This window comes from Megascapheus bottae, chromosome 10, assembly GCF_031878675.1.
Source record: "Megascapheus bottae isolate mThoBot1 chromosome 10, mThoBot2.hap1, whole genome shotgun sequence".
Taxonomy (NCBI): domain Eukaryota; kingdom Metazoa; phylum Chordata; class Mammalia; order Rodentia; family Geomyidae; genus Megascapheus; species Megascapheus bottae.
In genome coordinates this window covers 10052392-10196570 of record NC_143518.1, presented here as the reverse complement: position 1 = coordinate 10196570, position 144179 = coordinate 10052392, and the positions used below count along the sequence as shown (strand labels likewise).

The 144179-nt window shown below is 37.6% G+C and overlaps 12 protein-coding genes and 1 pseudogene across 12 annotated transcripts; 9 read left to right on the top strand and 4 right to left on the bottom strand.

Moving 5' to 3' along the window:
* Positions 1-6506: 6506 nt before the first annotated feature.
* Positions 6507-7478, top strand: LOC150057562 (olfactory receptor 14A2-like). The gene has a single exon (XM_090340313.1). The coding sequence runs from the start codon at positions 6507-6509 to the stop codon at positions 7476-7478; it is 972 nt and encodes a 323-aa protein (XP_090196439.1).
* A 10221-nt stretch (positions 7479-17699) lies between these two features.
* Positions 17700-18674, top strand: LOC150057561 (olfactory receptor 14A2-like). The gene has a single exon (XM_090340307.1). The coding sequence runs from the start codon at positions 17700-17702 to the stop codon at positions 18672-18674; it is 975 nt and encodes a 324-aa protein (XP_090196433.1).
* An 18294-nt stretch (positions 18675-36968) lies between these two features.
* LOC150057560 (olfactory receptor 2T11-like) lies at positions 36969-37928 on the bottom strand. The gene has a single exon (XM_090339745.1). The coding sequence runs from the start codon at positions 37926-37928 to the stop codon at positions 36969-36971; it is 960 nt and encodes a 319-aa protein (XP_090195871.1).
* Positions 37929-44655: 6727 nt separating this feature from the next.
* On the bottom strand, positions 44656-45630 carry LOC150057559 (olfactory receptor 2T2-like). The gene has a single exon (XM_090340291.1). The coding sequence runs from the start codon at positions 45628-45630 to the stop codon at positions 44656-44658; it is 975 nt and encodes a 324-aa protein (XP_090196417.1).
* Positions 45631-54905: 9275 nt separating this feature from the next.
* LOC150057558 (olfactory receptor 10A7-like) lies at positions 54906-55832 on the top strand. The gene has a single exon (XM_090339744.1). The coding sequence runs from the start codon at positions 54906-54908 to the stop codon at positions 55830-55832; it is 927 nt and encodes a 308-aa protein (XP_090195870.1).
* A 9931-nt stretch (positions 55833-65763) lies between these two features.
* LOC150057557 (olfactory receptor 10A7-like) lies at positions 65764-66684 on the top strand. The gene has a single exon (XM_090340266.1). It carries the CDS (start codon positions 65764-65766, stop codon positions 66682-66684), a length of 921 nt encoding a protein of 306 aa, XP_090196392.1.
* Positions 66685-71824: 5140 nt separating this feature from the next.
* Positions 71825-73655, top strand: LOC150057556 (myelin-oligodendrocyte glycoprotein-like). The gene is made up of 2 exons (XM_090340260.1): positions 71825-71882; positions 73294-73655. Exons 1-2 carry the CDS (start codon positions 71825-71827, stop codon positions 73653-73655), a joined length of 420 nt encoding a protein of 139 aa, XP_090196386.1.
* Positions 73656-80970: 7315 nt separating this feature from the next.
* LOC150057555 (olfactory receptor 14I1-like) lies at positions 80971-81934 on the top strand. The gene is made up of 2 exons (XM_090340254.1): positions 80971-81185; positions 81622-81934. The coding sequence occupies exons 1-2, from the start codon at positions 80971-80973 to the stop codon at positions 81932-81934; spliced, it is 528 nt and encodes a 175-aa protein (XP_090196380.1).
* A 3962-nt stretch (positions 81935-85896) lies between these two features.
* Positions 85897-87729, top strand: LOC150057554 (olfactory receptor 14C36-like). Its single transcript, XM_090339743.1, has 2 exons — positions 85897-85910; positions 86790-87729. Exons 1-2 carry the CDS (start codon positions 85897-85899, stop codon positions 87727-87729), a joined length of 954 nt encoding a protein of 317 aa, XP_090195869.1.
* A 9811-nt stretch (positions 87730-97540) lies between these two features.
* Positions 97541-98515, top strand: LOC150057553 (olfactory receptor 14K1-like). The gene has a single exon (XM_090340246.1). It carries the CDS (start codon positions 97541-97543, stop codon positions 98513-98515), a length of 975 nt encoding a protein of 324 aa, XP_090196372.1.
* Positions 98516-119339: 20824 nt separating this feature from the next.
* On the bottom strand, positions 119340-120305 carry LOC150057552 (olfactory receptor 2T11). Its single transcript, XM_090339742.1, has one exon. It carries the CDS (start codon positions 120297-120299, stop codon positions 119340-119342), a length of 960 nt encoding a protein of 319 aa, XP_090195868.1. The 5' UTR covers positions 120300-120305.
* Positions 120306-127069: 6764 nt separating this feature from the next.
* On the bottom strand, positions 127070-128044 carry LOC150057551 (olfactory receptor 2T2). Its single transcript, XM_090340209.1, has one exon. It carries the CDS (start codon positions 128042-128044, stop codon positions 127070-127072), a length of 975 nt encoding a protein of 324 aa, XP_090196335.1.
* A 4244-nt stretch (positions 128045-132288) lies between these two features.
* Positions 132289-133214, top strand: LOC150057550 (olfactory receptor 5V1-like; annotated as a pseudogene).
* Positions 133215-144179: the final 10965 nt, after the last annotated feature.

Sequence of the window (144179 nt, the reverse complement as noted above, 5' to 3'; positions counted from 1 at the left end):
TATCATGATATTCTTCATATCTGCACTAGCTTAACTGAAGTGGAGAAATTTTAATTCCGTATTTATCCATTTCCTACTTCTTTCTTTGGATAATGTATTAACAATTGCATTTTGGGTGTTATAAATTAATGTACATCATATTATGTATGTTATATAATTATATATTAACAAGATGGAAATAAATGTATTTGAAAAGTTGGATGTAAAGTTGGATCTTCTTCTTCTTCTCTTCTTTGTTGGTCATGGAACTTGAATTCTGAACCTAGCCATTGTCTCTGTGCTCTTATTCTCTACAACTTTAGTAGGGACTTATTTTTTGACAATACAATCTTGGTCATAATTTTTTGTATCCTTCTCTCTTTATTCTTTCCTTTCTGCTCTTTTTTTCTTCCTTTCCTTTCTTTCTCTTTTTCTTTCTTTCTTTCTTTTTTTCTCTCTCCTTTTTCTTTCTTTCCTTTTTTTGTTGATATTGGTCGTGGTGCTTGTATTCCAAGCCTGGTCACTGTCCCTATGCTCTCTACCACTTGAGACATAGCATTCGACTTCCACTTTCTAGTGGATAATTGGAAATAAGAGTCTCATGGACTTTCATGCCCATTTGTCAGCCTCCTGAATAGCTAGGATTATAGGGGTGAGCCATTGGCACTGGGCTCTGTCAAAATTTCCTGATACATCAAATATATACATGAACTTGTATTGTCACAAAGTTAAAACATACAGTAGAAATCAAAATATACAGGCATTGCATGGTGTTGTTTTGGTCTGGAGTCAGTGACCCTATGGGAAAAGCTTACAAGGCAGGAGGTGAGATGGTCAGGCCCCAGGGCACAGGCACCTTATTCTAGTGGAACCCTGGAGGTTCCATGAATAGCTGCATCATGGTACCCAGGAGAACTCTGTACTCAGTCCATTGTTTCTCAGAGGGTGTTGCAGAGTGAAATGAAAGTTACTGCAAGCTCATTAGAATGAGTGAAATGACTTCAGTTGACCTAAAACTCCCTGACTTTCTCTCCCACCTACTGGGTAATAAAAGATCTCTACAAAAAAGGACATCTTAGTATTTAGAATCTGTTGGATGTGTTTGAATACTGATAGTTCATAAGATTGTAGGAAATTATGATCTTATGAACATGCAAAGAATTCCTTTTTACATGTAAGAGCATTGCAGCATGAAGTTAATCCAGGTAAAATCTGAATTTCTTTCCAGTGTTCATTTTAAGAAACTTAAAAAACACCTTTCTATGGGCCGGGTGTTTGGCCTAGTGGGAAAGTGCTTGCCTAGCATGCATGATGCTCTGGGTTTGATTCCTCTTTACCGCAAACACTGAAAAAAAAAGCCGGAAGTGGTGCTGTGGCTCAAGTGGTAGAGAGCTGGACTTGAGGAAAGCCCAAGGACAGTGCTCAGGCCCTGAGTTCAAGCCCTAGTACTGGTAAAAAAAATAAATAATATATAAACTTTTCTTATACATTATATCAGTATATATTGGATATCATCTGAACAATTTATGCATTTATGAAAGGTTGAATGATGTTTTCGGGATTTCTAGCATTGCTACTTAGAAAATAGTTGTTTTCCTTACTTCTTTCCTTCTTTCCTTCCTGCCTCACTTTCTTTTTTTTTTTTTTTTGACAGTCCTGGTGCTTGAACTCAGTTCCCAGGTGCTATCACTCTACCACTTGAGCCACAATGCCACTGCTGGCTTTTTCTATGTATATGGTACTCAGGAATTGAACCCAGGGCTTCATGCATGCTAGGCAAACACTTTTCCACTAAGCCACATTCCAAGCCCTGTCATTTCTTTTTGTAAGAAGCTACACAGACCCCTTTCTCTTTTCCTAGAATTTGTCAAACTAATACTAGTAATTATGATATGAGATCCAGTGCCCTATAGGAGTGATGGTGCACGCTGTGTTTTAATATGACATGGAACTAAATTTACATTTCAAAGAAGGAAAATAAAAGCCAATTGCACATCTTCATTACTAAAATTAGATTTAATATTAATCAGTTTGCTTTCACAGAGAATAACTTTATACAAAAAGAAATTATAGATAGCTGAGACCTGTCTTTACTCACTGTTTACTTGTGTGCCGGAAGGTTACTTTTAAGATGACTGAACCACATTAACCATGCATAATATAGGGATAATTCCAGTATTTGTGATATGGTTGTTATGAGGTTTTAAAGGAAATGAAATACAATATAGAAATTACATATGAAAGTGTCTTTTATAGACACTGAGCTTGGTAAATTAAAAGGGAATTGAATAAGTACAGAGTAAGAGGTTCAATTAGGATTCAGATATCTGTGAAGTGAGGAGAGCCAAAGGAAAGGGTGAAAGAAAGTGAATATGATCAAAATCATTTCAGTACATTGATAAACCTGTTGAAAGTTTTTCTTTTTTAATGTAGAGAAGCCAGGTGCTGGTGGCTCACTCCTGTAATCCTACTCAGGAGGCTGAGATCTGAGGATTGCCATTTGAAACCATCCCTAGCAGTCAAGTGCATAAGACTTATTTATTCGACTACCTCTAATAAACTACTCAGGAACAGCCAGGAATGGTGCTGCTACACATGCCCTGAACAAAAATCTCAGGGTCTGAGCTTAGATTGTGAGTTCAAACCCCAGGGGACACACACACACACACACACACACACACACACACACACACACACACACACACACACACACAGAGGCAGGGGGTATAAAGGAGACAGATAGAGGAGTTGAGTTGATGGGTCATGTGTTAAGTTTGAAAATAACACTGAATTCACGTAATACACATAATACATACTAATACGTTTTTAATATAATGCATGACTTTTTAACTGTTTGGACCAGGGATGCTCCTCTAAGGGAATGGACTTTCAAATTTAACTCTGTGTGTGTGTGTGTGTGTGTGTGTGCATGCTGATCCTTCAGCTGGAACTCATTGCCTATGTACTGCACTTGTGGTGTTCTTTCTTTTCTTTTCTTTTCTTTTGCATTTTTTTCTTTTCATTTGTTTTGCTCAAGGCTAAAGCTATAACACTTGAGCTACAGATCTACTTTTAGTTTTGATGGTTTATTGTAGATAAGTGTCTCATGGAGTTTCCTGTCAGGGCTGCATTTGAATCGTGATCTTCAGTTCTCAATCCTTTGAATAACTACAATTTCAAGTGTCATTCATAAGCACACAGATACACTATGTTATCCTTCAGAAAATTATCTATTCACGATGTCCAGTTGATTACTCTTTCAATTATTAGATATGCTAGCAATTTCCTTACTAGATTTTATTTACAGTTAAAGTACTTTTCTCACCTTAATATATGTGCCCCCACTCCTTCAAGTCTTCTGAAAATTCTGCTATTTCACCCAGGCCACTGTGAATTCCTCTCTCCCACATCTAAGAAAGCCTTGGCAACTTCAAGAGATATCAGATGAGGTAAGTAGCAAAGAACATTTTAAGACAAATTTATTATTTAAAAAACTTTTTCAACTAAGATTATCCTTTTTTATCTACCTGAAAGAATTCCTATATGCCATTTTTCTCACTATATTATTCATCTCTGTCCAAGGATGAATGTTTTGTTAGGGAAGCAGCTCATTAGTTCTATAGTTCTACTTTGTATACATAATTTGGAATTTTGTTCACTATTGGTAACATTGTTTTCTTCATATTAATTCTAATAACAGGTGATAGCCATGTTGTGAGTATGAAGGAGGGAGAGGGGCCAGAGGAATAGAGAAACAGAGACACAAAGAGACAGAGAAAGAGAGAGAAGAGAATCGAGAATGTACCTTAAGACATTTATAAACAAACTTCTGGTAGGGAATAGTTAGTATGGTTCATATTGGGTGCATATTTATATACTGCTCATCATCCATCAATGTTATTACACCAATATTCACATAACCATAAATCTCATTTTAAGCATTTTTATATATGAGCTTTTTAAAAACTTTTTTTTGCCAGTCCTGGATTTGAGCTCAGGGTTGTCACTTTCCTTGAACTTTCGCAAGGCTAGAGCTCTACCACTTGAGCCTCAGCACCACTTCTTGCTCTTTTTCATGTATGTGGTACCAAGGAATGGAACCAGGGTTTTCAAGCATTCTACCAAAGTCTCGATCCCTTAAAAATTGCTTTGTATCTGTTTTTTAACCACAAGATTTGTTATACATATGTATAATTTAAAAGACAATATTTTAATGATATTATTTTGGCTTCATCGGTTTCAAGAGAGAGGTTATAATGGCTTTACCAAAACCATAAGTCTTTTGCATACATGTAATTATATTTATTCCATGTGGTTTAGAAATGTATGCAAAATTTACATGTAGGCAAAAGTCTTTTTAATAATCACATGAAGAAAAGAATCAAGCACCCAAAAAAAACATACAGAAAGTTCAACAAATATCAACACTTTTAAAACAGTTTCATTATTAATTTCAAAAAGTAGTGGGTTAGATTATGACATTTCCATATTTGCTTCTAATGTACTTTGATCATATTCCACATTTCTATTACTCTTTTCCTCCCACTCTCCTCCTGTTTTCCCCTTTTCCTTTCTGTATTCCTACTAATCTTTTGTTTCTTTTATTTTTTTCCTCCCCAAACCTTACCCCAGGGTTTTTTTTTTTGTCAGTCTTGGGCTTGGGCTCAGGGCCTGAGCGCTGTCCTTGGACTTTCTCAAGGCTAGAGTTCTACCACTTGATCCTCAGCACCACTTCTGGCTTTTTTCTATGTATGTGGTACCGAGGAATCGAACCCAGGTCTTCGTGCATGCTAGGCAAGCACTCTACCAGTAGGCCAAACTCAGGCCCCACCCCAGGTTTTATTTAAAAATATTAATTTTAATTACAATGCAGTCATAATTTTCGTGAGTCACAAAATAATGGACACAGTCAATGGAAAATTTAAACACATAAAAAGTTATTTGTATATTATATATGAACACAGATATAAGCATGGTGGGACAAATGGAATTTTGGTCATCTAAATGGCAAGTTCAATACTGTTTCTCCAACAAAAGCTATGTATGTTTTCTGGTTACACAAGAGATTCATTCTCTATTTTGTGATTGACTACCAGTTTCTCTTCAGTTTTCTTTTTTTTTCATGTATTTTTATTGTAATTAATAGAAGGGTTACATTATATTCAACAGATAGAGGGTGCATTAGTTCACATACATTGCTACCCTTTCTCATGTCTTGGTCCCCATTTCCCTCTCCCCACTCCCACCCCTCATCTTGTTTTCCCCCTTCCCTATCTGACTTCAAATAACCGAATACACATACATCAAATATATCAGATAACAAGGTGAAATACTGTAAAAATATTGGAAAACCAAGACAACAAAACAGATGAGAGAAAATCTAGATACATGAGGCCATATAGTATGGTGTTAAATTTAAGGACCACGAGGATATAGAAACAAAAGCCATATAACAAGTGATTGTTACCCCAGGTTCCATAGAGGAGACAAAATAAGTAATACTTGTCTTATTTCATTTAACGTGTTGATTTCAAGTTCAAAATAGTCTCCTGAAAATTATATAATATTCATATGAAGATTAATTCATATGAATATATATGAATATTCATATATGCACATAAATATATGGATATATGTGTTCATGTATATTCATATATATGTAAAACTATTGTATCTGTGAATATATATGTGTATATCTCACATTTCCCTTATCTATTGATCATATTCCTATTTGGAGATCTAGATCGATTATATAATCTTTTCATTTTGATGCTTGTGTAATAAACATGGATATATAAAAATATCTAGACGGGTGGAGGGAGGGAAAGTGGGAGAAAAACATGGTAAGGAGGAGTATCAGTGTGGAAGAAGTAATGTACCCACTACCTGAAGTATGTAACTGTAACTACTCTATACATCCCCCTAACAATAAAATAATATATATACAATGCACAATATAAACTCTACAATAATATAAAAAGAATATCTATAGTATACTGACTCTGATGAGTTTGTGTAGACATCCAGAATGGGTATGGATAGATCATACAGGAGTCCCCCATTCCTTTAAGGGACCTCCCTATTAACAATGATAGTGGCTGGACTGTAGGTCTCACCACCAATAACTAAGTATGAAAGACAATACTTTTATTCTTCGTAAAAAAAAAGATTGAACTTGCTCTATAAATTCAGTATGCTACAGCCATTATTTTATTTTTAAAAAGAATTAGTTAATAATTCAGTGTAAAGTTGATATGCAGACAAAATAAGTATAAATCAAGGAAAAACTGTATTTTTTTCCACTTGAACTGTGTCTAATTGATTTTTCCACCATATATTGCTGTATCACATATTGACAATGACACTTCAGTGTCACAGAACCTAAACATGAATTTACGAAAGTAAAAGCAATTGTGTTTTATAAGTACAGCATAGTTGATTTCCTACAGGAGTGAAGATGTTCTGATAGACAGGAAGAAGTTGTCTGCACTTGCTTGGTCTCATGTGAGATAAATGCAGTGGACGCCATGGACAACTTCACTGTGGACATGGACTTCTTCCTCACCCAGTTCTCTGACAGCCAGCAGCTCCAGGTCTTCCACGGCTTTCTCTTCCTGCTGATCTACCTGGAGGCTCTCATGGGGAATCTTCTCATCTTCGTCCTTGTCACTGTGGACAGGTGTCTTCACACCCCCATGTACTTCTTCCTGAAGAACTTGTCCTTGTTTGATGCAGGTCTCATTTCAGCCACTGTCCCAAACCTCATTCTGAACTCTTTCACACACAGGAGCATCATCTCTTTCCCAGGATGTGTGTGTCAGTTTTTTTTAGTGATTCATTTTGTTAGTTCTGAGTTTTGCATCTTGACAGCCATGTCCTATGACCGCTATGTGGCCATCTGTCACCCCCTACGCTATGATGTCATTATGAACAGGGGAGTCTGTGTTCAGATGGTAGCTGTATCTTGGATGTTTGGGAGTATCTTTGGGGTTCTATACTCATCTGGAACTTTATCTTTATCTTTCTGTGGCTCCAGAAAAGTTCCACAGTTTTTCTGTGATATCCCCTCTCTACTAAAGATCTCTTGTTCTAAGACTCATGTCACTATCGATGTTAGTGTGACCATCGGGCTTATATGGGGATTTCTCTGTTGGCTCTGCATTGGTATTTCATATGTTTATGTCTTCAGGACAGTGATAAGAATGCCATCATTACAAGGCCGGTCCAAAGCCTTTACCTGCGTGCCCCATCTCATAGTTGTGATTACATTTTTGGTGACAGGTGCCACTGCCTATTTGAAGCCAGTCCCTGATTCTCCACATATTGTAGACTTTGTAGTGTCTGTTTTATACTCTGTGATGTCTCCATCTTTGAACCCAATAATATATAGCCTGAAAAATAAGGAAATCAAAGCATCAGTGTGGAAAGTTCTGCAGAAGATGAATCTTTATAAGTGTTATGGGGAAAACAATAGATTAATGTACAGAAAGGCTGACTAAAATGTTTATTTTATTATTTCTAGGCACTTGTTTATATACTCATAGGTCCTTTGTGTTATGATATAAATAGTTCAATGTGTTACTTAAAGCAACTATTTGAAAATGAACTATATGACTGGGGAAAGGGGGATGGGAGACAAAAACTGGTGAAAGAAAAAAAAAAACGAGTGAAGGAAAGGATGACTTTGTCCAGGAGGAAATGTTTTCTGACTTATGTAACTGTAATCATTCTATATATTACCTCTATGATAACAATAAAACTTTAAAAAAATTGAGAATAGGGCTAGATTGAAAAAATTGTACTCTCAGGATCTTCACAGGCTTCATGACAGGCTTCACCAGAGGGAAATCATGTCAAGATCGTTAAAACCTGGGAATACGTTACTTTAATATTTTAAAAGGTTACTTTTGTGATTACAAGTGATCACAATGCAATCAAAGTGGCCCTTAAAATTTGAGAAGAGTTTAAGACCATGCTGAGAAAGAGAGAGAGAAATAAGAGCGAGAGAGATGTGTCTATAAGAGGATGGTCTAATATTTTGATATTGAAAGGAAAATAATTGCTATAAGCTACAGAGTTAAGACAATACTAAATTCCAGAAATTATGTTCCCCTTGTTAGCTACCTGTAAATTTCTTGTGCTAAAGTTAAAAGTGGCATTACTAAGAAATAAAATATGTGATTTGTTTTAATATTTATGACTTGTAACTAAAAATCCCTGCCATTATTATTTTTTATAATTTATTAGTGGTATAAATGATTACATGTAAACATCTAATATTTTGCCTATTCATATTTATGTTACTTTAGGCTGGCTTTTATGAATTTGCATTTCCAAACTACAAGTTTTTGTTTGCTTTCCATCATTTATTGTAATTAATAGAAGGGTTACATTTAATTCACCAGAGAGAAAGTGCATTACTTCACAAACATTGATATCCATTCTCATGATATGGTCCCCATTTCACTCTCCCTTCCCCCTGCTCATCTTGATTTTCCCCCTTCCCTATCCAATTTCAAATAACCAATTAAGCACATATAAAATATAACAGATAACAAGGTAAAATATTATAACAATATGAGATAACCAAGGGATAGCAAAAGAGATGAGAGATAATATAGTACATTAAGGACAACCACCACTCATTTATGGCTTTTGTTTCCTTTTCCTGGAGGTCCTTACATTTAGTGTCATACTATTTGGCCTTATGTCTCAGGATTTATTTCTATTGTAAATCTCTCCTAGGAGAGCCCAAAGTTCCTACTGATCAAACTATACTTTAAGGAAAACTCTAATTCTAACAATACAAACCCCAAAATTACATAGAAAGAAAGTAGTAATATGAATGCAGCCCAAGAGTTTTAGGTAAAGATTAAAGGATCAACAGAAATGATCAATGTATTTGGTTATTTGAAATTGGATAGGGAAGGGGGGAAGAAAACAAGAAGAGTTATGGGGGTGGGGAGAAGGGAAATGAGGACCAAGACTTGTGAATGGGTATCAGTGTATGGGAATTAATGCACCATCTATCTGGCAAATATCATGTAACCCTTCTATTAATTACAATAATGAACATATGAAAACAAACAAATAAATTAAAAAAAGAAATGATCAATGAGACCAAAAGCTTGTATTTGGAAAAGATGAAGAAGACTGGCAAAAAGGTGAAAGATCCAAATTAATATGAGAAAATTTATCAATAAATATTGAATGAAATTTAGGGAGACTTTCATATCTAGAATATATAGAAAAATGCTTAGATTCTAGATATATAAGACCTGTTTAATTTGAATAGAAGGAAATAAAAGTCATCTAAATATATGAACGAACACAATTTAACAGTAATAAGGAGTCTCCAAACAATCACCACAGACTTTTTAAGAACTAATATTGCCCCACAAACAGTCCGCATAATGGAATGTAAAAGAAGACTATCAAATTGATGTTATGAAGCCCTATTAGATTTCAAAACATGCATAGACCACAACACAATAATAGTAGGAGATTTCAATGATCTACTCTCACCAACTGATAGGTCATGAAGGTAGAAAATAAAAATCAGCAGAGAAACACCAAAATTAATGACATCATAGAACAGATGAACTTTGCAGGTATTTATAAAATAGTTCAACCAACAGATGTTGAGTATACATTCTGAGCCTCCTATGGAACTTTCCCCCCAAACAGGTTATTCAGATATAAAACAACTCTAGCAATATAATTAAACAGCTTCCTGTATTACTATCAGTTCATAATGTAGTAAAACTAGATTTGAAAGTGGTGCTGTGGTTCAAGTGGTAGAGCTCTCAACTTGAGGAAAGCCCAAGGACAGTGCCCAGATGATGAGTTCAAAACATACCACTGGGGGAAAAGAAAAGAAAAGACACAAAAATGAGATGGTAAACAATGGCATCTACCTGTAATTTTAAGAAAGAGAGAAACCCTGAAGAATGAAGAAACACTAGCAGCCGCATCATCTCTTGTTTCCAACTCCAAGCAGTGCAACGAGAAGAGGGCGACTTTTCCTTTGGAAAAAGAAAAGAAAATTTGAGGTCCAAGATTTCAAACCTAGTGAAAGACTTGCAATTGGATTAATTTTCTAATATTAGTCTGAGAACTGAACAGTTAAAATAAAAGGGGTCTGTTGGCCAAGAGACTACTTTCACCATTACTCCTCCCAAAGAAAAAGAAACACTCAACAACAGAGTGCAGATACATCTATAGAATAGTAAAAAATGCAATACTCATTTGCATATATAAGTATATGATGAGAACTTAGTCCCCAAAACATATGAAAAAAGCAAAAGAGGACCAAACATGATTTGATTTGAAGTTAGATAATAGATTAACATATACAATTTTCTAAAGAAGACATAAAAATAGCCAGTAGATTTATGAAAACTGACAGTCACAGATATAAATCAAGAATTGAGTGGCAAAATTCACTAGTAAAAATAAATAATAAAAATTTAAGGATCAGCCTTCTTTATCAACCTGCACTAGAATTAACTCCAAATGGATCAAAGACCTAGAGATAAAAGCTGACACACTGAAAACTTTACAAGAAGGCATAGGAGATACACGAGGCCTCCATGGCACAGGTCGAAACTTTCTTACTAAGGACCCAGAAGCACAACAAATCAGAGAAAGTCTGAATAAGTGGGACTGTATTTAACTGCAGAGATTCTGTATGGCAATGGACATAGCTAGAAAATTAATTAAAAAGCCTAAGAGTGGAAGAAGATCTTCACCCAACCAAACAACGGACAAAGGCCTCATATCTAAAATACATCAACAGCTCAAAAAGTTGAATCACTCCAAAACTAATCTCCAAAGAAACAACCATCCCATTAAAAGATGGGCCAAAGACTTAAAGAGAGTCTTCTCTGAAGAAGAAATAACAATAGCCTACAGACACATGAAGAAATGCTGGACATAACTGGCCACAAAAGAAATGCAAGTCAAAACAACTCTAAGTTCCACATCACTCCAGTTAGAATGGACATGATCAAGAAATCTAATAACAACAAATGCTGGAGGGGATGTGGCCAGGAGGGGTCACAACTACATTGTTGGAGGGAGTGCAAATTCGTTCAACCATTATGGAAAGCAGTATGGCAGTTCCTCAAGAGACTAAACATAGAGCTCCCCTATGACCCAGCAATTCCACTACTTGGCATTTACCCAACCATCCAGTAACAAGGACATACTAAATCCACTAGCACAACAATGTTCATTGCAGCACTATTTACCATAGCAAAGAACCAACCCAGATGCCCCTCAGTTGTTGAGTGGATCAACCAGATGTGGTATTTATACACAATGGAATTCTGTGCTGTTGTCAGAAAGAACAACATTGCCCCATTTGTTAGGAAATGGAAAGACTTAGAAAAAATCATATGAAGTGAAGTAAGCCAGATTCAAAGGAACATAGGCTCAATGGTTTCCTTCGTTATAATCAGTAGAAATCCTGGGCTCTCCTAGCAGAGACTTACAATAGACCAAAACCTAGGTACATAAGGCCATATAGTAAGACGTTAAAAGAAAGGACGTCCATGATACAGAAACAAAAGCCATAAAATGAGTGATTGTTGTCCTTAATGTACTGTTTTATCTCTCATCACTTTCATTGTCCCTTGGTTATCTTATATTGTTACACCTTGTTATCTAATATATTGTATATATGCTTATTTGGTTATTGGAAATAGGATAGGGAAGGGGGAAAAACAAGATGAGTTGTGGGGCTAAGGGTAGTTAAATGGGGACCAATACATGAAAAAGGGTATCAATGTATGTGAAGTGATGTTCCTTCTATCTGGTGAATGTAATGTAACCATTCCATTAATTACAATAAAAATATACGGAAATGAATTACCTATCATGATATTCTTCATATCTGCACTAGATTAACTGAAGTGGAGAAATTTTAATCCCGTATTTATCCATTTCCTAATTCTTTCTTTGGATAATGTATTAACATTTGCATTTTGGATGTTATAAATTAATGTCCATCATACTATGTATGTTATATATAATTATATATTGACAAAGATGGAAATAAATATATTTGAAAAGTTGGATGTAAAGTTGGATCTTCTTCTTCTTCTCTTCTTTGTTGGTCATGGAACTTGAATTCTGAACCTGGCCATTGTCTCTGTGCTCTTATTCTCTACAACTTTAGTAGGGACTTATTTTTGACAATATAATCTTGGTCATAGATTTTTTCTTTCCTTCTCTCTTTCTTCTTTCCGTTCTGCTCTTTTTTTCTTCCTTTCTTTCTCTTTTTCTTTCTTTCCTTTCTTTTTTCTCTCTCTTTTGTCTTTCTTTCCATTTTTTTTGTTGATATTGGTCGTGGTGCTTGAATTTTAAGCCTGGTCACCGTCCCTATTCTCTCTACCACTTGAGCCATAGCATTCCACTTCCACTTTCTAGTGGGTAATTGGAATTAAGAGTCTCATGGACTTTCATGCCCATTTCTCAGCCTCCTGAATAGCTACGATTATAGGGGTGAACCATGGCACTGGGCTCTGTCAAAACTTCCTGATACATCAAATATATACATGAACTTGTATTGTCACAAAGTTAAAACATACAGTAGAAATCAAAATATACAGGCATTGCATGGTGTTTTTTTGGTCTGGAGTCAGTGACTCTATGGGAAAAGCTTACAAGGCAGGAGGTGAGAGGGTCAGGCCCCAGGGCACAGGCACCTTACTCTAGTGGAACCCTGGAGGTTTCATGAATAGCTGCATCATGGTACCCAGGAGAACTCTGTACTCAGTCCATTGTTTCTCAGAGGGTGTTGCAGAGTGAAATGAAAGTTACTGCAAGCTCATTAGAATGAGTGAAATGACTTCAGTTGACCTAAAACTCCCTGACTTTCTCTCCCACCTACTGGGTAATAAAAGATCTCTACAAAAAAGGACATCTTAGTATTTAGAATCTGTTGGATGTGTTTGAATACTGATAGTTCATAAGATTGTAGGAAATTATGATCTTATGAACATGCAAAGAATTCCTTTTTACATGTAAGAGCATTGCAGCATGAAGTTAATCCAGGTAAAATCTGAATTTCTTTCCAGTGTTCATTTTAAGAAACTTAATAAACACCTTCTATGGGCCAGGTGTTTGGCCTAATGGGAGAGTGCTTGCCTAGCATGCATGTCGCTCTGGGTTTGATTCTCTTTACTGCATACACTGAAAAAAAAAGCCGGAAGTGGTGCTGTGGCTCAAGTGGTAGAGAGATGGACTTGAGGAAGCCCAAGGATAATGCTCAGGCCCTGAGTTCAAGCCCTAGTACTGGCAAAATAATTAAACATATATAAAATTTTCTTATACATTATATCAATATATATTGGGTATCATGTGAACAATTTATGCATTTATGAATGGTTGAATGATGATTACGGGGTATCTAGCATTGCTACTTAGAAAATAGTTTGTTTTCCTTACTTCTGTCCTTCTTTCCTTCCTGCCTCACTTTCTTTTTTTTCTTTCTTTTTTTTTTTGACAGTCCTGGTGCTTGAACACAGTGCCCAGGTGCTATCACTCTATCACTTGAGCCATATGCCACTGCTGGCTTTTTCTATGTATATGGTACTCAGGAATTGAACCCAGGGCTTCATGCATGCTAGGCAAACACTTTACCACTAAGCCACATTCCAAGCCCTGTCATTTCTTTTTGTAAGAAGCTACACAGACCCCTTTCTTTTTTCCTGGAATTTGTCACACTAATACTGGTAATAATGATGGAAGATTTATTTATGATATTAGATCCAGTGCCCTATAGGAGTGATGGTGCATGTTGTGTTTTAATATGACATGGAACTAAATTTATATTTCAAAGAAGGAAAATAAAAGCCAATTGCACATCTTCATTACTAAAATTAGATTTAATATTAATCAGTTTGCTTTCACAGAGAATAACTTTATACAAAAAGAAATTATAGATAGCTGAGACCTGTCTTACTCACTGTTTACTTGTGTGCCGGAAGGTTACTTTTAAGATGACTGAACCACATTCACCATGCATAATACAGGGATAATTCCAGTATTTGTGATATGATTGTTATGAGGTTTTAAAGGAAATGAAATACAATATAAAAATTACATATGAAAGTGCCTTTATAGACACTGAGCTTGGTAAATTAAAAGGGAATTGAATAAGTACAGAGTATCAGGTTCAATTAGGATTCAGGTACCTGTGAAGCGAGGAGAGCCAAAGGAGAGGGTGAAAGAAAGTGAATATGATCAAAATCATTTCAGTACATTGAAAAACCTGTTGAAAGTTTTTCTTTTTTAATGTAGAGAAGCCAGGTGCTGGTGGCTCACTCCTGTAATCCTACTCAGGAGGCTGAGATCTGAGGACTGCCATTTGAAACCATCCCTAGCAGTCAAGTGCATAAGGCTAGTTTATTAGACTACCTCTAATTAACTACTCAGGAACAGCCAGGAATGGTGCTGCTACACTTGCCCTGAACAAAAATCTCAGGGTCTGAGCTTAGATTGTGAGTTCAAACCCCAGGGGACACACACACACACACACACACACACACACACACACACACAGAGAGAGAGGCAGGGGGTATAAAGGAGACAGATAGAGGAGTTGAGTTGATTGGGTCATGTGTTAAGTTTGAAAATAACACTGAATTCACGTAATACACATAATACATACTAATACGTTTTTAATATAATGCATGACTTTTTAACTGTTTGGACCAGGGATGCTCCTCTAAGGGAATGGACTTTCAAATTTAACTCTGTGTGTGTGTGTGTGTGTGTGTGTGTGTGTATGCTGATCCTTCAGCTGGAACTCATTGCCCATGTACTGCAGTTGTGGTGTTCTTTCTTTTCTTTTGTTTTGTTTTGCATTTTTTTTCTTTTCATTTGGTTTGCTCAAGGCTAAGGCTATAACACTTGAGCTACAGATCTACTTTTAGTTTTGATGGTTTATTGTAGATAAGTGTCTCATGGAGTTTCCTGTCAGGGCTGCATTTGAATCGTGATCTTCAGTTCTCAATCCTTTGAATAGCTACAATTTCAAGTGTCATTCATAAGCACACAGTTACACTATGTTATCCTTCAGAAAATTATCTATTCAAGATGTCCAGTTGATTACCCTTTCAATTATTAGATATGCTAGCAATTTCCTTACTAGATTCTATTTACAGTTAAAGTACTTTTCTCACCTTAATATATGTGCCCCCACTCCTTCAAGTCTTCTGAAAATTCTGCTATTTCACCCAGGCCACTGTGAATTCCTCTCTCCCACATCTAAGAAAGCCTTGGCAACTTCAACAGATATCAGATGAGGTAAGTAGCAAAGAACATTTTAAGACAAATTTATTATTTAAAAAACTTTTTCAACTAAAATTATCCTTTATTATCTACCTGAAAGAATTCCTATATGCCATTTCTCTCACTATATTATTCATCTCTGTCCAAGGATGAATGTTTTGTTAGGGAAGCAGCTCATTAGTTCTATAGTTCTACTTTGTATACATAATTTGGAATTTTGTTGACTATTGGTAACATTGTTTTCTTCATATTAATTCTAATAACAGGTGATAGCCATGTTGTGATTATGAAGGAGGGAGAGGGGCCAGAGGAATAGAGAAACAGAGACACAAAGAGACAGAGAAAGACAGAGAAGAGAATAGAGAATGTACATTAATACATTTATAAACAAACTTCTGGTAGGGAATAGTTAGTATGGTTCATATTGGGTGCATATTTATATACTGCTCATCATCCATCAATGTTATTACACCAATATTCATATAACCATAAATCTCACTTTAAGCATTTTTATATATGAGCTTTTTAAAAAATTTTTGCCAGTCCTGGATTTGAGCTCAGGGTTGATCACTTTCCTTGAACTTTCTCAAGGCTATAGCTCTACCACTTGAGCCTCAGCACCACTTCCAGATTTTTTCTATGTCTGTGGTACTGAGGAATTGAACCCGGGTCGTCACGCATGCTAGGCAAGCACTCTACCAGTAGGCCAAACTCCCGGCCCCACCCAGGCTTTTTTATAATATTAATTTTAATTACAATGCAGTCATAATTTTCATGATTTTTGAAATAATTGGACACAGTCAAAGGAAAATTTAAACACATAAAAAGTTATTTATATATTATATATGAACACAGATATAAGCATGGTAGGACAAGTGGAATTTTGGACATCTAAATGGGAAGTTCAATACTGTTTCTCCAACAAAAGCTGTGTATGCTTTCTGGTTACACAATAGATTCATTCTCCATTTTGTGATTGACTACCAGTTTCTCTTCAGTTTTCTTTTTTTTCATGTATTTTTATTTTAATTAATACAAGGGTTACATTATATTCAACATATAGAGGGTCCATTACTTCACATACATTGCTACCCTATCTCATGTCTTGGTCCCCATTCCCCTCTCCCCACCCCCACCCCTCATCTTGTTTTCCCCCTTCCCTATCTGACTTCAAATAACCGAATACACATACATCAAATATATCAGATAACAAGGTGAAATACTCTAAAAATATAGGATACCAAGACAGCAAAAGAAATGAGAGAAAATCTAGATACATAAGGCCATATAGTATGGTGCTAAATTTAACGACCACCAAGATATAGAAACAAAAGCCATATAACAAGTGATTGTTACCCCAGGTTCTATAGAGGAGAAAAAATAAGTAATACTTGTCTTATTTCATTTAAGATGTTGATTTCAAGTTCACAGTAGTCTCCTGAAAATTACATAATATTCATATGAAGATTAATTCATATGAATATATATATATGGATATTCATATATGCACATAAATATATGGATATATATGTTCATGTATATTCATATATATGTAAAACTATTGTATCTGTGAATATATATGTGTATATCTCACATTTCCCTTATCTATTGATCATATTCCTATTTGGAGACCTAGACCGATTATATAATCTTTCCATTTTGATGCTCGTGAAATAAACATGGATATATAATACTATCTAGATTAGTGAGAGGGAGGGAAAATGGGAAAAAAAACATGGTAAGGAGGAGTATCAGTGTGGAAGAAGTAATGTACCCACTACCTGAAGTATGTAACTGTAACTACTCTATACATCCCCCTAACAATAAAATAATATATATACAATGCACAATATAAACTCTACAATAATATAAAAAGAATATCTATAGCTGCTGACTCATGAGTTTGTGTATACATCCAGAATGGATATGGATAGATCATACGGGGGTCCCACATTCCTGTAAGGGACCTCCCTATTAACAATGATAGTGGCTGGACTGTAGGTCTCACCACCAATAACTAAGTATGAAAGACAATACTTTTATTCTTGGTAAAAAAAAAGACTGAACTTGCTCTATAACTTCAGTATGCTACAGCCATTATTTTATTTTTGAAAAGAATTAGTTAATAATTCAGTGTAAAGTTGATATGCAGACAAAATAAGTATAAATCAAGGAAAAACTGTATTTTTTTCCACTTGAACTGTGTCTAATTGATTTTTCCACCATATATTGCTGTATCACATATTGACAATGACACTTCAGTGTCACAGAACCTAAACATGAATTTACAAAAGTAAAAGCAATTGTGTTTTTCTAAATAAAACATAGTTGAGTTCTTACAGGAGTGAAGGTATTCTGATAGACAGGAAGAAGTTGTCTGCACTTGCTTGGTCTCATGTGAGATAAATGCAGTGGACGCCATGGACAACTTCACTGTGGACATGGACTTCTTCCTCACCCAGTTCTCTGACAGCCAGCAGCTCCAGGTCTTCCACGGCTTTCTCTTCCTGCTGATCTACCTGGAGGCCCTCATAGGGAATCTTCTCATCTTCGTCCTTGTCACTGTGGACAGGTGTCTTCACACCCCCATGTACTTCTTCCTGAAGAACTTGTCCTTGTTTGATGCAGGTCTCATTTCAGCCACTGTCCCAAACCTCGTTCTGAACTCTTTCACACACAGGAGCATCATCTCTTTCCCAGGATGTGTGTGTCAGTTTTTTTTGGTGATTCATTTTGCTAGTTCTGAGTTTTGCATCTTGACAGCCATGTCCTATGACCGCTATGTGGCCATCTGTCACCCCCTACGCTATGATGTCATTATGAACAGGGGAGTCTGTGTTCAGATGGTAGCTGTATCTTGGATGTTTGGAAATCTCTTTGGGGTTCTATACTCATCTGGAACTTTATCTTTATCTTTCTGTGGCTCCAGAAAAGTTCCACAGTTTTTCTGTGATGTCCCCTCTCTACTAAAGATCTCTTGTTCTAAGACTCATGTCACTATTGATGTTAGTGTGACCATAGGGCTTATATGGGGATTTCTCTGTTGGCTGTGCATTGGTATTTCATATGTTTATGTCTTCAGGACAGTGATAAGAATGCCATCATTACAAGGCCGGTCCAAAGCCTTCTCTACCTGCGTGCCCCATCTCATAGTTGTGATTACATTTTTGGTGACAGCTGCCACTGCCTATTTGAAGCCAGTCCCTGATTCTCCACATATTGTAGACTCTGTAGTGTCTGTTTTCTACTCTGTCATGCCTCCATCTTTGAACCCAATAATATATAGCCTGAAAAATAAGGAAATCAAAGCATCAGTGTGGAAAGTTCTGCAGAAGCTGAATCTTTATAAGTATTATGGGAAAAACAATAGACTAATATACAGAAAGGCTGACTGAAATGTTTATTTTATTATTTCTAGGCACTTGTTTATATACTCATAGGTCCTTTTTGTTATGATATAAATGGTTCAATGTATTACTTAATGCAACTATTTGAAAATGACCTATATGACTGGGGAAAGGGGGATGGGAGGCAAAAACTGGTGAAAGAAAAAAAACGAGTGAAGGAAAGGATGACTTTGTCCAGGAGGAAATGTTTTGTGACTTATGTAACTGTAATCATTCTATATATTACCTCTATGATAACAATAAAATTTTAAAAAATTGAAAATAGGGTAGATTGAAAAAATTGTCCTCTTAGGATCTATATAAGGTCTTCACAGGCTTCATGACACGCTTCACCAGAGGGAAATTATGTCAAGATCGTTTAAACCTGGGAATACGTTACATTAATATTTTTAAAGGTTACATTTGTGATTACAAGTGATCACAATGCAATCAAAGTAGCCCTTAAAAGTTGAGAAAAGTTTAAGACCATTCAGAGAAAGAGAAAGAGAGAGGAGAGAGAGAGAGACAGAGAGAGAGAGAGAGAGAGAGAGAGAGAGAGAGAGAGAGAGAGAGAGAGAGAGAGAGAGAGGGAGGGGGAGGAAGGGGGGAGGGAGAGAAGGAGGGCGAGGGAAGAAGAGCAAGAGATAGGTGAGAGGTGTCTATAAGAGGATGGTATAATATTTTTGATATTGAAAGGAAAATAATTGCAGTAAGCTACAGTTAGCACAATATAAAATTCGAGAATTTATGTTCCCCTTGCTAGCTACCTATAAATTTCTTGTGCTAAAGTTAAAAGTGGAAGGAAGATGGCGCCGACACAATTGGGACGCAGCCTAGCTCTCTCTGACAAAAAGAGAAAACCAGGGAGTCCCACGAGCCAACTACCTAAAGAAATCCACAACAGGGGCTGGGAGTTTGGCCTAGTGGTTAAAGTGCTTGCCTAGCATGCATGAAGACCCGGGTTCGATTCCTCGGTACCACATATATAGAAAGAAAAAAAAAAAAGAAATCCACAACAACAAACTCAAAAAGCAATGGAGAAGGACTCAAACCGGAAAAGAAATCCAGATAAAGCTCACATCCAACTTTCTCAAAGAATTCGGAACGCGAGGACCCCTCCCCCACCTCTCGCAGCTGGATCCAAGCCGTGAAAGCCACGGAAAGCCGCGAAAAGTGGCAGCTGGCGCCGGACCAAGCTGCGAAAAGGGGCTTGAGCGGGTGCCGGCTCCACTCTGGGAAAGTGGCGGAGGGCGCGGGATCTAATCCACAAAAAGCGGCGGCAGTGGAGGGCGCCAGGCTGGGAGCCCAAGGGCTGCAGAAACCAGCACAGACCCTGCCAGCGAACAGTGGAAGCAGAGGAACCCAGACGCGGAACCACAACAGCAAGCAGAGGACCCCAGACACAGAACACAGGCGGCGGCAGAGACCCGAGGGGTGTGAAAGACTCCCAAAGACCGTGGAGCACCCGCAGATGGACGCAGAGGCATGAGTAATACAGAGCGTCCCCAAACACATCGGGAAAGCGGAGCAGGTGCCAAGCAATAGAACTTAACTCAGACCCCAACACCCCACCCGAGAAAGACTGGCGGGAGCAGGGGGGCATGGAAATTAGAATCCTGTCCCTCCCCCCAACAGCCCCCTCCCTCAGGCCATTGACTGGAGATTGACAGGCAGGCTACCCATAAGCCCCAGCACCCCAGCAAGGGAGGCGGGGCTGTCCCAACTGGGGGCTCAACCCCCAGCCCTCTGACTGGAGACTGACAAGCGGGCGGACCCTAAGACTCAGCACCCCACCAGGGGAGGCGGAGCTGTCCCAGCTCTCACCCGCCCACCAGGCTCCTCTTCCAGGCCACTGGATCTGGAGAGTGGAGGGCGTTGGGACCCTGCCTAACCACAGTGGGTAGGGGATGCAGGAAAATAGGAGCCAGCATCTGCCCCCCCTCAATTCCTGAGCGGGGCATCCTCCAGCTGGGAATCCTGAGCAAGACACCACTAAGGGGCCCCTCCACAGTCACAGACTCTGACAAAGCAGTCAAACACAGCAGGGATCTGAAGGGCCGACCAGCAGCCAAGCTCCCCTTCTGAGAACCAAAAAGGCACAGCTCCGCCCTTGGAGCCCACATCCCCAGCTGTGCCCCACCCATGGGAACAAAGGGGTCTCCTGCTGGTCCTGCTGAGAGCCCCTGAAACTCTCAATCCCCAGACCCTTGGCTTGGAGCCGCTCCTGGAAGCAGCACAGAAAAACGTCCCCCAACCATGCTCAGATGGAAGCTCGTAGATCCATCCCATGTCCACTGTGAGGCCACTGGTTGGGCTAAGAGCTAGTCGTGCAGCATCACACAAGTTTTATTCTAATACTTTCCAAACTTTGTACTCAAATACGCTACCTACTTACCCCCTGACCTCTCTCATTCTATTTTTCTATCTCTGGACCTCTGCTCGTCTTTCAACCCTTACACTGCATGGATCTACACTTGATGGATGTTGAGCAACACTGTATATCTAGGTGTTTAATTATTCTCTAGGCTCAGAGGGACTTAAAGACAATAGGGATTGGATTGAGAGGCTTATTGTTTTGGGTATAAATCGCTTATCTGGTTGGTAACTGCACAAAAAGAAAGGGAGATAACACCAATCAAAACTTGTGAACATCTAGAGTCTGCCAGCTACAGAGGTCTAGGTTGGTTATATCTGAAAAACTATAATCGTGTTTAGTATTAATCTTGCTCGCATTTTCAAATGGGCAGAACAAGAAACTCACGAAAAATGTCAAATCAAGAAACAACATCCCCAACCCCCCTCACCCTATGTAAACAGCCAATGGAACAGTCACTGGCAACCTAGAGGAGAGTCTTCCAAGTGCTGTACAAATGCAATTGATAAACATCATTAATGAAAAATGTGAAAATATAAAGAAAGAGATAAGGGAGGAAGACATAGCTGAACAAGAGGAAACCATAAACAAGGTGAGAAGTGAAAAAGAAGAAGCCATAAAGGAGGCCATAATAAAGGTTTTTCAAAGAAAGATGGATGAATTCATAGAATCCACAAATAAAAAGGTGACCGAACTCCAGCAAATGTTCAAAGAAAATAAAGCTACTGAGCTAACCAGTCAAATGGAAATCAAGGAACTAAAGAAATCCATACATGATCTAAAAGAAGAGATGCAAGGCATCAAAAATGAGCAATTAGAAGCAAGGGAGATAAAAAATAAAGTAGATAGCTTTGATAGCAGGTTAGACAATGCAGAGGAGAGAATTTCCAGGGCTGAAGATAATTTAGTTATTATAGAGAAAGAACAGAAAATGAGTCAATCCAAATCTATGAAAAATGGGAGAGCGCTTCAGGAGGTCCAAGATACAATTAGGAAGCCTAATTGAAGGCTAATTGGTATTGAGGAGGGCGTGGAGAAAGAGGTCAATGGTATTGGAAATATACTTCAGGGAATCATCTCAGAGAATTTCCCAAACATCCAGAAGGGCAGGCCCATCCAGATACAAGAAGCTTTTAGAACCCCAAATAGACCTGACCAGAAAAGAACATCCCACCGCCACATCGTAATCCGAACTGGATCAATAGAAACCAAAAAAAGGATCCTAAAGGCAGCCAGGGAAAAGGGTTCAGTAACCTATAAAGGAAAACCAATCAGAATAACCCCAGATTTCTCAGCAGAGACCATGCAAGCAAGAAGTGACTGTAAGCATATATATCATGCCCTTAAGTCAAATAACTACCAACCAAGAATCCTGTACCCAGTTAAGCTCTCATTCATAACTGAGGGAACAATAAATACATTCCATTTCAGGGAAAAGCTGCAACAATATGTCGCAACAAAACCAACACTACAGAGAATTCTCAAAGATGTTCTATACATAGAAAACCAAAATAAATGCAATATAGGGAAAGAAATGGCACCTAAACAGCATACCCTCTAAAGACCACAAGAACTGTCAAGACACAGGCACAAATAAAAGCTTTTAAAAATGGTAGGACCTAATAAATATCTCTCAATCCTAACTCTCAATATCAATGGACTGAACTCTCCAATTAAACGGCATAGGCTGTCTAGTTGGATCAAAAAGCAAGAGCCATCGTTCTCCTGTCTTCAAGAGACACATCTTACCCAAAAAAACAAGCATCTTTTGAAAGTGAGAGGTTGGAATAAAGTCTATCAAGCTAACGGCCCCCATAAACAGGCTGGAGTTGCCATCCTCATATCAGATAAAATAGACTTCAAATTAAAATTAGTAAGAAAAGACAAAGAAGGTTACTACATACTACTAAAGGGATCTTTCCTCCAGGAAGACATAATGATCCTAAATATTTACACACCCAATCCCGGAGCTCCAAACTTCATCAAGCAAACTTTACTTACACTGAAACCAGACATAGATCGAAATACAGTGATTGTCGGTGACTTTAACACACCACTCTCACCTATGGACAGATCAACAAGGCAAAAACTCAACAGAGAACCCTTAGAACTGAACAACTATATAGACCAACTAGATCTAACAGACATCTGCAGAATATTCCACCCAGCAACAACACAATATATGTTTTTCTCAGCAGCACATGGAACATTTTCCAAAATAGATCACATCTTAGGCCATAAACCAAACCCTGGACAGATTCAGAAACACTGAAATTATTCCATGCACACTCTCAGACCACAAAGGCATCAAACTGGAACTGAACACACATCTCCACCAACGAAAACCCTGTAACTCATGGAGACTGAACAACACATTGTTGAATCACCAATGGGTCATCGAAGAGATCAGAACACAAATCCAACAGTTTATGAAATTTAACAGTAAGGAGCACACAAAATACCAACTGCTTTGGGACACAGCAAAGGCAGTACTCAGAGGAAAATTTATAGCTCTGAGTGCCTACAACAACAAGTTGGAAAAATTACAAAGCAACAAGTTAATGTCTCACCTTAAGCTCCTGGAAAAAGAGCAACAAACCAACCCTAATCCCAGTAGAAGAAAGCAAATTATTAACATCAAAGCAGAATTAAATGATTTGGAATCCAAAAAAAAAACTATAGAAAGAATCAACAAAGCAAGGAGTTGGTTCTTTGAAAGAATTAACAAAATTGACAAGCCCTTAGCAAATCTTACCAAATAAAGAGGAGAGCATATCGAAGTAAACAAAATCGCAGACGAAAGTGGTAATATCACGACAGAAATGACCAAGATCCAGAATATCATGAGGGAATACTTCTCAAACCTTTATGCCAACAAATTTGAGAATCTAGATGAAATGGATGAATTCCTAGCCAATATTAACATACCCACACTGAACCAAGAAGAACTAAGCCAACTCAACAGGCCTATTTCAAGCTCTGAAATAGAAATGGCAATTAGAGAACTTCCACCTAAGAAAAGCCCAGGGCCAGATGGATTCACAGCTGAATTCTATAAGGTCTTCAAAGCAGAGCTCACACCAATACTCCTCAAGCTCTTCAATGAAATTGAAAATGAAGGTTCCTTACCAAACTCATTCTATGAAGCCAGTATAACCTTCATCCCCAAACCAGACAGAGATTCACCAAAGAAAGAGAACTATAGACCTATATCTTTGATGAACATCGATGCAAAACTTCTCAACAAAATACTGGCCAACCGTCTACAACAACTCATCAAAAAAATTATACAGTATGATGAAACTGGATTCATCACGGGGAGGCAAAGCTGGTTCAACATACGCAAATCAATTAATATAATTCAACACATCAACAGGAGCAAGGACAAAAATCACATGATTGTCTCAATAGACGCGGAAAAGGCATTTGACAAGATCCAACACCCCTTTATGTTAAAAGCTCTGGAGAAACTAGGAATCCATGGAACATTCCTCAATGTAATAAAGGCTGTGTATGAGAAACCTACTGCTAGTATTACACTTAATGGTGAAAATCTAAAGCCATTCCCTCCAAAATCAGGAACGAGACAAGGAGGCCCACTCTCTCCACTCCTCTTTAACATAGAATTCCTAGCCAGTGCAATAAGGCAAGAAGCAAGCATAAAGGGGATCCAAGTAGGGAAAGAGGAAATAAAACTATCCCTCTTTGCAGATGACATGATACTGTATTTAAAGAATCCTATAGACTCTACTCCCAAGCTCCTTGAGCTGATTCAAAGCTTTGGAAGAGTAGCAGGCTATAAAATAAACCTTCAAAAATCAACTGCCTTCCTTTACGCCAACAGTGAGAGGAACGAGGCAATAATCAGGAAAGAAACTCCTTTCACAATAGCCTCAAAGAAAATAAAGTACCTAGGAATTAGCTTAACTAAGAATGTAAAGGACCTTTTTGACAAAAAACTTTAAAACCCTAAAAAAGGAAATTAAAGCAGAACTAAGGAAATGAAAAAACCTCCCATGCTCCTGGATTGGAAGAATCAACATTGTGAAAATGACAATCTTGCCAAGAGCTATCTACAAATTCAGTGTAATACCCATCAATATCCCAATGTCATTCTTTAAAGAAATAGAAGAGGCAATTCAAAATTTCATATGGAATAATAAAAGACCCCGTATAGCAAAAACACTTCTTAGCAGAAAGAACAGCGCTGGAGGAATTTCAATTCCAAACTTTAGACTCTATTACAGAGCTATAATTATCAAAACAGCTTGGTACTGGCACAGGAACAGGCCTGAAGATCAATGGAATAGAACTGAGGACCCAGATATTAAACCACAGACTTATGGCCACCTAATGTTTGACAAGGGAGCCAAAAAAATAGAATGGAAGAAAGACAGCCTCTTCAACAAGTTGTGCTGGCAGAACTGGTTAAGCACCTGCAGAAAACTAAAGTTGGATCCTTCTTTGTCACCTTGCACTAGAATTAACTCCACATGGATCAAAGACCTGGAGGTAAAAGCTGACACACTGAAAACTTTACAGGAAGGAATAGGAGATACACTAGGCCTCCTTGGCACAGGTCAAAACTTTCTTAACAAGGACCAAAAATCACAACAAATCAGAGAAAGGCTGGATAAGTGGGACTGCATTAAACTGCAGAGTTTTTGTATGGCAAATGACATAGCTTATAAACTAATCAGGAAGCCTAGAGAGTGGGAGAAGATCTTCACCAACCAAACAACGGACAAAGGCCTCATATCTAAAATATATCAACAACTCAAAAAATTGAATCACTCCAAAACGAACCTCCAAAGTAACAACCATCCCATTAAAAAATGGGCCAAAGACTTAAAGAGAGTCTTCTCTGAAGAAGAAATAACAATAGCCTACAGACACATGAAGAAATGCTCAACATCTCTGGTCATAAAAGAAATGCAAATCAAAACAACTCTAAGATTCCACCTCATTCCAGTTAGAATGGCCAGCATCAGGAAAACGAATGACAACAGATGCTGGAGGGGATGTGGCCAGGAGGGATCACTACTACACTGTTGGTGGGAGTGCAAACTCGTTCAACCACTATGGAAAGCAGTGTGGCAGTGCCTCAAAAGGCTAAACATAGAACTCCCCTATGACACAGCAATTCCACTACTTGGCATTTACCCAACCATCCAGAAACTAGGACATACTAAATCCACTAGCACAACAATGTTCATTGCAGCACTATTCACCATAGCAAAGATATGGAACCAACCTAAATGTCCTTCAGTTGACGAATGGATCAACAAGATGTGGTATTTGTACACAATGGAATTCTATGCTGCTGTCAGAAAGAATGACATCACCCCATTTGTTAGGAAATGGAAAGACTTAGAAAAAATCATATTAAGTGAAGTAAGCCAGACTCAAAGGAACTTAGGTTCAATCGTTTCCCTCATTCGTCATAATCAGTAGAAACCTTGGGCTCTACTAGCAGAAATCTGCAATAGAGCAAAATCTTGATACATAAGGCCATATAATGTGAAGCTAATTGAAAGGACTTCCAGAATATTGAAACAAAAGGCATATAATGAATGATTGTTGTCCTTAATGTAATATGTTGTCTCTCATCTCCTTTGCTGTCCCTAGTTATCTCATATTGGTATAGTATCCCATTTTGTTATCTGATATATTGAATTTATTTGTATTTGGATATTTGAAATTTGATAGGGAAGGGGGGAAAACCAAGACGGGTGGGGTGTGTGTGTGGGGGGGAAATGGGTACCAAGACATGTGAAAGTGTATCAATGTATGTGAATTAATGCACCTTCTATCTGGCAAATATCATGTAACCCTTTTACTAATTACAATTAAAAAAATGCCCCCCCAAAATAAAGATAGAAAAAAATAAAGTTAAAAGTGGCATTAGTAAGAAATAAAATATGTGATTTGTTTTAATATTAATGACTTGTAATTAAAAATCCCTGCCATGATTATATTTTATAATTTATTAGTGGTATAAATGATTATATGTAAACATCTAATATTTTGCCCTATTTATATTTATGTTACTTTAGGCTGGCTTTTATGAATATGCATTTGCAAACTACAAGTTTTTGTTTGTTTTTCATTATTTATTGTAATTAATAGAAGGGTTACATTCTATTCACCAGATAGAAAGTGCATTGCTTCACAAACATTGATATCCATTCTCATGACATGGTCCCCATTTCCCTCCCCCTTCCCCCTACTCATCTTGATTTCCCCCCTTCCCTATCCAATTTCAAATAACCAATTAAGCACATATAAAATATAACCGATAACAAGGTGAAATATTATAAGAATATGAGATAACCAAGGGATAGCAAAAGAGATGAGAGATAACACAGTACATTAAGGACAACAATCACTCATTTATGGCTTTTGTTTCTTTATCCTGGAGGTCCTTACATTTAGTGTTATACTATTTGGCCTTAGGTCTCTAGCTTTTGTTCTATTGTAAATCTCTCCTAGGAGAGCCTAAAGTTCCTACTGATCAAACTATACTTTAAGGAAAACTCTAATTCTAACAATACAAACCCCAAAATTACATAGAAAGAAATTAGTAATATGAATGTAGCCCAAGAGTTTTAAGTAAAGACTAAAGGATCAACAGAAATGATCAATGTATTTGGTTATTTGAAATTGGATAGGGAAGGGGGGAAGAAAACATGATGAGTTATGGGGGTGGGGGGAAGGGAAATGGGGACCAAGACATGTGAAAGGGTATCAGTGTATGGGAATTAATGCACCATCTATCTGGCAAATATCATGTAACCCTTCTATCAATTACAATAATAAACATATGAAAACAAACAAATAAATAAAAAAAAGAAATGATCAATGAGACCAAAAGCTTGTTTTTGGAAAACATGAAGAAGATTGGCAAAAAGGTGAAAGATCCAAATTAATGAAATTAAATATGAGAAATTTTATCAATAAATATTAAATGAAATTTAGAGAAACTTTCATATCTAGAATATATAGAAAAATGCTTAGATTCTAGATATATAAGACCTATTTAATTTGAATACAAAGAAATAAAAGTCATCTAAATATATGAACAACACAATTTAACAGTAATAGGGAGTTTCCAAACAACAACAGACTTTTTAAGAACTAATATTGCCCCACAAATAGTCCGCATAATGGAACGTAAAAGAAGACTATCAAATTGATGTTATGAAGCCCTATTAGATTTGAAAACATGCATAGACCACAACACAATAATAGTAGGAGATTTCAATGATCTACTCTCACCAACTGATAAGTCATGAAGGTAGAAAATAAAAATCAGCGGAAAAACACCAAAATTAATGACATCATAGAACAGATGAACTTTCCAGGTATTTATAAAATAGTTCAACCAACAGATGTTGAGTATACATTCTGAGCCTCCTGTGGAACTTTCCCCCAAACAGGTTATTCAGATATAAAACAACTCTAGCAATATAATTAAACAGCTTCCTGTATTACTATCAGTTCATAATGTAGTAAAACTAGATTTGAAAGTGGTGCTGTGGTTCAAGTGGTAGAGCTCTCACCTTGAGGAAAGCCCAAGGACAGTGCCTAGATGATGAGTTCAAAACATAGCATTGGGGGGAAAAAAAAAAGAAAAGGAAAGACACAAAAATCAGGTGGCAAACAATGGCATCTGCCTGTAATGTTAAGAAAGAGAGAAACCCTGAAGAATGAAGAAAGAATAGCAGCCGCATCATCTCTTGTTTCCAACTCGAAGCAGTGCAACAAGAAGAGGGCTTCTTTTATTTTGGAAAAAGAAAAGAAAAGTTGGTCTTCTCATAATGAATTTTAAGGATGTTAGAAGCAGTGGTTCTGATTTGAGTAAAAACAAACTAATTACTCTTTGTAATTCGGAATGGCTGACCTTTGATGTTGGATGGCCCCCAGAGGGCACTTTTAACCTTTCCATAATATGGAAGTTAAGGGAGAGGATACCAGAATAGTTTGGCTACTTTGATCAGATTCCTTATATTCTTGTTTGGCAGAATTTGGTAGAAGATCCCCCTGCCTGGTTATCTCCCTTTCTTGTCTCGACAAGCAACGTCTTGACCCTGTGCCAGGCTAATGCCTCTCGACCCAAGCCCTCAGTGCCTTTTCACCCGGTCCTGGCCGATAGTACAGACCCCCTTCTTCTTGAACCCTCTCCATATTCTCCTCCTCCTTTCAATCCGCAATTTTCTATGTCAACTGGAAGAGTAGAGGTTTCTTCTTTGAGCGAGGTGGAGGCAAAAGTGGCTTCCCCAAATGCAGTTGAAGGCCCAGCGGGTAGGACACGGGGACGTACTCAACGAGCAGCGAGCTCACGTTTTCCTGATTCCACGATGGCCCTCCCACTGTGTGAAATTGGTTTTCCAGATGATACTGGGAATCCTAGGTTCCAGTATTGGCCTTTTTCCACCAGTGACATCTATAACTGGAAAACCCAGAGTGCTTGTTTTTCTGATAACTCTAAAGTTTTGATTTCTCTTTTAGAAAGTGTTATGTTCACTCACCAGCCCACCTGGGATGATTGTCAGCAGCTCCCCCGAATCTTGTTTACTACAGAGGAGAGGGAAAGAATCCAGGTGGAGGCCAGGAAATTGGTCCCTGGAGACGATGGGCAGCCCACTGTTAATCCAGATTTGATTAATGATACTTTTCCCTTAACTAGACCTCCCCAGGATAAATGGGATTAGCTAAGCACCAACCAGCACTCTATACAGAAATAAAACCTGGAGCCGAACCTGTTCGAGTCAGATAGGTGCGGGAATTTTTGGGGACAGCTGGATTTTGCCGGCTGTGGATTCCTGGGTTTGCGGAACTAGCCAAGCCTTTGTACTTGGCTATTAAGGATCAGCAACCTTTTTGTTGGACAGAGGAAGCTGAACAGGCTTTCCAACAAATAAAGACAGCTTTATTGTCTGCCACAGCCTTGGGACTCCCGCATGTTCCCAAACCCTTCCAGTTATTTGTGGATGAGAGTAAAGGAGTAGTTAAAGGAGTCCTGACTCAACATCTGGATCCCTGGAGACGACCCATTGCTTATCTATCTAAAAAGCTGGATTCTGTGGCTGCTGGATGGCCTCCCTGCCTCCGAATGATTGCGGCTACAGCATTGATGGTAAAGGATGCAAATAAGTTGACCCTGGGACAGGAGTTACAGGTCACAACACCTCACGCTATCGAGGGCATTCTTAAACAGCCCCCAGATCAATGGCTCAGTAATGCCCGGCTTATTCATTATCAAGGAGTATTGCTAAATCCCCTCAAGATTCTTTTCCAGCCTCCAACTGCCCTTAACCCAGCCTCGCTACAGCCTGATCTAGACCTGGAAGCCCCACTTCATGACTGTGCTGAGGTTTTGGCCCAAGTGCATGGAGTAAGAGAGGATTTGCAAGATAAGCCTCTGCCAGATGCAGAGATTGTCTGGTTCACCGATGGAAGCAGCTTTATACACCAAGGACAGAGGTATGCAGGTGCTACAGTAGTCTCAGAGAATGAAGTAATCTGTGCTGAGTCCCTGCCTGCAGGAATGTCAGCACAAAGAGTGGAACTGGTGGCTTTCACCCAAGCTTTAGGACTGGGTAAGGATAAAAGACTGACAGTTTAGGGGTCGGGAGTTTGGCCTAGTGGTTAAAGTGCTTGCCTAGCATGCATGAAGACCCGGGTTCGATTCCTCGGTATCACATACATAGATAAAAACCAAACCAGAAGTGGTGCTGAGGCTCAAGTGGTAGAGCTCTAGCCTTGAGAAAGTCCAAGGACAGTGCTCAGGCCCTGAGCTCAAGCCCAGGACTGGCAAAAAAAAAAAGACTGACAGTTTATACAGACAGTCGGTATGCTTTTGCCACCACCCACATACACGGGGCAATATACAGAGAGAGAGGGGCCTCCTTACAGCAGAATGAAAGACTATCAAAAATAAGGAGGAAATATTGGCACTCCTGGCTGCTCTTTGGGAACCAAAGAAACTGGCAATAGTCCATTGCCCAGGACACCAGAAACCTGTAGATCTAGTGTCCAAGAGCAATCATCTGGCTGACCAGACTGCCCGGGAGGTGGCCTTATCTTCAACACCACCTCTAGCCCTCAAACTCCCAGACCCAGCACCCAGAGTCTTACCTCCAATCCTAGGATATCCGGAGGAAGACTTGCAATGGATTGAGAAACTACCTATGGTACAGCTCCTTGATGGATGGTGGAGAGATTCCAGGAGTCACATAGTACTCCCAGAAAAATTAGGGATGAAGGTGTTACAAAAAATTCACCATAGTACTCATCTGGGAGCCAGAAAGATGCAAGACTTAATAAGACAAACTGGACTATGGATTAAGGAAGCAACCGTCAAAATTGATCAGATTATTTCAGGTTGCAGAGTATGTCAGCTAAATAATGTAGGGAGAAATCAGCAAAATTTAGGGGCAAGACAGCAAGGGGGTAAGTCAGGAGCCTATTGGGAGGTAGACTTTACTGAAGTAAAACCAGGTAAGTAAGGATATAAGTATTTGTTAGTTTTTGCAGATACTTTCTCAGGATGGGTCAAGGCTTTCCCCACTAAAAGGGAAACTGCACAGATAGTGGCTAAGAAGATACTTGAGGATATTTTACCCAGGTAAGTTTTTTCCAGTAATGATAGGTTCATACAATGGACCTGCATTTGTCTCGAAGGTAAGTCAGGGACTGATTTCCATACTTGTGCCTATAGACCCCAAAGTTCAGGACAGGTAGAGAGAATGAATAGACATTAAAAGAGACCCTGACCAAATTGACCATGGAGACTGGCGCAAACTGGGTAGCTCTTCTCCCCTATGCTCTGTTCAGGGTTCGAAACTCCCCTTTTAAATTAGGACTTACCCCTTATGAAATAATGTTTGGTAGACCTCCCCCTATAATACCTAATCTTAAAGAAAATCTTGTTTAAAAAGAAGAGGATGGTGATTTTGAATTTTTGTTTTCACTCCAAGCCCTGCAAAGGGCTCACCAAGAATTCTGGCCCAAGCTGAAGGACCTGTACAAGACAGAACCACCTCTGGTTCCTCATCGCTATAGACCAGGTGACTGGGTATTCGTGAAACGCCACTGGCAAGAAAACCTGGAGCCACGATAGAAAGGACCCTTTCAGGCTATCCTGACAACACCCACCAGCCTCAAAGTAGACAGAGTAGCTTTTTGGATCCATTACACCCATGCCAAGCCAGTGGATCCGTTTCCAGACCTTGTAGAACCCTTGTCCAAAAAAACTTGGAAGATTGATTGGACTAAAAGTAGCCCTTTAAAAATTAAGTTACATTGCCAAAATCAATAATAGTTATGGGTAGTATTTGGACAGGGATTTTGTGTGGGTAAATACTCATAGTTGTGTATTTCCATCTACTGGTGTTAAAATGGGAAAGGAAGCAAAGTGTAGGAATTTTTCCCCTTGGTTGATAACTCTGTTCTTTGTCTTAGCTGGACCCTTAGGCCCTTGTGTGATTATGCAGAGATAGCCAAGATTGGCTCTAAAAGTATCATGGGAAAAGGGAGAATGTTGTGCCAAGATTGTTCCAAGTTCTGGGAATGACCCCCTCCGCCCTTGTTTAGGGCCCATGTACTTGAACCCCAGGTGGTAACAGCTTGGTACTCAGCGGTTAGACACCCGAGTTCTAATTTGACTAGTGATTGATTGTCATTCTCTTTTAAAAGCAATGTAAAGTTCTTGCTCAGGGCCTTTCAACGTTGCTGGCTGTTGGTACGCTGAGGCCTGAGTCCAGACTCGAAAATAAAGGAACCCCTGCTTTTTAGCTTTGGCTGTGGTCTCTTCTTTTCAGACCTTCCTGAAGTCTCCGTGGTTTACTGCTGATGTTGGTAACAAGATCAGGTTTCATATTAAGGTGATATTATTGCTTTCACATGTGAAATCATCTCCTTATGAGAATCTACATTGCAAGTGGACAGTCTTTTTTGTACACTAATTTCCTCTTCCTTCGTTCCTATTAATGTTCCCAAACAATGCAATATAGTATCATGCTCCTTTGAGTGACAGACATGTACATAAATGAAATCTAAAAAGCTTTGCTCAGCGTCTTATTCAAGGTATTTTAGATTGTTTATACAACCAGGGAACAGCACGGCGATAGTAGAAGATGATTGATTGTATTGTGATTTCCCCATTTCAGCAATGAATCTTAAAGTTTATGCCTTGCACATATCGTTTCCCCTTGGTCTACAATGCCCCTCACAGAAGAGAGTTGTATATGTGTTGGTCAGCACTGCACACATTCACACGTTTTACTCCAGCAATTCATTTAAAACCAGTGGGCTGTTTTCTCTAAGCAAGCCATAGCGGTGCCTTTTTTTTTTTTTACCATTCTTTCTAAATCTTGAAGAAAAGCCTACAAAAATGACAGACCAGGCTTTTCCAATGAGAGCTGCTAGAGCCTTTCTATTCAGAATCACTGTCACGGTCCACTACATTAGAACTGTCCTCAGCTGTCCCCTGCCATCCTGCCCTCCGGGGTAGATCCTGGTCTCCAGGCCCCGTTTACATCCTTCATTGCAGACTCTTTGCTGGCCTGGAGCTCTACTTCAGTACCATCCCTGACCTTCTGTTGTTGCTGAACAAGGGCCCAGACTAGAGCATTGCCACACCAGCCATGTCATCCAGCTCTGTGGGCCCATCTATGTGGCTGCCATAGAATACACCTTTGTGTATGACCTCTGACTGCCACAGCGCTGCTGTCCTTCAGCCTCTGCTGTACATCACTCTGTGTGCCTTCCATGTGCTCCAAGCTGGTGCCACAGACTGTCAGAGCTGATGGAATCTTCGGCTACAATTTCATGACATTGCTGATGCTCTTGTGTGGGCCTCACTACCTGGAACACTGTTTATGTGAGTTCACTTTTGAATACAACCCTTTTCACCAAGACACAGCGCTGTTTGATACAGTTTCTCATTGGACATGCTTTTGCTCTTTGACATCCACCTTCTGTCATTTTATGATCCACCATGCGGTCCTTGAAGGGTATTCTACTTTCCAACAATAACAGCCAAAATAGGCCACTTTGCCTCAAAAATCAATGTTTCATGTATTCTGCTTCAAAGCACGGCTGATTGATTGATTGGTTGAATAACTGTGAACCAAGTTAGGGTCTCAGATTTGTAATTACATCCAGAAAACCACCCAAGAAGTGGGATTATACCAATGAGAGTGTTAGAATGGAATGAAAGACCCTGTGGTTTCCCAAGGGAGTGAATCGTTGAGATCTTAATTCAAGGAAGCTGATCAATTATTGATGCTCTGTCCTACCCAGAAATCTTACCACTGGCAGAAAGAGCACTCATGAGACTTCTGAAGAAACTTAAATGAAAGGCAAACTAGACAATAAATATGATAAAATAACTAAGAAAGCAAGTCTTTCATTGGGAAGGACTGCAAGAAGTGTCAGAATTAGGGATATAAGAATATAATTGAGTAGTTCATTGTCTAATTTTAAATTTTCTTGTAAAAGTGATATTCACAGGGTTACAGTTACATAAGTCAGGTAATGAGTTCACTTCTTTTCTAATAGTGTCATTTCATTTTTTTTTTTTTGGTTAGTCGTGGGATTTGAACGCTGGACCTGGGCAATGTCTCTGAGTTCATCAGCTCAAGGTTACCACCCTACGCCTTGAGCCATGGCGCCACTTTCAGTTTTCTAGTGGTTAATTGGAGATAAAAGTCTCATGGACTTTAGTGCCCCGGCTAGATTTGAACTGCCATCCTCAGATTTCAACCTCCTAAGGAGCTAGGAGTACAGGCATGAGCCTGGCTGTGTCATTTCATTTTATTCCAGTTTTTCTCCTCATCTAGTAATTTCTGTGATTTGTTGATAGTATTCATTGACATGATTTCCCCGAAGTGGTACAGATACGATTTGATATTCCAAGTCAGATCCTTTTGTGTTCCTGCACCATTTTTATAGCAGGAAATGCTCCTTTTTGATTAAGAGAAGATGACTACCATCTTTTTTTTTACATCTTCACAACCAGAATTTAAACAATGATAATGGACACTGGACTGTGCACATAAATGCCATATGTAAATATTAGGCAATTTTAATTAAGGGAGAGAAACTAGAGTTAATTCCTTAAGTTGCTTATAACATCTATATTTCACTCAACTTCACTGACATGACATTCATTGCTTTTCCTTAATGCACACACACACACACACACACACACACACACGTTCTGATTTTGTAAGTTTTTTGTTGTTGGCCTGTTTGTTGGTTTGTTGGGTGTGGGGCTTGACCTCTGGCCCTGAGTGCTGTCCCTCAGTTCTTCAGCTCAACGCTAATGCTCAACGATTTGAGCCACAGCATCACTTGAAGATTTTTGTTTGTTTGTTTGTTTGTTTTCAAAGCCACCAAAAGTACATTCTAATTAAGGCTTAATCAGTAAACATGAAATGTAAATATATACTGGGAAAGTTATAAATATTTATATACATGAACATAAAGTTACCACTCAGTTATATACCAACTGTGTCATGAAAGAAAACAGTACTATGATTTCCACTACGGACTTCCATCAGCTGAACTTGGTTTAAGCTCTTGGCATTCACTTGCCACCTTGAGTCTGAGGAAGCCAAGCTGATGGAAGAACATGATGGAAATCAGGGTATGGTCACTTAAAATTTACATCATTCATAGATATTCTAGTCTTTGGATGTAGGTCCACAAACCATGGGAAAAACAGACTAGACAGAAATGCTGGAGATAATATTATAAATGTAGGTAGGGAATTAGAGCTTTGCATCTGAATTCTTGGCTACTCAGAAGGCTGAGATCTGAGGATTGTAGTTTGGGAATTTGGGGCAGGAAACGATATGAGACTCCTGTCTTTTTCTGGAAAGACAGAAAATTGGACACTGGCACTGAGGCTCCAAGTATGAGAGCGTTACACAAAAGCTTTCTTGCTATAGCTGAGCCTGCCCAGTATAAATTGCCTTCTTCACTTAGATCTTAGATGGCACATATTCTAAAATCAACAAAACTTACCATTGTTTCATTTATTTTCCATCTGACTCTATCAGCCACAGGTCCTGGATTTAAGCCTTCTTTCTAAAGTGAGTTCTACCAACCCTGTGCTTTTAAATATACTTTATACTCTAAAGACTACCAATGGCATAACTGAAATTTCAAATTTTAATCTGAACTCCAATAAACTGATAACTGGCTTAAATATCTAAAATAAGTTATAGAGGCCTATTCAATTTAATTCTTTGATTTAATTCAATTTAATTAACATAAATTCTACTCATTCAATTCAATTCTTAATTTCTCTTATCTATCAATGTAACATTTTTGCTACATTTGTCCTCCCCGTCTCCAAAACAAAAACCCATGCACTAATTTCTCTTGGTCTCTGTTCCAACTACTTTCATGCTTTTTGAAACTTCTTGAGTTTCTTCTTGAATCCTATTTGCTTTCCATATGTATAGTTACCATCTCACACCTCTTTGAAAGATTATCATCTCACTCAGAACTGAATTCAAGTTCTCCAGAGTATTGTTTGTTGCCAAATGATACAAAGTTGAGATATTTAAAGCTTCTGGTTGTGGATGCTTTTATTACATTCTTGTGAAAAGTAACAAGCCATTGTCAATATTGTAGAAGATTCTCTTTACACAGTTTTGGAATACTTGGAGATACATGCTTTTGTAGCTGGTTCCCTTCCTAGATACAAGAACCTAGAGTTTTAACATACAATGCAATGAACAGGTCTTGTTCTTTTGTCAAAGATGTCTTCATAAGTAGTAAAACATCCCTTTCCCTCAGATAGCTAGAATCCAGATATAATGAGCCACCCAGCTGTCAATAGTAAAGATAGGTTATGGGATAACCAAGTCATTAATGATGACTGAGAAACAGAGAAGTCTGGACGTGGATCTCTAAGCATTACTTGTGACTACTTTCTGAGAGAGCGAACAACGTGTAAATATCCTTTTAAATGCCCCGATGACATCCTTGTTTCTCAGACTGTAGATGAGAGGGTTCAGCATGGGTGTGACCATGGTGTAGAAGGCAGATACTACCTTGTCCTTCTCGGGCGTGTGGAATGACTGGGGCAGCACATAGGTGTAGAAAGCAGCTCCATAGAAAATGCTGACTACAGGTAAGTGGGATGAACAAGTAGTTAAAGCCTTCTTGCGGCCCTCTACAGAGCGCATGCAGTGGACAGCTAGCAAGATGAGAGAGTAGGAAGTGGAGATGATAGAGACCGGGATGAGCAACATGAGCACACAGCAAACGTACATCAGCGCTTCGTACAGCGACGTGTCGGCACAGGCCAGCCTGAGCACCGCAGGGATCTCACAGAAGAAATGATTGATTCTACGTGAGGAGCAATAGGGGACATTCATAGTGATGGGAGTGAGCAGGAAGCCATCAAGTGAGCCCCCGAACCAGGCACCAGCGGCCAACAAAAGACACACTTTACGGTTCATCAGAACTGGATACCTGAGTGGGTTACAGACAGCCACATAGCGGTCATAGGCCATGAGGCCCAGGAGGAAGAACTCTGAGCCAATCATTGTCAAGTAGAGAAAGATCTGGATGCCACAGCCCACAAAGGAAATGGTCTTCTCTTTAGAAACCATGTCCACCAGGAGTTTTGGGACAGTGTTGCAAATGAAAAGGCTATCCATGATGGATAGCTGGCTGAGCAGAAAGTACATGGGCGTGTGGAGTCGGGAATCTACCTGAATCAGGAATATCATGATCAAATTTGCCATTACAGCTACCACAAAAATAGCAAAGATAACCGTGAAGACAAACCCTGTAGCTTTACTCCTCACCAGAAGTCCCAGCAGAATGAAGTCAGAGGATGAAGTTCTATTTCTCATCCACATTGCCTATGGCAGCTCCTCCAGAAGAGGGACACACCAAAGCAGGGAAGAAAATGAAACACATTCACTGTGGGTGAAACTTGCATGGAGATTGTACTTCGCAGACTACTGGTGGGGATATAATTTCCCAGGGATACAGTTTCCAGCTAGAGAAAAACAAACACCAATAAGTAAGCATGACTTCTCTCTGCTGGTGAATGGCCTGTATCCTGTTGTGCCAAGGTTCCCGTAAACTGAGTAACAGAATTGATTCATTCTATACCATAGTAGAGTTTTATTGTTAATACAGTCAATGGTAATGCAGATTCTTTTCTCTTATGTTTGGAGATAATATACTTGTAGTAGAATTCCATAAAATAATTATGGATTTATTATAAAATGCTCATTATAGAAAGTACAAGGCTTTGTGTATATTTACCATCAAAACTGCCATACAATAAACCCTACCCCTCATTTCCAGCAAAGAAACTTAGTTATAGTAAACAAAACATGAATAACACTTTCTAATAAACAACAATTTTTTTAAAAAAGGTTACACATATTAATTTCAGTGACAAAGTAATGCTTATGCATACAAGTTCCAAATAATTACTTCATGTGGTTTAAACTGAAGATACTTGGAAATAAGGTAATTAAGACAACAGAGTAACAATGATGAGAGGTAACCATCATTTTTCTTCTCTTCTGGACCAGAAATAGCAACGGCAACTTAATTATTATAAAAAAGATGATTAGAACTTTGAATGTTATTGTACATTCTGATATTATAATATAGATGCTAAAATATTTTACTTGTTCATTACATATACAAAGAAAATAATGATGTATGATTTTCTTTAACAACAAATTTCCATTTGCTTTCAATAATAAAAGTGTCTCCCTTTTTGTTTATTTAACAGTAAATCATGTAGTCCTGTTAATTTGCTACTCTATTAAACTTATCATGCCATAGTGGATCCAGATAATATTAATGGCCAGCAGATCCACTTCCCAATACACACTGAAAGATCCTTATAATTTGATCTCTAGAAACCTGGATGTACTTCCTTATAAGGCAAAGGGCCTTGCAGCTGTGATTAATTTAAGGATTCCACAAAGAGGAAATTCTTTGAGGGGATTTGTGATCACAAAGAGTGACGGAGAAGTGTCAGGAAAGATATAATATTGGAAACAAATCATAATAATTTATCCTTTGCTATTGAAGTTAGAAGAAATCATATGCCTAGAACTATGGCTAGATTCCTAGAAAACAAGAAGCTGAAACTCAAATTGTGTCTGAAAGCTTTGAGGAAGTAATACAAACTTCTCAGCACTATGACTTTAGCTCACTGTGCACTGTTTTAGAATTTTGATACGTAGAATTGCAGTAGAAAGAACTGACTATGGTAGTTTAGAATACACAGAAAACTAGCATACCAATAAGTAATTTTATCTGAGTTTTCAATGTAAATACTGAAAAAGTCTAATGATGGCCATGATCAAGCGTTGTGCAAGAGAAAATATAAGATGTGAAGCTATTGGTCTGAACCCACTCCCTTGGGAACAGAATGGTTGAAAGAAGGTAGCTGAAACCTAGAAATCTTCCCTACGATTTAAACCTCCCCCCGCTTCCATAGGAGAAACATGAGGGCCAACATTCTCGTTTTGCTACATTGCCAAAGTATAAGATGGAAGAGTGAAGCATAGAAATATAGTTCCAGGAAATTTTATTTAGTTCTGCAACTGAGTCATATGAACATTTAAGATAAAAGGAGCACTCTCCTAAATGGCTGGTATAAATGATAAGGGGTAAAATTTCTCTTTAAAAGGGTACCTGGTCAATACAGGAGTCTGAAAAGTAATGGTAATGAATTTGTATTCTGAGGAAATATTAACATGGTGATACCAGATTAATGAGCAAATTGTCTATAAAAATATTAATCTTATTCAAGTGGTAGAGTGTCTGCCTAGTAACTGTGAAGCCATGAGTATAAATCCCAGTACCACACACAAACACAGACACACACACATCATCATCATCATCATCATCATCATCATCATGCTATTTTTAGTAAGAGAGCAAGAAGAAACATTTTACTGAACTCAGAAGACAGTGCATAATAAATTATAATACATAATATAATTTAAGTGATCAATAGGATGGGAAGTAGATCTATATCCATTTCATATTATGGCAGCTTCAAGATATTTTAATGGAAGATGGCATATTTATAGTCTCCTTATTTTTATATGAGTATATACATATGTGTACATATATACATGGAGATAAAATAGATATATATATAATGTACATATATATACTTCAATATATATTTGTCAGCTATTAGTAGAACGTTACTCAAACTCAGTTGTCCAATTGATCACTAATATATTGTTGCTTGTTAAGGAACAGAATTTTTTAAAATTGCTTTATTGTTATTACAGAGGTAATGAACATAGGCTTTACATTTATATGAGTTAGGTAATGAGTACAGTACAGTGTCTTCTGTTCCCTCATTCTTTCCCATTCTCTGCCTCCCATCTCCACCCAAAAGTTTTATACTTCACTATCAATGTCCAGGTTGTTCTACTAATGTACTTTTTCCTTAAGTTCTGTGCCCTGCCCCTTCCCCCCGCTATACATGTGAACACACTGACTTAAAGTTAAAGAATACAGAATCATCAGAAAAGTTAAAAAAATTAAAAATCTTAGGAACAGAATTTTCATTGTCTTCTCTCTACTAAGCAACTTAATAATTTTTGCTTCTCTGATTTTCTCTCTTGTCTGTAATCTTTCTTAGGAATTTAAGTATTTAACAAGAATATTTTTTTCCTTTCCACCAGTAGAATTTTCTGCTATATATATATGTGTATATATATATAATATTTGCTTGAATAAAAAATACTTAGGGACAAAGATTCGGGCAGTTTCACCTCTGTATTTCTGACCTGAAGTGCATCTTATTACCCTTTAAGAGGAATCACTGCATCCTTGGTAGACCAGATTCTCAGGCATACAACAGAAAATGAACAGAGTTTTTATCTGCTTGTTCCTAGAGGGACTTTTGTCCCCAAGTCATTAATAGGATTAACAAGTTAGCAGCTGGTTTTGAGTCACATGCTTATCTATTATGGAAATTGTCTGTCAATTAATATCATTGTTTTGGCACCCAAATACTAGATCAAGGGATCTGAGACCTAATCTTATTTGGAGTAGGAATTAATCTGTTCTGTTATTAGCTTTTCCATTTCTCCTGATGCTCATTCTCCCCTATGTACTACCTAAAAGTATGAAGGGATCAGAGTCAAGATCATATAATGCAGACAACTTGGTTTTGAAAAACAGACACAGTTTTCTCTTTTTTTTCCTCATGCTCTACAAGAGTGCATACCACTATGAAAGTCTTCCACTGGTGATATTAAACTTTCATTTATAATTTTATTTAAAAAGTAAACTCATTTTAATAAGGAAATTTGATGGTTAATTTTTTTCGCAGCAATTCAATGAAGTAACTAGGGAAAGTTTTTTACTGAAAGACTTGACTCACATGTGAGGGGGATGGGAGACACTACATATGTGATAACATTTGAATTTTTTTTTGTGGGTCATGGGGCTTGAACTCTGGGCCTAGGCGTTGTCCCTGAGCTCTTCAGCTCAAGGCCTGGAGCCACAGCACCACTTCCTGTTCTCTAGTGGTTAATTGGAAAAGAGTTTCATGTTTTTTAGTACCCAGGCTGGCTTTGAATGGTGATGTTCAGATCTCAGACTCCTGAGAAACTAGAACTATAGGCGTGAGCCACTGCACCCGGAAACATTTGAAATTTTTATTAAAGTATTAAAATAGATCAAACAAGCACAGTGTTGTGTCTCATGTCCTTCATCTTGGAAATTCCAGCAGATGGCTCACATGAGTCCTGGTCTTCAAGACCAGCTTAGGCAACAAAATAGGGACTACTTTCAAAATTAAACATAACGGAACAAACAAATAAACCAAGTAGAATATTGAATATAAAAACACATTAGAATAGACATGGCTTATTAATCACTGTAAGGTAGATACATACACCAGTGTAACACCACTGAGTCTGATGAATAGACTACTGAAAAACACAGAAGAATCCCTATCTGCCATGTTAGTGTCACACCTATGGCATCACTAGGAACTTGGCCATTACACTCTTTAAACATGCATTTCAAATACTTCTGACCCATGATTGTATGAGATACACTCCTTTATTAACTATGATTACTGACTAACTGTGATTATTTCTTTAATTACTATGAAACTATAATTGCATGAGTAAATTTTTTATTAAATACCCAAAGGTTTAATCATAGAAATTTGGAACATTAAGCATATATGTACCTGATTTAGGAAAGACCTTGTATAAATAGGAAGAAGACAAAAAAGTCTCAGGTGAAGAAAAATGTAAAGTATGAAGTAAAATTGGGTAGGAACTTCCAAGAGGTATGCTGGTTATTGTTAGCAAGGAGAAAGATAAAAGAGAAGATGTTAGAGCAGAGAGCGCTGGAGGCATGGCTCAAGTAGTGGAGCATCTGTGTTATAGACACAAGCCCTGAGTTCAGTCCCAAGAATAAACAAAAGAAAAAAAAAGGAACTAAAGCAGACATATGAAGGAATGGAACAAAATTGAATTGATATTGAAGATATTTCATGTGGATCATAGTCTGCTTTTTCATGTGAAGACATTCATCATCCAGGCTATTATTTTGTCTTTTCTATCTGTTTCCTTGTACACCAAGATAGAGATAGCATGATTAGCAAAATTGTGAAGCAAAACCCACCTAATGGTAAGCATATTGAAAAGAATTATCTTCACAGCCATAGCACTGATAAATGAAACTTTTCTATCTTAACAATAAATGATGTCAATTTGAGAAAATTTTGGTTAGTTTTTAGCCTCTCAAAATTTTTCTAAACTTAAATTTGACAGGAAAAATAAACACCACATGAATGAATATTTTGTCTCATATTTTAGGACCTACATAAGGGAAAGTTAATTTCAGTGAATAGACAATAGAAAGCTCATTACTGTCTTTGCTTTTTCTTTTTGTATTTTTTTTCTTTTTTGCTATATCTGGCGCGCTTAAACTCAGGGCCTGAGAACCGTCCTTGGGATTTTCTCAAAGCCTACCACAGCAAAAATTCTGGCTTTTTCTGTGTATGTGGTACTGAGGAATCGAATCTGGGGCTTCATGCGTGCTAGGCAAGCACTCTACTGCGAGGCCATACTCCTGGCCCTTCATTACTGTCTTTCTTTAGTTAAAATTCTGTTCACGTTGCTCACTACCAAAATTCCACACATGATCTCAACTAGCTAAATATATATGTTACACATATCATATGTATTACATATCATATATATTTATAACATGTTTGTTATATATGTGTTATGTATTTTTGCCAGAATGTGAAGGGACAGATTGAGAATAAGGAAAATGATCAATGACAAAAGGGGCTTAAAGAAGATATCTTAATTTATTCTATTTTTTATATTTTCTCTTTACTTAAGAATTAATGGACAACTTGTATTATTATAGCAATATTAAGATTTAAGCAGACCATTTTCAATCGATCAACTATTATATAGAAATGAATTCTATATTATACAGAATAGTTACTTATACATTTATTACTTACAAATAAGTCATACTTATATATTGAATTATTTGTTTGGAAATATTATTCATTTATTTATTTATTGTGCCAAGTCCGATGCTTAAAATCAGGACCTAGCCATGCTCCCTGAGAATTTGGTTTTGCTCTCAACTCTAGTATTCTACCCCTTGAGCAACAGCTCTACTTTCAGCTTTCTGGCAGTTTATTGGAAAATATAATTTCATGACATTTCATGCCTAGGCTAGCTGCTAAGATGGTGGTTCTGAGATCTCTGTCTTCTGAATAGCTAAGATTATAGACCTGAGCCACCAGCTCACGCTGTAACAAACATTTATTGATATCTAGACATATAAACTCAATGTCAATAAATACATGATCAGATCTGTATATGAACTGTATAGGGGAAAATGTATACAGTGTTACTGTAAATACAGAATCCTAATAAGAATCATATCACTTAGCCCATAGCTTCTTAAAAATTAATTAATTGCAAATGTAAAATGTTCCTTGTAGTTTCCATTCAGATATTGCCCAGGAGTGCTCAGGAATTTATCTGAATAATAGAGATTAAGTTTAACATGCATAGAGTCCAGAGTTCTATCCTTAGCATCATAGAAAATGTTAGACAAAAGACACAAAAGCACACGACATACTATGTAAAAATCATCTATGCAGTACACTTAAAAGGGATTCATTTTGCTCTGCCCAGCATGATTCTATGAACATACTGTGGGTGTATGTGTAGGTGTGTATAATCCTGGGGATTGAACCCAGGGCCATTTTGATTGTTATTCAAGTTATCAACACCACCTATTTTTTTTAAATATATGTATTTTGAAACAAGTTCTGATTGTTTCTAGGATAATCTTGAAGTCACTGTTTAATCAAACATGCTTTTAAACTTGTAATTATCCAACTCCAGCTTCCCACATAACTCATATTTCAGATGCATTCACCATACATGGTTCAAACACAGGTCTTAAGTAATGTTTGTAACAAGATTAGTTTGCTGACTGATAATTTTGTAGTTTTAAAATGATATTTTTATAAGATAATAACATATTTTCCAGAAAGGGTTATGATTGGCCATGTGAATAGAAGTGTGTGGGCTAGGATTTCCTACCTCCATCCCCTGCTCTGATTCTCTGGGAGGAGGCAAATCTCCCTAGTACTTTCCTGAGAGCTGTACCCACATCTTTATTCCTCAAGCTGTAGATAACTGGGTTTAGCATGGGTGTGAGGATAGTGTAGAAGGCAGACACGAGCTTATCTTTCTCTGGTGTGTGGTAGGAATGAGGCAGCACGTTGGTGTAGAAGGCAGCCCCATAAAAAATGCTCACCACCATAATGTGGGAGGAGCAAGTAGCAAAGGCTTTGCGCCGGCCCTCAGCGGAGCTCATGCGATGGACAGTGACTAGGATGCGTGTGTAGGAAACAGAGATGATGGATATAGGAATAAGAAGCATCAGAACACAGCAAGCATACATCAGTGTCTCGTAGAGCGAAGTGTCAATGCAGGACAGCCTCAGCACAGCTGGGATCTCACAGAAAAAGTGATTGATCTTTCGAGACCTGCAGTAAGGAAAGCTCATGGTCACAGGTGTCAGCATAAATCCATCCAAAGAGCCCCCAACCCAGGACCCCAGCACCATGAACAAGCAGATCTTACGATTCATGAGGACTGGGTATCTCAGAGGGTTGCACACAGCCACATACCGGTCATAAGCCATGAGACCCAGCAGGAAGAATTCTCCTCCAATTAGAGTCAGGTAGAGGAAAATCTGAAATGCACAGCCCAGGAAGGAAATGGTCTTTTGAGTGGATATGAGGTCTTGGAGCATCTTAGGGACAGTGATACAAATGTAGACAGTGTCCATGATGGAGAGCTGGCTGAGCAAGAAATACATGGGTGTATGCAGGTGGGTGTCCACGTGAATGAGCAGAATCATGACCAAGTTAGCTGTTACAGCCACCACAAAGATGGGGAAGATCACCGCAAAAAGAATCCCCGGGTATGCAAGATTGGTGATGAGTCCTAAAAGGATGAAGTCACTGGTATTTTGGGCATTTGTCTCCATGTCCATGGCACATGATAGAGGGATCCCTGGACTGTAAAGGTAAAAGTAAAATTGATGGGTTAAATAATTAACCCATGTTGAGAAAGTGTTCACTGTGAATAATAGCCTAAAAGTAAGGTTTAAACTAGGGCAGCAGTACATGCTTGTAATACCAGTTACCACACAATTGGAAGCAGAACAATCCTGAGTAGTAAAAATAGTTGAGAAAATTTATTGTGGCCTTGTCTAATAATGAAATAGAAATAAAAAGGCTGGATGACTTCACCTAGAGAAGTGTAAGAAGCCCTGGGTTCAACACTCAGTAAGAGAGGGAGGGAGAGGGAAAGAGAAGAGTGGGAGATAGACAGAGGAAATTAAATAGACTTCAGAATTCTTTGACTTCTTCCTTCAAATGAATGGTAAGTATAATATTATACAAATAAATTAATATCCAAAACACAATTAAAAACTTCATGAGAGCTGGGTACCGCTGGTTCTTACCTACCTTCCAAGTCACTAAGGAGGCTCTGGTTTGAGGATTGTGGTTCAAAGCCAGCACAAGCAGGAAAGTTTGTGAAACTCTTATCTCTAATTACCTACCACAAAACTGGATGGGGAGCTGTGATTCAAGTGGTAGAGCAGTAGCCTGGAGCAAAAACACTCAGGGAAAGCACTCAGGCCTGAGTACATGACTGGAACACATACATTTAAACAGTTCATTACAGATCTATATTCTACATGGTGAATGTTAGATGTAAATGTAATAATCCATGAAGTACTTCCTTTAGAATCTGCATTAGATTTCTTGTAAAATATAATAAGCATTCTATATGCATTTTATAACTTTATCACTCGAGATCAAAAGCTTTGGGGGGTTGTGATCAGTGCCTTATCTTTTAATCATTTCTTAATCTATTATTAATTACGTATTTAAATTTTTGAGATACTGAGTTTTAGTAAATCAGTAAAAATGGATAACTCCATTTGATGGACAGAGTCTATACTGTCCTGAGTTGATGTGGGCAGGAAAGCAGGTTTACGTCTAAATGGAACTCTTCTCAGCATTTGACTCCATTTGTTTCATGGGAAAATTTGTAATAAAAATTCTCAGATGAGCATTACCACATAATCTACTAAGTGAACATTTTGTCACAGAGTTCTTTCAGATCATATGAAATCTGCCAAAATTTTACGATTAAGTACTAATCATAACATTCAGTGATGACCTGTCAGTTCCTTAAATTATTGTTCAGTCAAAAGAGTCACATATTTCCCTGATAGGATAGTACTGGGGAATTTACAAGAATTGAATGCTGTTGTAGGAATCCATGTACAATATGCTTCAAGTCTTGTATTCATTTTTTATTTTATTATTGTCCCTTTATGTTTATAAGTAAAAATAATTAGGGATGATATAAAAACTTCTAAATTTAAATGGAAGAAAACACTAGTATTAAATTTTCTTGTAATTTGCATGAATTCTCTTGTTTAATACGAGCATGCACTTCTTCGATATGTTTAGAGATATTAACAAATACTATATCAGTTTTAATTATCAGATCACGGTGCATGTTACTTCGTAGAAAACTAGCCTTGAAAAAGCCCCAGGACAGTACTCAAGTCCTGAGTTAAAGCCCCAGGACTGGCAAAAAAGAAAAGAAATAACTAATTGCTTTTGAAGCAATATATAAGCCAGTATAATTGGTCCAATATAAATACATATATTGTACTCTCTAGTATTCAGAAAAATCATTATTCTTCCAGATATCATGTTAGGGCAGATCTGAGAGCAGTGTACAAAACTGAAAAAGATACAATCTCAGGTTCAGGCTTTTTTCTGGTCAAGGCATGAATGCCACACTGGCAGTGAATTATATCGTATCATACAGAAATGTTTACACTCCAATACCATTCATAATATCACCCAGTGTTGTTATCACCAGGGCATCACAGGGGAGGCAGTAGATCAAGTTCAATGCAGAGAATGCTGTGCAGGGAGTTGTTAGTTTCTGGTGTCTGTGCACCAGGCTGCAATGGGAAAGCTTGGCAGAGGTTGGTGAGAGACATGAATAATTGTGGCCTGTCCCATGGAGAGTAGAGGAAGGGAAAATAAACAGCATCTTCTTGTAAAAGACTAGAACTTTTCTGTGGCTCAGAACAAGGTGCAAGCATAGAAATGCAGGCAGTTTAGGGCTTTCAAAGCAGTTTGTAAGACAGGAAACCCAGATACATTTAGAAAATATTCTACAAGGAAGAATCCAGGAATACATGGATTTAGGAACCCAGGAACTTAGGATCCATAGTATTTGAGAACAAAGCTGCAAATGCCTTCTTCCCTGAGGGAATGATTCTTACTCCATTCTCAAAGAGGGAATAGTCAACTGCAAATGCTTTCTATATTAAAGGGTATCAGCTAACATTATTTAAGGAGTCATTATTCCAGTATTACCTATGTGGAGAATGCAATTTAGTTTAGAATATGAAGCCTATACCAATAATACTTATAACAGCAATGAATTGAACCTAGAATGTTGATTTCTGGGGAACATTATTATGAACATATATATATATATATATATAATATTTTTGCCAGTCCTGGGGACTGAACCTAGAGCCTGCACATTGTCCTTGAGTTTTTCTCAAGGCTAGACTCTACCACTTGTGGCACAGCATCACTTCCGGCTTTTCTATGCATATGGTACCAAGGAATTGAACCCGGGTCTTTGTGCATTAGTCCAAGGCCATGATTATTGTTTAAGCAACCAATAATACCACACAAGCACTTCATGCTGTTGTGTTCTGGAGAAACGAAAAACCTAGAAAAATTCTAAATTGACTGATAGCATCATGAGGAAAAGTAGGAAAGAAGAGAAGATAGCTCAGGGACTCTAGGATAACTGTAGGTGAGTCTGGCAGCAAGTATTAGCAGGCTTTTAAGTGAGAATCAATCCAGTCCCAACTGAAGGGTGCTTGGGAGATTATAAGGAAAGCTAATGAGAAGGTTGGAGAGTATAGGTTAGGACACTGTAACTCAGACTCTTAAGAAATCATGTGTACATATGAGCGATTCCAGTTGGAAAAATAAGATAATGATATTAAATTAAGATTTATATCACAGCTGTCTTGAAAAAGATGTCATCAATATCCACCTCTTTTAAGAGTGATTATTAGCCACAAACAGCTATGAACACTTCCTTTTCTTCTTCACCATTGTGTAAATACTTCTTTGCTCATGTTAATACACTTGGATATTTCTTCAAACATTAGTCATGTTCAATCCTCTTCTTTCTAGGAAAACTTAGTATTCAGTGGGTGAATTGAACTATTGCCATTCATGTTTTCTTTAATTTTCATGATCATGAATTTCCAGTGATACCTATTCACCTACTCTATTCATTCAAATAACTGAATTCCCTGCTGGAAAATAATTTTCTACTTTCTCTCATGGCTCCAAGTCAGAAAATTTGAAAGTAGAAAATTTGCATAAAATAATAAGATTCCCCTGACTTCAAAAGATTTTATATTAAGTGTCACATGGGTAGCTTCTATTGGATACTTAATGCGGTGGGAATATATTCCGTTTATGAGCTTTGGGTTTTATCTTTCAATTTACCTCAAAATTCTCGCTGAGGTTATCACCAGTGAACTAGAAAACAATAAAAAATATTGGGCTCCTGGAGAATGGGAAAACAAGCTTAGAATTCTAGCCGCTAGCTGCCAACTGCTAGACAGAGTTAGATGTTGTTTTTATCTCCAGAAATACACTTCAGAGCAGTAGTGTCAGCTTGTGTGGTGGCAAACAGAAATCAAAGAATCTTGGAATAAGATTAATGTAGCCCACTCAACTAATACCACAGAGATTAAAATGAAGGCAAAAGGGAAAGAACCACTATACAGCAGTAAAGATGATGGTCTGACAGGGAGAGCAGGGACCTACATACAACTATGCATAGATTGTTCATCATGGCATGTAGAAATCTACATGTGAAAATGTAGATGTCACTGACTTGAGTTCTGTGGGATGTTACTCAGACCAATATTCATTCATATACCAGGGTGAGTTGCTTTCCAAGGATTTTTGTTCATGGATATTTTCTACTTATGTCAAAAAATGTAGTAAGTTTCTCATCTTCCAGACACAAAGCCTTTCTCATATCTATTTTCAAAGAGGGTAGTCTTCTCATTATTATTATGTATAGAGTAATGCATTCTCCTCAGTCAGAATTGAACAGTCTTGGCATGGATACATTATAATTAAAATCTGTGATAATGACCATGAAGCATGCTTCCTTGACATTAGTTCTCACATCCATTTTTCTTTTTGGTGTAAACAGATTTCAACACAAATATTCATTTTTCATTGATCTACTTTCCATATTGTGGATAGATATATTCACGCTTAGTCTCAGAAAGGTTACTGCTGTGTTACCAGATAAGTTGAGCAAAACAGTTATATAGTGATGCCTAAAGGCAGAAGGTTAGTATTTTACAACATCCAATCCATTTTTCATCAAGTCGAAGATCCTACCTCAGAGCCAGTGAGCTGAAGCCTCAGTAAAGACAGAAGTGCAGTGGCAGAACTCTTAAATGCCTAGGATATAGCGGTGAGGCCAAGTCTAAAGAAAGATTGTTCATGCATTTTCCAATCCCAGGTGTAATGTGTTGGTTATTAATTTAATTCAGGCTTACTTGATTTACTTCATGCAATGGAGAAAGCTTCTCCCTATTTGCCAGAGATATAGTCTATTCCCAAATGAAAGGCTGGAATTGTTCTTGATATTTCATCATGCTACTTATTATCTAATCTTGTATTGGTCAGAGGCTAAGATTCAGACTCACATTAAATTCAAAAAGATTTAAACTATTTACAGTTTATTTTCTTTTTCTCAATGTTATTTATTGATTTGATTTGTATTTTTGTTTTTGAACACAGGGCCTCATACTTAATAGCAGGAGCTTTTCCACTTCAGCTATGCCTTAAGATTTGGTGGGGGGGAGTATGGGGCTTGAACTTTGGGTCTGGCACTGTCCCTGAGCTATTCAGCTCAAGACTACCACCTACCCCTGGAGTCATAGCCCCACCTTCCATTTTCTAGTGGTTAATGGGAAATAAGAGTCTCACAGACTTTAGTGCCCAGGCTGTCTTTGAATCTTGATCCTCAGATCTCAGCTTCCTGAGTAGCTAGGATTATAGGCCTGAGCCATCACGCCCGGCTACCTTAAGATCTTAAAATTAAATATTTTATATGTACAATTCGGACTATAATGACCTGAAAACCGGTTTTCTTTCAAGTCACTCCTTTGTCATTTTTGTCTCTAACATTATGCTTAAAAGTTATATTTGATATTTTCAAAGGTCATATGCTTTTAGAATTACTCATGTCTTGGGTAATTAGAATGACATTAAGGTTAAAAAATCAGATATGAGAAGCATGGAGAATAAAAAATAAAGAGCCACGTGTTGGTGTCTCTCAGTTGTAATCCTACCTACTCGGGCGGCTGAGATTTAAGGATTACGGTTCAAAGCCTCTGGGGGCTGGAACGTCCAAAAGACTCTTGTCCAAATAACCACCAAAAACACAGAAGCGGTGCTATGGCTCAAAGTGATAGAGTGGTAGCCTTGAACAAAAAGTTTATGGACAGGGCCCAGGCCACCAGTTTAAGACCTATGACAACAATGTTGGAAATGAAAGGACTCAAATTGGAGACAGAGAGGTAGAATAAGAGAAGAAATGGAGCAAAATTGAAGCCTTGCAGTTTTACAGTTCTTTTCAGGATTATATTCAGAGATTAAAACTAGGGAAATTAATTCAGTACTTAAACTCTTTTCCTAAGTAGAAGACAAAGAAGATCGTCTTGATGGGAATAGGTAGTTCAATGATAATAAAAATAATATTATGATTGTTTTTCATATACACATCATGACAAAGGCTACGTTAATTGAATGATTTCCAGTAACTAAGAATCAATTAAGCAGACACCTGATAATTTATACCTGTTATTTTACAGATGGAAAATTAAACCAATTAGAGAATATGTCTCGTATAGATTATCCAGTAATACACAAGTCCCTTAACTATTAAATTGATTGAAATAGATTAATCTCTATTGTGTAGTGTATCAAGGCAACAATATTTTTCAACCAGATATTTATATTTTCATTGCTATATCAAACAATTCCACTTATCATAGCATGATAAGTGTCATTTGTTTTATATACTTGCCATGGAAATGGCTGAGAAGTTCTGCTAAACCAATTCAACCAAACTTTTAATATTATTATCAACCAATTTTCTTGAGTAAATCACACAGGTCAGTGAATGTTTCATTGTAAGTTATACCCTCCCTTTTTCTATGTGTGTCTTGTACTGGTATATAACTCAGAGCCCTGATCCATCTCTTTGCTTTTTTCACTCAAGTTTGGTGCTTTACCACTTAATACACACTTCCACTTCTAACTTTTGGCTGATTAGAGACAGAGGACTTTTCTGCCTGAACTGGATTTGAACTGGGATCCTCAGAATAGCAGATTTTTTTTGATTCACTGAACTGTTTTACGACTGTTAGTAAGAATTGCTTTTGTCAAATGGCAGGAAAACTGTTCTCTATTATTGGTTGATTGGATCATTCCTATGGGGAAATGCCCCCTTGATTCTTCATCATCTTTATGTATTGTTGTTTTCTGTGCCCATGGAAAGACAGACTTTTTGACTCTTGTAGGTATTAGCTGGTTCTGGCTCTGGTTTTCTTCTCCTGTATCATGAGTCTTCTTACTGGACTGCACTATCCAAAGTCTTACAGAACTTCGCTGTCAGAAGGCATTTTCTACAAGGTACTTCAAGGCCAGGTTGCTCACAAGATATTCTTTGAGCCAGGCAATGCCATTCTTTGTGATCTGAAGTTGGTCTGGGCAGCAGTTGAACTCTCATTTCCATTGCAGCCATTTTCAGAAGAGCCTGTAGAAATGCACAACAGAAATTGTGTTCTTCTTGAGAGGGACCCAGAAGGACTATTTGACTGATTTGAATAGCTGACGGACTCGGATGGCAGGCAAATCTAGTATATATTCTTTTCTGAAATGCACAGTTGTGGTAGCCTCATGCCTGGACTATTGTAAATTAGGAGATAAATGCAGTCCCTCACTTCCCTTTCCTTCTTTGGAATGTGGAGAGGTCATTGTGCTCTTAACTGTGTGGCCACTGATTCAGTGGACATTTTGTCTGAAAAAAAAATTCTGTTCTACTTCTTGGGCCAAGTATTCATAACACTGCATTTCTCAGAAAGGCACAGAGATGAAAATTTGACTGTCAGTTTTGTGTCCACTCAGACCTAGTTCTTTTACAACAAATTCTCTCTCAAACTAGAGGGAGGCCCTGGGAACTCTACTTTCATCAGTAATATCTGAAATAAAACACTTCACTAACAGCATCAAAATTATGCAAAAATTATGTTCCCAAGGGAGATCAAAGCGCATATCTCATTTTCCCAGGTGGTCTTGCAGGGAAATCAGTGCCAGTGTTTAATAGACGAGCAATAAGAATCAGCTAGCTGCACACACACCTTTTGTCTACTTTTTGCCAGGACATGCTGACCTCCTCTTTGAGAAGATTCTGTCTTTGTTCTGCATACACATCTGTTCTGGATGCAAAAAGTAAGCCTTGTTCTTCCAGGTGAGAGCAGATTGAGATTTAAAACAAAAAACAAAAATAGACAAACAGAGTCTGCTGTGCAAAATAGCAAATGCGGCATTTCTTTTGTGATGACCTCTATTACTTTGAGAAACGTTGCTTGAAATTAAGCACAGACTTTGATAAATTGGGTTGAGTACTATCACATTTACTCTGAGGGTTTAATTTTATCACTGCAACTGTGTATTTTGTTTCCTTCTTTTTTTCCCCTAGTCCTGGAGTTTGGACTTTGTGCCCCTAAGTGTTTTTTTGCACAAGCCTACCATTTGAAAACCTGAGCCACACTGCCCTTTTCAGCTTTTTTTGAATAGTTAATTGGCATTAAGAGTCTCATAAACTTTCCTGCTTGGGATGGTTTCAACTGCCATTCTCAGATCTCTGTCTCCGGAGTAGCTAAGATTAGAGGTATGAACCACTGGTGTCCAGATGTATTTTCAATTATGTACAAGAATACAAAATACAAAAAAAAATAAAAAATAAAAAACTTCAGGGATTGTTTTTCTTTTTTTTTCTAATAGGGCTGAAAATAGAAAATGAAACAGTTCATTATTCTGTTCCTCTCCATGATATCCTCAGAAGATAGTGTTTTACATCACTATGGTTGCAAGAATTGTGAATTAATGCATATTTCTTTTGATAACTGTAACTCCACTTCAAGGATATGATTTAATTCATAAGCATTTGTTAGAACCAGGTGTGGACTTTGAAATCATGGCCTAAACTGGTCTAGAGAGAATTCTAGAACAGAAAAAAGAAAAATGCAAGGACTTATTGAGCGCACATAATTTACTTTTCCATTAAATCTCCATATAATTATATTTAAGTATGACTGTTTAAAGGCATGTTACCTAGGACAGAGATGCTTTGGAAATTAAGATGTAGTCACAATGCAAATAATTGCTTAACATCTACACAGTAACTTGGAAGGTTAAGCAAATGAACCATAGAAAAATGTAATTGTCAACTTACTGCTAATGGTAAGAGCAGGTTTTCATTGTCTGCTTGCTGAAAATTATCATTCATGTGACTGAAATAATTTAGAATATCATATACATTTCTGCCCAGGGGCAAAATATACACCAAAATTCAGTATATTAAACGGCTTCAAAACATAAAAAATGCATGATAGACTTTCTCACCTGAAGCCATCCAAAATTTAAGAGAAATAAAACTTTAGGCTTGGAGTTTGGCCTAGTGTCAGAGTGCTCGCCTAGCTTGCAGGAAGACACAGGTCTGATTCCTCAATACCATATACATGAACAAAGCAAGAACTGTTGTTGTGGCACAAGTGGTAGAACTCGAGCCTTCAGAAAACACAAGGACAGTGCTTATGCTCTGAGCCCAAGCCTATGAATGGCAAAAATAAAAAGAGAGCTAAAGAAAACTTTGGAATGTGTCTCTGCTTCCTCTTCTCACTAGGCCTGGTTTTATCCATAGCTAGCAATGAGATTTGACTAACTAACTTGCAGGGAATGCAAATTTATAAGATTGTCTCATTGATGGTCGTGGATGGATAATAAGGCTTTCTGAAGAAAGTATTTTAAACTGTCCTACCCCTTCGATCCTATTTAGCTGTGGTGTCCTCTACATCTGAATATACTTCAAAGAGGAGACATGTCCAATCTGACCAGAGTGAGTCAATTTATCCTCCTGGGATTTTCAGATACCCCAAACTTGAGATATGTGGTCATCCTATTTTTCTTCTTTGTTTATATGTTTTGTCTCCTGGGAAACTTCTCCATTATTATGGCTGTGTCTAGAGACAGCAGGCTCCAGTCTCCCATGTACTTCTTCCTGAAGAATTTGTCATTCCTGGATTCATGCTATACCTCAGTCACCATCCCCAAGGCACTGGTGACTTCCTTCACAGGCCCTGGGGTCATCTCCTTTTTTGAATGTGTGACTCAGCTGTACGCATTCTTTACACTTGGTGCTACTGAGTGCTTTCTTCTCACAGCGATGGCTTATGACCGGTGCTTGGCTATCCTCAGGCCTCTGTTCTATGGGACCATCATGAACCAAAAACACTGCACTGAACTAGTAGTCACGGCCTGGCTAAGTGGGGCCATTTTCTCAGCCTTCCACACTGTTAACACCTTCTCCCTCCCCTTCTGTGGACCCAATCTTGTTGAAAATTTCTTCTGCGACATTCCTCCTGTCATGAGACTTTCCTGCACTGATTATCACCACAATGAGCAGGTGGGCTTTGCTGTCAACAGCTGCATCATCATGAGCTCCTTCACCCTCACGCTCCTCTCCTATGTCTTCATCATCTCTACAGTCATCCAGATCTCCTCTGTGAATGGCAGGTGGAAAGCCTTTTCTACATGCTTCTCTCACTTGACCACAGTCCTTTTGTTTTATGGCACTGGAAGCTTCAGTTACCTCAGGTCATCTTCTCAATACTCCCCATCTCAGGGACGCCTAGCCTCCATTTTCTACTCCATCTTCACACCTGCTTTGAATCCAGTTATCTACTGTCTGAGGAACAAAGATATGAAGGCTGCTCTACAGAAAATTTACTGCCGAAAAGAACACTAATTTCTAGAAAGTCACAGTTGGTGAGATATTTTTTCAGTAATTCCAAAGCATTACTGCATTAAGGTGAGAGACAGACATCATTCCTCTTCTTCACTTCCTTTCTCTGATATTTTACACTGCTGATGTCACCTGCTGCAGTACTTCTGTAGGTTTGCCCATATCTCTGCAGGATTATTTCACTCTTAATGCTATCCTCCCTCCCTACCTCAAACCCCCTCTCTCGCCTACATTTTCTCTTGCTCTCTCTTACTCTTTCACTCTATTTGCTCTTTTTCTATGTCTCATGAAACACATACCTGTGGCTATTCTTTGAATCCATTTTGATTTGAGGCTCTCAGGTTTGTTTCTTATTTTTCATTTCTCTATCAAGTGCTGTACGGAACACTCACCATTAATATTTGCAGAATTACAATATATCATGCTGTGCATTGGTAGCTTGGAGGATCAGTGTTTGCACTTGTAGTTTTAGGTCCTGTATTTAAGACTTTCAGCTAATTTAGATTCACTTTCAGACATGGTGAAAAATAGAATTTCATTCTTGCGCATGAAACATATCACAGTATTGTGTTAAGTCATATCCAATCTTGTCATAATTTGAATATACTCCATAGACATAATGTTTCATCACCTTTATTTATACAGACCCCCAGCTTCATTTTCACTATGTTCTAAAATCTGTGTGCCAGTGATTGTATAGAGGAATTCCCTTATAGAATACTTGTTTGTTAAACATGATATTTTAAAAATGAATAAAGAAAAGAAAAGACTTTTATTAAAATGTATGCTTATAATGCCTTTGTTAAAGTCAACTCAGTTTGGCTATAATTATCAAAACAGCTTGGTACTGGCACAAGAACAGGCCTGAAGACCAATGGAATAGAACTGAAGACTCAGATATTAAACCACAGACCTAAGGCCACCTAATCTTTGACAAGTGAGTCAAAAAAATAGAATGGAAGAAAGATAGCCTCTTCAACAAGTGGTGCTGGCAGAACTGGTTAAGCACATGCAGAAAATTAAGTTGGATCCTTCTTTGTCACCCTGCACTAGAATTAACTCCAAATGGATCAAAGACCTCAAGGTCAAAGCCGACACACTGAAAACTTTACAAGAAGCAATAGGATATACACTAGGCCTCCTTGGCACAGGTCGAAACTTTCTTAATAAGGACCAAGAATCACAACAAATCAGAGATAAGTCGGACTGCATTAAACTGCAGAGCAATTGTATGGCAAAGGACATAGCTAGCAAATTAATTAGGAAGCCTACAGAATGGGAGAAGATCTTCACCAAACATACAACGGACAAAGGCCTCATATCTAAAATATATCAACAGCTCAAAAAATTGAATCACTCCAAAACTAATCTTCAAAGTAACGACCATCCCATTAAAAGATGGTCCAAAGACTTAAAGAGAGTCTTCTCTAAAGAAGAAGAAAGAAAAATGGCCTCTAGACACATGAAGAAATGTTCAACATCTCTGGTCATAAAAGAAATGCAAATCAAAACAACTCTAAGATTCCACCTCACTCTAGTTAGAATGGCCAGGTTCAAGAAAACTAATAACAACAAATGCTGGAGGGGATGTGGCCAGGAGGGATCACTACAACACTGTTGGTGGGAGTGCAAACTCGTTCAACCACTATGGAAAGCTGTATAGCAGTTCCTAAAAAGACTAAACATAGAGCTCCCCTATGACCCAGCAATTCTACTACTTGGCATTTACCCAATCATCCAGAAACAAGGACATACTAAATCCACTACCACAGCAATGTTCACTGCAGCACTATTTACCATAGCAAAGATATAGAACCAACCTAGATGTCCCTCAGTTGATGAATGGATCAACAAGATGTGTAAATTGTACACAATGGAATTCTATACTGCTGTCAGAAAGAACGACATTGCCCCATTTGTTAGGAAATGGAAGACTTAGAAAAAATCATATTAAGTGAAGTAAGCCAGAATCAAAGGAACTTAGGCTCAATGGTTTCCCTCATTTGTCATAATCAGTGGAAACCTTGGGGTCTCCTATCAGATATCTGCAGTAGAGCAAAACCTTGATACATAAGGGCATATAGTATGACGCTAAATGAAAGGATCTCTAGGATATAGAAACAAAAGTCATATAATGAATGATTGTTGTCCTTAAGGTACTATGTTATCTCTCATCTCTTTTGCTGTCCCTTGGTTATCTCATATTGTTACAGTATCTCACTTTGTTACCTGATATATCGGCTATATTTGTATTTGGTTATTTGAAATTGGATAGGGAATGGGGAAAACAAGATAAGGGGTGGTGGGGGGGAAGGAAATGGGGACCAAGACATGTGAAAGGGTATCAATGTATGCGAACTAATGCACCTTCTATCTGGCAAATATCATGTAACCCTTCTATTAATTACAATAATAAATATATGAAAAAAAGTCAACTGAATACAAACACCTTTTATACACTTGCAAATTTGAAGAGTTTTTGGATTTTCTGCTTTCTAAATATTTAACACCGTGACCTATTTTTCTAACCTCTCTAAAGTTTCTCTATGGCTATTGTTTGGTCTGTGTTCAGTATTCATAATTATTCTTACTTAAGGTAGTATTAAACTACCTTTCTTTAAGGCTTTCACTTCTGTATCATTCATCTCAAAATCCTCCATTCTTACTCATTCAATTTTCAACTATGTTCCTATGAATTTTAGGACTAGTATAATATCCTCAGACAGCATCAAACGTAATTTCCCTTATTCCCAATGTTATGCAGTATTTTACCTCATGTATTATTAGTAGACATTCAAATTCCCCTAAGGATCAATTCCACAAGACTTGTAATTCTGCTACTTCTATAGTCAGAGCAGGAGTCTACAATAGTTATTATTTCTTCTGATTTAGGCACCTCTTAGACAATATTTTAGGATCAGAGACACTCTTTGAATCCTAGCCTTGATAAGTGACTGTATATTATGTGATAATTAATACTTTATTATGTTTACTCAAAGAGAATGATACTTTATTCAATACCAGTATGTATTTTTGGATAATGAAGTTATGCTAAGCCTCTATCAATGCAGACTTCCATATGACTTCCTAAAATGAAATGTGACAACAAAAGTAATTAAATAAACCAAAAGGATTTAAAAAGAAAGAAGTGGTCATATAGACAAGTCAAGATGAACCAATTTAAAAGAACAGATGTAATGTGAAATTGTACAATTAGAAAATGATATAACAATAGCTTTAATGTCATATCACATTTAAACTATCTAAAGGGAATTATAGGATACTTAAGCAGTTATTAAGTCAGGATGTTCAAATATAAAATAACAAAATTAAAACCCAGTATATAAACCTAGGAATATATCATTAGTTTTAATCTCCTTATCCATATTTATACTAGCAATTATCTGTTATAACTTTCAGATCTTTTGTTTGGTTTTGTACTGGTCCTGAAATATAAACTGAGGGCCAGGTGTTGTCCCTGAGCTATTTTGCTCAAGGCTAGCACTCTACCACTTGAGCACAGCTCTACTTTCTTCCCTTAATTTTTCGTTTCCTCAAAATACTCATCACAGAGTTTTTTATCTGAGAAAAACTTAATGAACCGTCATGACAAACTGTACTGTTCTTCGTATGTCTAGATGCTTGGAATAGACTAGTAAAAAATGTTTATGCACATATGACTTTATTTGATAATTCATTAGGAACTATAGGTTGACTATTGTATATTTACCTAATTTTTATTTTGAATGACTGAGTGGCCTGGAGAAATTCATTTAATCTGCCTTGTATATTTGTTTAGACGCCATGAATTTATACATGAGGAAATGGTCACCTAGATGAAGCCATCTGAAGGCCACTTTGCAGTCTGTAAGGCTACCATATTACTCTTAAAGATATTAAAAACATTAACTTGGAACTATTGTACAGAAATAATTGTAAACATTGGTGGATATTTAAAACATAAGAAGCTATTGGTTTGAAATGCAGAGTATTTTGAAATATGCTCAATAAAAATTTTAAAATTAGTAAAGTTATAGAAAATGTGCCTAGAAAAATGGAATCATGTAAAATAAATAAGAAAAACAATGCAGTCAAAAAGGGGAGATAAAAGAAAAGAAAATTACAGACCGGGTGTTTGACCTAATGGTAGAGTGCTTGCCTAGCATGCCCGAAGACCCAGGTTCGATTCCTCCATATCACATACATAAAAAAGCTTCAATTTGTGACAAGGCTCAAGCGGTAGAGCTTTAGCCTTGAGAAAGTCCAAGGACAGTCCTCAGGCCCTTAGCTTCAGCAACTTCTAGAAAGGTAGAATTAATGGAACTGTATATAATTGCCTTGATGACAAACCAAAATACACTCACTGAACAACATAAAGTTGTCAGAGGACTCTTAAAAAAGCAATGATATGTAAAAGAAATCCATGTTAAACATAAAGGTATTTGTAGAATATATAAGGTAGAATATAAGGTAATTATAGCATGCTACAAGTAACCACTAGAAAATATGGTAGCTGAATTAATTTCAGACAAGCAAGTTTAGAGCAATCAAATTGGGCCTAGTGGTAGAGTGTTTGTCTAGTATGCATGAAGTCCCAAGTTCAATACCTTGGTACCACATACCTAGAGAAACTGGAATTGCTACTGTGGCCTAATTGGTAGTGCGATAACCTTGAGGAAAACCCAAGGACAGTGCCAAGGCCCTGAGTTCAGTCCCCAAGACTGGTTAAGAAAAAGAACTATAAAAATTGATGAAAAAAAAAGGAATTTTTATAGCATTTTTATAGCCAAACTACAGTAAGGTACACAGAATCTTTATTTGTATGCATAATATAAGAAAACTTCAAAACACCCATGGAGAAAAAAAGTTTGAGAAATAATGGATTCAAAATTACAGAGTTTTTTTATTAACTTATTTCATAATAACTCAAATCCAGCAACCAAAAAATTGAAAAATATCAGAAAATAGACTATTGATTCTTTTTATATTACATTTATAAAAATATGTTACTAATATTAAAATACATATTCTACACAAAGTGACAGAAAAAACTTCGAGATTGACCATAGTCTGAATAGTAAATCACAATATTTAAAAATTACAGATCATGGGGCCGGGAGTTTGGCCTAGTGGTAGAGTGCTTGCCTAGCATGCACGAAGACCCGGGTTCAATTCCTCGGTAACACATATGTAGCAAAAAGCCAGAAGTGGTGCTGTGGCTCAAGTGGTAGAGCCTAGCCCTGAGAAAAAACCCAGGGACAGTGCTCAAGTGCTGAGCCCAAGCCCAGGACTAGCCAAAAAAAAAAATTACAGATGATAAAAACTTTCTGGATGACAATAATCCTTAAATAAGAAGATAATAACAGTGATTTCAATTATCTAATACTAGTAAATTAAGTAATAGGATCCTTAAAACTATGTAGGATGTAGTAAATTACTTTTTAAAAATCTGAATTAAAATAGAAGATAAGTTATGTCAAATTTATCGAATGAAGACAGTGTTTAGTAATTAATCACATTGTATGTGTCTATTAGCAAAGATAAATGATCTGGAATCACGTTTTCCCCTTACACAAGAAGGGGACTTTTACATTGAAGAAAAGCTTAATAAATACTGGAGAAAGGGATGAAGGCAGGGATACCTGGGAAGTGGCAGGCAAGACAGAATAGGGCGCTGGCAAGCTCAGGCAGAACATCCCACACTGTGGTACTCCAGTTAACAAAGCCCTACCTGACATGAGCTAATGAGCAGTATGAGGGGAAGCCATGGTAACCTTTTGGGTACTAGGACTGGCTTCTACTTCCAGTGGCTGTAGACCTGCAGGAACAAAGCCTCCTACATTTGTGAGCCAGAAGACAGATGTTCTTCTTGAGAGAGACCCAGAAGATTATTTGGCTGCATTGAGTGGCTGACCGACCTCAGATTTCAAGCTAATCTAGTCCGTAATCTTTTTCTTTTCATATATTTTCTATTGTAATTAATAGAAGGGTTACATTATATTTGCCAGATAGGATGCATTAATTCACATACATTGATACCCTTTCACATGTCTTGGTCCCCATTTCCCTCCCCCACCCCCACCCCTCATCTTGTTTACCCCCTTCCCTATCCAATGTCAAATAACCAAATAGAAATATATCCAATATAGCAGATAACAAAGTGAGATACTGTGACACTATGAGATAACCAAAGGACAGCAAAAGAGATGAGAGATAACATAGTACATTAAGGACAACAATCACTCATTATATGGCTTTTGTTTCTATATCCTAGAGGTCCTTTCATTTAGTGTCCTATCGTATGGACTTATGTATCTAGGTTTTTCTCTATTGCAAATCTCTGCTAGGAAAGCCCAAGGTTTCTACTGATTATGACAAATGAGGGAAACCATTGAGCCTAAGTTCCTTTGAATCTGGCTTACTTCACTTAATATGATTTTTTCTAAGTCTTTCCATTTCCTTACAAATGGGGCAATGTCATTCTTTCTGACAGTAGTATAGAATTCCATTGTGTACAAATACCACATCTTGTTGATTCACTCATCAACTGAGGGACATCTGGTTTGATTCCATATCTTTGCCATGGTAAATAGTGCTGCAATGAACATTGTTGTGCTAGTGATTTAGTATGTCCTTGTTTCTGGACCATTGGGTAAATGCCTAGTAGTGGAATTGCTGGATCATAGGGGAGTTCTATGTTTAGTCTTTTGAGGAGTTGACATACTGCTTTCCATAGTGGTTGAAAGAGTTTGCACTCCCACCAACAGTGTTGTAGTGATCCCTCCTGGCCACATCCCCTCCAGCATTTGCTGTTATTAGTTTTCTTGATCCTGGCCACTCTCTCCACTTCTCTTTAACATACTATTAGAATTCCTAGCCAGTGCAATAAGGCAAGAAGCCACCATTAAGAGGATTCAAATAGGGAAAGAGGAAGTAAAACTTTCCCTCTTTGCAGATGATATGATTCTGTATTTAAAGAATCCTATATACTCCACTCCCAATCTCCCTGAGCTGATTCAAAACTTTGGAAGTGCATCAGGATATAAAATTAACCCTGAAAAATCAACTGCCTTCCTCTACGCCAACAGTGAGAGGAATGAGGCAACAATCAGGAAAGCAACTCCTTTTGCAATAGCCTCAAAGAAAATAAAGTACCTAGGAATTATCTTAACTACGAATGTAAAGGACCTTTTTGATGAAAACTTTAAAACCCTGAAAAAGGAAATTAAAGCAGAACTGAGGAAATGGAAAAACCTCCCATGCTCCTAGATTGGAAGAATCAACATCGTGAAAATGAGTTTCCCAAGGGCAATCTACAAATTCAATGCAATACCCATCGATATCCCAATGTCATTTTTTAAAGAAATAGAAGAGGCAATCCAAAATTTCATATGAAATAATAAAAGACCCTGTATAGCAAAAACACTTCTTAGCAGAAAGAACAGTGCAGGAGGAATTTCAATACCAAACTTTAGACTCTATTTCAGAGATACAATTTTCAAAACAGCTTGGTACTGACCCAAGAACAGGCCTGAAGACCAATGGAATAGAACTGAGGACCCTAATCTTTTATGAAATGCACAGTTGTGGTGGCCTCATGCCTGGACTGTTGTAAATTAGGAGAAAAATGCAGTCCCTCACTTTACTTTCCTTCTTTGGAATGTGGAGAGGTCAGTGTGCTCTTAACTGGGTGTCCACTGTCAGTGGACATTTTGTCTGATTGAAACTGCTGTTCTACTTCTTGGCCAAGTATCCATAAACCTGCATACCTCAGAAAGGCACAGAGATGAAAATCTGACTGTCAGCTTTGTGTTCACTCAGAACTTGTTCTTTCACAACAAGTTCTCTCTCAACCCAATGGAGGTCCTGGGAACTCTAGTTTCATCAGTAATATCTGGAATAAAACTCTTCACTGACAGCACCAAAATTATGCAAAAATTATGTTCCCAAGGGAGATCAAAGCGCATATCTCATTTTCCCAGGTGGGCTTGCAGGGAAATCAGTGCCAGTGTTTAATAGACAAGCAATAACAATCAGCTAGCTGCACCCACACCTTTGGTCTACTTCTTGCCAGGACATGCTGACCTGCTCTTTGAGAAGATTCTGTCTTTTTTCTGGATGCCTAAATATTTTGGATGCAAAAAGTAAGACTTTTTTCCTCCAGGTGAGAGCTGATTGAGATTTAAAACGAAAACAAAATAAATAAACGAACAGAGTCTGCTTTGCAAAATAGGAAATGCGGCATTTATTTTGTTATGACTTCTATTTCTTTTAGAAAAACTCTTGAAATTAATCACAGACTTTGAAAAAATGGGTTAAGTAATATCACATTTACTATTTGGGTTTAATTTTATCACTGTATCTGTGTATTTTTTTCTTGTTTTTCCCCCCCAGTTCCTGGAGTTTGGATTCTGTGCCCCTAAGTATTTTTTGTATAAGGCTAGCATTTGAAAACCTGAGACACACTGCCATTTTAATCTTTTTCTGAATAGTTAATTTGTGATAAGAGTCTTACAAACTTTTCTGCATTGGATGGTTTTGAACTACTACTCTCAGATCTCAGTCTCCTGAGTATCTCAGATCGTAAGTATGAGGATGTATTTTCAAATATGTATAATAATAAAAAATGAAAATAAAAAAACCTCTTAGGATTTGCCTTTGTATTTTTTTCTAGTAGCAATGAAAATAGAAAAGGAAAAGTTCATTATTCTCTTTATCTCCATGACATCCTCAGAACATATTGTTTTATATCACTGTGGTTGCAAGAATTGTGAATTAATGCATATTTGTTTTTATAACCTTATCTCAAGGATATGACTTAATTTATAAGCATTTGTTAGAATCATGTATTGACTTTGAAAACATGGCCTAAACTGGCCTACAGAGAATACTAGGACAGAAAAAAAGAAAAATACGAGAACTTTTTGAGCACACATAATGTGCTTTTAGGGAATTTTCAATTAAATCTCCAAACAATTATATTTTCATATGAATTTTTAAAGACATGTTACCTCTGACATAGACCTGATTATATGTGTCCATATGCTTTTGAAATTAAGATGTAGTCACAATGTAAATAATTGCTTACAATCTACACAGTGGCATGCAAAGATAAGCAAATGAACCAGAGAAAATGTAATTGGAAACTTAAGGCAAATGATATGAATAGGTTTTCCTTCTCTGCTTGGTGATAATTATTCATGTGCTAGAAATAATTTAGACTATCTTTTACACTTCTAACCAGGGGCAAAATAGACACCAAAATTCATTATATTAAACTGCTTCAAAACATAAAAAAATGCATGCTACAGTTTCTCACCTAAAGCCATCCAAAATTTAAGAGAAATAAAACATTGGGATGAGAGTTTGGCCTAATGGAAGAGTGCTTCCCTAGCATGTAGGAAGACCTGGCTTCGATTCCTCAGTACCACATACATAGTAAATAGGCAGAAGTGGTGCTGTGGCTCAAGTGGTAGATCTCTTGCCTTGAGAAAACCCAAATACAGTGCACATAGCTGAGCCCAAGCCCAGGAAGGGCCAAATAAGGAGAGGGAGAGGGAGAAGGAGAGGGAGAGAGAATTGAGAGAGAGAGAGAGAGAGAGAGAGAGAGAGAGAGAGAGAGAGAGAGAGAGAGAGAGAGAGAGAGAGAGAGAGAGAGAGAGAGAGAGAGAGAACTTGGGAAGGTGTGTCTCTTCCTCCTCTTCTCACCTGACCTGGTTCCTCATAATCCAACTACCACCATTTTATCCACAGCTAGCAAAGTGATTTAAATACATAACTTGCATGGAAGGCTGATTTATAAGATTGTCTCATAGATCCAGTCGATAGATAATAAGGCTTTCTGGACAAAGTACGTATTTTAAACTGTTCTTCCCCTTTATATCCCATTTAGCTGTGGTGAGCTCTACATCTGAATATACTTTAAAGAGGAGACATGTCCAATCTGACCAGAGTGAGTCAATTTATCCTCATGGGATTTTCAGATACCCCAAACTTGAGATATATGGTCATCCTATTTTTCTTCTTTGTTTATATGTTTTGTCTCCTGGGAAACTTCTCCATTATTATGGCTGTGTCTAGAGACAGCAGGCTCCAGTCTCCCATGTACTTCTTCCTGAAGAATTTGTCATTCCTGGATTCATGCTATACCTCAGTCACCATCCCCAAGGCACTGGTGACTTCTCTCACAGGCTCTGGGGTCATCTCCTTTTTTGAATGTGTGACTCAGCTATACATATTTATTACACTGGCTTCTACTGAGAGCTTTCTACTCACAGCCATGGCTTATGACCGGTGCTTGGCTATCCTCAGGCCTCTGTTCTATGGGACCATCATGAACCAAAAACACTGCACTGAACTAGTAGTCATGGCCTGGCTAAGTGGGGCCATTTTCTCAGCCTTCCACACTGTCAACACCTTCTCCCTCCCCTTCTGTGGACCCAATCTTGTTGAACATTTCTTCTGCGACATCCCTCCTGTCATGAGACTTTCCTGCACTGATTATCACCACAATGAGCAGGTGGGCTTTGCTGTCAGCAGCTGCATCATCATGAGCTCCTTCACTCTCTCGCTCCTCTCCTATGTCTTCATCATCTCTACAATCATCCAGATCTCCTCTGTGGATGGCAGGTGGAAAGCCTTTTCTACATGCTCCTCTCACTTGACCACAGTCCTTTTGTTTTATGGCACTGGAAGCTTCAGTTACCTCAGGTCATCTTCTCAATACTCCCCAGCTCAGGGACGCCTAGCTTCCATTTTCTACTCCATCTTCACACCTGCTTTGAATCCAGTTATCTACTGTCTGAGGAACAAGAATATGAAGGTTGCTTTACAGAAACTTTACTGCCAAAAATAACACTAACTTCTATAAAGTCACAGTTGGTGGGATACTTTTTCAGTAATTCCAAAGCATTACTGCATTAAGGTGACAGTCAGACATCATTCCTCTTCTTCACTTCTTTTCTCTTATATTTTACACATAGATGTGGCCCCCTGCAGAACTTCAGGTTGTTTGCCCATATCTCTGTAGGGTTGTTTCACTCTTATCTGTATCATCCCTCTCTGCTTCCTTCTGTCTCTCTCTGTCTCTCTCTGTCTCTCTCTGTCTCTGTCTCTCTCTCTCTCTCCCTTTCTCTCTCCCTCTCCCTCTCTCTCTCTCCCTCCTTTCCTCCCTTTCTTTTTCTCTCTCTCTATTGTTCTTGCTCTCTTTCTATTTTTCATGACATGTATAGCTCTAGCTATTCTCTGAATCCATTCTGACTTGAGGCTCTCAGGATTGTTTCTTATTTTTTCATGTCTCTATCAAGTGCCGTAGGGAACACTCACCATTAATATTTGGAGAGTTCAAATATTTCATGTTGTGCATTGGTAGCTTGATGCATCAGGGTCTCCACTTTGGTTTTAGTTCTGTATTTATGTTTTTCAGCTATTTTAGATTAACTTTCAGACATGGTGAAAAATAGAATTTCATTCTTGTGTATCAAACATATCACAGTATCGTGTTAAGCCATATCCAATCTTGTCATATATTGAATACACTGTTTAGATATAATGTTTAATCATATATTAATATTTATCTATGACATACAGACCCTCAGCTTAATTTTTATTATGTTCTAAAATCTGTGTGCCAGTGATTGTATATAGAAATTCCTTTCTTGAAAACTTGTTTGTTAAACATGATATTTGAAATATGAATAAAGAAAAAGAAAAGACTTGTATTAACAATGTATGCTTATAGTGCCTTTGTCAAAATTCAGCTGAATATAAATACCTTATATACCATTGCTGAATTGAAGAGTTTCTGTATTGTCTGTTTTCTAAATACTTAACACCGTGACCTGTATTCCTAATATCTCTGAAGGTTCTCCATGGCTACTCTTTGTTCTGTGGTCAGTATTCATAATTACCCCCGCTTAAGGTCATATTCAAACTACCTTTCTTTAAGGCTTTCACTTTTGTTTCACTCATCTCAAATATCCTCCATTTTCTACTCATTCAATTTTCAGTTAGGTTCCAATCAATTCTAGGACTAATATATTATCCTCAGACAGCATGAAACGTATTTTCCTTTATTGTTAGTGATATGCAGTATCTTACCTCATATATATATTGGATATATGCGTATTTGGTTATTTGAAATTGGATAGGAAAGGGCTGAAAGCAAGATAAGGGGGGTGGGGGAGGGAAATGGGGACCAAGACATGTGAAAGGGTATCAATGTATATGAAGTAATGCACTTTCCATCTGGAAAATATAGTGTAACCCTTCTATTAATTACAATAAATTTATATGAAAAAAACACAGAATTGCACAACGGCTTCCACCTCAAGATACAGAACAGTTCCAACTCCTCAAACAGCCCCTAGTTTTGTCTCTGGAGCTCCTCTCCACCTGCCTTCTATAAACTTTTCACCTTCCCCTGTCCATCAAATTTGTATTCTACAGTGCCCTGTGAATGGAACCTTTTGACACTGGCTCTTTGACTCTGTAAAATACCTTTCTGAGGTATACTCCTATCTATTTCTACATATTCTTTTCATGGAGCAATAGAATAATAACAAATTGCTTTTAAATTCTGAGCTGTTTTTACATGGAGATTAGTTATTTCTTCTCTTCAGATCCTAGAGTAAGGAGATTTTTAGAAAAAACTGTGAAATTTGTTTGTCCATGGGGGTACACCTCTTGCAATCTGAATGCTATGATGTCAATCAACCCCTTAACATTCTCACCATGGAAATGGGCTTTTATTTTCTCTTTTCTTAATTCTCCTACTCTAACAAGCATGTGGTGTTTTCCAAATGGCTTTATGTTATATTTCCCTAATGAAAAATAATGTAATATCACAGTTAATTAAAGTGGCTGCCTGTATCTACCCAGGGAAAAATAAATCAGTAGTATGCAATTCTAATTAAAATTCTAATTAAGAAAGTAAAAATGAACTCTTTTTCAGAAATGGGGCTGACATTCAAGAGATAGGGCAATTAAAAAACAAAGGCAATTAAAAAAACAAAGAGTTCATCCTATTCTGGAGTTTAAGCCCTAGTACTAGTACATACAGAAACACACAAACACACAAACACACACACAGTCATGCACACACACAAATTCTTCCTTGGTAAGGCTTGAACAACAAAATGATCCAATGATTATTTTTAAGTAAATGTGGTTTATATACTTTTGTGATCAGTTTTGCTCATTTTTACATGACACCTTATCAAAATCTGAACATATTGCACAGGTGGACTGGGGATGTAGCACACATGTCTTGCATGCAGAAGAGATGCCATGTTTCATCACTGGCACCTCACGCAATCAAAAAAAATAGATAGAATGACATAATATAATATGAACTAGGGTTAAAAAAGAAACAATTTAGGGGTCAGGTTTTCTTTGTGTTCTCCATGGAACCAGTAGTCCTGGAAAAAATATTTCTTCCTTTTTTATTCTAGGTCTATAATAGCGAAAAAGAAGATTGAATCATATCTTTAGGGAGAGTGGGAACATATATTCATCAAGCCCTATAATTGTGACTGAGGTGGTCCAGGAGAAGGCAGGGGTGTGTGATGCAGCCCTGGAGCCCCAACATCAGGATCCTCTTGCTCTCCATCCTCCTTCACTGGGCAGCCTCAGGTGAGTGGGGAGGAATCAGCGGCTTTCCCTGCACATGGGAGCCTAGCTCAGAAGGGTTTCTGCTCTTCACAATGCTGCTCAGTCTCACTAATTCCTGAGCTGGGAATAACAGGCTTAGTTTCACTTTTGTCTGTCCTCTGTTCTGTTTATCTTTTCTCTTTTCTTAGGGAAGATGAAATATTTCAAATATCCAATGATAGTCATTGTTGCTAATAGATCCATTTATTCAGTCTGATAATTCCAGGCTGAAAATGATGGTCTTTTTTTTGAATCACAACATTTTAAAGCCATAAATTTCATCTTAGTCCTTTAACAGATGAAAAAACTAAAACTTGAGAAACATGCTAGAGAATAGGAAAGATAAAAATCTCTGCCTGAATGCTATAAAATCATGTAGGGTAAAATGTCAAAGTCAACAATACATTTATTAATTGTTTAATTGTCATAATTTATATCACATGCCTAGAATATTGTAAGTACGCAATACATCATAAATATTGTCATATTGTTATCTTATAGATATAATTTATTCCAAATTTTCTCCCAACACTGAATTTTCAAGCATTTTTAAATCGTTTTTTTATTATATCTGTTGAATCTTAAGTAATAGTACGTAGGAGTTGCCATTTAACAGTTTATATATGCCAAATGTCTTGATCAGTGTCGGCCCTTTCGATATTATCATACATTTGCCCAACTGTTGCCTCACTCCTCTTAATTTTTTAGGATATACATAGGATTCTTCAGTCCATTTCTCCTTCTTCATTTTTATACCCTTTTCCTCTTCATCCCACACTACCCTTTCTGCTATTTTCTTCCTGCTGTCTCATTTTACTGATCTTTAACTTTGTTTTTCTGAAGAATTATTCTATTTGAGGATTCCCTTGAATCTACCCTATTTCACTTAATACATATACTATCCAACATACTTACAAAGCTAGTTTAGAAGCTATATCTAGTTTACACATATGTGGGAAACTATATGTCCTTTTTCTCTCTAGGCCAGACTCACTGCTATTAGTATACCTGTTTCCACATCTTTACATTTCTTTGCAAATGCACAATATCATTCTTTCTAATGGTTGAGTAAAATTCCACTGTGTACATGTACCACATTGTTTTGATCCATTGATCTACTGAGGGGCATCAGGTCTGCTTCTATACCTTGGCTATGGTGCTACAATAACCATGGTTGGGCTGATTTGTAATCTTTTGGATTAAGTGCCCAGGAGTGTAATTTGCTGAATCATATGTTGTTCTATGTTTAATTTTTGGAGGAATCTTATATTCCCTTCAACAAATTTATATTCCCATCAACAGTTTATTAGGGTCACCTCTTACTGCTTTCCTCATAATGGCCATTCTTCCTGAGGTGAGGAAGAATCTTAATGTTGGGTTTGATTTGCATTTCCTTTATAGGCAGATGTGTTGAACACTTCTTCAAGTATCTATTGGTCATCTTTTGCTTCTTTTGAGAAGACCCTTTAGCTCATTTCCCAATTTTCAATTGGCTTGATTGGAGGATTGATTTTTTTTTACAGTTCTCTGTGTATTGTGGATATTACATTATTGTCTGATATTGCTTGTAAAAACTTTCTCCAGTTCTGCAGGATTCTTCTTAACTTGTTGACTACGTACTTGCCTGTGCAGAAACTGAAGGTGACTTAAGGAACGGGAAAGACTTTCTTAGAAATGCTTCCCAAGGCAATCTGTAAATTCAATGTACCACACATCAAAACCCCATCTTCACTCCTCAGTGAGACAGAGAAAACAATCAAAAAATTCATATGGGACAACAAATGACCTCAAAAAGCAAACAATTATTAGCAGGCAGAATAGTTTTGGAGGAATAACAATATCAAATTTTACTATCTGTAAATAGTTGTATAAAGGGGTGACCGTTCTAAAACTCAGTTTAGGATTACAATGCATCTTGTATGATGTCACCCCTTTTATCATTCTTCCTCAATCCTACATTGATGATTTTTAAATAAGTAAGCATTAAAGTAATACCTTTAGTCACTTTTTCTTGGATTTATCCTGCACTGTCTTATGTGCCCTGTGTAAATCTGACCCTAAATAATAGTATGTGCTTCCCTGAGGGTTGCTTGCTGTTCCATTACTAAAATAAGTTTTCTGGGCTCTGGGACTCCAAGATCTTTCCAGGGTTTCAACGCTTTTACTTTTATTTTCTTTATTTTATTTTATTGTCTTTTTACTTCCATATTATACTAGGAGAGATAAGATTGGGAATGATTCTCTTATTTCAGACCAAATTAGATTCTTTCCTTTATCCTTTCAATTCACTATTTCCACTTTTGTTTTATGAGTTTGTTGGAGGGCTACTGTGTAGAGAGCTGCACATGGCCACAATTCAAGATGCAAAGGAGGCAGAAGATGAAGGATATCGTCCTGAGACTGGTCTCTAGTAAAACGATAATAACCTATCTGAAAAAATAACTAAAGCGAAAAGGGCTGTGGGAGAATTCTTCCCAAGAACCCAGAACTGTCAAAAGTGAAGTTTGAGCTGATGAGAGGAACAATTTGCAGCATAGATATTGCTCCTCAAAAAAGAGATGTGCTTTCCAGACAATATACATAAACATAAGCACTTTATTGAATTGGAAAATACTGCTATTTCTATTGCAGGAGTGAAATATGAATTTTTTTCCTTTTTTATTTTTTGCTAGTCCTGGGCTTGAGCCCTGAGCACTGTCCTTGTGGATTTTAATAGGGCTAGAGCTCTACCAGTTGAGCTTCAGCACCACTTTTGGCCTTTTTCTGTGTATGTGGTACTGAGGAATTGAGCCCGGGTCTTTGTGCATGCGCTCTACCACTAGGCCAAACTCCAGGCCCTGAATTTTCTTAACAGAGAAAATCTTACGGAAGTATCTCAAGAAAGAAGGAGAAAGACTAGTTCTCTTTTTAGTTTTTCTAGGCAAAGTGAGTGGTTTTCTTTAGATTTCAAAGTTTGAGTATCCATTTTCCAAAACACTTATTTCATGTTTTGGATATCCTATCTTTCCAAATTTTGAAATATTTTCCTAATACAATAAAATATATTTACACAGAACTTGTTTCATATAAGCCTTATCTTATAAATAAAATATTTACCATATTGTCCTGTATTTTCATTTTCACTGTCATTTACAGGGCGAGGTCATGATGTTGGCAGTTTTCACTTGTAACATTGTTTCAGCCCACATAAAGTTTGGGGATCTTGAAACATTTTGAGTTTCAGTTATTCAAATTAAGGATGCAAAACCTGCATTTATAACAGTTCTGCTACAGTCTTTTATACATTTGTAAAGTATTTTATATAAATTCTTGTGTGTTCTTTCTTTACCCTGATAGTACAATGGAATTCAAATTTTTCCTAGCATAAACTACTGTTTTCAGTGCAATCATATTTTACTATGGTTTAAAGCAAAGAAACATTTGGTAAATGATATCTCAACTCTTACATTATGCTTTCTTGCACATAGATTACAGGGAAAATTAGGCATTTGCTCTCTGACTCAATTTTCTCTTCTGTAATATGAAGAAATGAAGGTAATACTCCATAAATGTAGAGCTGTCAAGAGACTTAAAATGATTTATATGAACTTGATTGTCAACTGTGTTTAGATGACATGACTGTTATACATTGGTAACATCTGTTGCTATTGACTCCTATGCAAAAATACAGTTGAGCATTCTTATTTTGGTTGTTCTCTTTAATGAACCACAAGCCATTGTGATAATGGAGCTGCTCTTCCTCTCCCATCAGATAGTCAAAATCAATCCTAATTGATATCAGCAATGACCCTGTTCTTTCCTTAATCACTTCCAGGACAATTTCAAGTGAAAGGACCACAAACACCCGTCATTGCCTCACTTGACCAAGAGGCTTTACTTCACTGCTACCTCAGCCCATCCATGGATGCCAGCAACATGAATATAACATGGTATCATGGTCAGTCAGACTTTGTGGATGCCTATAGGAAGGGCAAGGAGTATATGGAGGGGCAAGCCCCGGCGTACCAAGACAGGACAACACTTCTGATGGAGAACATTGAAAATGGACATGTTCAACTTAAGATCTATCCTATCAAGTTATCAGATGGAGGGATGTACAGATGTACCTTTAAAAGCCCCACACACTTTGATGTAGCTACGATCACAGTGCTTGTTACAGCTAAGCCTGGGAAATGAATATTTTCTGGAAAATCAATAGTGTGCTTGGCTCTAGTTAGTACTTAGTGTGAATGGACAGACAGCTGAAGTCTACACACCACCAAGATGGAATGCCAGGCTCATACTCATTTGAGCTAACCATTCCAAATTGTTCATGTGTTAACTGATACACATATATAATGTATATTCATATATTATATATTATATATTATATGTGTTCATCTCTCTCTTTTCTTTAAAATGTTTTTTTAGGGGCAGGGAATCTGTCCCAACACTGAAGAGTTACCAACAATGCACCTCAGTTCACTGTATTCTAACTTCCAAATGTGAGCTAAACAGGAAAAGGACCAATCTCACTCACTCTCTATCAGACATTTCTGCATATCAATGTACTTTTCCAGCTATATTGCACTCTCTTCATCCTTTATGATACCTTCTTGTATTCACATAGCTGTATAACTTTGTACTTTAACATACTTGTGCATATGACAAAAGGTAGGATTGTGCGCAACCCAGTCCATTAATAGTACAAATATTGACATTTCAAAGTCAAGAGAAGCCTCTTCTAGGTCCTACCTTGGGGCAATTATCCATGCTTATCACTCTTTTGCAACTGATAAAGAGAATAATCCTCATCCATCATCACACTCTCCTTAGACCCCAGATGCCCTTGGTACCACATTTACCTGAGTAATGGTTAACCCTTAAAGGATCCTTTCCAAATACACTACTATTCTACTGAAAAGTGAACTGCTGGAAAAATTAAAACACCACTCTGATAATTACTGCCAAGTCAGTTTTTCTGGTACATATTTTTTTAAATTTTATTTTGCTTTTTGGTGGGTCATGGGACTTGAACTCTGGCCTGAGCATTGACTAAGCTCTTCAGGACAAAGCTACACCTGGGCCTGGGCACTGTCTCTGAGCTCTTCAGCACAAGGCTATCATCCTTCCCTTGAAACAAGCTCCACTTCCCATTTTCTAAAGGTTAATTGGAGATAAGAATCTCAGGTCCATTTGTGCCCAGGCTGGCTTTGAACCTTCATCATCAGATCTCAGCCTCCTGAGTAGCTAGGATTACTCAGTCTCCTGAGTACTTAGGTGGCATGTTTCACTGCACCCAGCTTTTGTGGGATATCTTAACACCTTGTAAGATATTTGATGACATTTCAAAATACAATTTTATTTTCATTATTAAGCTATTGTACAGAAGCTTTACAATTTATGATTCAAGTCAACCATATGTTTTGTAAAGGACTTAACAGATCTTAGGAGAGTCTGGGCAAGGGAGGTTTCTTCCCTGGCTGGTTGATAAGACCGCAGTTAGGAATCCCAGAGCTGATTCACTTGGACATGTAGCTCATTCTCAATGAGAATGGGAACCTCACCACACTGTTGGTTCTCATTTGTGCCAGGCTTCTTTCCTGCCCTGGGCGGAGGAGAAATGTGGGCCATGGTTAAGCATCAGTTTCCTCTAGAGATTCATTCTCTGGAAACCTCAATGTTCTCCTGAAAGTCCCTGAATTTTTTGCCTAGGTAGGGAGAAACAAGGCAGTCTTCCATTTAGGCTGCTCTTTATCCTTCCTTAGTTCATTAGGTTATTTCCTCCTTCCTTTATTACTCTCTTGTAATTACTCCATAACAATCCCACAGAAATTTCCAATGCTCTATCTGTGTTTTTAGCTGTAGAATAAAGTATGTCTTCTGGATTGGAAGAATTAACATAGTGAAAATGGCAATCCTGCCAAGGGTTTTCTACAAATTCAATGCAATATCCATCAATATCCCAATATCATTCTTCAAGGAAATAGAAGATGCAATCCAAAATTTTATATGGAATAATAAAAGACCCCATATAGCAAAAATATTTCTTAGCAGAAAGAATAGTGGAGGAGGAATTTCAATACCAAACTTTAGACTCTATTACAGGGACATAGTAACTAAAATACTTTGATGCTGGCACAAGAACATGCCTGAGGACTGAGGAATAGAACTGAATACCCAGAATCAACCCACAGACCTGTATCCACCTAATCTTTGATAAAGGAGCCAAAAAGAGTAGAATGGAAGAAAGACAGCCTCTTCAATAAGTGGTGCTGACAACACTGATTAAGCACCTGCAGAAAGCTAAAGTTGTAACCTTCTTTGTCACCCTACACCAGGATTAATTCCAAATGGATCAAATACCTCAAGGTAAAAGCAGACACCCTAAAAACTTTACAAGAAGGAATAAGAGATACACTAGGCCACCTTGGCACTGGTTGTATCTTTCTTAATAAAGACCCAGAAATACACCAAATCAAAGATAGCTGTGACCAATTGGACTGCATTAAATTGCAGAGCTTCTGTATGGCAAAGGACATAGGTAGCAATTGAAATAGAAAGCCCACAGAGTTGGAGAAGATCTTCACCAACCATACAAAAGACAAAGGCTTCATATCTAAAATATATGTGGATGAGGCTAGAAGGGATCGCTACTACACTGTTGGTGGGAATGTAAACTGGTTCATCCACTATGGAAAGCAGTGTAGTGGTTCCTCAAAACACTAAACATGGAGTTCCCCTAGACCCAGCAATTCCACTACTTGGCATTTACATATCCGTCTAGAAACAAGGACATACTAAATCCACTAGTACAATGATGTTCATTGCAGCACTATTTACCATAGCAAAGATATGGAACCTTTCTAGATGCCCCTGAGTTGATGATAGGATCAACAAGATGTGGTATTTATACACAATGGAATTCTATGCCTCCATCAGAAGAAAGAACATCGCACCATTTGTGAGGAAATGGAAAGATTTGGAAAAAAAATACATGTTAAGTAACTAGTAAGCCAGACCCAAAGGAATATAGACTCAATGTTTTCCCTCATCTATAAGAATTAGTACACATCTAAATCTCCCTTAGCAGTGGATTATAATAGCTCAAACCCTAGATACATAAGGCCATGTAGGATGAGGCCAAATTAATGGACCTCCAGGACATGAAAGCAAGAGCATAATTATAAATGACTGTTACTCTTTATGTATTGTGTTTTTCTCCCTTCTCTTGTGTTGCGCTATGGTTAATCTCATATTGTTACTGTATCCTACTTTGTTACCTGGTATATTATGTACATGTTTACCTGTTCATTTGAAATAAAGGAGAAAAATTTAGTGGAGAGGGAAATGGCGGGACAAAAACATAAAAAGGAATATCAATGTATGAGAAGTAATGCACCCTCTATCTGGTGAATATAAATGTAAGCCCTCTGTACATTGGGAAAAAAGATATGTCTATGCTGCATACTCTACTGCAAATCTTTGTGCATTAACTACAGTTAATTGTTACTGGAGGTTTATTAAGGAATAGCTCAGTGTAAAACAGTTGGAACTGCTGACTTTTTACATACATTGTTTTTAATGCCCTTCCATTCTCACAATGCAGCCTTCTTTTACACTCCAAAAATTATCTTTAAGTTATACAAAGCAGTTACCATTCAACAAAGCATATTATGAATACCATTTGTATTCATTTTTCAGGATCTCGCTTTGGCTATTCTCACCTCGCCAAACCCCATCTCCCTTATTTTCTAAATTTTGTAGGATAGGCATTGTATGCTTTATTGTATTCTCTCACTTTTCTTCCTCTACACTTTTGAAGATGACACGTATTGTCCTATGCTTAATCCCTTGCCAAAAGGAAATAAGTCAGAAGGCCTGACTTTCAAGGTTTTCACACCCTGGGAGGAGTACAAAACCAGGAAGAGTAGACATTGTAGGAGGGCCAGTGTGCTAAAGCCTCTACTGGTCTGTTAATGTCTCTCTTGAGGAGTCATCAAGAATAAGCAGTAGCAGCTAAATCTCCTGATATCAATCTGGGTCTCAGGAGAAATGATTCCTGTTTTTCAGATGCCCTAAACTCCAGCATCATTTCCCAGAGTGTGCGATTGGCTGCCTGTGTGATTATCCTTGCTGTCTGCTTGACAACTATCTGCATGATCTATGTTTTTTCTAACCTAAGCAAAGACAATTGTGACACGTGGGATGGATTTATATAGAGCTCATCCAATTCTCTTCCCATATTAAAGGAATGGGATTAAGAATATTTTATATTTAAGCTAGAAAGGGAAATCCTAAAGAACATGAATCATTTTCCTTATCCTTAGTGTTGTATTTGTTCTTCATTGATTTTTCTTTTTCATGTATATTTGAACACAGAGCCTCACATTTGGTCTACAATCTGAGTCATACCTCCAGCCTGTCTTTTCCTGGTTATTTTGGAAATAGCATCTTGAGGATCTTTATGCCCCACCTAGATTTGAATCACAGTGCACTCTGATTTCATCCTCCTGGGACCATCAACCTCTAGCCTTTTGTATTTCCTTTCCTCTCCTCATGGAATCTATTTTTTTTCTTGGTCTTTTCTAAATTAGCCCTGCTTCCCCCTGCGAACCAGATGAACTATTTATTCTTGTTCTTGAATGCTGCCTTCATTCTCACAGCTCGATATCATTCATTATGTCACACATGGTATCTGTGCTTGAATGGGCATGTGTCTTTCTTTGCTGCTACTACTTGTGTCCTGCTCAGTGCCCAACTAGGATTGGGGGACTTACTCACAAATATCAGTTGAGTAGAAGAATAATTCTTTTTATTTTCTTTTTCTTTATATTTGTTCTTGTTTTTCTTCCTTTTAGATCATATAGGACAACAGAACTATGAAATTTGGTTTCTCTTGGCCTATGAATTAAAAATATCATATGATACCAAATTTTCAGAGAAAAGTCTTATGTCATTTAACTGATTTCTTCTCTTGACTCAATCCTATATTTATTTGAAATTCATGCCTTTGGTTGTCTTGCCTGTAATGAAAAAGGCCCAAGTGAAGGGCTTTGTCCAGAAGAGGCCTAAAGGTTTGTCTAGACTTGATTTAGCCTCAACTTGATTTTAGGAGAAAGAACTGGAGTGAAGGATTCTAAGGGCACCCAAATGTAATAAATCACCACTGTCCTCCCTAATAGAGAGATATCTCTGCTATTCCATCCCTCTAGGATGGAATTTTATGGTGTCTGTTCAATGGGATAAAATACCACTCCCAAGACTCCGTGCCCAACTAGAAGTATATCACATTAATCAATATCTGTGTGTCGTAAAGTTGAGAACACAATACTATTAGAAGCTGAGATGGATTTTGTGACCACTGGGAACTGTGCTCAATAACTTGAGTTCCACTTCTTGCCTTTGAAATAGCTGTATCAGGCTCACAAAGTGTATGAGATATGGACTGGGAATTTAATCTCGTGATAGGATTGTGCTTGCCTAGAATGCACAAGACCGTGGTTTGATTCCTCAGTACCACAGACATAGAAAAAACAGAAATGATGCTCTGGCTCATGTGGTAGAGTTCTACCTTTGGGAAAGCCCAAGGACAGTGTTCAGGTCCTGAGTTCAAGCCTCTGAGTTGGCAAAAAAAAAAGAGAGACATGTGTGAGATCTTTCTTAAACAAAAGAAAATGGCAGTATCAAAAGCATTGTGTCATAGCTCTTGATGTAGACTCTTTTTCCCTAGACATCTTAATAGTCTTTACCTCAAGTCACATACCGTTTGCAAGAATGTTGCTATTTTCTGTCTGAAAAGAAATCACTTCACTTTGTTAATGAAATGAAATATTCCATTGACAACTGAGAATTTTAAGCCAAGCAAAATTGTAAAAAAATACATGTCAAAATCTATAAGAGTATATGAGGTCCTAGTGTCATGATACATCGAGTGTTTAGTTGATGGGATACTTCTTCATGCTCTGTTGGAAACAGAGTATATTTGTGGTTGCAAGGTATTCAGAACAGAAAGTAGCACCTTAACTGAAGCAAGTCTTCCACAGATTTTGATAAGCAGGTCACAAATATTTTCAGACTACTGAAGAATGACATAATAATAAAGTGAACAATGCAGCCATTGTTGATGAATAATAGATAGCAGGCGTGATATTACTGAATTACACAAGCCTTAATGGCAATCAGTTCTATGGAGCTATTGGTGTCCCTGGGGAATTCTAGGACACATTTCTATTTTATTCATTGGGACCTAAATTCCAGAGTGGCAAAGTGGTAACTGTTACTCTATGTCATACGAATTCTAACAAAATTTAAGTGTGTGTATGTGTGTGTGTGTGTGTTTGTGTTTGTGTGTGTGCGGTGATCCTTCAGCTTAAACTCAATGCCTATGCACAGCCCTTGAGTATTTATTTTTTCTTTTGTTTTCTTTTGTTCAAGGCTAAAGTTATAACACTTAAGCTATAGATCCACTTTCTGTTTTTTATGGTTCATTGTAGATAAGTGTCTCATGGAGTTTCCTGTCAGGGCTGCATTTGAATCCTGATCTTCAGTTCTCAATCCTTTGAATAGCTACATAAGTGTGATCCATAAGCACACAGTTACACTGTTATCTTTCAGAAAATCATCTATTCAAGATGTCTACTTGATACTTTCAATTATTACATATGCTATGAATTTCCTTGCTAGAATCTATTTATGGTTAAAGTAATTTTCTCACCTTAATATATGTGCCCCCACTCCTTCAAGTCTTCTGAAAATTCTGCTATTTCACCCAGGCCACTGTAAATTCCTCTCTGCCACATCTAAAAATGCTTGGCAACTTCAATAGATATCAGATGAGGTAAGTAGCAAAGAACATTTTAAGACTAATTTATTATTTAAAACCTTTTTCAACTAAAATTATCCTTTATTATCTACCTGAGAGAATTCCTATATGCCATTTTTCTCACTTTATTATTCATCTCTATCCAAGAATGAATGTTTAGTCACAGAGGTAGGTCATAAGTTCTATGATTCCACTTTACATAAATAATGTGGAGTTTTGTTGACCATTAGTAACATTGTTTTAGCAGGTAGGATTTTATTTTATGTGACTTCATATGAATACTAATAACAGGTGATAGCCATGTTGTGATTATGAAGGAGGGAGAGAATACAGAGGAAAAGAGAAACAGAGAGACAAAGAGACAGAGAGAGACAGAGAAGAGAACAGAGAATGTACATTGATACATTTATAAACAAAATTCTGGTAGCGAATAGTTAGTATAGTTCAAATGAGGTGTGTATTTGAACCACCGTGTCTAATTGACGCTCCAACCTTATATTGTTCTAACACATATTGACAATGACACTTCAGTGTCAGAGAAATTAAATATGTACTATGAAAGTAAAAGCGATTGTGTTTTATAAGTACAGCATAGTTGATTTCTTACAGGAGTGAAGATATTCTGAAAGACAGGAAGAAGTTGTCTGCACTTGCTTGGTCTCATGTGAGATAAATGCAGTGGACGCCATGGACAACTTCACTGTGGACATGGACTTCTTCCTCACCCAGTTCTCTGACAGCCAGCAGCTCCAGGTCTTCCATGGCTTTCTCTTCCTGCTGATCTACCTGGAGGCTCTCATAGGGAATCTTCTCATCTTCGTCCTTGTCACTGTGGACAGGTGTCTTCACACCCCCATGTACTTCTTCCTGAAGAACTTGTCCTTGTTTGATGCAGGTCTCATGTCAGCCACTGTCCCAAACCTCATTCTGAACTCTTTCACACACAGAAGCATCATCTCTTTCCCAGGATGTGTGTGTCAGTGTTCTTTAGTAATTCATTTTGTTAGTTCTGAGTTTTGCATCTTGACATCCATGTCCTATGACCGCTAGATGGCCATCTGTCACCCCCTACACTAGGATGTCATTATGAACAGGGGAGTCTGTGTTCAGATGGTAGCTATATCTTGGATGTTTGGGAGTATCTTTAGGTTTTTATACTCATCTGGAACTTTATCTTTATCTTTCTGTGGCTCCAGAAAAGTCCTACAGTTTTTCTGTGATGTCCCCTCTCTACTGAAGATGTCTTGTTCTAAGACTCATGCCACTATCGATGTTAGTGTGACCATAAGGCTTATATGCGGACTTCTGCATTGGGATTTCATATGTTTTTGTCTTCAGGACAGTGCTGAGAATGCCATCATTACAAGACCAGTCCAAAGCCTTCTCCACCTGCATGCCCCATCTCATAGTTGTCACCACATTTTTGGTGACAGGTGCCACCGCCTATCTGAAGCCAGTCCCTGATTCTCCACATATTGTAGACTTTGTAGTGTCTATTTTCTATTCTGTGATGCCTCCATCTTTGAACCCAATAATATACAGTCTGAAAAATAAGGAAATCAAAGCATCAGTGTGGAAAGTTCTGCAGAAGATGAAACCTTATAAGTGTTATGGGGAAAACAATAAACTAATATACAGAAAGGATGACTGATATATTTATTTCATTATTTCTAGGCACTTGTTTATACACTTATAGGTTCTTTGTGTTATGATATAAATAGTTCAATGTGTTATTTAAAGCAACTAGTTGAAAATGAACTATGTAACTGGGGAATGGTTTATGGGAGGGAAAAAATGGTGGGAAAAAAAGAGTGATGGAAAGGATGACTTTGTCCATGAGGAAATACCCGCATTTTCTGACTTATGTAACTATAACCATTCTATATATTACCTGTATGATAACAATACAATTCTTAAAAATTTGAAAATAAGGCAAGAGTGAAAGAATTTTCATCACAGCACCTATATAAACCTTTCACAGACACCATGACAGGCTAAACCAGAGGAAACTATGTCAAGATCCTTCAGACCTGGGAATATATTACTTAGTATTATAAAAGGTGACATTTGTGATTACAAGTGATCACCATGCAATCAAAGTAGCTGTTAAAAATTGAGAAAAGTTTAAGACCACGCTGAGAAAGAAAAAGAGAGAGAGAGAGAGAGAGAGAGAGAGAGAGAGAGAGAGAGAGAGAGAGAGAGAGAGAGAGAAAGGTGTCTACAAGAGGATGGTCTAATATTGTTGATATTGAAAGGAGAATAATTGCTATAAGCTACAGAGTGAGGACAATAGAAAATTTCAGAAATTATGTGGCTTTTACTAGCTACGTGTAAATTTCTTGTGCTAAAGTTAAAAGTGGCATTACTAAGAAATAATAAATGTGATTTGTTAATATTAGTAAATCCTAACTAAAAATCCCTGCCATTACTATCTTTTCATAATTTATTAATAGTATAAATGATTACATGTAAACATCTATTATTTTGCCCTTTTTACATTTATGTTACTTTACCTTGGCGTTAATGAATTCAGATTTTCAAGCTATATTTTAAAGAAAGCTCTAATTCCAACAATTCAAACCCCAAAATTTCATAGAAAGAAATAAGAAATATGAATGCAGCCAAAGTGTTTTAAGTAATGACTAGAGGATCAACAGAAATGATCGATGAGACGAAAAGCTTGGTTTTGGAAAAGATAAAGAAGATTGGCTAAAAGGGGAAAAGATCCTAATTAATGAAATTAAATATCAGAAAATATATCAGTATGTATTAAGTGAAATTTAGAGAAATATTGGGAATTCTCTAATGCTTATCTAGAATATCTAGAGAAATGCATATATTCTAAATGTATAAGACCTAATTAAATTTGAATGAAGGAAATAAAAATCCTCTAAATAGAGGCCGGGAGTTTGGCCTAGTGGTTAATGTGCTTGCCTAGCATGCACGAAGACCCCGGTTCGATTCCTCAGTACCCATACATAGAAAAAAAGCCAGAAGTAGTGCTGAGGCTCAAGTGGTAGAGCTCTAGCCTTAAGAAAATCCAAGGACAGTGCTCAGGCCCTGAGCTTAAGCCCAGGACTGGCAAAAAAAAATCCTCTAAATATATGAACAACGCAATTTAACAGTAATAGGGAGTCTCCAAATAACAACAACAACAACATCAGCAACAAACAGACCTTTAAGGAACTAATATTGCTCTACAATCAGTCCCCATAATAGAAAGGAAAAGAAGACTATCAAATTGATGTTATGCATCACTATTGGAATTAAAAACATTCATAAACCCCAACACAATTGTAGGAGATTTCAATGATCTACTCTCACTAATTGATAGGTCATGAAGCTAGAAAATATAAGTCAGTAAAGAAACACCAAAATTAATGACACCATAGAACAGATGAATTTGCCAGATATTTATAAAATATTTCAACCAACAGATGTTGAGTATACATTCTCAGCATCCTATGGAACTTTCCCCCCAAAACAGATCATTCAGACATAAAACAAGTCTAGCAATATAATTCAAACAGCTTCCTGTATTACTATCAGTTCATAATGTAAAAAAACTAGACCTGAAGAGCAAAAGAAATAACCGAATTTACTCAAACTCATGGAGTTGAAAAAATATCTTGTAAAATGATAAGTGGCCCATTGAAAAAATCAGAGAGGAAATCCATAAATGCCTAGGATTCAAAAGATGAAAATGGAAACTTGTACAACCTTTAGAATATAGAAATTGCGATCGTGTGCATGGAAAGTTTATAGCTGTGCGTGACTATTTCACAAAACCAAAGTTATATCAAGTAAAATGTTTTAAAAAGTGAAATATTGCCAGGTGAAGTGCCTCATGCCTGTAACCCTAGCTACTCAGGAAGCTGAGATCTGACTACTGCAGTTCAAAGCCAGCTCGGCCCTGAAGTCGATGAGACACTTAACTCCAATTAACCACTAGAAAACCAGACGTGGTGCTGTGGCTCAAGGGCTAGGGCAGTAGCCTTGACCTGAAAAGCCCAAGCCAAGAGTTCAAGTCCTATAACTGAATAAAAAGAAGAAAAGAAAAGAGAAAAAGGAAAAAATGGAAAATTTGCTGGGCATCACTGGCTCATGCTTGTAATCCTAATTACTTGAGAGGATTGAAATTTGAGGATTGCGGTTGAAAGCTAGCCTAGGCAGAAAAGTCCTTTTTTTTCAGTTGTGGAGATTGAACTCGGGGCCTGATTGCTGTCCCTGAGCTCTTCAGTTCAAGGCTACTGCCCTACCACTTCAGCCACAGCACCACTTCCCATATCCTGTATTTTTATAAAAAATTTGGCCTTTTGGGGGAGTGACATTTTGCATTTTCTAAGACAAGGATTTAAATTCGGGTCATTGGACTTACTACACAGGTACATTTCCACTAATAAACTAGCCCAAACCCTATTTTGACATTTTAAATGAAATAATTTCCATTTCATTCTTCAAATTTTTCTCATGACTAAATAACACTATAATCTCTCTGTATCTATATGTCTTTCTCCCCCCCCGTAGCTCCCTTTGTGAGCATGTGAGAGTGTGTGTGTGTGTGTGTGTGTGTGTGTGTGTGTGTGTGTTGAGTTAATGATTAAAATATAGAATGCTGTCTTAAGGTAGGTTTGCAAAGATGATTCCAAAACATTCTTCCAATCATTAAGATTTATTTATGTTCCCTAAGTTTACCAGTCCTACAAATGAGTTATCAACTCTAAACATTAATAGCTAACACTAATTCTATTCTTCAATGCATGTGAACTTTTGGATTTATTTGGGTCCTGTTTCCTGTCCTCTGAAGTTTATTACCTGACAGAAATTTCCCCTGGGCCCTAAAGAAATGAGTTCCCAGAGACTTTGCTTGTGATGCAAGAAAAGGCCCACATTGTAGACAAGAGAATACAAATGAGCCATTTAAAAAATATATGGAGGATTTTATGTACCTGAAGTTATGTCATCTTTAGGCTTTTATTTGGAAAAATTAATGAGAAAGCTTTGCTCTCTTCTTTACTTTAAGATGAATCCTTAACTGTGAGTATGCAGTGATAACTCCTGAGTTTTTGTCTTCCTTCTTATTCATATTAGAAATTCACAATGATCTATAGTTTTTTTTTAATAGAAAGGAAACTATAGTCAAACGAACAAGACTATCAATTCAGAAGTCCATATATTTCTGTATGTGAGACTAGTTCATTTGTAAAAACAATAATTCAGACAAAAACTAATAATTACTTGAAGGAAAATAGCAAATTACAGAAAATCACATTACTTCTTATATAGAGTTTACTGAATTTCAAATGTCCTGTGGAGTATGGTAAAATTTCACTTGCTCGGTGACTTGGTACATGCTGGTTATCCCAGCATTACATGGGAGGATATGATTGGAAGAATTGTTCTTACAGGTAAACACAAACACGAAAGATCATGAGACTCAATGAAAACAACTGGGAATGATGGTATAAGCCTGTAACATCAGCTATACAGAAACTCTTAATAAGAAATCACAGTCCATGCAAGTCTTGGCTTAAGCCTAACCTCATCCCCAAAATAATCAGATTAAAAAAATTAAGAAGCATAGCTCAAGTGATAGAGCACTTTATCTAACATATGCAAAGCTCTACGTTCTAACCCATTATGCCTATCCCAACATAGCTATAGTAAGAACTGTGAGTGAAGTACAATATTAATAACATTTGGTAAATATTTCTTTTTGTGTTTCTTTTATTTTTGTAACAGGTTATTATGGAATTATTTTCCTTAATTTTTATATCATGTAAAAACATAGCATAGGTGCTATATGTAAATAATCTAAGATATTGCTAAAAGCAGTAGTCTTGGATTACTTGACATTTAATAATTGGTGTATATTTTGGAGAAATCATATTGCTTTGTACTTTTGTATTTCTTTGGAAAAAGAATATATAATTGTCTCTGTCTCCCACCGATAAATGAACAACATCTATATACTATCTCTGTCTAGATAGTTTAATTCAATATTATTATGTAGTAAAAATATACAAATGTGATAAATATGCTTACAAATATGCAAGCATATTTGTACAACTATAATACATAATACACATAAACTCTGTACCTAATATATAAACACAAACACATATATTTTATATAGCTTAGCTGAGTTTATTATTCACTTATTCAAAAAATTCACCCTGCAAATAGCTTGAAGACTGCCATTTTAATCCTCATTAATAAAATCCATGAGCTTTTTTGTGGGAAATAAACATGCTTAACATCATACCTAAAATAATCATGTAGCACCCTACCACTGTTAGATCTTTATATGCTGACTATTTAGACATGGTTAAAATTCATGGAATTCAGAGGAACAAAGCCCTATGTTTTGGAATCTTGAAGACCAAATGTTTAAAGTGAAAGCATTCGTTGTCAAATAAAGGATTGAGTCATATTTTTATGAATTATTTTATAGTTCCAAATTTTCTCTGATTTTATTTTTTCAGATAAACTAGCATTTTGCAGAGCATGGTCAATGTCAGCACTGTGACTGAGTTTCTCCTGGAGGGCTTTGCGGAGGCGTGGGAGCTCAGGCTCCTGCTCTCCACACTGCTTTTGCTCATGTACCTGGCCACCCTGCTAGGGAATCTGATCATCATCACTGTCACCACTCTTGACCAGAACCTGCACACGCCCATGTACTTCTTCCTCAGGAACCTATCCATTGTGGACATGGGCTACATTTCTGTCACTGTCCCCAGTGCCTGTGTCAACTCTCTCACTGACAATAGGGCGATTTCTGTGGTGGGCTGTGCAACTCAGATCTATCTGTTTCTTTGCTGTGTAAGTATGGAGCTGTTGTTCCTAACTGTGATGGCTTGGGACCGCTATGTGGCCATCTGCCAGCCTCTCCAATACCCTGTCATTATCAATCTCCAATTTTGCAAAGGAATAACACTGTTTTGTCTGCTCGGTGGTTTCCTCTATGCAGCTCTGCACACTGGCAGCACATTCCGACTGTCTTTTTGTCAGTCAAATGTGATACATCAGTTTTTCTGTGATATTCCCTCTCTGCTGAGGATTTCTTGCTCAGACATTTTTAGTAACAACCTCTTGAATATTTTGTCTGTCATTGGGTTTGGTGGTAGCTGCTCTGTCTTCATTGCTATGTCATATGTTCAAATGTTTTCAACTATACTCAAGTTCCCACTCAAAGAAGAGCGAGGGAAGGCTTTTTCTACCTGCGTGCCTCACATTGCTGTGGTGTCAGTGTTTCTTATCTTTGCATGCTCTATGTACCTAAAGCCCCCAGCAAATTCTGAAATGATCCAGGACATGATATTTTCTGTATTGTACACCATTGTTCCTCCATTCTTGAACCCAATCATCTATGGTCTTAGAAACAAACAGATGAAAGAAGCTGTGAGGAAAGTAATATTAAGAAAATTTCATTCAGGAAAACTATAGCAATCTATTTTGGATTCATCTCAAGATATAGCTACACAAAACTTGAAACTGAGAAAAGAATACAATCTTTATCCAAGCAATTCAAATTTTACACTGTTCACTTCAAAATATCTGGAGACCTAAATAATCAATCTTGCAATTATGTTATATTTTCCTATTGTTTTATTATTTGGAAATTGAATAAATACTATAGCATTTATATAACTTCTTCAATATACCTAAATATATTTACCACAATTATTTAAATATAAAATCCTTTGATTTATCGAGTATTAGGTGTGTTGATGCCTTTCAAAGAAAACTTCAGGAAGTTCATTATAGAGTGATTGAAAAAATATATGCCATTATCCATGTAAATGTAAAATACCTATAAAATAGTTTGATAAATCTATTTATGTACTTGGGAATTTAAAAGCTCACCTCAAAAGTAGTGGTCTAAAATATGGAGCTAAAAGTAACAGTGATTTATTTAGAAAGGAGGGAAAAATAAAATACATGCTCATAAAATAATTTTTAAAATTTTGATATTTTCCCCTTTTTATTGAGAAGAGGGATCTGCTGTTCTCTAAGAGCTTTCTTCTACTTCCTGGGTGAGTCACTAGTTAAGCCAAAAAATGCTGAATGGCATGTTTTAAAGAATAAAGCCTTGCTACTAGGCTATAAGATTTTTTTCATTTTTGTTTTCATTTCCAGTATATTTCACACGTATTTTCTGAATAAAATGTCTCTGTATTTGTTATCTAAACAGCTATGTAATATTTCTCCCTCACAATGGATGAATAAAGAAGTCCTTGCCAAACTTTGAATTCCTACATGGCTTAAAATATTGTCTCATAACAATTCTGACATATATTGGCAATGATGTTATTGAGTAATTTTTATATAAAAAGGTTACAGATGAACTAATTCCATGTTCAGAGGGAGCCTAGCAAAAGAAAATATCAATCAATAAATTTCTTACTTGCATTAAATATTTAAAAAATGAGAGAGTATGCCAGGAACCAGTGACTCAAACCTGTAACCTATTCTATTCAGGAAACTGAGATTGGAGGACTGCCGTTCAAAGCCAGAGTGGGCAGGAAAGCCTGTAGATGCTTATCTCCAATAAATTACCAAAACCAAAACCAAAAAAAAAAAAGGGACATGGAGTTGTGGCTGAAGTAGAGCAGTAGCCTTGAGAAAAACAAAACAAAACAAAAAAGCTAAGAAATAGCATGTAGCCCGTGAGGTCAAACCTCATGACTCCAAGAATGGCACACAAAAAAAAGAAACAGGTGGAGAGAGAGGGAGAAGGAGAGAGACACAGAGAGAGAGAGAGAGAGAGACTTCCTGACAAAGTTAACAATTGAGAAATAGGCTAAATCCTACACACATGTGAAGAATAATTTATGTAAATGAAAGTTTATTCATATATGAAATCCCATTGGACAAAAATCATTTGTGTTTGAAAAGACGTAATAGAAAGCTAAAGGGGGAAATTAAGAAAAGCTTTAATTTTGAAAAATTGTTCAAGATACAGAACAAGATTCTCCAGAGACCTCTCACATCAGAGACACTAAACCAAAGAGCTTTTTATTCCCTACGCCCTGTGAACAGAGGAGCTAAAGAAATCAGATAGGGGCCAGGAGCATAGCCTAATGGTAGAGTACTTGCCTAACATGCTCAAAACCCAAGTTCAATTCCATGGACCACACACACAAAAAAGCCAGAAATGGTGCTGTGGTTCAAGTGGTAGAGCCTTAGCCTTGAGGACAGTGCCCAGACACTGAGTTTAAAACATAGCACTAGGGAAAAGAAAAGAAAAGAAACAAATCAGATGGCAAGCAATGGTATCTGCCTGTAATGTTAAGAAAAAGAGAAACCCTGAAGAATGAAGAAAGAGCTGTCACCCTACACCAGGATTAACTCCAAATGGATCAAAGACCTCAAGATAAAAGCAGATACACTGAAAACTTTACAAGAAGGAATAGAAGATACACTAGGTCTCCATGGCACAAATCGAAACTTTCTTAATAAGGACCCAGAAGCACAACAAATCAGAAAGTCTGAATAAGTTGGACTGTATTAAACTGCAGAGATTCTGTATGGCAAAATACATAGCTAGCAAATTATTTAAAAAGCCTGCAGAGTGGAAGAAGATCTTCACCAACCAAAAAACGGACAAAGGCCTCATATCTAAAATACATCAACAGCTCAAAAAGTTGAATCACTCCAAAACTAATCTCCAAAGAAACAACCATACCATTAAAAGATGAGCCAAAGACTTAAAGAGAGTCTTCTCTGAAGAAGAAGTAACAATAGCCTACAGACACATGAAGAAATGCTTGACATATCTGGCCACAAAAGAAATGCAAATCAAAACAACTCTAAGATTCCACATCACTCCAGTTAGAATGGACATGATCAAGAAATCTAATAACAACAAATGCTGGAGGGGATGTGGCCAGGAGGGGTCACAACTACATTGTTGGAGGGAGTGCAAATTCAATTCGTTCAACCACTATGGAAAGCAGTATGGCAGTTCCTCAAGAGACTAAACATAGAGCTCCCCTATGACCCAGCAATTCCACTACTTGGCATTTACCCACTCATCCACAAATAAAGACATACTAAATCCACTAGCACAACGATGTGCATTGCAGCACTATTTACCATAGCAAAGAACCAACCCAGATGCCCCTCAGTTGATGAGTGGATCAACCAGATGTGGTATTTATACACAATGGAATTCTGTGCTGTTGTCAGAAAGAACAACTTTGCCCCATTTGTTAGGAAATGGAAAGACTTAGAAAAAATCATATGAAGTGAAGTAAGCCAGATTCAAAGGAACATAGGCTCAATGGTTTCCTTCCTTTGTTATAATCAGTAGAAATCCTGGGCTCTCCTAGCAGAGATTTACAATAGAGCAACACCTAGATACATAAGGCCATATAGTAAGACGCTAAATGAAAGGACCTCCAGGATATAGAAACAAATAAAATGAGTGATTGTTGTCCTTAAAGTATTGTTTTATCTCTCATCACTTTCATTGTCCCTTGGTTATCTAATATTGTTACAATATTTCACCTTGTTATCTGATATATTGTATATATGCTTATTTGGTTATTGGAAATATGATAGAAAAGGGGGGAAAACAACATGAGGGGTGGGGGTGGGGGTAGGGAAATGGGGACCAAGACATGAAAAAGGGTATCAATGTATGTGAATGTATCTGGTCAATGTAATGTAACCATTCCATTAATTACAATAAAAATATATGGAAATGAATTACCTATCATGATATTCTTCATATCTGCTCTAGCTTAACTGAAGTGGAGAAATTTTAATTCCGTATTTATCCATTTCCTAATTCTTTCTTTGGATAATGTATTTACATTTGCATTTTGGGTATTATAAATTAATGTACATGATATTATGTATGTTATATATAATTATATATTAACAAGATGGAAATAAATGTATTTGAAAAGTTGGATGTAAAGTTGGATCTTCTTCTTCTTCTCTTCTTTGTTGGTCATGGAACTTGAATTCTGAACCTGGCCATTGTCTCTGTGCTCTTATTCTCTACAACTTTAGTAGGGACTTATTTTTTGACAATACAATCTTGGTCATAATTTTTGTGTCCTTCTCTCTTTCTTCTTTCCTTTCTGTTCTTTTTTTCCTTCCTTTCCTTTCTTTCTCTTTTTCTTTCTTTCCTTTCTTTTTTTCTCTCTCTTTTTTCTTTCTTTCCTTTTTTTGTTGATATTGGTCGTGGTGCTTGTATTCCAAGCCTGGTCACTGTCCCTATGCTCTCTACCACTTGAGTCATAGCATTCCATTTCCACTTTCTAGTGGATAATTGGAAATAAGAGTCTCATGGACTTTTATACCCATTTCTCAGCCTCCTGAATAGCTAGGAATATAGGGGTGAGCCATTGGCACTGGGCTCTGTCAAAATTTCCTGATACATCAAATATATACATGAACTTGTATTGTCACAAAGTTAAAACATACAGTAGAAATCAAAATATACAGGCATTGCATGGTGTTGTTTTGGTCTGGAGTCAGTGACAATATGGGAAAAGCCATAGTAAGCTTACAAGGCAGGAGGTGAGAGGGTCAGGCCCCAGGGCACACACACCTTATTCTAGTGGAACCCTGGAGGTTTCATGAATAGCTGCATCATGGTACCCAGGAGAACTCTGTACTCAGTCCATTGTTTCTCAGAGGGTGTTGCAGAGTGAAATGAAAGTTACTGCAAGCTCATTAGAATGAGTGAAATGACTTCAGTTGACCTAAAACTCCCTGACTTTCTCTCCCACCTAAAACATAATAAAAGATCTCTACAAAAAGGACATCTTAGTATTTAGAATCTGTTGGATGTGTTTGAATATTTATAGTTCATAAGATTGTAGGAAATTATGATCTTATGAACATGCAAAGAATTCCTTTTTACATGTAAGAGCATTGCAGCATGAAGTTAATCCAGGTAAAATCTGAATTTCTTTCCAGTGTTCATTTTAAGAAACTTAAAAAACACCTTTCTATGGGCCGGCTGTTTGACCTAGTGGGAAAGTGCTTGCCTCGCATGCATGATGCTCTGGGTTTGATTCCTCTTTACTGCAAACACTGAAAAAAAAAGCCGGAAGTGGTGCTGGGGCTCAAGTGGTAGAGAGCTGGACTTGAGGAAAGCCCAAGGACAGTGCTCAGGCCCTGAGTTCAAGCCCCAGTACTGGCAAAAAAAATTAAAAATATATAAACTTTTCTTATACATTATATCAGTATATATTGGATATCATCTGAAGAATTTATCCTTTTATGAAAGGATGAATGATGTTTTCGGGATATCTAGCATTGCTACTTAGAAAATAGTTGTTTTCCTTACTTCTTTCCTTCTTTCCTTCCTGCCTCACTTTCTTTTTTTTTCTTTTTGACAGTCCTGGTGCTTGAACTCAGTGCCCAGGTGCTATCACTCTACCACTTGAGCCACAATGCCACTGCTGGCTTTTTCTGTGTATATGGTACTCAGGAATTGAACCCAGGGCTTCATGCATGCTAGGCAAACACTTTACCACTAAGCCACATTCCAAGCCCTGTCATTTCTTTTTGTAAGAAGCTACACAGACCCCTTTCTTTTTTCCTGGAATTTGTCACACTAATACTGGTAATTATGATATTATATCCAGTGCCCTATAGGAGTGATGGTGCAGGTTGTGTTTTAATATGACATAGAACTAAATTTATATTTCAAAGAAGGAAAATAAAAGCCAATTGCACATCTTCATTACTAAAATTAGATTTAATATTAATCAGTTTGCTTTCACAGAGAATAACTTTATACAAAAAGAAATTATAGATAGCTGAGACCTGTCTTTACTCACTGTTTACTTGTGTGCCGGAAGGTTACTTTTAAGATGACTGAACCACATTAACCATGCATAATATATGGATAATTCCAGTATTTGTGATATGATTGTTATGAGGTTTTAAAGGAAATGAAATACAATATAGAAATTACATATGAAAGTGTCTTTTATAGACACTGAGCTTGGTAAATTAAAAGGGAATTGAATAAGTAAAGAGCAAGAGGTTCAATTAGGATTCAGGTATCTGTGAAGTGAGGAGAGCCAAAGGAGAGGGTGAAAGAAAGTGAATATGATCAAAATCATTTCAGTACATTGATAAACCTGTTGAAAGTTTTTCTTTTTTAATGTAGAGAAGCCAGGTTCTGGTGGCTCACTCCTGTAATCCTATTCAGGAGGCTGAGATCTGAGGATTGCCATTTGAAACCATCCGTAGTAGTCAAGTGCATAAGACTAGTTTATTCCACTACCTCTAATTAACTACTCAGGAACAGCCAGGAATGGTGCTGCTACACATGCCCTGAACAAAAATCTCAGGGTCTGAGCTTAGATTGTGAGTTCAAACCCCAGGGGACACACACACACACACACACACACACACACACACACACACACACACACACACACAGTCAGGGGGTATAAAGGAGACAGATAGAGGAGTTGAGTTGATGGGTCATGCGTTAAGTTTGAAAATAACACTGAATTCACGTAATACACATAATACATACTAATACGTTTTTAATATAATGCATGACTTTTTAACTGTTTGGACCAGAGATGCTCCTCTAAGGGAATGGACTTTCAAATTTAACTCTGTGTGTGTGTGTGTGTGTGTGTGTGTGTGTATGCTGATCCTTCAGCTGGAACTCATTGCCTGTGTACTGCACTTGTGGTGTTTTTTCTTTTCTTTTCTTTTCTTTTGCATTTTTTTCTTTTCATTTGTTTTGCTCAAGGCTAAAGCTATAACACTTGAGCTACAGATCTACTTTTAATTTTGATGATTTATTGTAGATAAGTGTCTCATGGAGTTTCCTGTCAGGGCTGCATTTGAATCGTGATCTTCAGTTCTCAGTCCTTTGAATAGCTACAATTTCAAGTGTCATTCATAAGCACACAGTTACACTATGTTATCCTTCAGAAAATTATCAATTCAAGATGTCCAGTTGATTACCCTTTCAATTATTAGATATGCTAGCAATTTCCTTACTAGATTCTATTTACAGTTAAAGTAATTTTCTCACCTTAATATATGTGCCCCCACTCCTTCAAGTCTTCTGAAAATTCTGCTATTTCACCCAGGCCACTGTGAATTCCTCTCTCCCACATCTAAGAAAGCTTGGCAACTTCAATAGATATCAGATGAGGTAAGTAGCAAAGAACATTTTAAGACAAATTTATTATTTAAAAACTTTTTCAACTAAAAGTATCCTTTATTATCTACCTGAAAGAATTCCTATATGCCATTTTTCTCACTATATTATTCATCTCTGTCCAAGGATGAATGTTTTGTTAGGGAAGCAGCTCATTAGTTCTATAGTTCTACTTTGTATACATAATTTGGAATTTTGTTGACTATTGGTAACATTGTTTTCTTCATATTAATTCTAATAACAGGTGATAGCCATGTTGTGATTATGAAGGAGGGAGAGGGGCCAGAGGAATAGAGAAACAGAGACACAAAGAGACAGAGAAAGACAAAGAAGAGAATAGAGAATGTACATTAATACATTTATAAACAAATTTCTGGTAGGGAATAGTTAGTATGGTTCATATTGGGTGCATATTTATATACTGCTCATTATCCATCAATGTTATTACACCAATATTCACATAAGCATAAATCTCATTTTAAGCATCTTTATATATAAGCTTTTTAAAAACTTTTTTTTGCCAGTCCTGGATTTGAGCTCAGGGTTGTCACTTTCCTTGAACTATCGCAAAGCTAGAGCTCTACCACTTGAGCCTCAGCACCACTTCCAGCTCTTTTTTATGTATACGGTACCAAGGAATGGAACCAGGGTTTTCAAGCATGCTAATGAAGAATTCTACCAAACTCTCGATCCCTTAAAAACTGCTTTGTATCTGTTTTTTAACCACAAGATTTGTTATACATATGTATAATTTAAAAGACAATATTTTAATGATAATATTTTGGCTTCATCTGTTTCAAGGGAGAGGTTATAATGGCTTTATAAAAACCATAAGTCTTTTGCATACATGTCATTATATTTATTCCATGTGGTTTAGAAATGTATGCAAAATTTACATGTAGGCAAAAGTCTTTTTAATAATCACATGAATAAAAGAATCAAGCACCCAAAAAATACAGAAAGTTCAACAAATATAAACACATTTAAAACAGTTTCATTATTAATTTCAAAAAGTAGTGGGTTATATTATGACATTTCCATATTTGCTTCTAATGTACTTTGATCATATTCCACATTCCTATTACTCTTTTTCTCCCAATCTCCTCCTGTTTTCCCCTTTTCCTTTCTGTATTCCTACTAATCTTTTGTTTCTTTTATTTTTTTCCTCCCCAAACCTTACCCCAGGGTTTGTTGTTGTTTTTGTTTTTTTGTCAGTCTTGGGCTTGGGCTCAGGGCCTGAGCGCTGTCCTTGGACTTTCTCAAGGCTAGAGCTCTACCACTTGAGCCTCAGCACCACTTCTGGCTTTTTTCTATGTATGTGGTACCGAGGATATCGAACCCGGGTCTTTGTGCATGCTAGGCAAGCACTCTACCAGTAGGCCAAACTCAGGCCCCACACCAGGTTTTATTTAATAATATTAATTTTAATTACAATGCAGTCATAATTTTCATGATTCACAAAATAATGGACACAGTCAAAGGAAAATTTACACACATAAAAAGTTATTTGTATATTATATATGAACACAGATATAAGCATGGTGGGACAAATGGAATTTTGGTCATCTAAATGGCAAGTTCAATACGGTTTCTCCAACAAAAGCTATGTATGTTTTCTGGTTACACAATAGATTCATTCTCTATTTTGTGATTGACTACCAGTTTCTCTTCAGTTTTCTTTTTTTTTCATGTATTTTTATTGTAATTAATAGAAGGGTTACATTATATTCAACAGAGAGAGGGTGCATTAGTTCACATACATTGCTACCCTTTCTCATGTCTTGGTCCCCATTTCCCTCTCTCCACTCCCACCCCTCATCTTGTTTTCCCCCTTCCCTATCTGACTTCAAATAACCAAATACACATACATCAAATATATCAGATAACAAGTTGAAATACTGTAAAAATATGGGATAACCAACAAAACAGATGAGAGAAAATCTAGATACATGAGGCCATATAGTATGGTGCTAAATTTAAGGACCACGAGGATATAGAAACAAAAGCCATATAACAAGTGATTGTTACCCCAGGTTCTATAAAGGAGACAAAATAAGTAATACTTGTCTTATTTCATTTAACGTGTTGATTTCAAGTTCAAAATAGTCTCCTGAAAATTACATAATATTCATATGAAGATTAATTCATATGAAGATATATATGAATATTCATATATGCACATAAATATATGGATATATATGTTCATGTATATTCATATATATGTAAACTATTGTATCTGTGAATATATATGTGTATACCTCACATTTCCCTTATCTATTGATCATATTCCTATTTGGAGACCTAGACCGATTATATAATCTTTCCAATTTGATGCTTGTGTAATAAACATGGATATATAAAAATATCTAGAAGGGTGGTGGGAGGGAAAGTGGGAGAAAAACATGGGGAGGAGGAGTATCAGTGTGGAAGAAGTAATGTACCCACTACCTGAAGTATGTAACTGTAACTACTCTATACATCTCCCTAACAATAAAATAATATATATATATATATACAATGCACAATATAAACTCTACAATAATATAAAAAGAATATCTATAGTATGCTGACTTTGATGAGGTTGGGTATACTTTCAGAATGGGTATGGATAGATCATACAGGAGTCCCACATTCCTTTAAGGGACCTCCCTATTAACAATGATAGTGGCTGGACTGTAGGTCTCACCACCAATAACTAAGTATGAAAGACAATACTTTTATTCTTCGTAAAAAAAAAAAGACTGAACTTGCTCTATAAATTCAGTATGGTACAGCCATTATTTTATTTTTGAAAAGAATTAGTTAATAATTCAGTGTAAAGTTGATATGCAGACATAATAATATAAATCAAGGAAAAACTGTATTTTTTTCCACTTGAACTGTGTCTAATTGATTTTTCCACCATATATTGCTGTATCACATATTGACAATGACACTTCAGTGTCACAGAACCTAAACATGAATTTACGAAAGTAAAAGCAATTGTGTTTTTATAAATATAACATAGTTGAGTTCTTACAGGAGTGAAGATGTTCTGATAGACAGGAAGAAGTTGTCTGCACTTGCTTGGTCTCATGTGAGATAAATGCAGTGGATGCCATGGACAACTTCACTGTGGACATGGACTTCTTCCTCACCCAGTTCTCTGACAGCCAGCAGCTCCAGGTCTTCCATGGCTTTCTCTTCCTGCTGATCTACCTGGAGGCTCTCATAGGGAATCTTCTCATCTTCACCCTTGTCACTGTGGACAGGTGTCTTCACATCCCCATGTACTTCTTCCTGAAGAACTTGTCCTTGTTTGATGCAGGTCTCATTTCAGCCACTGTCCCAAACCTCATTCTGAACTCTTTCACCCACAGGAGCATCATCTCTTTCCCAGGATGTGTGTGTCAGTTTTTTTTAGTGGTTCATTTTGCTAGTTGTGAGTTTTGCATCTTGACAGCCATGTCCTATGACCGCTATGTGGCCATCTGTCACCCACTACGCTATGATGTCATTATGAACAGGGGAGTCTGTGTTCAGATGGTAGCTGTATCTTGGATGTTTGGGAGTACCTTTGGGGGTCTATACTCATCTGGAACTTTCTCTTTATCTTTCTGTGACTCCAGAAAAGTTCCACAGTTTTTCTGTGATGTCCCCTCTCTACTAAAGATCTCTTGTTCTAAGACTCATGTCACTATTGATGTTAGTGTGACCATAGGGCTTATATGGGGATTTCTCTGTTGGCTGTGCATTGGTATTTCATATGTTTATGTCTTCAGGACAGTGATAAGAATGCCATCATTACAAGGCCGGTCCAAAGCCTTCTCCACCTGCGTGCCCCATCTCATAGTTGTGATTACATTTTTGGTGACAGGTGCCACTGCCTATTTGAAGCCAGTCCCTGATTCTCCACATACTGTAGACTTTGTAGTGTCTGTTTTATACTCTGTGATGTCTCCATCTTTGAACCCAATAATATATAGCCTGAAAAATAAGGAAATCAAATCATCAGTGTGGAAAGTTCTGCAGAAGCTGAATCTTTATAAGTGTTATGGGGAAAACAATAGATTAATGTACAGAAAGGCTGACTAAAATGTTTATTCTATTATTCCTAGGCACTTGTTCATATACTCATAGGTCCTTTGTGTTGTGATTTAAATAGTTCAATGTGTTACTTAAAGCAACTATTTGAAAATGAACTTTATGACTGGGGAAAGGAGGATGGGAGGCAAAAACTGGTGAAAGAAAAAAAAAACGAGTGAAGGAAAGGAAGACTTTGTCCAGGAGGAAATGTTTTCTGACTTATGTAACTGTAATCATTCTATATATTACCTCTACGATAACAATAAAACTTTAAAAAATTGAGAATAGGGCTATATTGATAAAATTGTCCTCTCAGGATCTATATAAGCTCTTCACAGTCTTCATGACAGGCTTCACCAGAGGGAAATCATGTCAAGATCGTTAAAACCTGGGAATTCGTTACTTTAATATTTTAAAAGGTTACTTTTGTTATTACAAGTGATCACAATGCAATCAAAGTAGCCCTTAAAATTTGAGAAGAGTTTAAGACCATGCTGAGAAACAGAGAGAGAAATAAGAGCGAGAGAGATGTGTCTATAAGAGGATGGTCTAATATTTTTGATATTGAAAGGAAAATAATTGCTATAAGCTACAGAGTTAAGACAATACTAAATTCCAGAAATTATGTTCCCCTTGTTAGCTACCTGTAAATTTCTTGTGCTAAAGTTAAAAGTGGCATTACTAAGAAATAAAATATGTGATTTGTTTTAATATTTATGACTTGTAACTAAAAATCCCTGCCATTATTATTTTTTATAATTTATTAGTGGTATAAATGATTACATGTAAACATCTAATATTTTGCCTATTCATATTTATGTTACTTTAGGCTGGCTTTTATGAATTTGCATTTCCAAACTACAAGTTTTTGTTTGTTTTTCATCATTTATTGTAATTAATAGAAGGGTTACATTTAATTCACCAGAGAGAAAGTGCATGACTTCACAAACATTGATATCCATTCTCATGATATGGTCCCCATTTCACTCTCCCTTCCCCCTGCTCATCTTGATTTTTCCCCCTTCCCTATCCAATTTCAAATAACCAATTAAGCACATATAAAATATAACAGATAACAAGGTGAAATATTATAACAATATGAGATAACCAAGGGATAGCAAAAGAGATGAGAGATAATATAGTACATTAAGGACAACCACCACTCATTTATGGCTTTTGTTTCCTTTTCCTGGAGGTCCTTACATTTAGTGTCATACTATTTGGCCTTATGTCTCTAGATTTATTTCTATTGTAAATCTCTCCTAGGAGAGCCCAAAGTTCCTACTGATCAAACTATACTTTAAGGAAAACTCTAATTCTAACAATACAAACCCCAAAATTACATAGAAAGAAATTAGTAATATGAATGCAGCCCAAGAGTTTTAAGTAAAGACTAAAGGATCAACAGAAATGATCAATGTATTTGGTTATTTGAAATTGGATAGGGAAGGGGGGAAGAAAACAAGAAGAGTTATGGGGGTGGGGAGAAGGGAAATGAGGACCAAGACATGTGAAACGGTATCAGTGTATGGGAATTAATGCACCATCTATCTGGCAAATATCATGTAACCCTTCTATTAATTACAATAATAAACATATGAAAACAAACAAATAAATTAAAAAAAGAAATGATCAATGAGACCAAAAGCTTGTATTTGGAAAAGATGAAGAAGACTGGCAAAAAGGTGAAAGATCCAAATTAATATGAGAAAATTTATCAATAAATATTGAATGAAATTTAGGGAGACTTTCATATCTAGAATATATAGAAAAAATGCTTAGATTCTAGATATATGACATATTTAATTTGAATAGAAAGAAATAAAAGTCATCTAAATATATGAACCAACACAATTTAACAGTAATAAGGAGTCTCCAAACAACCACCACAGACTTTTTAAGAACTAATATTGCCCCACAAATAGTTCGCATAATGGAACGTAAAAGAAGACTATCAAATTGATGTTATGAAGCCCTATTAGATTTCAAAACATGCATAGACCACAACACAATAATAGTAGGAGATTTCAATGATCTACTCTCACCAACTGATAGGTCATGAAGGTAGAAAATAAAAATCAGCGGAGAAACACCAAAATTAATGACATCATAGAACAGATGAACTTTCCAGGTATTTATAAAATAGTTCAACCAACAGATGTTGTGTATACATTCTGAGCCTCCTATGGAACTTTCCCCCCAAACAGGTTATTCAGATATAAAACAACTCTAGCAATATAATTAAACAGCTTCCTGTATTACTATCAGTTCATAATGTAGTAAAACTAGATTTGAAAGTGGTGCTGTGGTTCAAGTGGTAGAGCTCTCACCTTGAGGAAAGCCCAAGGACAGTGCCCAGATGATGAGTTCAAAACATACCACTGGGGGAAAAGAAAAGAAAAGACACAAAAATGAGATGGTAAACAATGGCATCTACCTGTAATGTTAAGAAAGAGAGAAACCCGGAAGAATGAAGAAACACTAGCAGCCGCATCATCCCTTGTTTCCAACTCCAAGCAGTGCAACGAGAAGAGGGCGACTTTTCCTTTGGAAAAAGAAAAGAAAATTTGAGGTCCAATATTTCAAACCTAGTGAAAGACTTACAATTGGATTAATTTTCTAATATTAGTCTGAGAACTGAACAGCTAAAATAAAAGGGTTCTGTTGGCCAAGAGACTACTTTCACCATTACTCCTCCCAAAGAAAAAGAAACAGTCAACAACAGAGTGCAGATACATCTATAGAATAGTAAAAAATGCAATATTCATTTGCATATATAAGTATATGATGAGAACTTAGTCCCCAAAACATATGAAAAAAGCAAAAGAGAACCAAACATGATTTGATTTGAAGTTAGATAATAGATTAACATATACAATTTTCTAAAGAAGACATAAAAATAGCCAGTAGATTTATGAAAACTGACAGTCACAGATATAAATCAAGAATTGAGTGGCAAAATTCACTAGTAAAAATAAATAATAAAAATTTAAGGATCAGCCTTCTTTGTCAACCTGCACTAGAATTAACTCCAAATGGATCAAAGACCTGGAGGTAAAAGCTGACACACTGAAAACTTTACAAGAAGGCATAGGGGATACACGAGGCCTCCTTGGCACAGGTCGAAACTTTCTTAATAAGGACCCAGAAGCACAACAAATCAGAGGAAGTCTGAATAAGTGGGACTGTATTTAACTGCAGAGATTCTGTATGGCAATGGACATAGCTAGAAAATTAATTAAAAAGCCTAAGAGTGGAAGAAGATCTTCACCCAACCAAACAACGGACAAAGGCCTCATATCTAAAATACATCAACAGCTCAAAAAGTTGAATCACTCCAAAACTAATCTCCAAAGAAACAACCATCTCATTAAAAGATGGGCCAAAGACTTAAAGAGAGTCTTCTCTGAAGAAGAAATAACAATAGCCTACAGACACATGAAGAAATGCTGGACATAACTGGCCACAAAAGAAATGCAAATCAAAACAACTCTAAGATTCCACATCACTCCAGTTAGAATGGACATGATCAAGAAATCTAATAACAACAAATGCTGGAGGGGATGTGGCCAGGAGGGATCATGACTACATTGTTGGAGGGAGTGCAAATTCGTTCAACCATTATGGAAAGCAGTATGGCAGTTCCTCAAGAGACTAAACATAGAGCTCTCCTATGACCCAGCAACTCTACTACTTGGCATTTACCCACTCATCCACAAATAAAGACATACTAAATCCACTAGCACAACGATGTGCATTGCAGCACTATTTACCATAGCAAAGAACCAACCCAGATGCCCCTCAGTTGATGAGTGGATCAACCAGATGTGGTATTTATACACAATGGAATTCTGTGCTGTTGTCAGAAAGAACAACTTTGCCCCATTTGTTAGGAAATGGAAAGACTTAGAAAAAATCATATGAAGTGAAGTAAGCCAGATTCAAAGGAACATAGGCTCAATGGTTTCCTTCCTTTGTTATAATCAGTAGAAATCCTGGGCTCTCCTAGCAGAGACTTACAATAGAGCAAAACCTAGATACATAAGGCCATATAGTAAGACGCTAAAGGAAAGGACCTCCAGGATATAGAAACAAATAAAATGAGTGTTGTCCTTAATGTATTGTTTTATCTCTCATCACTTTCATTGTCCCTTAGTTATCTAATATTGTTACAATATTTCACCTTGTTATCTAATATATTGTATATATGCTTATTTGGTTATTGGAAATATGATAGGGAAGGGGGGAAAACAAGATGAGGGGTGGGGGTAGGGGTAAGGAAATGGGGACCAAGACATGAAAAAGGGTATCAATGTATGTGAATGTATCTGGTGAATGTAATGTAACCATTCCATTAATTACAATAAAAATATACGGAAATGAATTACCTATCATGATATTCTTCATATCTGCTCTAGCTTAACTGAAGTGGAGAAATTTTAATTCCGTATTTATCCATTTCCTACTTCTTTCTTTGGATAATGTATTAACATTTGCATTTTGGGTGTTATAAATTAATGTACATCATATTATGTATGTTATATATAATTATATATTAACAAGATGGAAATAAATGTATTTGAAAAGTTGGATGTAAAGTTGGATCTTCTTCTTCTCTTCTTTGTTGGTCATGGAACTTGAATTCTGAACCTGGCCATTGTCTCTGTGCTCTTATTATCTACAACTTTAGTAGGGACTTATTTTTTGACAATACAATCTTGGTCATAATTTTTTGTATCCTTCTCTCTTTATTCTTTCCTTTCTGCTCTTTTTTTCCTTCCTTTCCTTTCTTTCTCTTTTTCTTTCTTTCCTTTCTTTTTTTCTCTCTCTTTTTTCTTTCTTTCCTTTTTTTGTTGATATTGGTCATGGTGCTTGTATTCCAAGCCTGGTCACTGTCTCTATGCTCTCTACCACTTGAGCCATAGCATTCCACTTCCACCTTCTAGTGGATAATTGAAAATAAGAGTCTCATGGACTTTCATGCCCATTTCTCAGCCTCCTGAATAGCTAGGATTATAGGGGTGAGCCATTGGCACTGGGCTCTGTCAAAATTTCCTGATACATCAAATATATACATGAACTTGTATTGTCACAAAGTTAAAACATACAGTAGAAATCAAAATATACAGGCATTGCATGGTGTTGTTTTGGTCTGGAGTCAGTGACCCTATGGGAAAAGCTTACAATGCAGGAGGTGAGATGGTCAGGCCCCAGGGCACAGGCACCTTACTCTAGTGGAATCCGGGAGGTTCCATGAATAGCTGCATCATGGTACCCAGGAGAACTCTGTACTCAGTCCATTGTTTCTCAGAGGGTGTTGCAGAGTGAAATGAAAGTTACTGCAAGCTCATTAGAATGAGTGAAATGACTTCAGTTGACCTAAAACTCCCTGACTTTCTCTCCCACCTACCGGGTAATAAAAGATCTCTACAAAAAAGGACATCTTAGTATTTAGAATATGTTGGATGTGTTTGAATATTGATAGTTCATAAGATTGTAGGAAATTATGATCTTATGAACATTCAAAGAATTCCTTTTTACATGTAAGAGCATTGCAGCATGAAGTTAATCCAGGTAAAATCTGAATTTCTTTCCAGTGTTCATTTTAAGAAACTTAAAAAACACCTTTCTATGGGCCGGGTGTTTGGCCTAGTGGGAAAGTGCTTGCCTAGCATGCATGATGCTCTGGGTTTGATTCCTCTTTACCGCAAACACTGAAAAAAAAAGCCGGAAGTGGTGCTGTGGCTCAAGTGGTAGAGAGCTGGACTTGAGGAAAGCCCAAGGACAGTGCTCAGGCCCTGAGTTCAAGCCCCAGTACTGGCAAAAAAAATTAAAAAATATATAAACTTTTCTTATACATTATATCAGTATATATTGGATATCATCTGAACAATTTATGCATATATGAAAGGTTGAATGATGTTTTCGTGATTTCTAGCATTGCTACTTAGAAAATAGTTGTTTCCCTTACTTCTTTCCTTCTTTCCTTCCTGCCTCACTTTCTTTTTTTTTTTTGCCAGTCCTGGTGCTTGAACTCAGTGCCCAGGTGCTATCACTCTACCACTTGAGCCACAATGCCACTGCTGGCTTTTTCTATGTATATGGTACTCAGGAATTGAACCCAGGGCTTCATGCATGCTAGGCAAACACTTCGCCACTAAGCCACATTCCAAGCCCTGTCATTTCTTTTTGTAAGAAGCTACACGGACACCTTTCTCTTTTCCTGGAATTTGTCAAACTAATACTGGTAATTATGATATGAGATCCAGTGCCCTATAGGAGTGATGGTGCACGCTGTGTTTTAATATGACATGGAACTAAATTTATATTTCAAAGAAGGAAAATAAAAGCCAATTGCACATCTTCATTACTAAAATTAGATTTAATATTAATCAGTTTGCTTTCACAGAGAATAACTTTATACAAAAAGAAATTATAGATAGCTGAGACCTGTCTTTACTCACTGTTTACTTGTGTGCCGGAAGGTTACTTTTAAGATGACTGAACCACATTCACCATGCATAATATAGGGATAATTCCAGTATTTATGATATGATTGTTATGAGGTTTTAAAGGAAATGAAATACAATATAGAAATTACATATGAAAGTGTCTTTTATAGACACTGAGCTTGGTAAATTAAAAGGGAATTGAATAAGTACAGAGTATCAGGTTCAATTAGGATTCAGGTATCTGTGAAGTGAGGAGAGCCAAAGGAAAGGGTGAAAGAAAGTGAATATGATCTAAATCATTTCAGTACATTGATAAACCTGTTGAAAGTTTTTCTTTTTTAATGTAGAGAAGCCAGGTGCTGGTGGCTCACTCCTGTAATCCTACTCAGGAGGCTGAGATCTGAGGATTGCCATTTGAAACCATCCCTAGCAGTCAAGTGCATAAGACTTATTTATTCGACTACCTCTAATAAACTACTCAGGAACAGCCAGGAATGGTGCTGCTACACATGCCCTGAACAAAAATCTCAGGGTCTGAGCTTAGATTGTGAGTTCAAACCCCAGGGGACACACACACACACACACACACACACACACACACACACAGAGGCAGGGGGTATAAAGGAGACAGATAGAGGAGTTGAGTTGATTGGGTCATGTGTTAAGTTTGAAAATAACACTGAATTCACGTAATACACATAATGCATACTAATACGTTTTTAATATAATGCATGACTTTTTAACTGTTTGGACCAGGGATGCTCCTCTAAGGGAATGGACTTTCAAATTTAACTCTGTGTGTGTGTGTGTGTGTGTGTGTGTGTGTGTGTGTGTGTGTGTGTGTGTGCATGCTGATCCTTCAGCTGGAACTCATTGCCTATGTACTGCACTTGTGCTGTTCTTTCTTTTCTTTTCTTTTCTTTTGCATTTTTTCCTTTTCATTTGTTTTGCTCAAGGCTAAAGCTATAACCCTTGAGCTACAGATGTACTTTTAGTTTTGATGGTTTATTGTAGATAAGTGTCTCATGGAGTTTCCTGTCAGGGCTGCATTTGAATCGTGATCTTCAGTTCTCAATCCTTTGAATAGCTACAATTTCAAGTGTCATTCATAAGCACACAGTTACACTATGTTTTCCTTCAGAAAATTATCTATTCAAGATGTCCACTTGATTACCCTTTCAATTATTAGATATGCTAGCAATTTCCTTACTAGATTTTATTTACAGTTAAAGTAATTTTCTCACCTTAATATATGTGCCCCCACTCCTTCAAGTCTTCTGAAAATTGTGCTATTTCACCCAGGCCACTGTGAATTCCTCTCTCCCACATCTAAGAAAGCCTTGGCAACTTCAATAGATATCAGATGAGGTAAGTAGCAAAGAACATTTTAAGACAAATTTATTATTTAAAAAACTTTTTCAACTAAAATTATCCTTTATTATCTACCTGAAAGAATTCCTATATGCCATTTTTTTCACTATATTATTCATCTCTGTCGAAGGATGAATGTTTTGTTAGGGAAGCAGCTCATTAGTTCTATAGTTCTACTTTGTATACATAATTTGGAATTTTGTTGACTATTGGTAACATTGTTTTCTTCATATTAATTCTAATAACAGGTGATAGCCATGTTGTGAATATGAAGGTGGGTGAGGGGCCAGAGGAATAGAGAAACAGAGACACAAAGAGACAGAGAAAGACAGAGAAGAGAATAGAGAATGTACATTAATACATTTATAAACAAACTTCTGGTAGGGAATAGTTAGTATGGTTCATATTGGGTGCATATTTATATACTGCTCATCATCCATCAATGTTATTACACCAATATTCACATAACCATAAATCTCATTTTAAGCATTTTTATATATGAGCTTTTTAAAAACTTTTTTTTTGCCAGTCCTGGATTTGAGCTCAGGGTTGATCACTTTCCTTGAACTTTCTCAAGGCTATAGCTCTACCACTTGAGCCTCAGCACCACTTCCAGCTCTTTTTCATGTATGCGGTACCAAGGAATGGAACCAGGGTTTTCAAGCATTCTACCAAACTCTCGATCCCTTAAAAACTGCTTTGTATCTGTTTTTTAACCACAAGATTTGTTATACATATGTATAACTTAAAAGACAATATTTTAATGATATTATTTTGGCTTCATCGGTTTCAAGAGAGAGGTTATAATGGCTTTATAAAAACCATAAGTCTTTTGCATACATGTCATTATATTTATTCCATGTGGTTTAGAAATGTATGCAAAATTTACATGTAGGCAAGTCTTTTTAACAATCACATGAATAAAAGAATCAAGTACCCAAAAAAAAACATACAGAAAGTTCAACAAATATCAACACATTTAAAACAATTTCATTATTAATTTCAAAATGTAGTGGGTTAGATTATGACATTTCCATATTTGCTTCTAATGTACTTTGATCATATTCCACATTTCTATTACTCTTTTCCTCCCACTCTCCTCCTGTTTTCCCCTTTTCCTTTCTGTATTCCTACTAATCTTTTGTTTCTTTTATTTTTTTCCTCCCCAAACCTTACCCCAGGGTTTTTTTTTTTGTCAGTCTTGGGCTTGGGCTCAGGGCCTGAGCGCTGTCCTTGGACTTTCTCAAGGCTAGAGCTCTACCACTTGATCCTCAGCACCACTTCTGGCTTTTTTCTATGTATGTGGTACCGAGAAATCGAGCCCGGGTCTTCGTGCATGCTAGGCAAGCACTCTACCAGTAGGCCAAACTCAGGCCCCACCCCAGGTTTTATTTAATAATATTAATTTTAATTACAATGCAGTCATAATTTTCGTGATTCACAAAATAATGGACACAGTCAAAGGAAAATTTAAACACATAAAAAGTTATTTGTATATTATATATGAACACAGATATAAGCATGGTGGGACAAATGGAATTTTGGTCATCGAAATGGCAAGTTCAATACTGTTTCTCCAACAAAAGCTATGTATGTTTTCTGGTTACACAAGAGATTCATTCTCTATTTTGTGATTGACTACCAGTTTCTCTTCAGTTTTCTTTTTTTTCATGTATTTTTATTGTAATTAATAGAAGGGTTACATTATATTCAACAGATAGAGGGTGCATTAGTTCACATACATTGCTACCCTTTCTCATGTCTTGGTCCCCATTTCCCTCTCCCCACTCCCACCCCTCATCTTGTTTTCCCCCTTCCCTATCTGACTTCAAATAACCGAATACACATACATCAAATATATCAGATAACAAGGTGAAATACTGTAAAAATATTGGATAACCAAGACAACAAAACAGATGAGAGAAAATCTAGATACATGAGGCCATATAGTATGGTGTTAAATTTAAGGACCACCAGGATATAGAAACAAAAGCCATAAAACAAGTGATTGTTACCCCAGGTTCTATAGAGGAGACAAAATAAGTAATACTTGTCTTATTTCATTTAACGTGTTCATTTCAAGTTCAAAATAGTCCTGAAAATTACATAATATTCATATGAAGATTAATTCATATGAATATATATGAATATTCATATATGCACATAAATATATGGATATATATGTTCATGTATATTCTTATATATGTAAAACTATTGTATCTGTGAATATATATGTGTATATCTCACATTTCCCTTATCTATTGATCATATTCCTATTTGGAGATCTAGACTGATTATATAATCTTTTCAATTTGATGCTTGTGTAATAAACATGGATATATAAAAATATCTAGACGGGTGGAGGGAGGGAAAGTGGGAGAAAAACATGGTAAGGAGGAGTATCAGTGTGGAAGAAGTAATGTACCCACTACCTGAAGTATGTAACTGTAACTACTCTATACATCCCCCTAACAATAAAATAATATATATACAATGCACAATATAAACTCTACAATAATATAAAAAAGAATATCTATAGTATGCTGACTCATGAGATTGTGTAGACATCCAGAATGGGTATGGATAGATCATATAGGAGTCCCTCATTCCTTTAAGGGACCTCCCTATTAACAATGATAGTGGCTGGACTGTAGGTCTCACCACCAATAACTAAGTATGAAAGACAATACTTTTATTCTTCGTAAAAAAAAAGACTGAACTTGCTCTATAAATTCAGTATGCTACAGCCATTATTTTATTTTTGAAAAGAATTAGTTAATAATTCAGTGTAAAGTTGATATGCAGACATAATTAATAAGTATAAATCAAGGAAAAACTGTATTTTTTTCCACTTGAACTGTGTCTAATTGATTTTTCCACCATGTATTGCTCTATCACATATTGACAATGACACTTCAGTGTCACAGAAACTAAACATGAATTTACAAAAGTAAAAGCAATTATGTTTTTCTAAATAAAACATAATTGAGTTCTTACAGGAGTGAAGATGTTCTGATAGACAGGAAGAAGTTGTCTGCACTTGCTTGGTCTCATGTGAGATAAATGCAGTGGACGCCATGGACAACTTCATGGACTTCTTCCTCACCCAGTTCTCTGACAGCCAGCAGCTCCAGGTCTTCCATGGCTTTCTCTTCCTGCTGATCTACCTGGAGGCTCTCATGGGGAATCTTCTCATCTTCACTCTTGTCACTGTGGACAGGTGTCTTCACACCCCCATGTACTTCTTCCTGAAGAACTTGTCCTTGTTTGATGCAGGTCTCATTTCAGCCACTGTCCCAAACCTCATTCTGAACTCTTTCACACACAGGAGCATCATCTCTTTCCCAGGATGTGTGTGTCACTTTTTTAGTGATTCATTTTGCTAGTTCTGAGTTTTGCATCTTGACAGCCATGTCCTATGACCGCTATGTGGCCATCTGTCACCCCCTACGCTATGATGTCATTATGAACAGGGGAGTCTGTGTTCAGATGGTAGCTGTATCTTGGATGTTTGGGAGTATCTTTGGGGTTCTATACTCATCTGGAACTTTCTCTTTATCTTTCTGTGACTCCAGAAAAGTTCCACAGTTTTTCTGTGATGTCCCCTCTCTACTAAAGATCTCTTGTTCTAAGACTCATGTCACTATCGATGTTAGTGTGACCATAGGGCTTATATGGGGATTTCTCTGTTGGCTGTGCATTGGTATTTCATATGTTTATGTCTTCAGGACAGTGATAGGAATGCCATCATTACAAGGCCGGTCCAAAGCCTTCTCTACCTGTGTGCCCCATCTCATAGTTGTGATTACATTTTTGGTGACAGGTGCCATTGCCTATTTGAAGCCAGTCCCTGATTCTCCACATATTGTAGACTTTGTAGTGTCTGTTTTCTACTCTGTGATGCCTCCATCTTTGAACCCGATAATATATAGTCTGAAAAATAAGGAAATCAAAGCATCAGTGTGGAAAGTTGTGCAGAAGCTGAATCTTTATAAGTTTCATTGGGAAAACAATAGACTAATGTACAGAAAGGCTGACTAAAATGTTTATTTTATTATTTCTAGGCCCTTGTTTATATATTCATAGGTCCTTTGTGTTATGATGTAAACAGTTCAATGTGTTACTTAAAGCAATTATTTGAAAATGAACTATATGACTGGGAAAGGGGGATGGGAGGCAAAAATTGGTGAAAGAAAAAGAACGAGTGAAGGAAAGGATGACTTTGCCCAGGAGGAAATGTTTTCTGACATATGTAACGGTAATCATTCTATATATTACCTCTATGATAACAATAAAACTTTAAAAAATTTGAGAATAGGGCTAGATTGAAAAAATTGTCCTCTCAGGACCTATATAAGCTCTTCACAGGCTTCATGACAGGCTTCACCAGAGGGAAATCATGTCAAGATCGTTAAAACCTGGGAATACGTTACTTTAATATTTTAAAAGGTTACATTTGTGATTACAAGTGATCACAGTGCAATCAAAGTAGCCCTTAAAAGTTGGGAAAAGTTAAGACCATGCTGAGAAGAGAGAGAGAGAGAGAGAGAGAGAGAGAGAGAGAGAGAGAGAGAGAGAGAGAGAGAGAGAGAGAGAGAAGAGTGAGAGAGAGGTGTCTATAAGAGGATAGTCTAATATTTTTGATATTGAAACGTAAATAATTGCTATAAGCTACAGAGTTAAGACAATACTAAATTCCAGAAATTATGTTCCCCTTGTTAGCTACCTGTAAATTTCTAGTGCTAAAGTTAAAAGTGGCATTACTAAGAAATAAAATATGTGATTTGTTTTAATATTAATGACTTGTAATTAAAAATCCCTGCCATTATTATTTTTTATAATTTATTAGTGGTATAAATGATTACATGTAAATATCTAATATTTTGCCCTATTTATATTTATGTTACTTTAGGCTGGCTTTTATGAATTTACATTTCCAAACTACAAGTTTTGTTTGTTTGTTTTTTATTATTTATTGTAATTAATAGAAGGGTTACATTTTATTCACCAGATTCAAAGTTCATTACATCACAAACATTGATATCCATTCTCATGACATGGTCCCCATTTCCCTCCCCCTTCCCCCTGCTCATCTTGATTTCCCCCTTCCCTATCCAATTTCAAATAACCAATTAAGCACATATAAAATATAACAGATAACAACGAGAATAATGAATTTTAAGGATGTTAGAAGCAGAGGTTCTGATTTGAGTAAAAACAAACTAATTACTCTTTGTGATTCAGATTGGCCGACGTTTGATCTTGGATGGCCCCCAGAGGGCACTTTTACCTTTCCATAATATGGAAGTTAAGGGAGAGGATACCAGAATAGTTTGGCTACTTTGATCAGATTCCTTATATTCTTGTTTGGCAGAATTTGGTAGAAGATCCCCCTGCCTGGTTATCTCCCTTTCTTGTCTCGACAAGCGACGTCTTGACCCTGTGCCAGGCTAATGCCTCTCGACCCAAGCCCTCAGCTCCTTTTCACCCGGTCCTGGCCGACAGTACAGACCCCCTTCTTCTTGAACCCCCTCCGTAGTCTCCTCCTCCTTTCAATCTGCAATTTTTTATGTCAACAGGAAGAGTAGAGGTTTCTTCTTCAGGCGAGGTGGAGGCGAAAGTGGCTTCCCCAAATGCAGTTGAAGGCCCAGCGGGTAGGACACAGGGACGTACTCAACGAGCAGCGAGCTCACGTTTTCCTGATTCCACGATGGCCCTCCCACTGCGTGAAATTGGTTTTCCAGATGATACTGGGAATCCTAGGTTCCAGTATTGGCCTTTTTCCACCAGTGACATCTATAACTGGAAAACCCAGAGTGCTTGTTTTTCTGATAACTCTAAAGTTTTGATTTCTCTTTTAGAAAGTGTTATGTTCACTCACCAGCCCACCTGGGATGATTGTCAACAGCTCCTCCGAATCTTGTTTACTACAGAGGAGAGGGAAAGAATCCAGGTGGAGGCCAGGAAATTGGTCCCTGGAGACGATGGGCAGCCCACTGTTAATCCAGATTTGATTAATGATACTTTTCCCTTAACTAGACTTCCCCAGGATAAATGGGATTAGCTAAGCACCAGCCAGCACTCTATATAGAAATAAAACCTGGAGCCGACCCTGTTCGAGTCCGACAGGTGCGGGAATTTTGGGGGACAGCTGGATTTTGCCGGCTGTGGATTCCCGGGTTTGCGGAACTAGCCAAGCCTTTGTACTTGGCTATTAAGGATCAGCAACCTTTTTATTGGACAGAAGAAGCTGAACAGGCTTTCCAACAAATAAAGACAGTTTTATTGTCTGCCACAGCCTTGGGACTCCCACATGTTCTCAAACCCTTCCAGTTATTTGTGGATGAGAGTAAAGGAGTAGCTAAAGGAGTTCTTGCTCAACATCTGGGTCCCTGGAGATGACCCATTGCTTACCTATCTAAAAAGCTGGATTCTGTGGCTGCTGGATGGCCTTCCTGCCTCCGAATGATTGCGGCTACAGCATTGATGGTAAAGGATGCAAATAAGTTGACCCTGGGACAGGAGTTACAGGTCACAACACCTCACGCTATCGAGGGCATTCTTAAACAGCCCCCAGATCAATGGCTCAGTAATGCCCGGCTTATTCATTATCAAGGACTATTGCTAAATCCCCTCAAGATTCTTTTCCAGCCTCCAACTGCCCTTAACCCAGCCTCGCTACTGCCTGATCGAGACCTGGAAGCCCCACTTCATGACTGTGCTGAGGTTTTGGCCCAAGTGCATGGAGTAAGAGAGGATTTGCAAGACAGTCGGTATGCTTTTGCCACCGTCCACATACACGGGGCAATATACAGTGAGAGGGGCCTCCTTACAGCAGAAGGAAAGACTATTGGCACTCCTGGCTGCTCTTTGGGAACCAAAGAAACTGGCAATAGTCCATTGCCCAGGACACCAGAAACCTGTAGATCTAGTGTCCAGGTGCAATCATCTGGCTGACCAGACTGCCCGGGAGGTGGCTTTATCTTCAACTCCAGCTCTAGCCCTCCACCTTCCATACCCAGGACCCAGAGTCTTACCACCGATCCCAGGGTATATGGAAGAAGACTTGCAATGGATTGAGAAACTACCTATGGTACAGCTCCTTGATGGATGGTGGATAGATTCCAGGAGTCACATAGTACTCCCAGAAAAATTAGGGATGAAGGTGTTACAAAAAAATCACCATAGTACTCATCTGGGAGCCAGAAAGATGCAAGACTTAATCAGACAAACTGGACTATGAATTAAGGAAGCAACCGTCAAAATTGATCAGATTATTTCAGGTTGCAGAGTATGTCAGCTAAATAATGTAGGGAGAAATCAGCAAAATTTAGGGGCAGGACAGCAAGGGGATAAGTCAGGAGCCTATTGGGAGGTAGACTTTACCGAAGTAAAACCAGGGAAGTATGGATATAAGTATTTGTTAGTTTTTGCAGATACTTTCTCAGGATGGGTCGAGGCTTTCCCCACTAAAAGGGAAACTGCACAGATAGTGGCTAAGAAGATACTTGAGGATATTTTACCCAGGTATGGTTTTCCAGTAATGATAGGTTCGGACAATGGACCTGCATTTGTCTCAAAGGTAAGTCAGGGACTGGCTTCCATACTTGGGGCAGATTGGAAATTACATTGTGCCTATAGACGCCAAAGTTCAGGACAGGTAGAGAGAATGAATAGAACATTAAAAGAGACACTGACCAAATTGACCATGGAGACTGGTGCAAACTGGGTAGCTCTTCTCCCCTATGCTCTGTTCAGGGTTCGAAACTCCTCTTTTAAATTAGGACTTATGCCTTATAAAATAATGTTTGGTAGACCTCCCCCTATAATACCTAATCTTAAAGAAAATCTTGTTAAAAAAGAAGAGGATGGTGATTTTGAATTTTTGTTTTCGTTACAAGCCCTGCAAAGGGTTCACCAAGAATTCTGGCCCAAGCTGAAGGACCTGTACAAGACAGAACCACCTCTGGTTCCTCATCGCTATAGACCAGGTGACTGGGTATTCGTGAAACGCCACTGGCAAGAAAACCTGGAGCCACGATGGAAAGGACCCTTTCAGGCTATCCTGACAACACCCACCAGCCTCAAAGTAGACAGAGTAGGTTTTTGGATCCATTACACCCATGCCAAACCAGTGGATCCATTTCCAGACCTTATAGAACCCTTGTCCAAAACAACTTGGAAGATTGATTGGACTAAAAGTAGCCCTTTAAAAATTAAGTTACGTCACCAAAATCAATAATAGTTATGGATAGTATTTGGACAGGGATTTTGTGTGGGTAAATACTCATAGTTGTGTATTTCCATCTACTGGTATTAAAATGGGAAAGGGAGCAAAGTGTAGGAATTTTTCCCCTTGGTTGATAACTCTGTTTTTTGTCTTAGGACCCTTAGGCCCTTGTGTGATTATGCAGAGATAGCCAAGATTGGCTCTAAAAGTATCATGGGAAAGGGGAGAATGTTGTGCCAAGATTGTTCCAAGTTCTGGGAATGACCCCCACCCCCCTTGTTTAGGGCCCATGTAACAGCTTGGTACTCAGTGGTTAAACACCCGAGTTCTAATTCGACCAGTGGTTAATTGTGATTCTCCTTTAAAAGGGGTGTAAAGTTCTTGCTCAGGGCCTTTCAGCATTGCCGGCTGTTGATACGCTGAGGCCTGAGTCCGGACTCGAAAATAAATGAACACCTGATTTTTAGCTTTGGCTATGGTCTCTAGTGGTCTTTTTGGGGTTCTAGAAATTCGGGTACAACAGTAAGAGATTTCAATGAAGACATGTAAAGTATAAGCTCTTTGAGAAATCTCATGATGTATATTCTACTATACCTGTAAAAGTTGTCACAAAATGTAATACCAAGTTATCTTCCTGGTAAGTCTCATGTGGGATTAGTTTTCTTTTCAGACCTTCCTGAAGTCTCCATGGTTTACTGCTGATGTTGGTAACAAGATCAGGTTTCATATCAAGGTGATATTATTGTTTTCACATGTGATATCGTCTCCTTATGAGAATCTACATTGCAAGTGGACAGTCTTTTTTGTACACTAATTTCCTCTTCCTTCATTCCTATTAATGTTCCCAAACAATGCAATACAGTATCATGCTCCTTTGAGTGACAGACATGTACATAAATGAAATCTAAAAAGCTTTGCTCAGTGTCTTATTCAAGGTATTTTAGATTGTTTATGCAACCAGGGAACAGCACGGCGATGGTAGAAGATGATTGTATTGTGATTTCCCCATTTTAGCAATGAATCTTAAAGTTTATGCTTTGCACATATCGTTTCCCCTTGGTCTACCCTGCCCCTCACAGAAGAGAGTTGTATATGTGTTGGTCAGCACTGCACAAATTCACACGTTTTACTCCAGCAATTCATTTAAAACCAGTGGTTGTTTTCTCTAAGCAAGCCACAGCAGTGCCTTTTTTTTTTTTTACCGTTCTTTCTAAATCTTGAAGAAAAGCCTACAAAAATGACAGACCAGGCTTTTCCAATGAGAGCTGCTAGAGCCTTTCTCTTCAGGATCACTGTCACGGTCCACTGCATTAGAACTGTCCTCAGCTGTCCCCTGCCATCCTGCCCTCCTGTGCAGATCCTGGTCTCCAGGCTCCATTTACATCCTTCATTGCAGACTCTTTGCTGGCCTGGAGCTCTACTTCACTACCATCCCTGACCTTCTGTTGTTGCTGAACATGGGCCCAGACTAGAGCAGTGCCACACCAGCCATGTCATCCAGCTCTGTGGGCCCATCTATGTGGCTGCCATAGAATACACCTTTGTGTATGATCTCTGACTGCCATAGCGCTGTTGTTCTTCAGCCTCTGCTGTACATCACTCTGTGTGCCTTCCATGTGCTCCAAGCTGGTGCCACAGACTGTCAGAGGTACAATTTCATGACATTGCTGATGCTCTTGTGTGGGCCTCACTACCTGGAACACTGTTTATGTGAGTTCACTTTTGAATACAACCCTTTTCACCAAGGCACAGCGCTGTTTGATAGGGTTTCTCATTGGACATGCTTTTGCTCCTTGACATCCACCTTCTGTCATTTTATGATCCACCATACGGTCCTTGAAGGGTATTCTACTTTCCAACAATAACAGCCAAAATAGGCCACTTTGCCTCAAAAATCAATGTTTCATGTATTTTGCTTCAAAGCACGGGTGATTAATTGATTGGTGATTAATTGTGAACCAACTTAGGGTCTCAGATTTGTAATTACATCCAGAAAACCACCCAAGAAGTGGGATTATACCTATGAGAGTGTTAGCATGAAATGAAAGACCCTGTGGTTTCCCAAGGTAGTGAATCGTTGAGATCTTAATTCAAGGAAACTGATCACTTATTGATGCTCTGTCCTACCCAGAAATCTTACCACTGGCAGAAAGAGCACTCATGAGACTTCTGAAGAAACTTAAATGAAAGGCAAGCTAGACAATAAATATGATAAAATAACTGTAAGAAAGGAAGTCTTTCATTGAGAAGGACTGCAAGAAGTGTCAGAATTAGGGATATAAGAATATAATTGAGTAGTTCATTGTCTAATTTTAAATTTTCTTGTAAAAGTGATATTCACAGGGTTACAGTTACATAAGTCAGGTAATGAGTTCACTTCTTTTCTAACAGTGTCATTTGATTTTTTTTTCTGGTTAGTCGTGGGGTTTGAACGCTGGACCTGGGCATTGTCTCTGAGTTCATCAGCTCAAGGTTACCACCCTACCCCTTGAGCCATGGCGCCACTTTCAGTTTTCTAGTGGTTAATTGGAGATAAAAGTCTCATGGACTTTAGTGCCCCGGCTAGATTTGAACTGCCATCCTCAGATTTCAACCTCCTAAGCAGCAAGTAGTACAGGCATGAGCCTGGCTGTGTCATTTCATTTTATTCCAGTTTTTCTCCTCATCTAGTAATTTCTGTGATTTGTTGATAGTATTCATTGACATGATTTCCCTGAAGTGGTACAGATATGACCTGATATTCCAAGTCAGATCCTTTTGTGTTCCTGCACTATTTTTATAGCATGAAATGCTCCTTTTTGGTTAAGAGAAGATGACTACCATCTTTTTTTTACATCTTCACAACCAGAATTTAAACAATGAAAATAGCTCATATATTTTACTAATAGACACTGGACTGTGTACATAAATACCATATGTAAATATTAGGCAATTTTAATTAAGGGAGAGAAACTAGAGTTAATTCCTTCAGTTGCTTATAACATCTATATTTCACTCAACTTCACTGACATGACATTCATTGTTTTTCCTTAATACACACACACACACACACACACACACACACACACGTTCTGATTTTTTAAGTTTTTTGTTGTTTGCCTGTTTGTTGGTTTGTTGATTGTGGGGCTTGACCTCTGGCCCTGAGTGCTGTCCCTCAGTTCTTCAGCTCAACGCTAATGCTCAACGATTTGAGCCACAGCATCACCTGAAGATTTTTGTTTGTTTTTTTGTTTGTTTTCAAAGCCACCAAAAGTACATTCTAATTAAGGCTTAATCAGTAAACATGAAATGTAAATATATACTGGGAAAGTTATAAATATTTATATACATGAACATAAAGTTACCACTCAGTTATATACCAACCGTGTCATGAAAGAAAACAGTACTATGATTTCCACTATGGACTTCCATCAGCTGAACTTGGTTTAAGCTCTTGGCATTCATTTGCCACCTTGAGTCTGCATTCAGAGGAAGCCAAGCTGATGGAAGAACATGATGGAAATCAGGGTATGGTCACTTAAAATTTACATCATTCATAGATATTCTAGTCTTTGGATGTAGGTCCACAAACCATGGGAAAAAGAGACTAGACAGAAATGCTGGAGATAATATTATAAATGTAGGTAGGGAATTGGAGGTTTGCATCTGAATTCTTGGCTACTCTGAAGGTTGAGATCTGAGGATTGTAGTTTGGGAATTTGGGGCAGGAAAAGTTATGAGACTCCTGTCTTTTTCTGGAAAGACAGAAAACTGGACACTGGCACTGAGGCTCCAAGTATGAGAGCGTTACACAAAAGCTTTCTTGCTATAGCTGAGCCTGCCCAGTATAAACTGCCTTCTTCACTTACATCTTAGTTGGCACATATCCTAAACTCAACAATACTTACCATTGTTTTATTTATTTTCCATCTGACTCAATCAGCGTCAGGTCCTGGATTTAAGCCTTCTTTCTAAAGTGAGTTCTACCAACCCTGTGCTTTTAAATATATTTTATACTCTAAAGACTACCAATGGCATAACTGAAATTTCAAATTTTAATCTGAACTCCAATAAACTGATAACTGGCTTAAATATCTAAAATAAGTTATAGAGGCCTATTCAATTTAATTCTTTGATTTAATTCAATTTAATTAACATAAATTCTACTCATTCAATTCAATTCTTAGTTTCTCTTGCCTATCAATGTAATATTTTTGCTACATTTGTCCTCCCCTCCTCCAAAACAAAAACCCATGCACTAATTTCTCTTCGTCTCTATTCCATTTACCATCATGCTTTTTGAAACTTCTTGAGTTTCTTCTTGAATCCTATTTGCTTTCCACATGCATAGTTACCATCTCACACCTCTTTGAAAGATTATCATCTCACTCAGAACTGAATTCAAGTTCTCCAGAGTATTGTTTGTTGCCAAATGATACAAAGTTGAGATATATAAAGCTTCTGGTTGTGGATGCTTTTATTACATTCTTATGAAAAGTAACAAGCCATTGTCAATATTGTAGAAGATTCTCTTTACACAGTTTTGGAATACTTGGACATATATGCTTTTGTAGCTGGTTCACTTCCTAGATACAAGAACCTAGAGTTTTAACATACAATGCAATGAACAGGTCTTGTTCTTTTGTCAAAGATGTCCTCATAAGTAGTAAAACATCCCTTTCCCTCAGATAGCTAGAATCCAGATATAATGAGCCACCCAGCTGTCAATAGTAAAGATAGGTTATGGGATAACCAAGTCATCAGTGATGATTAAGATACACAGAAGTCTGGACATGGATCTCTAAGCATTACTTGTGACTACTTTCTGAGAGAGTGAGCAACGTGTAAATATCCTTTTAAATGCCCCGATGACATCCTTGTTTCTCAGACTGTAGATGAGAGGGTTCAGCATGGGTGTGACGATGGTGTAGAAGGCAGATACTACCTTGTCCTTCTCGGGCGTGTGGAATGACTGGGGCAGCACATAGGTGTAGAAAGCAGCTCCATAGAAAATGCTGACTACAGTTAAGTGGGATGAACAAGTAGTTAAAGCCTTCTTGCGGCCCTCTACAGAGCGCATGCGGTGGACAGCTAGCAAGATGAGAGAGTAGGAAGTGGAGATGATAGAGACCGGGATGAGCAACATGAGCACACAGCAAACGTACATCAGCGCTTCGTACAGCGACGTGTCCGCACAGGCCAGCCTGAGCACCGCAGGGATCTCACAGAAGAAATGATTGATTCTACGTGAGGAGCAATAGGGGACATTCATAGTGATGGGAGTGAGCAGGAAGCCATCAAGTGAGCCCCCGAACCAGGCACCAGCGGCCAACAAAAGACACACTTTACGGTTCATCAGAACTGGATACCTGAGTGGGTTACAGACAGCCACATAGCGGTCATAGGCCATGAGGCCCAGGAGGAAGAACTCTGAGCCAATCATTGTCAAGTAGAGAAAGATCTGGATGCCACAGCCCACAAAGGAAATGGTCTTCTCTTTAGAAACCATGTCCACCAGGAGTTTTGGGACAGTGGTGCAAATGAAAAGGCTATCCATGATGGATAGCTGGCTGAGCAGAAAGTACATGGGCGTGTGGAGTCGGGAATCTACCTGAATCAGGAATATCATGATCAAATTTGCCATTACAGCTACCACAAAAATAGCAAAGATAACCGTGAAGACAAACCCTGTAGCTTTACTCCTCACCAGAAGTCCCAGCAGAATGAAGTCAGAGGATGAAGTTCTATTTCTCATCCACATTGCCTATGGCAGCTCCTCCAGAAGAGGGACACACCAAAGCAGGGAAGAAAATGAAACACATTCACTGTGGGTGAAACTTGCATGGAGATTGTACTTCGCAGACTACTGGTGGGGATATAATTTCCCAGGGATACAATTTCCAGCTAGAGAAAAACAAACAAACCATTAGAATTCTAGTCATCACCAATAAGTAAGCATGACTTCTCTCTGCTGGTGAATGGCCTGTATCCTGTTGTGCCAAGGTTCCCGTAAACTGAGTAACAGAATTGATTCATTCTATACCATAGTAGAGTTTTATTGTTAATACAGTCAATGGTAATGCAGATTCTTTTCTCTTATGTTTGAAGATAATATACTTGTAGTAGAATTCCATAAAATAATTATGGATTTATTATAAAATGCTTATTATAGAAAGTACAAGGCTTTGTGCATATTTACCATCAAAACTGCCATACAATAAACCCTACCCCTCATTTCCAGCAAAGAATCTTAGTTATAGTAAACAAAACATGAATAACACTTTCTAATATACAACAATTTTTTAAAAAAGGTTACACATATTAATTTCAGTGACAAAGTAATGCTTATGCATACAAGTTCCAAATAATTACTTCATGTGGTTTAAACTGAAGATACTTGGAAATAAGGTAATTAAGACAACAGAGTAACAATGATGAGAGGTAACCATCATTTTTCTTCTGTTCTGGACCAGAAATAGCAACGGCAACTTGATTATTATAAAAAAGATGATTAGAACTTTGAATGTTATTGTACATTCTGATATTATATTACAGATGCTAAAATATTTTACTTGTTCATTACATATACAAAGAAAATAATGATGTATGATTTGCTTTAACAACAAATTTCCATTTGCTTTCAATAATAAAAGTGTCTCCCTTTTTGTTTATTTAACAGTAAATCAAGTAGTCCTGTTAATTTGCTACTCTATTAAACTTATCATGCCATAATGGATCCAGATAATATTAATGGCCAGCAGATCCACTTCCCAAAACACACTGAAAGATCCTTACAATTTGATCTCTAGAAACCTGGATGTACTTCCTTATAAGGCAAAGGGCCTTGCAGCTGTGATTAATTTAAGGATTCCACAAAGAGGAAATTCTTTGAGGGGATTTGTGATCACAAAGGCCTAAGAAGAGAACAGTGAAGGAGAAGAGTCAGGAAAGATATAATATTAGAAACAAATCGTAATAATTTATCCTTTGCTATCGAAGTTAGAAGAAATCATATGCCTAGAACTATGGCTAGATTCCTAGAAAACAAGAAGCTGAAACTCAAATTGTGTCTGAAAGCTTTGAGGAAGTAATACAAACTTCTCAGCACTATGACTTTAGCTCACTGTGCACTGTTTTAGAATTTTGATACGTAAAATTACAGTAGAAAGAACGGACTATGGTAGTTTGCAATACACAGAAAACTAGCATAGCAATAAGTAATTTTATCTGAGTTTTCAATGTAAATACTGAAAAAGTCTAATGATGGCCATGATCAAGCATTGTGCAAGAGGAAATATAAGATGTGAAACTATTGGTCTGAACCCACTCCCTTGGGAACAGAATGGTTGAAAGCAGGTAGCTGAAACCTAGAAATCTTCCCTACGATTTAAACCTCCCCCGCTTCAAACATGAGGGCCAACATTCCCCTTTTGCTACATTGCGAAAGTATAAGATGGAAGAGTGAAGCATAGAAATATAGTTCCAGGAAATTTTATTTAGTTCTGCAACTGAGTCATATGAACATTTAAGATAAAAGGAGCACTCTCCTAAATGGCTGATATAAATGATAAGGGGTAAAATTTCTCTTTAAAAGGGTACCTGGTCAATACAGGAGTCTGAAATGTAAGGGTAATGAATTTCTATTCTGAGGAAATATTAACATGGTGATACCAGATTAATGAGCAAATTGTCTATAAAAATATTAATCTTGTTCAAGTGGTAGAGTGTCTGCCTAGTAAGTGTGAAGCCATGAGTATAAATCCCAGTACCACACACACACACACACACATCACCATCATCATCATCATCATCATCATCATCATCATCATCATCATGCTATTTTTAGTAAGAGAGCAAGAAGAAACAAATATTTTACTGAACTCAGAAGACAGTGCATAATAGATTATAATACATAATATAATTTAAGTGATCAATAGGATGGGAAGTAGATCTATATCCATTTCATATTATGGCAGCTTCAAGATATTTTAATGGAAGATGGCATATTTATAGTCTCCTTATTTTTATATGAGTATATGCATATGTATACATATATACATGGAGATAAAATAGATACATATAATGTACATACATATACTTCAATATACATTTGTCAGCTATTAGTAGAACGTTACTCAAACTCAGTTGTCCAATTGATCACTAATATATTGTTGCTTGTTAAGGAACAGAATTTTTTAAAATTACTTTATTGTTATTACAGAGGTAATGAACATAGGCTTTATATTTACATGAGTTAGGTAATGAGTACAGTACAGTGTCTTCTGTTCCATCATTTTTTCCCATTCTCTCCCTCCCATCTCCACCCAAAAGTTTTATACCTCACTATCAATGTCCAGGTTGTTCTACTAATGTACTTTTTCCTTAAGTTCTGTGCCCTGCCCCTTCCCCCAGATATACATGTGAACACACTGACTCAAAGTTAAAGAATACAGAATCATCAGAAAAGTTAAAAAAAATTAAAAATCTTAGGAACAGAATTTTCATTGTCTTCTCTCTACTAAGCAACTTAATAATTTTTGCTTCTCTGATTTTCTCTCTTGTCTGTAATCTTTCTTAGGAATTTAAGTATTTAACAAGAATATTTTTTCCTTTCCACCAGTAGAATTTTCTGCTATATGTATACATATATATGTATATATATATATAATATTTCCTTGAATAAAAAATACTTAGGGATAAAGATTCAGGCAGTTTCACCTCTGTATTTCTGACCTGAAGTGTATCTTATTACCCTTTAAGATGAATCACTGCGTCCTTGGTAGACCAGATTCTCAGGCATACAACAGAAAATGAACAGAGTTTTTATCTGCTTGTTCCTAGAGGGACTTTTGTCCCCAAGTCATTAATAGGATTAACAAGTTAGCAGCTGGTTTTGAGTCACATGCTTATCTATTATGGAAATTGTCTGTCAATTAATATCATTGTTTTGGCACCCAAATACTAGATCAAGGGATCTGAGACCTAATCTTATTTGGAGTAGGAATTAATCTGTTCTGTTATTAGCTTTTCCATTTCTCCTGATGCTCATTCTCCCCTCTGTACTACCTGAAAGTATGAAGGGAATCAGAGTCAAGACCATATAATGCAGACAGCTTGGTTTTGAAAAACAGACACAGTTTTCTCTTTCTTTTCCTCATGTTCTACAAGAGTGCATACCACTATGAAAGTCTTCTACTGGTGATATTAAACTTTCATTTATAATTTTATTTAAAAAGTAAGCTCATTTTAATAAGGAAATTTGATGGTTAATTTTTTTCGCAGCAATTCAATGAAGTAACTAGGGAAAGTTTTTTACTGAAAGACTTGACTCACATGTGAGGGGAATGGGAGACACTACATATGTGATAACATTTGAATTTTTTTTTTGTGGGTCATGGGACTTGAACTCTGGGCCTAGGCGTTGTTCCTGAGCTCTTCAGCTCAAGGCCTGGAGCCACAGCACCACTTCCTGTTCTCTAGTGGTTAATTGGAAAAGAGTTTCATGTTTTTTAGTACCCAGGCTGGCTTTGAATGGCGATCTTCAGATCTCAGACTCCTGAGAAACTAGAACTATAGGCGTGAGCCACTGCACCCGGAAACATTTGAAATTTTTATTAAAGTATTAAAATAGATCAAACAAGCACAGTGTTGTGTCTCATGTCCTTCATCTTGGAAATTCCAGCAGATGGCTCAAATGAGTCCTAGTCTTCAAGACCGGCTTAGGCAACAAAATAGGGACTACTTTCAAAATTAGACATAAAGGAACAAACAAATAAACCAAGTAGAATATTGAATATAAAAACACATTAGAATAGACATGGCTTATTAATCACTGTAAGGTAGAGATACCAGTGTAACCACCACTGAGTCTGACGAATAGACTACTGAAAAACACAGAAGAATCCCTATCTGCCATGTTAGTGTCACACCTATGGCATCACTAGGAACTTGGCCATTACACTCTTTAAACATGCATTTCAAATACTTCTGACCCATGATTGTATGAGATACACTCCTTTATTAACTATGATTACTGACTAACTGTGATTATTTCTTTAATTACTATGAAACTATAATTGCATGAGTAAATTTTTTATTAAATACCCAAAGGTTTAATCATAGAAATTTGGAACATTAAGCATATATGTACCTGATTTAGGAAAGACCTTGTATAAATAGGAAGAAGACAAAAAAGTCTCAGGTGGAGAAAAATGTAAAGTATGAAGTAAAATTGGGTAGGAACTTCCAAGAGGTATGCTGGTTATTGTTAGCAAGGAGAAAGATAAAAGAGAAGATGTTAGAGCAGAGAGCGCTGGAGGCATGGCTCAAGTAGTGGAGCATCTGTGTTATAGACACAAGCCCTGAGTTCAGTCCCAAGAATAAACAAAAGAAAAAAAAAAGGAACTAAAGCAGACATATGAAGGAATGGAACAAAATTGAATTGATATTGAAGATATTTCATGTGGATCATAGTCTGCTTTTTCATGTGAAGACATTCATCATCCAGGCTATTATTTTGTCTTTTCTATCTGTTTCCTTGTACACCAAGATAGAGATAGCATGATTAGCAAAATTGTGAAGCAAAACCCACCTAATGGTAAGCATATTGAAAAGAATTATCTTCACAGCCATAGCACTGATAAATGAAACTTTTCTATCTTAACAATAAATGATGTAAATTTGAGAAAATTTTGGTTAGTTTTTAGCCTCTCAAAATTTTTCTAAACTTAAATTTGACAGGAAAAATAAACACCACATGAATGAATATTTTGTCTCATATTTTAGGACCTACATAAGGGAAAGTTAATTTCAGTGAATAGACAATAGAAAGCTCATTACTGTCTTTTCTTTTTCTTTTTGTATTTTTTTCTTTTTTGCTATATCTGGCGCCCTTAAACTCAGGGCCTGAGAACCGTCCTTGGACTTTTCTCAAGGCCTACCACAGCAACAATTCTGGCTTTTTCTGTGTATGTGGTACTGAGGAATCGAATCTGGGGCTTCATGCGTGCTAGGCAAGCACTCTACTGCGAGGCCATACTCCTGGCCCTTCATTACTGTCTTTCTTTAGTTAAAATTCTGTTCACGTTGCTCACTACCAAAATTCCACACATGATCTCAACTAGCTAAATATATATGTTACACATATCATATGTATTACATATCATATATATTTATAATATATTTGTTATATATGTTTTATGTATTTTTGCCAGAATGTGAAGGGACAGATTGAGAATAAGGAAAATGATCAATGACAAAAGGGGCTTAAAGAAGATATCTTAATTTATTCTATTTTTTATATTTTCTCTTTACTTAAGAATTAATGGACAACTTGTATTATTATAGCAATATTAAGATTTAAGCAGACCATTTTCAATCGATCAACTATTATATAGAAATGAATTCTATATTATACAGAATAGTTACTTATACATTTATTACTTACAAATAAGTCATACTTATATATTTAATTATTTGTTTGGAAATATTATTCATTTATTTATTTATTGTGCCAACTCTGATGCTTAAAATCAGGACCTAGCCATGCTCCCTGAGAATTTGTTTTTGCTCTCAACTCTAGTATTCTACCCCTTGAGCAACAGCTCTACTTTCAGCTTTCTGGCAGTTTATTGGAAAATATAATTTCATGACGTTTCATGCCTAGGCTAGCTAAGATGGTGGTTCTGAGATCTCTGTCTTCTGAATAGCTAAGATTATAGACCTGAGCCACCAGCTCACGCTGTAACAAACATTTATTGATATCTAGACATATAAACTCAATGTGAATAAATACATGATCAGATCTGTATATGAACTGTATAGGGGAAAATGTATACAGTGTTACTGTAAATACAGAATCCTAATAAGAATCATATCACTTAGCCCATAGCTTCTTAAAAATTAATTAATTGCAAATGTAAAATGTTCCTTGTAGTTTCCATTCAGATATTGCCCAGGAGTGCTCAGGAATGTATCTGAATAATAGAGATTAAGTTTAACATGGATAGAGTCCAGAGTTCTATCCTTAGCATCATAGAAAATGTTAGACAAAAGACACAAAAGCACATGACATACTATGTAAAAATCATCTATGCAGAACACTTAAAAGGGATTCATTTTGCTCTGCCCAGCATGATTCTGTGAACCTACTGTGTGTGTATGTGTAGGTTTGTATAATCCTGGGGATTGAACCCAGGGGCATTTTGATTGCTATTCAAGTTATCTACACCACCTATTTTTTTTAACTATATGTCTTTTGAAACAAGTTCTGATTGTTTCTAGGGTAATCTTGAAGTCACTGTTTAACCAAACATGCTTTTAAACTTGTAATTATCCAACTCCAGCTTCCCACATAACTCATATTTCAGATGCATTCACCATACATGGTTCAAACACAGGTCTTAAGTAATGTTTGTAACAAGATTAGTTTGCTGACTGATAATTTTGTAGTTTTAAAATGATATTTTTATAAGATAATAACATATTTTCCAGAAAGGGTTATGATTGGCCATGTGAATAGAAGTGTGTGGGCTAGGATTTCCTACCTCCATCCCCTGCTCTGATTCTCTGGGAGGAGGCAAATCTCCCTAGTACTTTCCTGAGAGCTGTACCCACATCTTTATTCCTCAAGCTGTAGATAACTGGGTTTAGCATGGGTGTGAGGATAGTGTAGAAGGCAGACACGAGCTTATCTTTCTCTGGTGTGTGGTAGGAATGAGGCAGCACGTTGGTGTAGAAGGCAGCCCCATAAAAAATGCTCACCACCATAATGTGGGAGGAGCAAGTAGCAAAGGCTTTGCGCCGGCCCTCAGCGGAGCTCATGCGATGGACAGTGACTAGGATGCGTGTGTAGGAAACAGAGATGATGGATATAGGAATAAGAAGCATCAGAACACAGCAAGCATACATCAGTGTCTCGTAGAGCGAAGTGTCAATGCAGGACAGCCTCAGCACAGCTGGGATCTCACAGAAAAAGTGATTGATCTTTCGAGACCTGCAGTAAGGAAAGCTCATGGTCACAGGTGTCAGCATAAATCCATCCAAAGAGCCCCCAACCCAGGACCCCAGCACCATGAACAAGCAGATCTTACGATTCATGAGGACTGGGTATCTCAGAGGGTTGCACACAGCCACATACCGGTCATAAGCCATGAGACCCAGCAGGAAGAATTCTCCTCCAATTAGAGTCAGGTAGAGGAAAATCTGAAATGCACAGCCCAGGAAGGAAATGGTCTTTTGAGTGGATATGAGGTCTTGGAGCATCTTAGGGACAGTGATACAAATGTAGACAGTGTCCATGATGGAGAGCTGGCTGAGCAAGAAATACATGGGTGTATGCAGGTGGGTGTCCACGTGAATGAGCAGAATCATGACCAAGTTAGCTGTTACAGCCACCACAAAGATGGAGAAGATCACCGCAAAAAGAATCCCCGGGTATGCAGGATTGGTGATGAGTCCTAAAAGGATGAAGTCACTGGTATTTTGGGCATTTGTCTCCATGTCCATGGCACATGATAGAGGGATCCCTGGACTGTAAAGGTAAAAGTAAAATTGATGGGTTAAATAATTAACCCATGTTGAGAAAGTGTTCACTGTGAATAATAGCCTAAAAGTAAGGTTTAAACTAGGGCAGCAGTACATGATTGTAATACCAGTTACCACACAATTGGAAGCAGAACAATCCTGAGTAGTAAGATAGTTGAGAAAATTTATTGTGACCTTGTCTAATAATGAAATAGAAATAAAAAGGCTGGATGACTTCACCTAGAGAAGTGTAAGAAGCCCTGGGTTCAACACTCAGTAAGAGAGGGAGGGAGAGGGAAAGAGAAGAGTGGGAGATAGACAGAGGAAATTAAATTGACTTCAGAATTCTTTGACTTCTTCCTTCAAATGAATGGTAAGTATAATATTATACAAATAAATTAATATCCAAAACACAATTTAAAACTTCATGAGAGCTGGGTATCGCTGGTTCTTACCTACCTTCCAAGTCACTAAGGAGACTCTGGTTTGAGGATTGTGGTTCAAAGCCAGCACAAGCAGGAAAGTCTGTGAAACTCTTTTCTCCAATTACCTACCACAAAACTGGATGGGGAGCTGTGGTTCAAGTGGTAGAGCACTAGCATGGAGCAAAAACACTCAGGGAAAGCACTCAGGCCTGAATACATGACTGGAACACATACATTTAAACAGTTCATTACAGATCTATATTCTACATGGTGAATGTTAGATGTAAATGTAATAATCCATGAAGTACTTCCTTTAGAATCTGCATTAGATTTCTTGCCACTAGCCGCCAACTGCTAGACAGAGTTAGATGTTGTTTTTATCTCCAGAAATATACTTCAGAGCAGTAGTGTCAGCTTGTGTGGTGGCAAACAGAAATCAAAGAATCTTGGAATAAGATTAATGTAGCCAACTCAACCAATACCACAGAGATTAAAATGAAGGCAAAAGGGAAAGAACCACTATACAGCAGTAAAGATGATGGTCTGACAGGGAGAGCAGGGACCTACATACAACTATGCATAGATTGTTCATCATGGCATGTAGAAAGCTACATGTGAAAATGTAGATGTCAGTGACTTGAGTTCTGTGGGATGTTACTCAGACCAATATTCATTCATATACCAGGGTAAGTTGCTTTCCAAGGAATTTTGTTCATGGATATTTTCTACTTATGACAAAAATGTAGTAAGTTTCTCATCTTCCAGACACAAAGCCTTTCTCATATCTATTTTCAAAGAGGGCAGTCTTCTCATTATTATTATGTATAGAGTAATGCATTCTCCTCAGTCAGAATTGAACAGTCTTGGCATAGATACATTGTAATTAAAATCTGTGATAATGACCATGAAGCATGCTTCCTTGACATTAGTTCTCACATCCATTTTTCTTTTTGGTGTAAACAGATTTCAACACAAATATTCATTTTTCATTGATCTACTTTCCATATTGTGGATAGATATATTCATGCTTAGTCTCAGAAAGGTTACTGCTGTGTTACCAGATAAGTTGAGCAAAACAGTTATATAGTGATGCCTAAAGGCAGAAGGTCAGTATTTTACAACATCCAATCCATTTTTCATCAAGTCGAAGATCCTACCTCAGAGCCAGTGAGCTGAAGCCTCAGTAAAGACAGAAGTGCAGTGGCAGAACTCTTAAATACCTAGGATATAGCGGTGAGGCCAAGTCTAAAGAAAGTTTGTTCATGGATTTTCCAATCCCAGGCGTAATGTGTTGGTTATTAATTTAATTCAGGCTTACTTGATTTACTTCATACAATGGAGAAAGCTTCTCCCTATTTGCCAGAGATATAGTCTATTCCCAAATGAAAGGCTGGAATTGTTCTTGATATTTCATCATGCTACTTATTATCTAATCTTGTATTGGTCAGAGGCTAAGATTCAGACTCACATTAAATTCAAAAATAGATTTAAACTATTTACAGTTTATTTTCTTTTTCTCAATGTTATTTATTGATTTGATTTGTATTTTTGTTTTTGAACATAGGGCCTCATACTTAATAGCAGGAGCTTTTCCCCTTGAGCTATGCCTTAAGATTTGGTGGGGGGGGAGTATGGGGCTTGAACTTTGGGTCTGGCACTGTCCCTGAGCTATTCAGCTCAAGGATACCACCCTACCCCTGGAGTCATAGCCCCACCTTCCATTTTCTAGTGGTTAATGGGAAATAAGAGTCTCACAGACTTTAGTGCCCAGGCTGGCATTGAATCTTGATCCTCAGATCTCAGCTTCCTGAGTAGCTAGGATTATAGGCCTGAGCCATCATGTCCGGCTACCTTAAGATCTTAAAATTAAATATTTTATATGTACAATTGGGACTATAATGACCTGAAAACCGGTTTTCTTTCAAGTCACTCCTTTGTATTTTTTGTCTCTAACATTATGCTTAAAAGTTATATTTGATATTTTCAAAGGTCATATGCTTTTAGAATTACTCATGTCTTGGGTAATTAGAATGACATTAAGGTTAAAAAATCAGATATGAGAAGCATGGAGAATAAAAAATAAAGAGCCACGTGTTGGTGTCTCTCAGTTGTAATCCTACCTACTCGGGCGGCTGAGATTTAAGGATTACGGTTCAAAGCCACTGGGGGCTGGAACGTCCAAAAGACTCTTCTCCAAATAACCACCCAAAACACAGAAGCGGTGCTATGGCTCAAAGTGATAGAGTGGTAGCCTTGAACAAAAAGTTTATGGACAGAGCCCAGGCCATCAGTTTAAGACCTATGACAACAATGTTGGAAATGAAAGGACTCAAATTGGAGATAGAGAGGTAGAATAAGAGAAGAAATGGAGCAAAATTGAAGCCTTGCACTTTTACAGTTCTTTTCAGGATTATATTCAGAGATTAAAACCAGGGAAATTAATTCAGTACTTAAACTCTTTTCCTAAGTAGAAAACAAAGAAGATCGTCTTGATGGGAATAGGTAGTTCAATGATAAAAATAATATTATGATTGTTTTTCATATACACATTATGACAAAGGCTATATTAATTGAATGATTTCTAGTAACTAAGAATCAATTAAGCAGACACCTGATAATTTATACCTGTTATTTTACAGATGGAAAATTAAACCAATTAGAGAATATGTCTCGTATAGATTATCCAGTAATACACAAGTCCCTTAACTATTAAATTGATTGAAATAGATTAACCTCTAGTGTGTAGTGTATGAAGGCAACAATATTTTTCAACCAGATATTTATATTTTCATTGCTATATCAAACAATTCCACTTATCATAGCACTCTATGAGTGTCATTTGTTTTATATACTTGCCATGGAAATGGCTGAGAAGTTCTGCTAAACCAATTCAACCAAACTTTTAATATTATTATCAACCAATTTTCTCGAGTAAATCACACAGGTCAGTGAATGTTTCATTGTAAGTTATACCCTCCCTTTTTCTATGTGTGCCTTGTACTGGTATATAACTCAGAGCCCTGATCCATCTCTTTGCTTTTTTCATTCAAGTTTGGTGCTTTACCACTTAATACACACTTCCACTTCTAGCTTTTGGCTGATTAGAGACAGAGGACTTTTCTGCCTGAACTGGATTTGAACTGGGTTCCTCAAAAGAGCAGATTTTTTTTTTTGATTCACTGAACTGCTTTACGACTGTTAGTAAGAATTGCTTTTGTCAAATGGTAGGAAAACTTTTCTCTATTATTGGTTGATTGGATCATTCCTATGGGGAAATGCCCCCTTGATTCTTCATCATCTTTTTGTATTGTTGTTTTCTGTGCCCATGGAAAGACAGACCTTTTGATTCTTGTAGGTATTAGCTGGTTCTGGCTCTGGTTTTCCTCTCCTGTATCATGAGTCTTCTTACTGGACTGCACTACCCAAAGTCTTACAGAACTTCGCTGTCAGAAGGCATTTTCTACAAGGTACTTCAAGGCCAGGTTGCTCACAAGATATTCTTTGAGCCAGGCAATGCCATTCTTTGTGATCTGAAGTTGGTCTGGGCAGCAGTTGAACTCTCATTTCCATTGCAGCCATTTTCAGAAGAGCCTGTAGAAATGCACAACAGAAATTGTGTTCTTCTTGAGAGAGACCCAGAAGGACTATTTGACTGAGTTGAATAGCTGACAGATCTCGGATGCCAAGCTAGTGGACGGAATAAGGCTTTCTGAAGAAAGTATTTTAAACTGTTGTTCTCCCCCCTTTTATCCTATTTAGCTGTGGTGTCCTCTACATCTGAATATACTTCAAGGAGGAGACATGTCCAATCTGACCAGAGTGAGTCAATTTATCCTCAAGGGATTTTCAGATGTCCCAAATTTGAGATATATGGTCATCCTATTTTACTTCTTTGTTTATATGTTTTGTCCCCTGGGAAACTTCTCCATTATTATGGCTGTGTGTAGAGACAGCAGGCTCCAGTCTCCCATGTACTTCTTCCTGAAGAATTTGTCCTTCCTGGATTCATGCTATACCTCAGTCACCATCCCCAAGGCACTGGTGACTTCTTTCACAGCCTCTGTGTCATCTCCTTTTTTGAATGTGTGACTCAGCTATACATATTTATTACACTGGCTTCTACTGAGAGCTTTCTGCTCACAGCGATGGCTTATGACCGGTGCTTGGCTATCCTCAGGCCTCTATTCTATGGGACCATCATGAACCAAAAACACTGCACTGAACTAGTAGTCACAGCCTGGCTAAGTGGGGCCATTTTCTCAGCCTTCCACACTGTCAACACCTTTTCCCTCCCCTTCTGTGGACCCAATCTTGTTGAACATTTCTTCTGTGACATCCCTCCTGTCATGAGACTTTCCTGCACTGATTATCACCACAATGAGCAGGTGGGCTTTGCTGTCAGCAGCTGCATCATCATGAGCTCCTTCACCCTCACGCTCCTCTCCTATGTCTACATCGCCTCTACAATCATCCAGATCCCCTCTGTGGATGGCAGGTGGAAAGCCTTTTCTACATGCTCCTCTCACTTGACCACAGTCCTTTTGTTTTATGGAACTGCCAGCTTCATGTACCTCAGATCAGCTTCTCAATACTCCCCAGCTCAGGGACGCCTAACCTCCATTTTCTACTCCATCTTCACACCTGCTTTAAATCCAGTTATCTACTGTCTGAGAAACAAGGATATGAAGGTTTCTCTAGAGAAACTTTACTGCCAAAATGAGCACTAACTTCTATAAAGGCACAATTGGTGGGATTTATTTTCATACATTCCAAAGCATTACTGCATTAAGATGACAGTCAGATATCATTCCTCTTCTTCACTTCCTTTCTCTGATATTATTTCCTGCTGATGTGGCCCGCTACAGTACTTCTGTTTGTTTGCCCATATCTCTGCAGGATTGTTTCACTCTTATCTATATCCTCCCTCCCTGCCTCCTTCCTTGTCTCTCTGTCTGTCTGTCTGTCTCTCTGTCTGTCTGTCTGTCTCTCTCTCTTTCTCTCTTTTTCACTCTAGCTCTTCCTCTCTCTTACACTTTCACTTTCTTGCTCTTTTTTTATGTCTCATGATATGCATAGCTGTAGCTATTCTCTGAATCCATTCTGATCTGAGGCTCTGAGGATTGTTTTATTTTTCATATCTCTATCAAGTTCCGTATGGAACACTCACTATTAACATTTGGAGAGTTCCAATATTTCATGTTGTACATTGGTAACTTGATGGTTCAGGGTCTCCACTTTAGTTTTAGTTCTTGTATTTAAGTCTTTCAGCTCTTTTAGATTGACTTTCAGACATGGGGAAAAATAGAATTTCATTCTTGTGAATGAAGTATATCACAGTATCATGTTAAGCCATATCCAATCTTGTCATATATTGAATATACTCTATAGACATAATGTTTTATTACATATATTACTGTGTTTCTATGACATACAAACCCTTAGCTGAATTTTAATTATCTTCTAAATTCTCTTTGCCAGTGATTGTATATAGAAATCCCCTTCTTGAATACTTGTTTGTTAAACATGATAATTGAAATATGAAAAAGGAAAAGAAAAGACCTTTATTATAAAAGTATGCTTATTGTGCCTCTGTCAAAAGTCATCTGACTACAAATACCTCATAGGCCCTTGCTACATTGAAGAGGTTCTGCTTTCTTAATACTTAACACCGTGACCTGTATTCCTAACCTTTCTGAATGTGCTCCATGGCTGCTGTTCATTTTCTGTTCAGTATTCATAATTACTCCTGCTTAAGGTAGTATTCAAACTACTTTTCTTTAAGGCTTTCATTTTTATATCATTTATCTCAAATATCCTCCATTTTCTAATCATTCTATTTTCAACTATGTTTCTATCAATTGTAAGACAAATAGAATTTCCTCAGACAGCATAAAACATAATTTCCCTTATTGTGGGTGTTATGCAGTATCTTACCTCATACATTATTATTAGACAATGAATTAAATTCCCCTAAGGATCAATTTCTACTGCTATAATCAGAGCAGGAGTCTACAATAGTTATTATTTCTTCTTATTTAGGGAACTCTTAGGCCATATGTTATGATCAGAGACACTCTTTGTATCCTAGTCATGATAAGTGACTGCATTTTATGTGATAAGTAGTAGTTTATTATGTTTACTCAAAGACAATGAGACTTTATTTGGTACCAGCAAATATGTTTGGATATTGAAAATATGCTAAGGTTCCATCAATGCAGACTTTCATATGACTGCCTAAAATGAAATGTGACAACAAAAGTAATCAAATAAAGCAAAAGATTTAAGAAGGAAGAAGTAGCCATATAGACAAAGTAAGATGACCCAATTTAAAAGAAGACCTGTAATTTGAAATTGTACAACTAGAAAATAATATATCAATAGCTTTAATGTCATATCACATTTAAATTAGATGGAATTATAGGATACTCAAGCACTTATTAAGTCAGGATATTCAAGCATAAAATAACAAAGTAAACCCAGGATAGAAAGGTAGTAATATATGACTAGTTTTTTTTTGTTGTTTGTTTTTTTGGCCCCCTTCTCTTTCTGGCCCTGCTCGCTCCGGCCCCGCTCGCTCCGGCCCGGCTAGGCTCCCCCTCTAGCTCAGGCCCCGCTCGCTCCGGCCCCGCTCGCTCTGGCCCGGCTAGGCCCCGGCCCCGCTCGCTCCGGTTCCGCTCGCTCCGGCCCCTTCTAGCTCTGGCCCCGCTCGCTCCGGCCTCGCTGGCTCTGGCTCGGCTTGCTCCCGCATGCTCCGGTCCCGCTCGCTCCGGCCACCACTCGGTTGGGCTCTGTTCACTTCAGCTCAGCTCGCCTCCTTCGCTCTCTGTCGCCGTTGCAGTCCCGCCTCTGCCACTTTTTTTCCGGTTTGGTTGTGTCTCGTCTCTGCCCCTTCCGGCTTGGTTGTGTATGTGGGACACCGAGGAATCGAACCCGGGTCTTTGTGCATGCTAGTCAAGCACTTTAACCGCTAGGCCAAACTCCTGGGCCCCTATATGACTAGTTTTAATCTTCCTTTTTTTTTTTGCCAGTCCTGGGCTTGAGCTCAGGGCCTGAGCACTGTCCTTGGCCTTTCTCAAGACTACAGCTGCACCACTTGAGCTTCAGCACCACTCTGGCTTTTTTTTTTTAACCCATGTGGTGCCGAGGAATCTAACCTGGTCTTCATGCATGCTATGCAAGCACTCTACCACTAGGCCAAAGTCCCGGCCCTAGCTTTAATTTTCTTATCCATATTTGCACTAGCAAATATGTGTTATACATTTTGGATCATTTTGTTTGCTTTTGTGCTGGTCTTGAAATTTAAACTCAGGGCCAGGTGTTGTCCCTGAGGTATTTTTTCTCAAGTCTAGCACTCTACCACTTGAGCATATCTCTACATTCTTCCCTTAATTTTTAGTTTCTACAACATACTCATCTCAGAGTATTTTATCTGAGAAAACTGATTTATCAGTCAAGACATACAAATTGTACTTCGCTTTGTATTTCTAGATGTTTGGGATAGACTAGTAAGAAAAATGTTTATGCATATAAGACTGTGTTTGATCATTCATGAGGAACTAGCAGTTGATATATTTTATATTCACCTAATATTTATTTTGAACAATTGAGTGGCCTGGAGAAATTTATTTACTCTGGTTCTCATCTTTGTTTAGTGGACATGAGTTTATACATGAGGAAATGGTCACCTGGATGAAGCAATCTGAAGTCCACTTTGCAGGCTCTAAGGCCACCATATAACTCTTAAAGATTTTTAAAACATTAACTTGGTAATTATATACAGAAACAATTGGTCCGGGATTTTGGTTTAGTGGTAGAGTGCTTGCCTAGCATGCATGAAGACCCGGGTTCGATTCCTTGGTACATATACTTAGAAAAAGCCAGAAGTGGTGCTGAGGCTCAAGTGGTAGAGTTCTAACCTTGAGAAAAATCCAAGGATAGTCTTCAGGCCCTGAGCTTAATTAAGCCCAGGACTAGCAAAAAAAAAATTGTAAATATTAGAGGATATTTTAAACATAGGAAATTATTGATTTGAAATGCAGAGTATTTTGAGATATGCTCAATAAAAATTTTAAAATTAGTAAAGTTATACATAATGAGACTAGATAAAGGGAATCATGTAAAATAAATAAGAAAAACATTGCAGTCAAAAGGGGAAATAAAAAAAAAGAAAATTATGGGCCAGGAGTTTGGCCTAGTTGTAGAATGCTAGCCTAATATGCACAAAGATCTGATTTTGATTCCTTGGTACCATATACATAAAAAATAAAACAACAATAACAAAAAAAACCTGAAAGTGGTGCTGAGGCTCAAGTGGTAGAGCTTTAGCCCTGAGAAAGTCCAAGGAAAGTTCTCAAGCCTTGAGCTCAAGCCCAGGACTGACAAAAAAGAAAAGAAAAGAAAAGAAAATTACAACAAATAAGTAATTTATAGAATTAATGGAACTGTATATAATTGCCTTGATTAAAACCAAAATAAAACCATTGAAACAGACCAGAAGATGGTGCCAAGATAATAGGGATGCTGCGTAGCTCTCTCCCACAAAAAGAGCGAACCAGGGAGTCCCCTGAGCCAACTACCTTAAGAAATCCACAACAACAAACTCAAGAAGCAAGGGAGGACTCAAACTGGAAAAGAAATCCAGATAAAGCTTACATCCAACTTTCTCAAAGAATTCGAAATGCGAAGACCCCTCCCCCACCCCTCGCCACTGGCTCCAAGCCAGGAAAAGCAGCAGCCCAGGGTGCCAGGCCAGGAAACCCCAACCGCCGCAGAAACCAGCATAGGACCAGGGCAGCAAGCAGCAGAACCCAGACGCGGAGCATAGGCGGTGGCTGAGATCCGAGGGGAGTGAATGGTTCTCCAACATCATGGAGCACCCACAGCCAAATGCCGAGGAGTGAGTAGCACAGTGGGTAGCCCAGCGGGTAGCCCAGCAGGTCCCCAAACCCATCGGAAAAGCAGAGCTGGTGCCAAGCTATAGAACTTAACTCAGACCCCTTCACCCTGCCCGAGAAAGACTGGCAAGTGCAGGGGGGCAAGGAATTTAGAATCCTGGCCCTTCCTTCAACAGCCCCCTCCCCCAGGCCATTGATTGGAGACTGACAGGCGCGTGGGCACTAAGACCCAGCACCCCACCAAGGGAGGCGGAGCTGTCCCAGCCTCCACTCTCGCAACAGTTTCCTCCCCCAGGCCTCTGACTGGAGACTGACAGGCAGGCAGGTGCTAAAACCCAGCACCCCATCAAGGGGGCAGAGGTGTCCCAGCTCACCCACCCAACAAGTTCCTCCCAGGCCACTGGGTCTGGAGAGTGAGGGGCACTGAGACCCTGACTTATAACAGTGGGTGGGGTGTGCGGGAGTCTGGGAACCAGCATCTGTCCCACTCAAATCTTGAGCTGGGCACCCTCCAGCTGGGAATCCCCAGCAAGACAGCACCAAGCGGCCCCCACAGTCACAGACTCTTGGCCAAAGTGGTGGAAACACAGCAGGGAACTGAAGGGCAGACCAGTAGAAAACTCGCCTTCTGAGAATCAGAAAGGCGCGGCTCTGTCCTAGGAGCCCACATCCTCGGCTGTGCCCCACCCCTGAGAACAGAGCAGACACCAGCTGGTCTAGCTGAGAGTCCCTGGAAACTCCCAAACTCCAGACCCTTGGCCGGGGGCCCACCCCTGCAAACAGTGCAGGAAAACCAACCATCCGCCCAGCGCCCTGACACTGAAGCGGGCAGACCTATACCATGGCCCACTGTGAGGCCACTGATTGGGCTGAGAGATAGTCGTGCAGCAGCACACAGCCTCTGGGAACCAGCGGAACACCTGCAAAAACTGCAAACTTTGACCTAGCCAGCAGCAAAATCAATTTGGCTGAGAACCACAGGTATACACAGATTTCCAGAACCACCGGTCCCAATCCAAGTAAAGACCGCCACCTACCAACCACAGAGTGAACGACAACAATAGTTCTCAATGCCTAGAAGAGCTTAAAGACGATTTACAACATATATAAATAATCAAAGTCCCACGCAAAGCCCAAAAGGAAACAAGAGCGAAGAGACAAGAGAGATGTCACCATCCCAAGAAATGACACCCGAAGAGACACGAAATATGACTCAAATCAAGGAGATGATTTTGGAAATGACTAACAAAATGAAGGCTGAATTCCAAAAACATAAGCAAGAAATTTCAAAGGAACTCCTCGAATTCAAAAGAGAAGTGGAAGAAAAGTTCAATACCCTCCCAGCAGACATGATCACCTCAGTGTCCACACTTCAAACAAAAATGGAGGCATTAAGCAGCAAATTGACTGAGATGGAGAATAGAACATCAGGAACAGAAGACAAAACACAAGAGCTGGAACAGAAAATTGCGACCTTGGAAAAATCAGTCAGAATCTACCCGAGAGAACTCCTGGACCTGGCAGATGCAGCAAAGAAGTCTAATCTTTGTATAATAGGGATTGATGACGGCCCAGAATTTCAGGACAAAGGAATGAAACCCTTATTCACCAAAATCATAGCAGAGAACTTCCCCAACCTCAAAAGGGAAAATACTCACATTATTGAAGGCTTCAGGACTCCAAACAGGCAAGATCCTAGAAGGAACTCATCTAGACATATCATAGTAAAGACACTAGACCGGAATACCAAGGAATGAATCTTAAATGCTGCAAAAACAAAGAAAGAGCTATACTACAATGGGAATAAAATTCGAATTGCAACAGATCTCTCCATGCAAACCCTAAATGCAAGAAAAGCTTGGAAAAACATCATTGATGTCCTGAAGACCAACAACTGCCAACCCAGACTGATATATCCAGCAAAACTAACATTTATATTTGAGGGGGAAACAAGAATATTTCACTCCAAGGGGAAGCTTTATGAATACATGCACACTAAGACAGTGTTACAAAAAAATACTAAATAATCGAGAACAAATTGTAGAACGTCAAGAACCCCCATCAAGAAGCAAATATCTATAATTCACTAAACACAAAAGGGAGAAAAAAGAGAGAGAAAGAAACTTAGAAGTAAAAATAAATAATGACAATTGACACTGACCACTTCTCCATAATTTCCCTAAACGTTAACGGGCTGAACAATCCAATCAAAAGACACAGAGCAGCAGACTGGATTAAGAAACACCACCTATCCATATGTTGCCTCCAAGAGACCCACCTCACTGCCAAAGACAGAAACAAATTCCAAGTGAAAGGATGGAAACGAATTTTCCACTCCAATGCACCATGCAAAAAAGCAGGAGTAGCAATCTCAATCTCCGACAAATTAACTTCTCATTAAAATCAGTACATAAAGATAGAGACGGCCATTATATATTAGTAAAGGGTAAAATCCATGCCCAAAATATTCCAGTTATTAACATTTACTCCCCCAACACGGGAGCACACAAATTTGTCAAACAAGCTCTCCTAGAATTATAGAACAAGATAGACTCAAACACAGTCATAGTGGGAAACCTCAATACACCAGTCTCAACAAATGACAGGTCAACTCAACAAAAATTAAGCAAAGACACCACCCACTTAAACGACACCATAGCCCAGCTGGGCTTAACAGATATACACAAAATCTTTCACCCAATGGCGAAACTTTTTACATTTTTCTCAGCAGCACATATAGATCATATAATAGTTCATACAGAAAACCTAAGCAGATACAAGAGGACTGATGTATTCCCATGCATTCTATCGGACCACAGTGGTTTCAGACTAATTCCGAACAATGCAGTTAAAGTAAAAAAACATTCAATCACTTGAAACTGAACAACACACTTCTGAATAACCCCCGGGTAACAGATCAGATCAGAAATGAAATTAAAAACTTCTTTGAATGTAATGATAATCAAGAAACATCACAAAGGAACTTATGGGACACAGCAAAGGCAGTTCTAAGAGGCAAATTTATAGCACTGGCAGCACATATTAAAAAGACAGAGGAAGAGCATGTAAATAACCTAAAAAAAACTGAATCACCTAGAAGAGCAAGAAAAAGTTAATTCTAAAACAACTAGAAGGACAGAAATAACATAAATAAAATCAGAAATATCAGAGATTGAATTAAGATCTACTATACACAAAATTGATAAATCAAAAAGTTGGTTCATTGAAAGAGTCAACACAATAGACAGACCCCTGGCAAGATTAATCTAAAAAAGGAAAGGGGAGACTCAAATAAACAAGATTAGAGACCCCACGGGAACAATCACAACTGATTTCCAAGAAATTCAGTCCATAATGAATAGGTACTACCAGGGCCTATATTCAAAGAAATGAGAAAATCTAGTAGAAATGGATGATTTCTTAAATAAATATAGGCTACCCACACTGAACAACGATGAGGTAAACAAATTTCATAACGAAATTGTGGAAGCAATCAGGGAAATGCCAATCAACAAGAGCCCAGGTCCAGATGGATTCACTGCGGAATTCTATAACACAATTAAAGATGAAATAACACCCATACTCTTGAAACTCTTTCGAGAAATAGAAACAGAAGGAGCAATACCAAACTCATTTTATGAAGCTAATATTACTCTCATCCCCAAACCAGGGAAAGACCCAACAGAAAAAGAAAACTACAGACCTATCACTCTAATGAACACAGACGCAAAACTCCTCAATAAAATGTTAGCCAACAGAACCCAGAAACAAATTTAAAAAAATCATACACTATGATCAAGTAGGCTTCATCCCACAGATGCAAGGCTGGTATAACATTCACAAATCAATCAATGTAATACATCACACCAATAGAGCTGAGGATAAGAATCATATGATAATTTCTCTGAATGCGGAGAAGCCTTTTGACAAAATACAACATCCATTCATGTTGAAAGCACTAGAAAAAATAGGAATAAGAGGTATATTCCTCAAAACAGTGAAAGCCAGTATTATACTAAATGGTGAAAGACTGGAACCAGTCACCTTAAAATCAGGAACTAGACAGGGATGCCCACTCTCTCCACTTCTCTTCGAAACAGTGCTGGAACCCTTAGCCAGAGCAATAAGGCAAGAAAAGGACATCAAAGGGATCCACATAGGGAAAGAAGAAATTAAACTATCCCTATTCACAGATGACATGATCCTCTACTTGAGTGACCCAATAAACTCCACTCCCAAACTTCTAGAATTAATAAACTACTTTAGCAAAGTGGCAGGGTACAAAATTAACCTTCAGAAGTCAGTAGCCTTCTTGTACAACAACAATACACAAACAGAAGGCCAAATCAAGAAAATAATCCCATTTGTAATAGACTCCAAAAGAATAAAATACTTAGGAATATACTTAACCAAAGATGTAAAGGAATTACTCAATGAGAACTATAAAAGCCTAATTAAAGAAATTAAAGAGGACACTAGGAAATGGAAAGACATCCCTTGCTCATGGCTAGGGAGATCCAACATAGTGAAAATGGCTATACTGCCAAAATTGATATACAAATTCAATGCAATCCCCATCAAAATCCCAAAGACATTCTTTACACAAATTGAAGATATAATCCAAAGATTCATATGGAACAAGAAAAGACCTAGAATATCCAAAACAATTCTAGGCAAAAAGTGCAATGGAGATGGTATTACAATACCAGACTTCAAACTCTACTATAGAGCCATAATAACAAAAACTGCTTGGTATTGTCACAAAAACAGACCAGAAGATCAGTGGAACAGAATAGAAGACTCAGAAATAGAACCACATACCTATAGGCAACTTGTATTTGACAAAGGAGCCAAAGATAACCAGTGGAACAAACACAGTCTATTCAAATATTGGTGCTGGCAAAACTGGGCAGCCACATGCAGAAAACTAAAAATTGACCCTAGCCTTTTGCATGCACAAGCATTAACTCAAAGTGGATCAAAGACCTCAACGTCAGAACAGAAACCGTGAAACTGCTACATGATAAAGTAGGAGAGACACTGGAACTCATAGGCATAGGCAAAAAATTCCTGAACAGAATCCCAGGGTCACAACATATTGGAGAGAGACTCGATAAACGGGACTACCTAAAAATAAAAAGTTTCTGTACAGATAAAAACATAGTTGCAAAAGTAGAGAGACAGCCAAACAACTGGGAAAAGATATTCACCAACAATACATCTGACAAATACTTACTATCCAGTATCTACAGGGAACTAAGGAAACTAATCCCCACCAAACCCAATAAACCATTCACTAAATGGGCAAGGGAACTAAAGAGAGACTTATCAGAAGAAGAGATTAAAATGGCAGAAAAGCATATGAGAAAATGTTCATCCTCCATGGTCATAAAGGAAATGCAAATAAAAACAGCCCTAAGATACCACCTTACCCCAACAAGAATGGCCAAGATTTTGAACTCAGACAATGACAGTTGCTGGTGGGGCTGTGGAGAAAAAGGAACCCTACAACACTGCTGGTGGGAATGTAGACTAATTCAGCCACTCTGGAAAGTAGTGTGGAGGTTTCTTAAAGAACTGAAAATAGACCTTCCCTACGATCACACCATACCACTTCTTGGCATCTATCCTAATCATCACAACCCAAGATGTTTTAAGGACACCTGCTCAGCTATGTTCATCTCTGCACTATTGACAATAGTCAAGTGATGGAAACAATCCAGATGCCCTACTGCAGATGAATGGATACAGAAAGTATGGTATATATACACAATGGAATTCTACATAGCCAACAGACAAGATAATATAATGGCATTCACAGGGAAGTGGATGAATCTAAAGCGATTCATGTTGAATGAGACAAGTCAAGACCTAAGGAACAAAAGGCACATGGTATCCTTAATATGTCACTATTAAATCCAAAGAGTACAAGAGCGAGGACTCAATAACTGCATACCCAAAGCTATGGACATGGTAATGGAAATATAAACATAATTATATAGACATAAAACCTATGACTCGGCCGGGAGTTTGGCCTAGTGGTTAAAGTGCTTGCCTACCATGCACGAAGACCCGGGTTCGATTCCTCGGTACCACATACCTAGAAAAAAAGCCAGAAGTGGTGCGGAGGCTCAAGTGGTAGAGCTCTAGCCTTGAGAAAGTCCAAGGACAGTGCTCAGGCCCTGAGCTCAAGCCCAGGACTGGCAAAAAAAAAAGAGTGAATTTAAAAAACCTATGACTCTATAGATATAATGTTTTATTCCATAAATTAATATGTTTCTATGACATACAAACCCTTTGCCTAATTTTTATTAAGTTCTAAATACTAAGTCCCAGTGATTGTAAATAGAGATTCCCTTCTTGAACACTTGTTTGTCAAACTTGTCATTTAAAATATGATGTAAAAATCAACATTAATAAATTCTTTAATAAAAAAAAAACCTGAATCATTCCAAAACTAATCTCCAAAGTAACAACCATCCCATTAAAAGATGGGCCAAAATCTTAAAGAGAGCCTTCTGTGAAGAAGAAATGAGAATGGCCTATGGACACATGAAGAAATGCTCGACATCTCTGGCCATATAAGAAATTCAAATCAAAACAACTCTAAGATTCCACCTCACTCCAGTTAGAATGGCCAGGATCAAGAAAACTAATAACAACAGATGCTGGAGGGGATGTGGCCAGGAGGGATCACTGCTATGCTGTTGGTGGGAGTGCAAACTCGTTCAACCACTATGGAAAGCAGTATAGCAGTTCCTCAAAAGACTAAACATAGAACTTCCCTATGTCCCAGCA

Coding starts and splice junctions, on each gene's coding strand:
- LOC150057557 (XM_090340266.1), top strand. CDS start 65,764: ATGTCCAATCTGACCAGAGTGAGTCAATTTATCCTCATGGGATTTTCA.
- LOC150057556 (XM_090340260.1), top strand. CDS start 71,825: ATGGCCACAATTCAAGATGCAAAGGAGGCAGAAGATGAAGGATATCGT. Junction 71,883..73,293: donor AGGATATCGTCCTGAGACTG/GTCTCTAGTAAA, acceptor AATCACTTCCAG/GACAATTTCAAGTGAAAGGA.
- LOC150057551 (XM_090340209.1), bottom strand. CDS start 128,044: ATGGACATGGAGACAAATGCCCAAAATACCAGTGACTTCATCCTTTTA.
- LOC150057562 (XM_090340313.1), top strand. CDS start 6,507: ATGGACAACTTCACTGTGGACATGGACTTCTTCCTCACCCAGTTCTCT.
- LOC150057560 (XM_090339745.1), bottom strand. CDS start 37,928: ATGTGGATGAGAAATAGAACTTCATCCTCTGACTTCATTCTGCTGGGA.
- LOC150057555 (XM_090340254.1), top strand. CDS start 80,971: ATGGACAACTTCACTGTGGACATGGACTTCTTCCTCACCCAGTTCTCT. Junction 81,186..81,621: donor TTGTTTGATGCAGGTCTCAT/GTCAGCCACTGT, acceptor TTTTGTCTTCAG/GACAGTGCTGAGAATGCCAT.
- LOC150057561 (XM_090340307.1), top strand. CDS start 17,700: ATGGACAACTTCACTGTGGACATGGACTTCTTCCTCACCCAGTTCTCT.
- LOC150057553 (XM_090340246.1), top strand. CDS start 97,541: ATGGACAACTTCACTGTGGACATGGACTTCTTCCTCACCCAGTTCTCT.
- LOC150057552 (XM_090339742.1), bottom strand. CDS start 120,299: ATGTGGATGAGAAATAGAACTTCATCCTCTGACTTCATTCTGCTGGGA.
- LOC150057558 (XM_090339744.1), top strand. CDS start 54,906: ATGTCCAATCTGACCAGAGTGAGTCAATTTATCCTCCTGGGATTTTCA.
- LOC150057559 (XM_090340291.1), bottom strand. CDS start 45,630: ATGGACATGGAGACAAATGCCCAAAATACCAGTGACTTCATCCTTTTA.